General features: G+C 43.9%; 2 protein-coding genes across 11 annotated transcripts; one reads left to right on the top strand and one right to left on the bottom strand.

Annotated features, from left to right (window-relative positions):
* The first annotated feature begins 63,423 nt into the window (after nt 1-63,423).
* Nucleotides 63,424-113,521, top strand: RUFY1 (RUN and FYVE domain containing 1). Of its 4 annotated transcripts, none has more exons than XM_087429227.1 (18): nt 63,424-63,709; nt 71,815-71,988; nt 73,280-73,397; nt 76,743-76,844; nt 78,503-78,626; nt 83,628-83,689; nt 86,030-86,095; nt 88,277-88,346; nt 90,765-90,866; nt 91,643-91,759; nt 92,577-92,744; nt 100,528-100,625; nt 102,818-102,937; nt 103,585-103,714; nt 106,478-106,572; nt 109,693-109,741; nt 111,518-111,595; nt 113,431-113,521. In XM_087429227.1, exons 1-18 carry the CDS (start codon nt 63,424-63,426, stop codon nt 113,446-113,448), a joined length of 1,977 nt encoding a protein of 658 aa, XP_087285353.1. In that variant the 3' UTR covers nt 113,449-113,521. The 4 variants fall into 4 exon arrangements, with proteins under 4 accessions (XP_087285353.1, XP_004428492.2, XP_087285351.1 ...); XM_004428435.3 differs by having other exon boundaries at nt 112,890-113,521; XM_087429225.1 differs by lacking the exon at nt 76,743-76,844 and having other exon boundaries at nt 112,890-113,521.
* Nucleotides 113,522-117,224: 3,703 nt separating this feature from the next.
* On the bottom strand, nt 117,225-126,629 carry HNRNPH1 (heterogeneous nuclear ribonucleoprotein H1). 7 transcript variants are annotated; one of them, XM_014786043.2, is made up of 14 exons: nt 126,500-126,628; nt 125,900-126,025; nt 124,490-124,645; nt 124,135-124,278; nt 122,475-122,613; nt 121,348-121,526; nt 121,190-121,261; nt 121,000-121,133; nt 120,703-120,838; nt 120,014-120,073; nt 119,863-119,922; nt 119,073-119,165; nt 118,561-118,610; nt 117,225-117,965 (listed from the first exon to the last, which is right to left on the bottom strand). In XM_014786043.2, exons 2-13 carry the CDS (start codon nt 125,994-125,996, stop codon nt 118,561-118,563), a joined length of 1,320 nt encoding a protein of 439 aa, XP_014641529.1. In that variant the 5' UTR covers nt 125,997-126,025; nt 126,500-126,628; the 3' UTR covers nt 117,225-117,965. The 7 variants fall into 7 exon arrangements, with proteins under 7 accessions (XP_014641529.1, XP_014641528.1, XP_014641525.1 ...); XM_014786042.2 differs by having other exon boundaries at nt 119,833-119,922; nt 126,500-126,627; XM_014786039.2 differs by lacking the exon at nt 118,561-118,610 and having other exon boundaries at nt 119,833-119,922; nt 126,500-126,629.
* Between the last annotated feature and the right edge of the window lie 17,550 nt (nt 126,630-144,179).

Raw genomic sequence — 144,179 nt, 5'->3', positions numbered from 1 at the left:
TTCTTCTGTATCCTCTACCTTGCTTTTGAGTCCCTCTAGTGAATTTTTCATTTCCAGTATTGTATTCTTCATTTCTGAATGGTTCTTTTTTATATTTTTCCATTTCTTTGTTGACGTTCTCACTGAGTTCATCCATTCTTCTCCCAAGATCAATGAGCATCCTTATGACTCTTTGTTTGAACTCTTTGTCAGGTAGATTGCTCACTTCTGTTTCATTTAGTTCTTTCTCTGGCATTTTGTCCTGTTCCCTTACTTGGAACATATTCCTTTGCCTCCTCATTTTGTCTCTCTCTCTGTGCTTGTATCCATGTATTAGGTAGGTCAGCTATGTCTCCTGATCTTGGAGAGGTGACCTTATGTAAGAGATGCCTTATGAGGCCCAGCAATCTGCTTCCCTCTCGTCACCAGTTCTAAATGTTCCAGGAGTGACCTCTGTGTGGGCTACATGTGTCCTTCTGTTGTGGCAGGGTTGCTCTTGCTGTAGGTGCCCAGGGAGGCTGAGCTGTCCCTTTGGCCAGCTGGTTGTAATGCTCAGCTGCATGTGGCTGTTATGGGCCCTTCAGTTTCTTTCTCAGGTGTGGGGAGCCCCAGCACAGTTGGCTGCAAGGCCTAATAGCACATTCCTGTTGCAGTTTTTCTGTTAAGTGTGTAGATCCCCAGTGTGGCTGGTTGTTAGGCTCAGAGGCTTACAATTGCTGTAGGTCCCCAACCAACGAGGCTCTTGTCAGCTCTCTCAGGATTGCTGCTGGGTGGGGCTGGCCTCAGGCAGGGGAACACCCAGTTGCTTCAGGCTTTGGAAGGTGGGGCCAATCTCCTATGTGGCTATTTGAGAAGCACATGTCTTCTGCAGCTAATAAGCCCCACCAGCCACAAGGCCACACACACAGTCAACACAGTCCTGCCCCGTGCTTGCACCCCAACCCCCTGAAGCAGACCCAGTCACCCCATGGCAAAGGCCCCACACACTCCACCAATGCCCCACAAACTCCACCCACTACTCGCACATGCCCTGCCTGGCAGAGGTGGACCCACTCGCTCAGCTGCAGTGAATCCAGGCAACCAGCCTATGCAGGCCCACAAGTTCTCCGCAGGTTTGCTATTGGGTGGGGCCAGTCCCTTGGGCAGGCTGCCTGCTCTGGCTGAGTTGGATTAAATCGGTGCTCTAGTGCGTGGGGCAGACCCCTGCACTAACAAGTTGGGGGAAGAACTCCAACGGCGTGTGCCAGCTTCTGTGTCAGCACGCCTATACTAGGACACAACAATAGCTGCCACCAATGTCCCAGTCCCTGGAGAGGTCTCACCTCTCACCAAGATGCACCCAGAGCCTATCAGGTGAGTCTCTTTTCACCAAAGGACTGTGCATCTTTTTTTCTGGTGATTTTAGGTTGCTTTCCCAAGCAGGTGAATTTTTGCATGAGCCCTTTAAGAGATGGCTTTTTTTTTCTTATGTCCAATTTCTTTTCTGGGGGTATTCCCCCATTGTTGTTAGTAGCCAGCAAAGCCGGATATTATGACACTTGTCTCGGATGTGCTGGGTCCAAAAAATGCTTGTAGCACTAACGCTCCCCTGCTCAGATCCCCCACTCTTCCGGGGAAGTCTGTGTACCTTTGGATTGCTCCTGAGCAGCTGTGAAGTGCTATGGCTTGTGAAGGTGGTGTTTTTTTTTCTCTCCAGAAGGGAATTTCTGCCTCTTCCACCTCAGTCAGGACTGTCATTTGTTGCAGGGGTTCCTCTTATCCAGCTTTCAGTTCTTTCTCAGGGGTAACTGTTCAAGAGTAGTTGTAAGTCTGCTGTGTCTGTGGGAGGAGGTCAGTTCAGAGTCTGCCTACACTGCTGTCTTGACACCAAATCCCCTATTCTATCAATTGTTGAGGAGAGGTGTTGAAGCCTCCAACTATAATCGTGGAGTTGTCACTTTCTTCCTTCATTTTTTTTCAGTTTTTGCTATGAGTATTTGACAGTCTGTTGTTTGCTGCAGACACATTTAGGATTGATATGTGTTCTGACAGACTTGCCCTATCATTTGGTGGATCAACTCTTTTTATCATTATGTAATTTCCTCTCTGTCCCAGGTAGTTTTCTTTTCTCTGAAGCGTACTTCATCTAATACAAATGTAGCCACTCCTGCTTTCTTTTAATTAAGGTTTGCATGGTATACCTTTTTCCATAATTTTACTTTGACCTACCTTCAGCATTATAGTTGAAGTGAGTTTCTTGTAAACAGCATATAGTTGGGTCATGTTTTTAAACCTACTTTACCAATCTCTGTCTTGTAATTGGTGTATTTAGACCATTTATATGTAATGTAATCATTTACATATTAAGGCTGAAGTCTGCCATTTCATTTTTTTCTGTTTGTTCTGTTTTTCATTTCTCTGTTTTCTTTTTCCTGCCTTCCTGTGGGTTACTTGAACAATTTTTTAGAATTCCATTTTGATATATCTCTCATGTTTTTGAATGTGTGTTTATATAGTCTTGTTAATGGTTGCTGTAGGTATTACGTTGTGCATACAAAACTTATCACAGTCTAATGGTGTTGTCATTTTACCAGTTTGAGTGAAGTGTATAAACCTTACCTCCTCTAATGTCCCTTTATCCTCACCATTTATAATATAATTGTCTTAAATATTATCACTATATACTTTGAGAGACACATGAGACAGTGTTATAACTTTTACTTCAACCATCAAATTTGGAAAACTCAAGAAGAGAAGGAAAATCTATTGTATTTATCTATATTTTCGTTCTTTCCATTGTTCTTCTTTCCTGATGTTCCAAGATTCCATCTTTTGTCTTCCTTTCTGTTTAGAAAAATTCCTTTAGCCATTCTTTTAGAGTAGGTCTACTAGCAACAACTTTTTTTTAGTTTTCCTTCGTCTGAGAATGTCTTGATTTTTCCTTCATTTCTGAAGCGTATTTTCACTGGATATAGAATTCTGGGTTTACAGTTCTTTTCTTTCAGCACTTGAAAATATTGTTCCACTTCCTTCTACTCTCCATGGTTTCTGGTAAGAAATCTTCTGTAATTTGAATTGTTTCCCCCATAGGTAATACATTGTTTCTCTCTACCTGCTTTCAAGATTTTGTTCTTTGTCTTTATTTTCAGATATTTGACTATGATGTGTCTTGGCATGGATTTCTTTGGGTTTATCCTGTTTAGAGTTCACTAAGTTTTTTGAATCTAGGTTTATGTTTTTTTCCCAAATTTGGGGATTTTTCAGCCATTATTTCTTCAAATACTTTTTTGTGTGTGTGTGTGAGGAAGATCAGCCCTGAGCTAACATCCATGCTAATCCTCCTCTTTTTGCTGAGGAAGACCAGCTCTGAGCTAACATCTATTGCCAATCCTCCTCCTTTTCTTTTCCCCCAAAGCCCCAGTAGATAGTTGTATGTCATAGTTGCACATCCTTCTAGTTGCCGTATGTGGGACGTGGCCTCAGCATGGCCAGAGAAGTGATGCGTTGGTGCGCGCCCGGGATCCGAACCTGGGCTGCCAGTAGCGGAGTGCACGCACTTAACCGCTAAGCCAGGGGGCCAGCCCTCTTCAAATACTTTTTAGTCTCACCCTCTTCATCTTCTCCTTCTGGAACTCTAATGACATAAATGTCAGATCTTTTGTTATAGTCACACATGCCCCTGAAGCTCTGTTCTTTTTTTCTTTTCCAGTCTTTTTTCTCTCTGTTGTTTAAATTAGGTAATACATATCATTCTATCTTTAACTGATTCTTTCCCTTGTCCTCTCCATTCTGCTGTTACGCCCATCCACTGAGTTTTTAATTGTGTTACTGTGCATTTTAGTCCTAAATTTTCCACCTAGTTTTTCTTTATATCTTCTATTTTTTTGCTGAGACTTCCATTTTTCATTTGTTTCAAAAATATTCATAAATTACACATTGCAGCATTTTTATGAATGTTGCTTTAAAATCCTTGTCAGATAATTCTAACCTATGTGTAGACACCTATATATATTCATGTCTCATGATTGTCTTTTCTCACTCATGTTGAGATCTTTCTGTTTCTTGATATGATGAGTATGCTTTGATTGAAACCTGGACACTTTGGTGATTGTGCCATAAGGCCCTGGATCTTATTTAAAGCTTGTATTTTGGCAGGTCTCCTCTTACATCACTCCAGTAGGGGAGTGGGGCACTGCCTCATTAAGGCCAGGTAGGGGTCAAAGTCCAGGTTCTCCACCCAGCCTCCATTGACACTCAGGCGCATGGAAGGGGATCCTTGTTACTGCTGGGTAGGGATGGGAGTTCAGCCTCCTCCCTAAGCCTCCAGTGACAGCACCCTGCCAGTGGGGGAGGAGTGCCTCATTACTGCTCCCCATGTGGCCTCCACTGACACCTTGAGGAAGTGGCCCTATTACTTCTGAGTGGTGGTTAAATTCCTGACTCTCCCCTAGGCGTCCTCTGACACCACCCCAACAGGGAGGCAAAGCGGTACCTTGTTACTGCTGAGTGGAAGTGGAAGTCTGGGCTCCCCACATGGTCTCCACTGATACAGCAGGGTGTTGGGCAGGACAATGCTGTTTTCATTCAGCAGAGATAGAAGTCCTGGCTCCTCACTTGGCCTTCTCTGTCACCACCCCTGTGATGGGGACATAGATTGGAGTACCTCATTATAGCCTGGCAAGAATGGAAATCTAGTCTTTCCACATGGCTTATGCTGTACGGGTGTGAGGGTGGGGCCTCACACCCTCACCATTTTTTCTGTGGTGTTTGGCTGGAGTAGAGCAATTATTGTCTAAAAGCCTCCTTCTGGAGACTCTAGGAGAGAATCAATTTCCTTGCCTTTTCCAGCTTCTAGAGGCTGCCCTCTTTCCTTGGCTCTTGACTGTGTATCACTCTGACCTCTGCTTCCATTGTCACATCTCCTCTAACTCTGACCCTCCTGCCTCCTTCTTATAAGGACCTTTGTGTTTACGTTGGGCCTTCCTGGATAATTCAGGATAATTTCATCTCAAGATTCTTATCTTAATCACATCTGCACAGTCCCTTTTGCCATGTAACATATTCATAAGATACGGGGATTAAGATGTGGACTTCTTTGGGAGGACATTATTCTGCCTACCACAATGGGGGATCAATTATTCTTCCCATCAGAAAGAATTAATTTGCATATGTACAGATAAAAATCATTTGCACTGCTATTGGTTACCTATAATTTACAAAATTATAAGACAACACAAAGACAATGAAAGGAACAGACCCAGAAGGGGGTAATTCAGAGCTGGTGCTTAGTTTTCCATGACACTCCAAAGCACAATTTTCCGTTGAAGACACCCAATAATCCTTTTGGTCCATTTCAAAGTCTTTCACAATTTTTCCTGATATCTCTAATCTATTTTATCCCTTTATTTATATTTCAGGTTCTTTCTTCAATTCTAACCTATATATGTCTTATTGTGCTTTCTGCTCTATTCTCTCTCGAGATTCTTTTAGTTTAGTGTTCACTTCTAAAATTATTTTATCTTCCGTTTCTTTCCTTACTTCTACCAATCCCTAATGTCCACCCACTATCTGCCCATCTCTTCCTTTCATCTGGCTATTTCTACCTTAAGGTTTTCAATTTCTGCTTTGTGATCTTTCTTCATAGCTGTAACTACTTCATTGAGGGATTTTTTTATCGTTATTAATACATGTTGGGAAGTTCAGGTACAATTTCCCCCCATTTTTTACAACATTTTTCTGATGTATTTTCTGCACCTGCAGAAAAATTTTATTGTTCCTTTTCAGGATTTTTCTTGTGGAATTCTGTACGAATTTGCAACTATATCTGTACCTAAGTTTGAGTGAGTTTTATTTTCTTGGACCAGCTATTAGCAAGGGAATCATGGGTGTCAGTGGTGTTGGGGAACATGCCTCCAGGGCTCCCTCCTCTGTGACTATGAAGGACAGCTTCTTTCACCTATGCCTCTACAAAGCCAAGACATCAGTCTGGGAGGGCTCCTCTCAAACTCACAAATATGTGGAAATTAAACAACACACTCCTAGTTGACCAATGGGTGAAAGAAGGAATCAAAACAGAAATCAGAAAATACTTTGAGATGAATGAAAATGAAGACACAACATACCAAAACTTATGGTATGCGGCTAAAACAGTGCTTAGAGGGAAATTTATAGCTGTAAATGCCTATATTAAAGAAGAGGGGCCGGCCCAGTGGCGCAAGCAGTTGGGTGTGCGTGCTCTGCTGCGGCGGCCCAGGGTTCGCCAGTTCAGATCCTGGGCATGCACCAATGTACGGCTTGTTAGGCCAAGCTGTGGCGGTGTCTCACATAAAGTAGAGGAAGATGGGCATGGATGTTAACCCAGGGCCAATCTTCCTCAGAAAAAAAGAGGAGGATTGGCATTGGATGTTAGCTCAGGGCTGGTCTTCCTCACAAAAATAAAAAAGAAAGAAGAAAGATCTCAAATCAATGACCTACCTTAAGACACTGGAAAAAGAAGACAAACTAAACCCGAGGGAGGGTTCCTTCCCAAGCCCAGAGTCCCTCCAGTTCCATCACCAGCAGCTGCTACTCTCAGAGGATACTGCACCTGCCTTCTAAGGGATCCACTCTCTTCCGAAAGAGGTTCTTCCTAGGTTGGCCACTTCTGGACCCCACCAGGTCCACTCACATCTTCTCTCCACCTCCTCCAGCTAACTTTCAATTTTGCTTACAACAGCTCCTCCTCAGGGAGGGGCCTTCTCTTTCTAGGACCTGCCTGTTAGACTCCTCCCCATGCCCCCCTTCTTACCTGCCAGTCCTGCTGCCCCACTGTGACATCCTGTGCAGATGTGGCTGGCTTTAAGAGCTTTTGGCTACAGTTAAATGTAATTTGGACTTAGAGCTTTCCTCTGTCTCCTAGATTCATTGATGGTGCAGTTTTATTACTTGAGGTATAAGGGTAGATGCAGGACTTTTGTTGCTCTGTGTGGTTCTTAGGACCAGAAGTGGGAAGATCTAGAACTAAGCTGCTGCCAAGCTCCTGCTTGAGCCCCTCCAGGTGCCCCACAGAGCTTCATCACCAAGTAACCAGTCTTGACCATAACTTGTATGAGAGGGCACAAAGGCCTGTCCCAGCCTATGGTGTTGGGAGGTCCCTGGGCTGCACTAGTGGTGGCTTCCTCACCAAGGAGCAGAGGCCACTGTCCCCTTGCATGCTCAGTACCACATTTTTACTGGGATTATTGAGCTTGGGCACAATACTGCAGTTCAGTTCTGATGCTAACCACCAGGGGTTACATCAGATTCTGTAATATTACAGGTTAAAGTACAGACCCCAACAAGCCTTCCCGCAGTTCAGACACCAGCTGCAAGTTCAGGAATCCCTAGGCCACCTGCACTTCCGAGCAACTGGCTACAAATTTGGGGGTTCTCATGGCCTCCTCAGGTTCAGTAATTCACTAGAATGACTCACAGAACTCAGGAAAGTACTAGACTTCCAGTTTTATTATAACGGATACAATTCAGGACTAGCCAAACGAAGAGACACATAGGGCAATGTCTAGGAGAGAACCAAACGCAGAGCTTCCCTGTCCTTTTGTTTGGAATCAGGACACATTACCCTCCTGGCACATTGAGGTGTTTACTAACCAGAGAGCTCCTCGAGCCTCAGTTTCCAGAGTTTTTATTGGGGTCTCATTACGTAGGCATGATTGATTGAATCATTGGCCATGTGATTAAACTCAATCTCCAGCCCCTCTTCTATCTCCAGAGGTCAGGAGGTGGGGCTAATATGGCATGGCTCAAAGCCCCAACCCTCTTTGCACATGGTTGGTCTTCCTGGCATGACCAGTGCCCATTCCTGAGTCACCTCATTAGCATAAACTTAAGTGAGGGCCAAAGGCCACCATGAACAACAAAGACACTTCTGTCACTTGAAAAATTCCAAGGGTCTAGAAGCTTCATCTCAGGAACCCAAGACAAAAAACAGACAAATTCCTTATTATAGAACATAAGCACTTTTGGATAAGTGTTCCCAAGACAGTGGGAGGCTGAAACCTGTCATCAGAGTAGCTGAGGGGACTAAGAAAGAAGGCCTGGGAAAGAGAGGATGGCAGACAGGAGAGCTGTCTCCACAAGGAGCTACATAAAGAGCTGCCATAGGACTTGTTCCTCTCGCCTCAGAAAACAAACCAGAAACAGGCAATTCCAGGTCCAGGAGACAGGCCGCTCGTTAAGAGGAAATATTCTTCCCATTTGAAGTGCTCTGAGAGAACAGTGACTGCCATCCCTGCAAGTTCTCTGGGCGCCCATGTGCTGGGGGCTCTGAAAGAAAGACCCTGCTCCAGGGAAGGGACCAAGGGTCTCTAAGGGTCACTGCAACCCACAGGAGCCCAGCCCAGTGCCCAGACCTCAACACGCACTCAGCAAACATTTTGTCCTGTGCTGACTGCCCCTCCAGGTTTCGGAGTAATGCTGCCCAGCATTGTATACAACAGGATCAGCATAGCGTTGAACAGTAGACACTGTCTGCAAAAGCCCCTCTGGGAACACCTCACTGGCCGTCTTTCTTCCTCACGCCTTCTCTCCCCATAGGCTGGATCTACTCCTCTCTTCTCCCACAGCGCCTGCCCCTTGTTCTCACATTCTTGTACACAATCCAAAATGAGGCCCCAGGACAACCTCTACACAACAGACTCACTGAGGTGAACCCTAAACAAAGCGCAAGGACCTTGACTTCCGCTCTCAGCAGCACAGAACAGAGGCTTTGGCCCCTCCTTCCTCAACACCCCGTGGGTCTGCTCTTAGCAGGGCCCCCACCTCAAGGGTGGGTGGGGTGAGGTGTTTCTTCCCACTTTACCAGCCCAACCAGGGACAAAGAACACCATCTTCGCAGCAGCCCCATGATCTGTCCCTCTGCTGCTCACTCAGCCTGGCTTCTTGCTCTCTCCGCTTCCCCTGGCTCTGCCTCCTACCCAAAAGCTAAAGACCTTCAGAGCCTGTTTCCCGTCCGGGTCCCTCTCCCATGAAACAGAAATCCACCTCCCCTGTTTCAAGGCCTCTCCCTCTCTCCCATCTGTGGATGGAGACACAGAAACTCCTCACTGTGGTTTCCTCTGGGGAGAAGTTCTGGGAGTTTGGGATGACAGGAACACACTCTACTTTACTCACCCTCTACTACTGGAATATTTCATGATCCCGTCGTTTGCTATCTGTGATGGCTAGGTTTATGTGTCAGCATGGCTAGGCCACAGTCCCCAGTTATTCAATCCGACACTATCTAGACGTCGCTGTGAAGGCATTTTGCAGATGTAATTCACCACAACAACCAGTTGACTTTAAGTAAAGGATAATCCTTGATAAACTGGGCAGGCCTCAGCCAATCAGATGAAAGGCCTTACAGCAAAACTGAGGCTCCCTGAGGAAGAAGAAATCCCACCTGTGAACCGTATGTGGCTCCTCCTGATGGTTCCAGGCTGCCCTTCCTCACAGCCCATGCTTCAGACCTCAGACTTGCCCAGGGAGCCCTACACTCACATAAGCCTTGCAAAAGAGAACTTTCTCTCTCTCTCCCTCTCTCTCTCCCTCTGTATAATATAGATGCTAGTTCTGTTTCTCTGGTAGAGTGCTGACTGATACACTACCTAATACCATTAAGTAAATTCAAACTCATTCTCCCTCCCTCTGCCCCCACCATTGCACCCACCCAGGCGCCCCTGCACAGTCCACACCCTGGTGAACTGTCTGGCCTGCCTTGCCGCTACCCAAGCCAGAAGCCCAGAGCTGTGACCTGGCTCCTCCCTCTCTCTCCTCCTACACCCAGACAGCCAGCCCATCCCAGGGGTCTGTTGAATCTGCGCCCAGCCCTCCACCCCTTGCCCCACCTCTTCTCCCTGTAGCTTCAGCAGTAACAGTCTCAGTGGACTCCTTGTCCCCATCACAGCCTCATCCTCCCCATTCCACCCACCAGCCCCGTGATCCCTGAGAAATCCACCTCCCCTGTTTCAAGGCCTCTCCCCTATGAAGCATGGAGCCCACACCCCCAAGCTGCGGGCTGTACCCGTCTCTCACCACACCTCTCACTCCGGTTGCTGCCGCCCTCAGTTTTGTGCCCGGATTGGGCCTCCCACTCTCACTTCTGCATCTTTTCTTCAGCTTTCCCTCCCCTCAACCACTTCACCTGTCACGCCCAGGTCTTCAGGCCTCTAGCCGTCCCCTCGCTGGCAGCTGGCTTCCCTGAATCCCCAGCAAACTCTGCCCTGGGGGTGAGGGCTGGGTCTGTCTTCACTCAGTTCCTACTTCAGAGCCGAAAAACGTCCTAAGTGCTAAAAAATCATTGCCCAAGGAGTCATCGAATAGATTGGGTTACCCACTCCTCCCATCTCCCCTCCTCCTTTTACTGGTCATAACACGGAATCAAAGAAATGCATGTGATTAGTCTGGGGGTTTACCAAAGGGAATTTCATTGTCTCTGTTCATGACTTAACTGCAGATGGTTAGGGCAAAGAATATTTTGCCCCTTAATAAAAATAAATAAATCTGCTTTGACTCATATATGGGCTTAAATTGAGCTTTATTTTTTGTTTCCCAATGGCTCTTGATACTAAAATATGTTCTACTCTGTTTGTTGATTCTCTAGTGTGTCCAAGAAGAACATGTGGCTTCAGAGCCACTGCCTCCGAGTCTTGAGCAATTGAGAAGAGCTGGTCCTGCTCCATGTCCCTGCCATGCGCACCTTCATGACTATTGGGTGGAATCTGCTCAGAGCATCTTCATTTGCCGAGCCAGAGTCCTTGTCCCTGACCCCAAGCGTTTGTCTCCAACCCTGTCATGGAATTCTTCTAAGCATTAACTCATCCTTCTTTTTTTTTTTTTTTTTTTTTTAAAGATTTTATTTATTTTATTTTTTCCCCCCAAAGCCGCAGTGGATAGTTGTATGTCGTAGCTGCACATCCTTCTAGTTGCTGTATGCGGGACTCGGCCTCAGGATGAACGGAGAAGCGGTGCCTCGATGCGCACCCGGGATCCGAACCCGGGCCACCAGCATCACAGCGCGCGCACTTAACCACCAAGCCACAGGGCCGGCCCTAACTCATCCTTCTAAGCACAACTCGCCCCCAGGGCAGAGCCCGAGCCTGTGTGCTCGCTGGGCAGAGCCCACAGGGTCCCACGCCTGCCGCGCGGGCTGGTCCTGACACCACTGGGCTGCAAAGACAGCAGCTGCAGCCTGCTGGCACGGACACCAGAGGCCCTTGCCGAGAAAGTGCTGGTGAACTTGGACCTGACTTTGATACCCTTCTCCATTTGAGACCCTTCGCTTCCCTCACATGACTCTGAACTCCTAATAATCCTGTGGTAATGTATCCTTGCTGGAAAACCGCGGACAGTGATTAAACTGACATTTCTGGGCTGTGGCAAGTAATACAACATGCACAGTCTTCTGGACTTCATTAAAGGACGAGATCAGATGAAACAAGATGGGCAGACCCTGCATTCTAACAGCCGGCTGCCAAGGATATCTGTGAAGAGAATCTTGTGGCCCTTTACGGGCGAACCTCTCCGCTGTGGAAGGCATCCTCCTGCCGCCCTTTGCAGGAAGCTCAGCCATCAGAATGGGCCTCACGTCCAAGTTCTAGCCTCGCTTCAGAGAGACGTGCTGTCTCCAGGTACTTTTCCACCCTCGCATCCTGAGTTCCTTCCATTCAATCGCTTGGAGATAAAGTCGCACTTTATGTAAGCTCAGAACTTTAAGGTTCTCTCACACGGAGATCAGCCTTGTAAAAGGAGTAACAAAAGGCCTTCTAAAGCTCCAGGAACCAAGAGGAGTGAAGGGGACGGCTGCCAACAGCAAAGCAGGTGAGCCAGTGCTGAGCCAGTGCTGAGCCGAGCGAGTGAGCCACCTGGCTGCCGTCTCCACAGGTCTCTGCAGCCCACTGCCATGGAAACCGCATATGGCATCGCGGCTCCTCACATCCTCAAGGAGCCAGGCGACAGAGTTCGGCAGGGCCACTCAGTGGGTAGAAAACAGCTGAGCAAAACCTCGGGAGGCTGGCCTTCTTTCCTCAGGTCCCCCACTCGCTCCTCACAGTGTCTGTCTGGGACAAGGAATTGCCCCGCAAGGACTGCTTGTCCCTGGAAGGTGGGAAATGATATCATAAGATTAGAAGATAAGAACCTTAGATCAAAGGCACCAGCCAGCGAAATGGCTCATAGTGTTTCAATTACTGTGCATTGAATGACAACGATAAGGACCACCCTTGAGGAGTCAGTGGAAAGTGGCCCCTCACTCTTTCCATTCAGAAAGCATAATAAAGAAATTACCCCTCCTGGCTAAGGCATTGTCCCCTGGAGCCCCTCTAAGTGATGCAACAGACAACTGCTAAATAGCAATATTACACATTTATTCCCATGGCAAGCCACAGCAGGTACATGGAAGAATTAAAAATTATGGTCTCTAGTCTTTTACCCATCCTGAGGCCACTGGAATTAAAATCTGCCTTGACACGGCTCTAACCATCTCCTCCCTCCACTGTGAAACCTTCAGTGGCTGTCCACTGCCTGCAGGAAAAAGCCAAAGCTCTTGATGTATGGCTCCCCAAGTCCTCCACAGTCTGCCCCTGATCTTCCCTCCCGCTGCTCAGCAGCTTGAACCTGGACCCCAGCCACCCTGTGCTCCACATCATCCCTTAAACATTCTGGGTTCCCTTCGACACTTCCTCATCTGGCGCACCACAAAGCAAGTACTGGATAACACGTCATCTACTGATGAGCAGCTGTGCTCGTGCTGATAGAAACTGGGATGATACCCCAGAACAGGTACAGCACTGCGAGGAAAGCTGAAGTAGTATTGGTACTGGAAGACCAGAAAGGATTAGAAATACCCTCACCCAGGAGAAAGAGGCGCTCTCAGACATGGCTGGGAGAAGGCTAGATGGTTTAACCTCCGTAAACGGACAGCTGGCAAAACCTGCCAAAAGTATAGACACAAGTACCCTTTGATGTACTGAGCCCACTTCTGGAAGTCAGTTCTGCAAATACCCCTGCATGCATACAAGTGGCAGATATACAAGATTATTCATTGGGACATTCACTGTAACGGCAAAAGCTTGGGAACATCTCAAGTGGCCCTGAGTAGGGGGCTGGTTACTGTGCTGATACATCTGCCTAAGGGACCACTAAGAGCTGTGAAAGGCAATGAGTGAGATCACTATGGACCTATATGAAAAGATCTCCAGGATGTATTGGTAAGGATACCGCATGCCACCCTTTTTAGGAAGGGAAAACTAAAATGCATATCCATATATAATTGCATAAGAAAACACTAGAAGTATAAACAAGAATCTAATAAAAATGGTTATCTACGGGGGATGGGAGAGGAGGAGTGGAAGTGGACAACTTTTCACACCATTTTGATTTTTGAACCCCATAACATATCTCCCATTTGAAAATTAAATATAATTTTTAAAATGATTATATCTACACAAACATAAAACATTTTTACATTCAGTAACCACAAAAACATGTCAAACTTGGCTCCATATGCTGGATGATCCACGGACTCTACGTATTTTGCCTTTTCTTCCTTGAGGGAAAGCATCTGTCCTTTGTGTCTCTAGGACCCAGCACGTAGTAGGCATTCAACAAATATCTATTGATTGGATGGCTGTTGTTTTGTGGAGACTGACAGCCACAGATAAAATGCCAAATAAGACGCCAGAGCCCATGATCGGGACTGTTCACTCTATTTAACGAGAATCACCATAGTGATGAGAGACAAGTGAGAGAAACGGCCCTGCGGTTGCTAATAGCAGCAGCCAGAGGCCAACAGGCCCTCTCAGGCAGAGCCTGGACCATATCAGAATGAGGGGCTCATCACTGTCTACAACTTTAGGTTTTGGGGGGATCTTATTGCAAAGTTTTATTCATTTTAACAGCAGTGCTGAAAATGTTTAAATATGCATTATCCCTTAAAATGTGTAGCTAAAATATAGGAGATTTGGTTTTCTTGCCATTTTTCCTTTGCCGATTAAAAAAAAACAGGAAATGAAATCTGGTTTATATATAATTTGTCACACATGTAATATATCCAACTTTGTAAGCACTCCAAGTTTTCATTAACTCTGCTGAAATATATTTACATTAAGAAATCTCTCAGCCCTAATGTCGTTAGTTTTAAACTTCCAAACTTAGTTGTTTTGCTAAAAATGCAGATCAGAGCCAGATGGAGGACCAAGCACCCCCGTTTGACCTCCCTCCTAACCAAAATTCCATAAACGACAGAAAAGACTTGTTTAATTAGAAGAAGCACAAAAGGGAAAGAAAAGGAAAGGAAAAAGAAATCCGTAATACTATGGGAAAATAAGAAAGATCACCATCATTAGACCACATCATTTGCCCCCAAGCTAAATCTGAGATTGTGAATACTTGGTCCAAAGAGGCAAGACAGGGCAAGACATGGTCCAAAGAGGCCATGACTACTGACTCCCCAGGAAGGACAAGGAACTCCTAACCCTCTGAAGAACAGGGCCTGACCCACCCCAATAATCCTCAAAGGCAGGTATGGTAAGTAAAATAAGCAAGCTGATAGGAATTCTTACATGTAAAGATGGGCAGATGGCCGAGAAGCTCCAAACATTTGAGAAAAACCAACACCATGATAAAAAGACATCAAACGTAACATAGAAGAACTACAACCAAAGGAAATCAATAGAGAAAAATAGAGACGTTATAGTAACTATAATTTCTATCTTCAGAGAGATAATAGAGGATATTTCATCCATAAAAATTAATTGCAAATAGTAAAAACTGAAGATTAACTTCAAACACTCAATAGATGGAGTGAATACCAAAATAAACACAGCTAAGGGGAGATTAGTGACATGGAAGATCAAACCAAGGAATTATCCTAAAGCTTAGTGTGAAAAGACAAGGAAATAGAAAATGTGGGTTAGAAGTTATGTGATATGAAAGATAGACCCAGAAATTCCAGTATCTACATAATAGGAGTTCCAAAAGGAAAGAACAGGTAAAATGGGAGTGAAGAAGTACTCAAAGAAATCATGGGACAGTGGGTGGGGATTCCGGAACTGAAGAAAGACATCAGCCTGCAGACTGAAAGGGTTCATTGAATACTAAGCAGAGTGAATGAAAAGTAAAATAGAATTTCAAAAATCTATAGACATTGTGGTAAAACTTTGGAATACCAAGGATGAAAGGAAACTCCTACTAGCTTCCGAAGAGAGAAGAGGTTATCACCATAGAACGAGAATCAGCTTGACACCTGACCTCTCCATCACCAACCCTGCATGCTAGGAGATAATAGAGCAATTTCTCTAACGCTTGGAAGGAAAAGTCTCTTTAACCTAGAATATAATACCTGGCCAAATTAGCGTTCAAGTGGGATGCAAAATAAAGATGTTTTCAAGCATGTTTAGGTTCATACCACCGATAAACTCCCTCCAAAGAATCTGAGAAAGTGGAAGATATAGAATACAATAAATAATGGAGAAGGAAATAAAGTAAAAACTTAGAGTTGATGCACTAGGTTAAAAAAAAGTTAGGGGCCGGCCCAGGGGCATAGCGGTTAAGTTTACGTGCTCCACTTTGGCGGCTCAGGGTTTGCTGGTTCAGATCCCGGGAGTGGACTTGCGCACCGCTCATCAAGCCACGCTGAGGCAATGTTCCGCATAGAGCAACTAGAAGGATGTACAGCTACGACATACAACTGTCTACTGGGTCTTTAGGGAGAAAAAAAGGAAAAAAGAGGAAGATTGGCAACAGGTGTTAGCTCAGGGCCAATCTTCCTCAAAAACAAAAAGTCAAATTTCAGTCTGGAATGAACATGTCAAATGAGCTCAGCGCAGTAGGAGCTGGTTGCAGGGTTAACCGAGCAACGGGGGAAAGAGCAGACATCGCACTCAGACTACGTATGTTTCTGTCCCACTGCAAGCGCGGCTCTTCTTGCAAAGTAGCCAATTAGAACTACCACACTTCTGAAAATAACTTAATTTGGGATTTTTAATAAACTGTACTGATTCACTAAATAATTGGACTAGTAAACTAGTTTTCCTTTCTTAAGTTAATGAATTTATAAATTTTGTGTTTTGAACTCACTCAAGGGCAGAGGAAGGGTGGGGAGCATATCTAAGAGACCCATTTAAATCATCACATATGGTTTTCAGTGCCCTTTGCGCTGCAGAACATCAGATCATGCTACGTGGGAGCTGCCTGGGGTGGCAGAGAGATCACATACAATCAGGAACTGCACAGAAAAAGCTGTATCCTGACAGGTTCTCTTATAAAGAGTACTGAGTTGCTGAAATATGAAAAACAAGAATTCCTAATATACCAACATATTAAGTTAAACAGAAATCTCTCTTTCATCCTCTCAAATCCAATAAAGAACCTTCTTTTAGACAAGAAATAATAAATGCTGGTGAGAATGTGAAGAAAAAGGAACACTTGTGCACTGTTGGTGGGAATGTAGATTGCTGAAGCCACTGCAGAAAACAGTTTGGAGGTTCCTCAAAAAATTAAAAATAGAACTACCATATGATCCAGCAATTCCACTTCTGGGTATTTGTCCAAAGAATACGAAAACCCTAATTGAAAAGATACATGCACTCCTATGTTCATTGCAGCATTATTTACAATAGCCAACATACGGAAACAACCTAAGTGTCCATTGACAGATGAATGGGTAAAGAAAATGTGGTATATAGATATACAATGGAATATTACTCAGCCATAAAAAAGAATGAAATCTTGCCCTTTGTGACAACATGGATGGACCTTGAGGGCATTATGCAAAGTGAAATAAGTCAGACAGAGAAAGACAAATACTGTATGATCTCATTTATATGTGGAATCTAAAAAATAATTTAAAAAAAAACAAGCTCATAGAAACTACAGAGAACAGATTGGTGGTTGCCAGAAGTGGTGGATGGGGGGTGGGAGAAGTGGGAGAAGGGGATCAAAAGGTACAAACTTCCAGTTATAAAATAAATATGTCCTGGAATGTAATATACAGCATGGTGACTGTAGTTAATAATACTGTATTGCATATTTGAAAGTTGCTGAGAGAGTAAATCTCAAAAGTTCTCATCACGAGAAAAAAAAGTTTGTAACTATATGTGGTGATGGATGTTGACTAGACTTATTGTGGTGATCATTTCACAATATATACAAATATTGAATGATTATGTTGTATATCTGAAACTAATATGTTATATGTCAATTGTATCTCAATTTAAAAAAAAGAAGAAACTTCTTTTAATTTACAACAATAGAAAGCAAGGAGTGGTAGACTGAATTATTAACCCCAATTCTTCCCCTTCCCTGAACCCACACCCTTGCCACAGCCTTGTTGTGAGTGGGATGCACTTTCCCACCCCTTGACTCGGCCAATGGGATGTTAGCAGATATGACACAAGTGAAAACTTGCAATGGGTTGGTGTAATCAGGTGTGCCCTCTCCCAGGCTAGTCCCCAGAGGGGGATGAGAGACACGTGCAGCACAGCCGCCTGGCCTACCTGCAGCAAGAAGCAGCCACACCAGCCAACCTGCAAAGTCATGAGTAGGAAGTAAATGCTCATTATTCCATGTCGTTGATGTTCAGGGCTGGTTGTTATGCAGCATCACTGTGGCAACAGCTAACTGGGACTGGGCAGGCACCAGGTGTCCCTGCAGCAGACGTGAGGAGTAATTCCCGAGTCACCACCCACCAGCATGGCTTCTCTCACCGTAGACAGAACACTCCACTCTGGTAAAAAGTCACTGCTGTCCAGGAACGATGTGGTGTCATGGGCACTCTCATATGCTGCTGGTGGGAGAGGAAATGGGTGTGTTTTAGAGAGCAAGATTCTGAAAAATGCTTGCATCTACTGACCCAGAAATTTCACTTCGGAATATTGATCCTAAAGGAGTAATCCTAAGTAAGGAACAAAGCTTTATGCACAATGGCGATGTGGTTTACAATAGAAAGAAGCATTTCCTGCTCACTTTCTCCTCTAAGGTTTTCACATGCATTTTCTTATTCAATGCTTTCAGCACCTGGTGAGATTTTGCAGTGACCCAGAGAGATTAAGTCACCTTTTCTTCAAACTCTGACCTCCAGTTCCAGGGCCCACAGTCCTAACCTCCGTGCTATCCTGCCTAAAACGGCCAAAAGGAGGGAGGTGATTCCCTCACATTCTGGAATGCTATGCAGCCATTTAAAGATAAACTACACAAACATATTTTAAATACTTTGAAAATAGATTATGATATAAGGCTGTATAGAAAAAAAGTAGAACACAAATTAACCACCTAAAATCCTTCTTAGAATAAGGCAGAGTACAAATACACTAATAAGTAAAAATAAAATAAATACATATAAACCAAACACATGTGCAAATTAAAACTATGAGGTATTACTACACACCCCACTAAGACGCTCACATTAAAAGACGACAAGACCAGTGTCCACTCGGACGCCAAGCAGCTGGAATGCTCGTACATCGATAGTGGGAAGGTACACTGATACAAGTGCTGTCAAAATTGTTGGCAGTTTCTTACAAGGTTAACATTCTCCTACCTTATGACCCTACAATCTCACCCCCGGGTATTGACCCAAGAGAAATGAAAACGTGTGTCCACACAAATCCTTGCACAAGAATCTTGACTGCAACTTTATTTGTAACAGAAAAAATTAAAAACAACTCAAATGCTCAACAGGAAAATGGATAAACTGTGGTGTACTCATACGAAGGATTACTACTCAGTGGTTAAAAAACAAATGGTTTGCTAATATATGCAAAAACAAGGAAGAACCTCAAAACCAGTATTTTGAGCTAAAAGAGTCAGATTCAGAAGAGTACATACTTCATGATACACTAATATGAAGTTCAAAACCAGAACGAAAAAGAGCCTAATCTTTTGGAATAGAAATCAGAATAGTGGCTGCTTAGAGAGCAGGGGTGGGGGGGAGGTAGATAGACTGGAAAGGGACGGAAGGGAATTTTCTAGGGTGATGACAATGTTCTATATCTCGATCGTGGTGTTGGCTACACAGATATATAAATATTTGTCAAAAATCGTTGAACTATACATTTAAGATCTGTGCACTTGCCGAACTGTACCTCAATTTCTAAATGTGTGTGAGTGGAGTTGCATACGGTGTTCGGCTGAAGAAAGGGGCAGACAGGCCTGTCTGTGGAGTTGGAAAGCCCCCAAGACCCAGAGGGCTCTGGGCAGACCAATCTCGGGGCTCTTGTGGGGAGTCTGGAACACTTTTCATGGGGCTCGGGGTCTAGCCACATCTCTAGACATTCTGAGGCCCCAGCTGCACGGTGGGAAAGAACTTCAACTGGCTCACAATCCCATTTAAAGCTGTCTATGGGATGGTCGGGAAGGAGGCGGAGGAAAGCAGGTGAGCAGAGAGAACAACAGAGCCTGTGCTGGCGAGCAGAAGCAACAGGAGGTTGGCCCTGAACCCACCTGGGAAGCCCCACCAGGTCCCCATACGCCCTGGGGAGGTAGGGTAGTGCCCCCCTTTGCTGGCCACTCTGCTCAAGGACCTCCACGTCCGCCTTGATTCACCAGGGGTCTTACATAAGTCCACAGTCCCTCTGAGAGTTGCAAGCGGACCAGGCAGGCATTTCTCAGCTCTCTCTTAGGATAGAGACACATGGGGAGGTCTGGGTCACGGAGACAGAGGTGTCTCACCCTGCTACAGGTGCTAAGGAAGTGGACACCATGGGGGCCACCCAGAGGGCAGAGCCAGCAGAGGTCAGGGGAGCAGGAGCAGGAGCAGGGCACCGCAAGACCATGGCCGTCTCAAGGGGGATGGAGGCGCCCTCCACACCCCCCAGGGACAAGGAGAGACGGCAGCGGGAGGGCTGAGGGCTCCACAGCAGAAAGGGGCACCTGCGGACGCACCTTAGCCAGACCCCACAGGGTAACAAGGTACAGGCGACGGGGGTTACTCAAGTAAGACCCCTAGAAGGCCCGAGAAATACTGAGGGAGACGGGCCACCCCCGGGAGCCTGGGCTGTAGTGGGAGCAGGTGCAGGCGCGAGCCCCAGAACCACCAAGTTCACGTGTCCACGCCAGCAAGACTCATTCGGAGTGCCGGCCAGTGCAGCCTGGGACACAGCTTAGGGGCAGGACGCGGGAACCGCAGGAAGTATGTGCAGAAACACAACCGGGAGAAAACGCTGCAAACGTCAGTAGCGACCGTTTCCAGTCTCTGGGCAATAAGATTGTAAGGGGTTGTCCTCTTCTCTGTACGTGTTGGTTCTTTATAAACGTATAATAAAAGAAAAACCTTGAAATGTATCTATGGACATGTGATTACATGCAGAACAGTGATTGGCAAACATTTTGGCCTCAGAATACCTTTATACTCTTAAAAAATTATCGCGGACTCTCTAAAGAACTTCTGCTTATGTGAGTTCTATCTATCGATTTAACTGTATTGGAAATTAAAACTGAGGAGATTTCAAAATATATAAATTTATCTCTATTTATTTAAAAATAGCAATAGTAAACCCATTGCATGTTAACATAAATAAAATTTTTATGAAAAACAACATCTTCTAAAAATTTAGAAGAGTGGCATTGTTTCTTCATTTGCAAATGTCTTTAAAGTCTGGCTTACACGACAGCAAGATTCTCAGATCTGCTGCAGCCTTCAGTCTGTTGCAATGTCACACGTGTAGTCTCTGGAAAATTCCACTGTATACTGAGAGTGAAAAAAGGCAAATGACTTCTTAGTATTATTATGAAAATAGTTTTGGCCACACTGAGAACTATAGCATAGAGTATAATCACAGCTATATAAAAATAGACAAGTAAAACTTTCTGAAACAAAGTGTCACGATGCCACTTAGTGGTACCTCTAATTATTGCAATCCTTGGTCACCAAACATATGTCCATGAGAGCACGAGCTCACGTGCGTACTTAGAGTGTGTGTGCAAGTATGTGTGGTGTGTGTGAACATGCTGTGTGTGGTGTTGTGTGTGCATATGCGTGTATTCACATGGGTTGTGTGTGTGATGCGTACTGTATGTGGTGCATGTATGTTGTTTGCATATGGTGCGTGTGTGTGCATGTGTTGTATTGTAAGTGGTGTGTGTGCATGTGTTGTATGCCTTGGTGTGTACACGTGTGTGTGGCACGTGTGTGTGCATTCAGTGTGTTGTGTATGTGTTGCATGTGGTATATGCATGCCCGTGTTGGGGGTGTGTTTAGGACTTACACATGGGAGAAAGGAATTATCTCAAAACCTTCTGTGTAGTGTCTGGCCCTGTGCGAGGGGCTTTACTGTTAAGAAAGCGTCTATTAAGTTGCCCAGCCCAGCGCCAGACAGGTCCAAGTCCTCGAGAGACATGCCCTCCTCTCCACCAGCTTCGTGAAGCAGGCGTCACCTGCACCTAACGAGGAAGTCTCCTGGAGGTGAAGTGCCCTACTCAAAGTTCCACAACTACTGAGTGGTGGCTCCAGGATTCAGACCTGGGTCTTCTCATCAATGAGGAATTGAGTCATCCTGTTCTAACGATTACCTCTAAGATATAAAATTCATTTATATGGTATGATCAAAAATGTGTCAAAGGCAAACAAATTTCTGAATAAAAATAATATGACAGGGGGCCAGCCCAGTGGCGCAGCAGTTAAGTGCACGTGCTCCGATGCGGTGGCCCAGGTTCGCAGGTTCGGATCCCAGGCGCGCACCGACGCACCAATTGCTAAGCCATGCTGTGGCGGCGTCCCATATAAAGTGGAGGAGGATGGGGATGGATGTTAGCCCAGGGCCAGTCTTCCTCAAGAAAAGGGGGGAGAATTGGCATCAGATGTTAGCTCAGGGCTAGTCCTCCTCACAAAAAGATTAAAAAAATAATAATATGACAGCATAATCTGGGCATTCTCTCTGCCCCATTACCCTCTCTGCTGGTGTGTGTGCACGTATTTTGGTTATGTGCATAATTGGGGAGATGTTAACCAGCCCCTGCTGGGAACCAGCTGCCTGCCAGTCACTGTGCGAGATACCCTCACATTCAAGGATAAACTGAACAAGTACAAATCCTCAGTCTCAAAAGTCACGTGTATAAAATGTAACTATTATTTTTTAATTTTTTTTTTCCTCCAAAGCCCCAGTAGATAGTTGTATGTCATAGTTGCACAGCCTTCTAGTTGCTGTATGTGGGACACGGCCTCAGCATGGCCGGAGAAGTGGTGTGTCGGTGCGCGCCCGGGATCCGAACCCGGGCCGCCAGCAGTGGAGTGCCTGCACTTAACCCCTAAGCCACGGGGCCGGCCCAAAATGTAACTATTTTTTGTAACTCAATTTTATATCTGATTCCAGTTTCTGCAAACATAATCTAGTCCCAGGAAAACTCAGGCACTTTGGTCCCCATCTATGGTCACTCAGACACTTTAGGCAGATTCATCCCACTCTGTCCTCTGCCCCTTTCCTCAGGTGGAGCCCCAGCCTCAGGGAGATTGATGCCCAGTCCCAGTTCACCAGCATGCTCCCAGCCAGCATGATAGGCCAGCATCTGTGCCCACCAGCATCCTCTGAAGCCACCACCCCCAGCCATGACTGCCTGCTGGGAAGGGAAGCACTCTGCATGCTTTCTTCACAGCTTTGAGTGATGCTGAGGTTTGCCAGTTCTCTCTCAAGAGACCCAGGATGTGCAGCAGCCTTCCCTGGCCCCCAGCCCCTATGACCAGCCTGCTTTCCAGCCCACAGCCCTTCTCGGACACACACATGGCCCCACACACTGCCCAGCTCTGGGGGCTTCCCTGACCCATAGACTCATCTCCCAGCTCCCATCAACCTGCATCTTCCCCCTCTCAGTTCTTCGTGTGGAAAAATGTTTAGATGAAGTCCTTCAGGATTTTTCTCTGGACAGTGTTGGGGAACAGGGAGAATCCCCCTCTGCCCTTTCCCTTAAGGTTCTTCTGGCTGGCCAAATAATTAAAAGACAGGTTAGCAGGAGAAAATAATACCAAGTTTAATAACACGTATACATGGGAGAAACCAGGGAAACCGAGTTTCTCAAAAAATGGTGAAGATTCTCATCTTAAATACAACCTTCAGCTAAAGATAAAGGAGGATGTTGTGAGTGGGGGAGGAGACAGCTATGAGAGATTACCAGAAAGCACAGCAATCAAAGGTATGTAGATTTAAGTCCTCTCCTTCTCTCCTGATAAGAGTTTCCAGAGATAAGGTCATCCCCCCCACTCCCCAGTCCACAGAGTGAGATACCTTTACGAATGTAAATGTTTGTCTGACAACACTTTTGCAGGGCCACCTAGAGAATGTGGCCGGGGAGAGACAGAATTTTTGCTAAGATGGGCTTGTGTTGCCTTTCCTATTGTAACATCTATTTTACATTATATTACAGCCATCATATGGTAGTGGCTCCTTCCTGGAACAGGCCTTCTATGTTAAATTCTTTAGGCAGTTTGGGGGAGGTCAAATGTCCATCAGAGAAAATAATCAAGGTAAAGAGACATATTTCAGGGTGGCCAAATTTTGATCTCCCACAGCAGCCAAAGCAAATCAAAAAATCTTGATTTTCAAACAAGTCTTTCCTCTCCTATGAGTTCCTAAAATCCATTTAGAAACTCAGCTGGCTTCTGCATTCTCTCTGGATCTGAGATCTCAGTATCCTCCCTTCACTGGGCCTGGGAAGAGTCTTGAGAAAGTCCACAGGGACCACAGTGAGGTAAGAACAGGAACTAACATGCACGGGGCTGTCTGGGTACCAGTTCAACCCAAAACATATACATGCAGAACCCTGGGAAATGGAGAGCCAGGGCCCACCACTGTCTTCCCCCCACCCGGAGAGAAGGAACAGTTTGCTTCGGTGCCTAGTGCCAGCTCCCCAGTGCAGCCAGCATGGGTCTGGAGGTGCCCGAGTCCCCGACACAAGTAGGAAAAGAAAGGCCACAGGTGATACAAGCAGCGGTTCTCAACAGAATCCCTGGGGAGCCAGTGAGTATGCACATTCCTGGGCCCCAGCCCCAGAGATTTGATGGGGAGTGGGTCTGGGCGGAGCCTGAGGATCTGCATTAGCAACAAGCTGCCAGTGATGCCAGTGCCACTGGTCTGGGACCACACTGAGCAGCATCGGTGTGAGGACCCAGTGGCATGAGGGAGGGGGACTGAGGCCAGCCATCAGAGCAGGTGGCTCCCAGAGAGGCAGACTTCAGGAGAGAACAAAAGATAGCATTGAGAGAAACAACTGTAATGAGAATCCTTAAGGAGACAGATACAGAGATAGAAATAGAGATAGATTTGGAATAGATCTATTCCAAAATCTTTTTTGTTTTTTCTTATCGTTTCTTTGTGATATCTTCTTAACTCTCCTTAAGGATTCTCATTACAGTTATCTTTTATTATAATTTTTAATTTATTTTTCATGTATCATTTATATGTTTATATTATGTTTTTAATTATTTTTGTTATTTATTTTATACACAAACATACATTATATATATGTATATACATATACTCAGATTATAAAATTCAGTAGAGGTAGTGAAAAATAAAACGGATGCTGCTGGAAACATAATTCATGATCCAGAAGATCAAAAAGAAGAGCTAACGTTATCATATCGTCATCAACTGCTTGCATACACCCCAAACTCCTGCCCCTCTCACTTCCTTGTACTCTCTTGACAAAATCTCAGCCGGACTCAATCCAGCCCTCCAGCAGAAGGTGGCTGGGAGAATTGCAAGCCACATGGACCTAACGGGTCTTGCTTCAGTTCCTGACCATGAACCTCAAGAGGCGATTTGTCCTGCCCAGGTCACACTGAGCTTCCCTCATCTGTCCACTCCCCAACTCTCCAGAAGGCTGTTTCACACTTTCTCCTCTGTCCCCCAGCCCCGCTCCACCAGAATCTGCCCCAACTTCTCTACCTTCCACCCACTACCTGAGGTGGACCTTCCAGGCTGCCATCTACGGCCAGTCCCTCCTCATCTATTCAAGGGCAATACTCCAACAGCATTCTCTTTCTCCTACATCATCAGTTTTCGCTCTACTAGGTCATCTTCAACAGCATATAAAAATGCTGTTATCTCTCCCAGCTGAAAAGACCAAACAAAAACACCCATGTCTTGAACCTATTTCCCCTGCCAGTGTCTGCCTCATTTCTTGTCTATATTTGTCTCTAATTCCTCTCCCTGCATCCTCTCTCTTTATCTCACTTCAACCAGAGCTGTGCACATGGCTCTAATAAATTGCTCTTCTCAAGGTTACAGATCATTTCCACCTAAATCCCATGGCCAGTCTTCAATCTTCATCTTACTGCCCATCTTGATCACTCCCTCCTCCTTGTAACATTTTCCTCCTTGGGTTCCAGGACACCATGTCCTCGTCCTCCTTCCTCTCTCGGAACGTTTCTTCTCTGTCTCCTTTGCTGGCTCCTCCTCTTCTCCATGACCTTCTTTTCCCCTTTATCCACCCTGGCTTCCTTGGTGACTTCACTCATGTATATCTCCTCCCACCCCTTCCCAGCAAGTCCAAGACCATATGTGACTGGCTCTGGCCAACGGGCTGTGAGCAGAAGAGATGGGTCACTTCCCAGCAAAGCCTGGCACATGCCTCTCCAGCTGTCTTTTCTCCTGCTGCAGCTATTTGAAGACATCCTCATGTTGACGTGTGGGACCGAAAAACCAAAGCAGCCTGATCGCTGAGTCACTCTATGACAGACAGATGTCCTGGAGATGAGCCCAGACCTGCATCAGGCGTCACGTGATTGAGCAATAAACTTCTGTGTGTCCAGCCACTGGGATTTGGGAGCTATTTGTTACCAAGGCAGAAGCCTAGCCTAACCCAAGCAATACTGTTACCTCGTCCAGTCTTAGATCTTTCAATACTATCCGTATGCCGATACCTCCTAAATTTACAGATCCAGCCAAATTTTCTCCTGGACTCCAGACTCAAATATCCAACTGCCTACTTCACGTGACCACTTGGAACATTAGACATCTCAAACTTAACATATCCAGAACCAAATTCTTGATTTTACCCCCATAGCATTTCTCATTTCAGCTGGTGGCAACTCCAAATCCAGATAGTCACCATTTCTCACCAGCCTCCACTGCTCCCGCCCTGCTCCCAGCCTCTGTCACCTAGTCCCTGGATGGCTGCAGCACCTCCAGTTAGGTCTCCTGCTTCTCCCTTTACAGTCTATTCCTAACACATTAGCCAGAGAGATCCTTGTATAACCTAAGTCAGATCACATCACTCTCTGTCTCAAAACCCTACAAAGGCTTCCCATTTTAGGCAAAGTAAAGCCAAAGTCTTTACTGTGGCCTATAAGATCCTACAGCTTCTAGATCTGTTACTCATCAGAACCCCCGAACCCACTCTGCACCAGTCTCACCAGCTTCCTTGTTCTTCATCCAACATGCCAGGCATACCCCCTTCACAGGGCCTCTGCACCAGCTGCTTCCCACAACCTTCCTCCCCCAGGGCCTGCATGGCTCACTCCTCCCCTTGTTTTCTTAAACCTCACCTACTTGCAGACGTCCTGTCTCCCCACTCCCAATGGCCCTGGCCCTATTCTACCTGCCTCTTTCTTCCTTAGTACTCATCACCTTCAAATCTATTACAGAATCTACTGCTTTTCTTTTTTATTGTGGCCCAGGAGAAAGTCTATTTTTGTAAATGTTCCATGTATGCTATAAAAGAGTGTATTATGAAGTTGTTGGTTAATGATGTTCTCTGTAAGTCCATTAGGTAAAGTTTGTTAATCTTCTGTTGAAGTCTTCTGTTTCCTGATTTTTCTCATTATTTGTTTCTATTGAGTATTTGATAGCGATGTGTTAAAATTTTTCACTTTGTAGACTTTACTACTGCTTGTCATTCTATCAATTTTTGCTTTATTACTTTGATCTCATGTCATTACATTATATCTTCCTGATGAATTGAACCACCTTACTTTTATTTTGAATTGACTGTCTTTATTTCCAATTATACTTTCTTTCTTTAAAGTCTCCTTTGATATTAATATATAGTTCCCCAATTTTCTTTGGATTAGGCTTTGCATGCTCTATTTTTTTAATCCTTTTACTTTCAGTCTGTCTTAATCCATATGTTTTAGTTAAGACTCTTGTAATTATATAGTTGGATTTTAAAAATCCAACTACAAAGTGTTTATCTTTTAATTAGAACATTTAGTGTACTTATACTTAATGTAAATATTGATATATTTGCATTTCAATACTTATAAAACTTAGAACTCTTTTTTATTAACTGAAAAATGGGTTTATTTTTAAAGAAAGCAACAGAAGGACCAATCAGCATATTTTGAATTATTAAATGTCGCCTAGTTTGTTAATTAGAATCTGCTTCTTTATTTATTATCTGTCTCCTCCCACTAAAAGGAGAGTTCCATGAAGGCAGGACTCTTCATATTGTTCACTTATGTAACCCATCTGCCCAAATCTGGGCACAGAAGAGGTGTTCAAAAAGGTTTGTTGAAAATATTGTATGATCTCACTCATATGTGGAATATAAAGCAACACATGGACAGAGAAAACTGTACTGTGGTTGCCAGGGGCAGTGGGGGTGGGGGGTGGGCACAAGGGGTGAAGGGAGTCATATATATGGTGATGGACAAACAAAAATGCACAACCCAAAATTTCACAATGTTAAAAACCATTAAAACATCAATAAAAAAAATAAAAATAAAAATAAAAAGATGCAAAAATATCAAAAAAAAAAAGGTTTGTTGAATAAAAACATAAATAAATAACTCCCCCAAAGCAATAAAAGATAAAGATACCATTCATGAAAAGAAAAGCACCGTGGAGAACAAATAATTAATAGGAGCTCCACAATGAAACAAAGGAGTGGCAGAGAAATGTAATAAGACAAGATGCAAATACAGGAAAGGAAGTTCCTTGTCTGAAAAAAGACGAGAATTTTCTGATTGAAAATGCCAAGCTAAGTACCAGGCAGAGTTAGTTTTAAAGTCATAAATATAGACATTTCCTGTGAAATTTTGGAACTACAATGATTAAAAGAAAATCTTACAAGATTCCAGAAGAAAGAACAGGATATTCACCAAAGAAGGTGAATATTCCACCAAAGAAGGATATTCACACTTTCAACATACTTCTCAGAAAGTCCACCAAAAATATATCCTTTCTGGGTAAATTATTCAAGGATACTCTCATCAACATGAAAATTAGATCAGAACAACGGCCTCAAGAGAGGAGAAGACAAAGTGTACAAGAAATACCAGTGAATGATAAATTTAATAACAATATAACTTGCTTTATGAAATTGTTACACCAAATTGCCCGTTAGCAAGTGGGTGTTATCTGGGAGGGGAAAGGAGAGTTAGCATTAAATTGGTTCAGAGTTTATGTTGAGGAAGATAAAAATGTTTAGAGGGTAGATAGTGGTGATGAGTAGACAACGTTGTGAACGTATTTAATGCCACTGAGGGGCTGGCCCCATGGCTTAGCGGTTAAGTGCACGCGCTCCACTACTGGCAGCCCGGGTTCGTATCCCAGGCGCGCACCGACGCACCGCTTCTCCGGCCATGCTGAGGCGGCGTCCCACATACAGCAACTAGAGGGATGTGCAACTATGACGTACAACTATCTACTGGGGCTTCAGGGAGAAAAGGGGAAAAAAAAAAGGAAGAGGATTGGCAATAAATGTTAGCTCAGGGCCAGTCTTCCTCAGCAAAAAGAGGAGGATTGGCATGGATGTTAGCTCAGGGCTGATCTTCCTCACCAAAAAAATAAATAAATAATAGGCGAAATAAAGATCAAAATAGATGGTGTAAATGAAACCAAGCACGAAGAAGTTTAAAAATCTTCCCTGGGCTAGAAGAAGAGGACAAAAACTTTGAGATAAGCTTTGCTAACTGCAGCTGTCCATATTCAACATAATCAACTGTTGTTTAAAACTAACCAGGTCTTTCTGTCCCTCCTTAGTATATGAGTGAGCTGTCTTTCCCAGGAAGTCAAGGTCCAGACATCAAGATTCAGCCTCACAAAGCCAAATGCAGGCTGAAGATGAAAACTAACCAGAAAAGTCCAGACAGTCAAGGAAAAAGAAATTCAGTCTTCAAGGCCAAACACAGGCTGGTGGGAAGGTGCCAACTAGCACGGCCACATGCTCCACCTCCCTTACATGAGATCCCAGCACACACTCCCCCCTCCACCTAAAACCCCAGCACATGCTCTCACTCCCCTACCTAAACCCCCAGATAAAAACCCCTACCTTTATCCCTCTGAAGAGATGGATCTGAGTTCTAACTAACTCCCATCTCCTCATCTGGCTGCCTTTCGATAATAGTAAACCTCTTTCCTTACTACAAGCCTGATGTTTCAGATTTTTCTTTATTGGCCCTACTATGTAGCAGGTAAAAGAACCTGTGTTTGGGTTCACTAACATAAATAATAGGGGAGGTAGAACTCAAGAGAGAACTGGTAAACTGGAATATCAGATTGAGGACTCTCCCAAAGGAATCAGGAAAGTGTACTGAGTTAGGAAATATTAAAAGGAATGGAAAGAAATTTAGAGGATAGAATTGGAAGTGTCAATGTTTAGATGATAACAGTCCCACGAAGAAAAATGAAAAGGGAGCAGAAGAAATTCCTGAAGACAGAAATGGAGATAAACTTCCCAAAATCAAAGCAGGATGGAAGGTCTTAGATTGAGAAAGTCACAGGGTGCCACAGAGGAGACATAAGGAAAACACTGCGTGTAGATACAGCTTGGTGAAATTTAAGCAGATCAAAGACAAAGAGAAAATTCTAAAAGCTTCCCCCAGAAAAAGAGCAGTTCACCTACTACTGTATAGTAATCAGACTGACATTAGACATTTCAATGGCAACACTGAATGACATAAAACAAGCAAGTAAAATTTTCAATGTACTGAAGTAAAAGAACCTTAAACCTAGACTTTCATATCCACCCAAATTTTCATTCAAATATGAGAGGGTAATTAAAAAAAATCATCTCAGGCACACAGGTCCTCAGATATTCTCACACAATGACTCTCATCGAAAACAATTCTGACTTCTTAACTATGACTCAAAATCCAGAAGCAATAGACAAAGATTTACATGTTTGATTACATAAAAAGTACAAATTGCATGGCAAAATCACCACAAAGTTAAAAGATAATGAGAAAAATATTTTCAACTTATAATACAAAGGATTATTATGCTTAATATATGGGGAACTTCTAAATATTGAAAAGAAAAAAAATCAACAACCCAATAGAGAAATGGACAAAAGAAATGAAGAAACAGATCACAGAAAAAAGAAATGGAAATGTCATTCAAATCTATGAAAAAAGCTCAACCTAGCTTATAATAAGGGGAATGAAAATTAAAACTACATCAAGATATAATTTCTCACCCATTATAGTAATAAAAATCCAAAAACTTGACCATACACCCTATTGGCAAGGTTATGGGGAAACTGTCACTCTCAAGTACTATGGGTAGGAATGCAACCTGGTACAATGCAATGGAGTAGAAATTGACAATATCTAGCAAAATCACGTACACATTTACCTAATAGAAAAAAATACATCCACGCAAACATATATGCCCTGAAACTTAGAATCTCGAATTGTGGAAAGCCACAACTGGAAGAATTTCTAGGAGAAATAATAAGTTGATAATGCTGGCACATGTTCTCAGAAACTGATGAGAATTGTAAGAAGTAATAGCTAATCAACAATTTTAACACACCTCTCTCAGAAACCAATAAACCAAGCAAATAAAAAATCAGCAGAGGGGTCAGCCTAGTGGCGTAGTGGTTAAGATCTCGAACTCCGCTTCAGTGGCCCGGGGTTCACAGGTTCGAATCCCAGGTGTGGACCTACTCACCACTCATCAAGCCATGCAGTGGCAGGTGTCCCACATACAAAAAAAATAGAGGAAGATGGGCACAGATGTTCGCTCAGGGCCAATCTTCCTCACAAAAATAAAATAAAATAAATAAGCAGAGATGTGAAAGGCCTGCACAATACAGAATATATGCCTGTGTACATGTGTAAATACATCCACAATAAACAGAGAATCATATTCTCGGGCACACTCAGAACATTTACAAGAATTAAACACACATTGTACCCTAAACGAAGCTTTAATAATTCCGAAAAATCAGTACCATACCGACTATGTTCTCCAACCATAATGGAAATGGAAAGAGAGAGAGGGAGAGAAGAGAGGGGAAAAAAGGGAAAAAGAAAGATTAGAAAGTAAATAACGTATTACTAAATGACTCTTAGTAGAAAGCAAATTAAGAAATAATTAAAACTGAAGCATGGAGATGTAAAATGTGTGGGACTCAACTAACAGCATACTTGAAGGCAAATGTATACCTCTAAATGTTTATTTATTTATTGGGAAGAAAGGAATGTCCAAACAAATGAGACCAGCATTCAACTCAAAGAGTTGCAAAAGAAGCAGCAGAGCAAATCCCAAGAAACGAGAAGGCGCAGTCACAAAGATACTTGTAGATAAAAAGACACTAGAAAACATTAGTAAAGCTGACATATATTTATAAATTATAAAATGCGAATAATTTTTAAACCTAAACAAAATGGATAAATTCACAGACAAAATTTAAAATACCAAAATTGCACAAGAGGGAAAGATCATTGGAATAGATTAGTAATTGTGTGTGTGTGTGAGGAAGATCAGCCCTGAGCTAACATCCCTGCTAATCCTCCTCTTTTTGCTGAGGAAGACCGGTTCTGAGCTGACATCTATTGCCTTTTTTTCCCCCAAAGCCCCAGTAGATAGTTATATGTCATAGCTGCACATCCTCCTAGTTGCTGTATGTGGGACGCGGCCTCAGCATGGCCGGAGAAGCGATGCGTCGGTGCACGCCCAGGATCCGAACCCGGGCCGCCAGTAGCGGAGCGCACGCACTCAACCACTAAGCCACAGGGCCGGCCCAGTAATTACTTTTTAATTGAAATGGTAATCAAAGACCTCCTCCCACCCAAGACTAGACGGAAAAAAAAAAAAAAGCTGGCTCTGGCCCAGATACATTACAGGTAAGGCTTTCTACACTTGCAAGGAAGAACTAGTTCTTCTCTTACACTAGTTGTTCTAGGGCTGCGCTGTCCAATACAGCAGCCACCAGCCACTTGTGGCTATGAGCCCTAGTATAACTGGGGAACTGAATGTTTTATTTTATTTCATTTTAATTAATTTTAAGTTTAATTGAACAACTGATAATTCCATTATCAGAAAACTTTTTAATGTTGTTAAGTTTAGCATTTATTAAACATTCATTTGTGGAATCTTTTTAATTTTTTTTAATTTACATGAAGTAAATTACAATTCATTGCTTTGGATGAACGGTTCTGTGAGTTCTAATAAATGCATAGACCCGTGTAACCAGTACCACAGTCAGGGTATAAAACAATTCTCTCACCCCAAAAAATGTCCCTCGTACTTCTCCTTTTTAGTTAAACCCTTCCTCCACCCCTCACCCCTGGCAACCACTGATCTATTCTCTGTCCTAATCGTTTTGCCTTTTCTAGGATGTCCTATAAGTAGAATCAAGGTATGTAACCTATGAATGTACCTATTAGGAAACTTTTACAGATGTTTGAAACAACTCGGGTGTGTGAATCTACTTTTTTAACTATAAATTTATGAAATCTGAATACAGATCATATATTTCTTATCAAAGTATACAAATTAATTACATTTATTCACACTAGCATAAACCAACACAAAATTAATTTAAATAAGATACCATACACAATGGCAAATATATGTATATATAAAGTTATTTATAAATTAACCGATTTGTACAAGATGATTACAAAGAAAATTTAAACACTCTTAAAGGACATAAAAGATCATCTGAAGAAATAGAGAAACACTCCAACCTCTCCCTCATATTAACCCACAAATTTAATGCAATTCCATTATAATTCCAATTGAATTTATTGCGGAACTTGATACACTTACTCTGAAATATTCTGATCCTAGTAATGACAGACTAGTTTATCCAAACAAAGCTTCCCACCAGGAAAAACTAAAATGCAGTTTAAAATGTCTCTTGGGTCTTCTTAAAAACAATTAAGAGATCCTGGTTCCAAGTACAGTGGAGTCAGCACAGTCCACTCTGTCTCTCCCACTGAATGCAGCTGAAAACTCTGGACACGATCTGCAGAGCAGTTCTGAGGGTCTGAAAAACAAATGGTAGCAGACAGATTGGAGAAGAAACTGGAACTCGCAGTACACATTGATACCAGCCCTGATATCAGTTCCCCTGTAGTAAACCCAGCATATATGGGGTTAAAAACCAAAAGCACTCATCCTCTATCCCGGTTTCTCTAAGTTATATTCATATGTAGATATTGGTTGTTTTACAAATAGTTAAAAGCCCAGGTGGCCGCAAGCTGGGCTCACAATGATGTTTTGGCTAATTAGCAGTTCTTGAGGTTTGTTACATGGAAACTGATATCAAGAAGCTAAACCTTCTCAGACCTCAGCTCCTTGGCCTCCTGGCGCCGGAATCCACCATCCACCAGGGAGATGGAGACAGGACAAATTTGGGCCGCTCTCTCGTCTCCCGGCTGACGTCACCCAAAATAAAAACTCTTTCCTTGCCATAAGCCTGGCGTTCTAGTTTTTTTTTGGCCCCTCTTGTGTGGCGGGTAAAGAACCTGGGTATGTATTCGGTAACAACGTCAGCTGGCAGTGAGCTGCCTGGGGTCTCTTCCTCCCTTACCTCCTGGTCTGGATTCAAAGGAGTGCAAATCCTGGAACTGCACACTGGACACCAACAGAAATTGCTCCAAGAGAAGCCATCCCTCTCTTGTCTGAGAAGCAGGAGGGGAATCCCTAAGGGACAGAAAGAGTAGGGAATATCCCTGGGTTTCTTTGTTTGTTTTTGTCTCACGACCCTGGCCCCAGGCAGGCTCAGTCCTGAAGCTGCAGCCCTGTGCTGTTTATTCCTCTCTCTCCTCCCACCACTTCGTCACAAAGGCAGACCTCTTCACAGAAAGTGTGCAGAGGGGAGACCACGGTCCAGCTTTCCAGTCCGCGGACAAGGAAGGGGGCTCCTGGGAGTGAGAGAGTGTGGAGGAGACTGTGAAGAGGGAGCAGCTTAGAAAAAGATCCCATAAAGTTGTAGATGAATTCCTGGGCTCCCCCCTAAGGTGCACATGTGTGGATCTGACCCTAAGCAGAATACCAATGGCTCTGAGAACTGGATGACATGTTAGCCCGGTGACCAGGACTCAGATGACCCCTGAAAACTGAACTTGGTGTTGGACCCAGAGCCCACAAAGGGCGGGTTGGAACTTGTAGCCTAAACTTGAACGGATGAATTGTCTGATAAGAAAAAAAATTTCTCCACAAGATTTAAACGACACTCAGAGTCTCATAGAATATTATATTCAAAATGTCCAGGATATTAAAAATTGTTTAATATACAAAGAACCAGGAAATTGTGATCAATTCTCAAAAGAAAAGGCAATTAACACCCCAACTTCATGATGACCCAGATGTTGGAATTATCAGATTTTAAAGCAGTTGTTTTAACCATGCTCCAAGAAGTAAAGGCAAGCATTCTTGAAAGAAATGGAAGTAGGCTATCTCAGCAGATAAACAGAAGTTTTAACAAAAGAAATCAAGGGGCCAACCCAGTGACGTAGCGGTTAAGTTCACGTGCTCTGCTTCGGCAGCCTGGGGTTTGTGGGTTCGGATCCCAGGCACAGGCATGCGCACTGCTTATCAAGTGATGCTGTGGTGGTGCCCCACATATAAAGTAAAGGAGGATGGGCACGGATGTCAGCCCAGGGCCAATCTTCCTCAGCAAAAGGAGGAGGATTGACAACAGATGTTAGCTCAGGGCTGATCTTCCTCACAAAAAAAAAAAATCAAGTGAAAATTTCAGAACTGAAAAATATAATCACTGAAATAAAAATTTACTGGATGAGCTCAAGAGCAGACTGTAGATGAAAGTGGAAAGAGTCAATGAACTTAAAGCTAGACCAGTGGGATGTTATCCAATCTGAAGAGAAGAGATTTAAAAAGATTGATAAAAATGAACAGAGCCTCAGAGACCTGTGAGACAATACTAACAGTCTAACATCCACATCACTGGATCTCAAGAGGAGAGAAGTTGTGCTGCTTAAAAAGTATTTGAAGAAATAATGGTTGAAAACTTCCCAAATTTGGTGAAAGGCACAAATCTACTGATCCAAGAACTTCCATGAACCCCAAGCAGGATAAACCCAAAGAAATCCATGCCTAGAAATGTCAGGATCCAGCTGCTGGGAATCAAAGACAAAGGAAAAATTTCTAAGTTGCCACAAAAAAAGACACATTATGTAAAGAGAAACAATTATCCAAATGACTAGAATTTCTCATAGCAGGTTTATTAGCAAAAACTGGAAAAAACTCAAGTGTCATCAGCAGGGTGAATGGAGGAACAAATTTTGGTGTGTCCACAGAGTGGAATACTGCTCAGCAATAAAAAGGAAGAAACTATTGATACACACAACAACGTAGATAAATCTCAAAATAACGATGCTGACTGAAAAAACCCATACATAAAAAAGTATGGAGTGTACGATTCCACGAATACAAAACTCTATAAAATGCAAACTGTCGTGACAGAAAGCAGATCAGGTGTTGCCTGGGGAGGAAGGAGGTGCGAGAGGGACTGGACGGAGGGACCGTAACGAGGCGTAGGGAAACGGGGGGTGATGGGTGTGTTCACTATCCTGATCATAGTGATAGTTTCACAGGTATTTGCACATGTCAAAGCTTATATTGTACAATTAAATATATGCAGTCTATTATATGTCAATTATACCTCAATAAAGCTGTTTTTTTAAAAAGTAACTACTGACATAGGCCACACATGGATGAATCACAAAAAGATCATGCTGAGTGAAAGAAGCCAGACATAAAAGAGTAAATGCTGTATGATTTTATTTATGTAAAATTCTAGAACATGAAAAACTAATCTATACTAAGAAGAAGGAGGAGAAAGAGGAGAGGGAGGAAGAAGAGGAGAGAGAGGAGGGGACAATGGTTGCTGCCCCTGGAGTGTAGGGTCAGGGATTGACCAGGAAGGGGCATGAAGGTGATGACAAACCCTTAATAGGGGTTTGAATTACATGAGTATATTCATTTGTCAAAACTTACAGAATGAAAACTCTAGATTGGTGCAATTCACTATATGCTAAGGTGTTTAGGGGTGAACTGTGCTGATGTCAACAACTTACTTTAAAATACACTTTTTAAACAGATGAATTGATGGATGAATAAAGGGAAGCATGCATAAATGTATAGACGTGATAAAGCAATACAGCAAAATGTGAATTCTATTGGAGATGATTTTTTGGATTTGACACCAAAAGCAAAGACAACAAAAGCAAAAATAAACAAGTGGGACTAACGAAACTAAAAACCTTCTGCGCAGCAAAGGAAACCATCAACAAAATGAAAAGGCAACCAAGGAATGGGAGAAAATATTTGCAAATCATATATCTAATAATTGGTTAATATCCAAATACATAAAGAACTCATACAACTCAATAGCAAAAAAAAAAAAAAAAATCTGGTTTAAAAACGAACAGAGGATCTGAATAGACATTCTTCCAAAGAAGACATATAGGTGGCCAACAGGTCCATCACTACTGGTGCTCAACATCACTAATCATCAGGGAAATGCAAATCAAAACCACACTGAGCTAACACCTCACACCCGTTAGAATGGCTGTTATCAAGAAGACAAGAAATAACAAGTGTTGGAGAGGATGTGGAGAAAAGGGACATGAATGTACTGCTGGCAGGAAGGTAAATTGCTGCAGCCACTATGGAAAACAGTACAGAGTTTCCTCAAAAAATTAAAAATAGAACTACCATATGAGCCAGCAATTCTACTCCTTGGTATTTATGCAAAGTAAACAAAAACACTAACTTGAAAAGATATTTGCATGCCCATGTTCATTGCAGCATTCATTGCAGTAGCCAAGATATGGAAACAACCTAAGTGTCCATTGATGAATAAGTGGATAAAGAAAATGTGGTGGACATATACAATGGAATATTATTTAGCCATAAAAAAGAAAGAAATCCTGTCATTTTTGACAACATGGATAGACCTTGAGGGCATATGCTAACCGAAATAAGTCAGACAGAGAAAGACAGATACTGTATGCTCTCACTTATATGTGGAATCTAAAAAAAAAACAAAAAAACAAAAAAAATATCAAACTCAGAGAGGACAGATTGATGGTTGCCAGAGGCAAGGCAGGGTACAAAATGAGTAAAAGTCGTCAAAAGATACAAACTTCCAGTTATAAAATAAGTCCTGAGGATGTAACACACAGCACGGTGACTATAGTTAACAACACTGTACTGTATGTTTGAAAGGTGCTAAGAGAGTAGATCTTAAAAGTTCTCATCACTTTTTTTTTTTAATTTCACACAAAAAATTTTGCAACTAGGTGTGGTGATAGATGTTAACTAGATTTATTGTGATGATCATTTCGCAATATATACAAATATCTAATCATTATGTTGTACACTTTAAACTAATATAATGTTATATGTCAATTATATTTCAGTAAAAAATAAATTAAAATATGTAAAATAAAAAATCGTTTTTAAAAATATGAATTCTAGAATCTAGGTGGTTTAATTCTTTCAACTTTTCTGTATGCTTGAAATTTTTCATAATAAAATGTTGGAGGGGGGCCGGCCCCTTGGCATAGGAGTTAAGTGCACGTACTCCGCTGCTGGCGGTCTGGGTTGGGATCCCGGGCGCGCACCAATGCACCACTTGTCAGGCCATGCTGTGGCGGCGTCCCATATAAAGTGGAGGAAGATGGGCACGGACGTTAGCCCAGGGCCAGTTTTCCTCAGCAAAAAGAGGAGGATTGGCATGGATGTTAGCCCAGGGCCAGTTTTCCTCAGCAAAAAGAGGAGGATTGGCATGGATGTTAGCTCAGGGCTGATCTTCCTCACAAAAAAATAATTAATTAATTAATTAGTTAATTAAAAAAAAATGTTGAAGGCTAGCTGGCCCCGTGGCGTAGCGGTTAGGTGCGCGCACTCCACTGCCGGTGACCCGGGTTCGGATCCCGGGCACGTACCAACGCACCGCTTGTCAGGCCATGCTGTAGTGGCATCCCATATAAAGTGGAGGAAGATGGGCATAGATGTTAGCTCAGGGCCAGTCTTCGTCAGCAAAACAAGAGAAGGATTGGCATGGATGTTAGCTCAGGGCTGATCTTCCTCACAAAAAAAAAAAACATGTTGGAGGGAAACACCCCAAACAAACTATTTGTGCATCTCAGTCCACACGTCTATAAGTAAATGCAAAGGAAATGTAAATACAAAAGAAAGCTTTTAGCAGTGGTTACTTGTGGGGAAGAGAAGAATCAGGGGGAAGGGGGAACGACAGACAAAAAGTGGGACTTTGCTTTTCCATGTTTTGATTTTTCACAGTGAGAGTATATACATGTAATCATGTGTTAACTCTTTAAAGAAAAGATCAATCATGTGAGCCTTCCACAAACTCATGCTACAGACATCATTCTTCCTCAGAAGAGCAAATCTAGGGCCAGAGGGATGCAGTGGTCCCTCCAGGGTTCCCAGAGGCAGTGGGAGATCAGGAACGAGAACCCAGTCCTGTGCTCCTGCAGGTAAAGAGGCCTTGATAGAAAGGCCTTGGAGAGTTCATTTCATCTTTCCCAGTCCAGCTCCTTCACAGGAAATGGGAGTTAACATTTAACACCAGCATTCCTTCACTCCTACTCATGTGGCAGGAGATACACTCGGCCAGGGTCTCCTGCTCTGGGTCCACACATCCCACCACATCCTGGACCGCTCCATCTGGATGTCCACACTGAACATTCCTCTCCCCCTTCCCCATGAGTACATCCTCATTTCTCCCTCTCCCTCACCACCATGTCTCACCAACAACAAAGTCTTCTCGACTCTCCTTCTCAAACATCTCTGACATTAGACTCCTTTTTGTAATCCCCACTGTTTCTGCCTCAATTCAGGCCTCTTTTTCTCTCACCTGGATGACTGCAAGTCGTTTCCCAACTGGCCTACCTGTCTTTGATCTCATATGCCCTTGAACCATGCCACCAGCCACCATATTTTAATTTCTAGAGAATGATTCTGAACAGATCACTGCCTACTTTACAAGCTTCATTGTCCCTGTTACATACAGGATAAAGTCCAGACTTCTCAGAGTCTCATTTGACACCCTCCCCCGTCTGCACTCAGACAGTTTTCCAGACCCACCGTTACCCATCCCATCAGTCAAAGCCCACACCCCATTCTGCACAAGTGCAGATCCTGGAGCTATTTCAGGTCTCTGTGCTTTGTTCTGGCTGCTTCCTCCACCCACTGTGCCCTCTCCCCACCCCCAACCCCACCCCCAGTTGAGCAACTGCTCATCTTTCAAGGCTCAGGCTGTGTTAACTTCTCTAGGAACCCTTTTCAGCACCTCCCCACCACCACCCAAGAAGACCCACCACTGGCTCCCTTGTGTAGCAGAAGATATTGTGCTCTGCCACCCGTCCAACTGGACCCTCATGGCACTTGTCGTGTGTGTCTGCCTCACTGAGGTGGAAGTCTAGTCTTGGTCACTTCCAGTTCCGGTTCTTCTAGGCACCTGGTAGGATTGCATTTCCCACCCCCTTGAAGTTAGGCATAGCAATGTGTCCACTCTGGCCGATGAAATATGAGCATAAGGGCATGGGTCACTTATGTGAAGAAGCCTTTAGGAGCAGGTCACTTTTCTCTCTGTTTCCTCCCTCTACTGGGGTGATAAAGGAAGTTCCAGAGGAAGGGGGCTTGGCCAGCTGGGTCTCTAAGGCCTCTAAGAAGGCCAGCTCTTCTCTAAGGGAGAAGAATGGTAAGCAACTCTACCAACAAGGTGGCTGTGCGGTGTGAGCATGAAATAAACTTTTGTTGTTTAAAGTCACCGACATATGGAGGTAGTTTGTTCTGAGCAATGGGGATACAGCAGTGAACAAGAGACACAAGCTTTCCTCTGAGCTACGTTCCAGTGAGGGGAGGCAACAATACCATGGAAAACCCCAACAGGAAAACATGAGGAAATGAAGGAAGTAAAACTGGGTGAGGTGACAAAGAAGCACCAGAGCTGGTATTTTAGAGTGGTTAAGGACAGTCTCGCTGAAAAGGTGAACTGAGCTTGGATATGATGATAAAAGGTCGGTCAGGCTAAGACCGAGAGAAAATCATTCCAAGCAGAGGGGAAAAAGTATATGCAAAGAATAAGCTTGATGTGTTTAAGGAACAGAAAAAAATCATGTGGGACTTAACAAATCCACATATAATGATATGAAATGGGGTCATAAAGATTGGCAGGGATTAGATCACATAGGGCCTTGCAGGCTGTGATGGCTACATGGAGGGGAGAATAGATATGGATGGATGGGAAGATGGATGGGAGGATGAACGGATGGATGGATGGATGGGAGGATGGATGGATGGGAGGATGGATGGATAGACAGGAGAAGGGATATGGATGAATTGTAGGATGGATAAAGATAAATAGATGGATAGGGATGGATGGGGGAAATGGATATAGATAGACTGAAGGATGGATGAGAGGATCGATGAATCTATGGGTGGGTGGGTGGGTGGGTGGTTGGATGGATGGATGGATGGATGGACGGAAACTGTCAAAATCCTGGATGGTTAGAAACCCAAAACCATGTTATACCACTAGATGGAGCCAAACACTGATATATGTTACATAGTTATGTCTGTCTGTCTTTAGGCAAAAATTTAAAAGTATTCACGATATTCCTCAATGAGAAGCAGACAAGCCTTCAACTCAGAGTAGAGCGGAGCTTCTCAACTAGTGAGGCTACCGGGCTATTAGCTGTGCAGATATACTGATGTTCTTAGCCCAGGAGTGACCCTATAAAGTCTGGGAAAGTCAGACTCTCCAAGTGTTACCTCCGTCCACTTACAATGCTGTGTTATACAACAAACATTATCATGTTTTACGTGGGTCATAATGTGAAAAAGATTAAGAGGCACAGCCTTAGAGAATGAGAGTCTCTGATTCTGATAAAGGAACAAAAATAACAAAAAGTTTGAGAACACTGGATCAGGAAATGACCTGGAGGAGCCATCGACCCTGGAAAAGTAAATATTCATCCTGGACTCTCCATTTTAAAAATAACTTGCATATGGAATTAAATTATGTCATTCATTCCTTCAAAACACATTTAATGATCACTCAATCCATGTCTGCTCTCCCATACAGAAGTGGGTAATATTATCAAGCTGTCCATTTTCTCACTATAGAGGAACCAGACAGGAAAAGCAGGGACTATCATACAGCAGGATACATGTTGTGGCCAAATGGCACACAAAATGAAGTTCAGCCTCACGAGGTATATCATTTAGGAATACTTGTTGCAAGTAAGAGATTTACTGTGGCTTAAACAAACAGTTATTTACCTTGAGTATTCCCTCATGCTTGTCACGTTATGATCACAATGGCTGCTCTAGCTCCAGGCATCACATCTACATTCAAGGCAGGAAGAAAGGGAAAGGAACATGAATCATCGCCTGTATTTTCCCATTTATTAGGAAAAGCAAAAGACTTCCCAGAAGCTCTAACACCGTCAAGTTACAGTTCATTGGTCAGAACTAGACCAGATGGCACCCCTGGCTGCCAGGGAGGTTGTAAACATGAGTATCTCATCTAGGGCTGAGCCTATTAACAAAATAAGGATTCAATTAGCAAAAAAGAAGAGGGCATTGATATTGGGCATGCAATTAACAGTGTGTCTCAAACACTAATAATCAAAGACATGCAAATTAAAATGAGACATCTGTCAGCAGAACTGGCAGCTCCACCCTGGGTCCCAGGGACCCAAGCCGTAAGCTGAGGGGAACTCACACCCGGGGGCTGCCTGGGCTATTTTGTTTTGTTTATAAACCACAGTAACATTTGTTTGTAACATTGTATAAATTTCAGGTGTACATCTTTATACTTCTATTTCTGCATGGATTACATCATGTTCTCATGTTCATCACCCAAATACTAGTTACCATCCATCACCACACACATGTGCCGAATTATCTCTTTCCCCCTCCACCTTCCCCCCTTCCCCTCTGGTAACCACCAACCCAATCTCTGTCTCTATGTGTTTGTTTGTTGTTGTTATTATCTACTACTTAATGAGTGAGATCATACAGTATTTGACCTTCTCCTTCTGACTTATTTCACTTTGCATAATACCCTCAATGTCCATCCATGTTGTCACAAATGGCTGAATTTCATCGTTTCTTATGGCTGAGTAGTATTCCATTGTGTATATATACCACATCTTCTTTATCCATTCGTCCCTTGATGGGCACTTAGGTTGCTTCCAAGTCTTGGCTATTGTGAATAATGCTGCAATGAACACAGGGGTGCATGTATCTTTATGCATTGGTGTTTTCATGTTCTTGGGATAAATACCCAACAGTGGAATGCTAGATCATATGATATTTCTATCCTTAATTTTTTGAGGAATCTCCATACTGTTTTCCACAGTGGTTGCACCAGTTTGCACTCCCACCAGCAGTGTATGAGAGTTCCCTTCTCTCCACATCCTCTCCAACACTTGTTGTTTCCTGTCTTGTTAATTATAGCCATTCTGACAGGCATGAGATGATATCTCATTGTAGTTTTTTTATTTTTTTGTGTGTGAGGAAGATCAGCCCTGAGATAACATCCATGCTAATCCTCCTCTTTTTGCCGAGAAAGACCGGATTTAAGCTAACATCCATTGCCAATCCTCCTCCTTTTTTCTTTTCTCCCAAAGCCCCCCAGTAGATAGTTGTACATCATAGTTGCACATCCTTCTAGTTGCTGTATGTGGGACACAGCCTCAGCATGGCTGGAGAAGCGGTGTGTCAGTGCGCACTCGGGATCCAAACCGGGGCCACCAGTAACGGAGTGCTGCACTTAACCGCTAAGCCACGGGGCCCGCCCCTCATTGTAGTTTTGATTTGCATTTCCCTGATAGTTAATGATGTTGAACATCTTTTCATGTGCCTGTAGGCCATCTGTATATCTTCTTTGGAGAAATGTCTATTCAGGTCTTTTGCCCATTTTTTAATCGAGTTGTTAGTTTTGTTGTTGTTGAGATGCATGTGTCCTTTATATATTTTGGAGATTAATCCCTTATCAGATGTATGGTTTGCAAATATCTTCTCCCAATTTCTTTTCATTTTGTTGTTGGTTTCCTTTGCTGTGCAAAAGCTTTTTAGTTTGATGTATTCCCATTTGTTTATTTTTTCTATTGTTTCTCTTGCCCAGTCAGACATGGTGCTTGAAAATATGTTGCTAAGACTGATGTGGAAGAGCGTACTGCCTATGTTTTCTTCTAGAAGTTTGACGGTTTCAGGTCTTACATTCAAGTCTTTAATCCATCTGGAGTTAATTATTGTGTTGGTGTAAGGTAATGGTCTACTTTCATTTTTTTGCATCTGGCTGTCCAGTTTTCCCAACACCATTTGTTGAAGAGACTTTCCTTTCTCCATTGTATGTTCTTGGCTCCTTTGTCGAAGATTAGCTGTCCATAGATGTGTGGGTTTATTTCTGGGCTCTCGATTCTGTTCCATTGATCTATGTCTGTTTTTGTGCCAGTACCATGCTGTTTTGGTTACTACAGCTTTGTAGTATGTTTTGAAATCGGGGAGTGTGATACCTCCAGCTTTGTTCTTTTTCCTCAGGATTCCTTTAGCTATTCGGGGTCTTTTGTTGTTCCATATAAATTTTAGGATTCTTTGTTCTATTTCTGTGAAAAATGTTGTTGGAACTTTGATAGGGATTGCATTGACTCTATAGATTGCTTTAGGAAGTATGGACGTCTTAACTATGTTAATTCTTCCAATCCAAGAGCACGGAATATCTTTCCATTTCTTTGTGTCTTCTTCAATTTCTTTCAGCAGTGTTTTATAGTTTTTAGTGTACAGATCTTTCACCTCTTTGGTTAAGTTTATTCCTAGGTATTTTATTCTTTTTGTTGCAATTGTAAATGGGATTGTATTCTTAATTTCTCTTTCTGCTACTTCGTTGTTAATGTATAGAAATGCAACTGATTTTTGTAGGTTGATTTTGTATCCTACAACTTTACCATATTTGTTTATTACTTCTAAAAGTTTTTTGTGGATTCTTTAGGATTTTCTATATATAAAATAATGCCATCTGCAAATAGTGACAGTTTCACTTCTTCCTTTCCAATTTGGATCCCTTTTATTTCTTTTTCTTGCCTGTTTGCTCTGGCTAGGACTTCCAATACTATGTTAAATAAGAGACGTGAGAGTTGGCATCCTTGTCTGGTTCCTGTTCTTAGAGGGATAGCTTTCAGTTTTTCAGCATTGAGGATGATATTAGCTGTGGGTTTGTCATATATGGCCTTTATTCTGTTGAGGTACTTTCCTTCTATACCCATTTCATTCAGAGTTTTTATCATAAATGGATGCTGTATCTTGTCAAATGCTTTCTCTGCATCTATTGAGATGATCATGTGATTTTTATTCTTCATTTTATTAACGTGGTGTATCATGGTGATTGATTTGTGGATGTTGAACCATCTCTGCATCCCTGGAATAAATCCCACCTGATCATGGTGTATAATCTTTTTAATGTATTGTTGTATGTGATTTGCTAGTATTTTGTTGAGGATTTTTGCATCAATGTTCATCAGTGATGTTGGCCTGTAATTTTCTGTTTCTGTGTTGTCCTTGTCTGGTTTTAGTATCAGGGTAATGTTGTCTTCGTAGAATGAGTTAGGGAGCTTCCCCCCCTCCTCAATTTTTTGGAAGAGTTTGCGAAGGGTAGGTATTAAGTCTTCTTTGAATGTTTGGTAGCATTCACCAGGGAAGCATCTGGTCCTGGACTTTTATTTTTGGGGAGGTTTTTGATTACTGTTTCAATCTTCTTACTGGTGATTGGTCTATTCAAATTCTCTATTTCTTCTTGATCCAGTTTTGGAAGGTTGTATGATTCTAAGAATTTATCCATTTCTTCCAGATTGTCCAATTTGTTGGCATATAGCTTTTCATAGTATTCTCTTATATATTCTCTTTGTATTTCTGAGGTTTCTGTTGTAATTTCTCCTCTTTCATTTCTGATTTTACTTATTTGAGCCTTCTCTCTTTTTTTCTTGGTGAGTCTAGCTAAAGATTTGTCAGTTTTGTTTATCTTTTCAAAGAACCAGCTATTGGTTTTATTAATTTTTTCTATTGTTCTTTTAGTCTCTATTTCATTTATTTCTGCTCTGATTTTTATTATTTCCCTTCCTCTACTGATTTTGGGCTTTGTTTGTTCTTCTTTTTCCAGTTCCTTTAGGTGCATTGTTAGATCGTTTATTTGACATTTTTCTTGTTTGTTGAGATAGACCTCTATTTCTATAAACTTCCCTCTTAGAACCGCTTTTGACATATCCCATAAATTCTGGCATGCCGTATTTTCATTTTCATTTGTCTCCAGGTATTTTTTGATTTCTCCTTTGATTTCTTCCTTGACCCAATCATTGTTCAGTAGCATTTTGTTTAATCTCCACATATTTGTGGCTTTTCTGATTTTCTTCCTATAGTTGATTTCTAGTTTCATACTGTTGTGGTCAGAAAAGATGCTTGGTATTATTCCAATCTTCTTAAATTTATGGAGACTTGTTTTGTGGCCTAATATGTGATCAATCCTGGAGAATGTTCCATGTGCACTTGAAAAGAACGTGTATTCTTTGGTTTTTGGATGGAATGTTCTATATATATCTACTAGGTCCATCTGTTCTAGTGTGTCATTTAAGGCCAATGTTTCCTTATTGATCTTCTGTTTGGATGATCTATTCATTGGTGTAAGTGGAGTGTTAAAGTCCCCTACTATTGTTGTGTTACTGTCTATTTCTCATTTTATGTCTGTTAATAATTGCTTTATATATTTAGGTGCTCCTACGATGGGTGCATAGATATTTACAAGTGTTATATCCTCTTGTTGGATTGTTCCCTTCACCATTATGTAATGTCCTTCTTCGTCTCTTTTTACAGTTTTTGTTTTAAAGTCTATTTTGTCTGATATGAGTATTGCTACCCCAGCTTTCTTTTCATTGCAATTTGCATGGAGTATCTTTTTCCATCCCTTCACTTTCAGTTTGTGAGTGTCTTTAGGTCTGAAGTGTGTCTCTTGTATGCAGCATATATATCGGTCTTGTTTTTTTATCCAATCAGCCACCCTATGCCTTTTAATTGGAGCATTTAGTCCATTGACATTTAAAGTAGCTACTGATAGGTATGTACTTACTGCCATTTTTTAACTTTTTTTCCTTGGTGTTTTAGTAGTCCTTCTCTGTTCCTTTCTTCTTCTCTTACTCTCTTCCCTTGTGGTTTGATGGCTTTCTTTAGTATTATGTTTGGGCTCCTTTCTCTTAGTTTTCTGTGTATTTATTATAGGTTTCTGGTTTGTGATTACCATGGGGTCTATATACAGTAACCTATGTATATAGGAATCTATATTAAGTTGATGGTCTCTTTAGTTTGACCTCTGTCAAAAAGCTCTACTCTTTAACTCCCCTCCTCCCACATTTTATGTTTTTGATATCATATCTAACCTCTTTTTTTTGTGCATTTGTATCCTTTCCATGAGTAGTTGTAAATCGGCTGTGTCGCAGGAGGAGGTGAGTTGAGAGTCTGCCTACGCCGCCATCTTGACTTCTCCCCAAGATATTTTTTAAATGTTAATATTTTAACCCAACAATTCCACTCCTAGAAAGTTATTCTAAGGAGATAAGTGGACAAAGATATAGTGTTGTTTAGAATATTGAAAATTAAGAAACTATCCATATGTCTCAAAATAGGGAATTGGTAAAATAAATGAAGGTATCTCTATACAATGTAGTACATTTTTTTAAAACAAGAATTGATACAAATGCAAGATTAGATTAAAAGTTGTTTTTTTTTTTGATGATTTTCTGTAGTGGTATGCTTTGATTCCTTTATCTTTATCTTTTGTGTAACTAATACAGGTTTTTGTTTTGTGGTTACCGTGAGGCTTACATAAAACATCGTTTAGTTATAAATTCTATTTTTAGGTGATAATAACTTAACTTTGATCACATACAAAAGCTCTATGCTTTTTCCCCCACCACATTTTACATGTTGATGTCACAATTTATATCTTTTTATATTGTGTATCTATTAACAAATTATTGTAGTTAGAGGGGTTTTGTGTGTGTGTGTGAGGAAGATTGGCCCTGAGCTAACATCTGTTGCCAATCTTCCTCTTTTTACTTTACGAAGAGTGGCCCTGAGCTAACCATCTGTGCAAATCTTCCTCTATTTTGTATGTGGGATGCAGCCACAGCATGGTGTGTAGGTCTTTGCCCGGGATCTGAACCCATGAACCCTGGGCCACCAAAGCATAGCATATGAACTTAGCCACTAAGCCACTGGCCCAGCCCCTAGAGTTTTCTTTAATATTTTTGTCTGTTAACCTTTATACTGGAGTTATAAGTGATTTACACACCACCATTATAATATTAGAGTATTCTGAATTTGACGATATATTTACATTTACCAGTGAGTTTTATGCTTTCATATGTTTTCATGTTATTAATTAACATCTTTGCATTTCAACTTGAAGAACCTTCTTTAGCATCCCTTGTAAGGTAGGTCTAGATTAAAAGTATCTTAGAGGGTGACGTCAGCATCATGGCAGAGTGAGTTGTTCCCTTTGTCTCTCCTCTCTAAGTTACAACTAAATGGACATTCCTTACCAGCAGAGGATTTCCTGCACAGAACAACAGGACGTCTGAGAGATCCACGCAGCTGTGCATCTGAGAGTAGGTGGACTGGATGCCCAGGAAGCAGTGGAACTAGGTGAGCGCACCCTTCCCCCTCCCCGGTGGCAGTGAGGCAGGTAGCAGATCCTCACACAGTGTTGCAACTGTAAGAGGGGGTGAGAGCAGCCCAGCCCGCACAAACGCTTTCAGGTGCTCCCAGCCTGAGGGAGCACCTACCATGCCATGACAGCCCCACCAGTGGGAACTCTCTACATTGAGTGGTGGCAGCTCAGCCCCCACGAAGGCGCCTTCCCGCTGAGCACAGCGCAGGTGCCCCTCCCACTCAGAAGGCACCCTGCCCATGGAGCACAGCAACCCGAGGGACCTACCAAGTGGCAGCTCAGCTGCCCCATATGTGTCTCTCCTGCCTAGCGCAGCAGCTCAGCTGGTCCCCTGCCAATCACAACAGCCTCACCCGCATGAGAGCAACCTGTCCACTGAGCACAGAGGCCCCGCCTATGTTGTACAACCCACCCACCCAGTGCAGAGGCCCTGCCTACATGAGTGCAACCTGCAGAGCTGCTGCAGCCAGCCCACGCAAATGCAAAGCAGTCCTACTCACATGACTTCCAGCAGATGGGGCAGGATCAGAAAACTCGACTCCTGATCCCTCCCAGCAATGGCAGGTGGAATTTGTGACCTGACACTACCATAAATGCGCTGGCAAAGGATCAAATCATCAAATACCATGAAGAACTACAGTAACACTTCAGAGCAGAAGGAAAATGATAAGTCTCCAGAAACCAACCTGAAGTCACAGAAATTTACAATCTAAATGACAGAGAATTCCACATAGTTGTCATAAAGAAACTCAATGAATTACAAGAAAACTCAGAAAGATAGTTCAATGAGCTCAGGAATAAAACTAATGAGCAGAAAGAACACTTCACCAAAGAGATTGAAACTTTAAAAAAAAAACAGGTATTCTGGATATGAATAACACAATTAATGAGATAAAAAATAATCTAGAAACCATAAAAAATAGAGCTTTTGGAGGAAAGCTCTGTTATGGAGGAAAGAATCAGTGAATTAGAGGACAGAAATATAGAAACACTTCAGGTAGAAGAGGAGACAGAACTAAGATTTCTTTTAAGAATGGGGGCCAGCCCCATGGCTTACTGGTTAAGTTCGGTGCGCTCCGCTTCTATGGCCCAGGTTCGGTTCCCAGCTGCGGACCTACACCACTCGTCGGCGGCCATTCAGTGGTGGCAACCCGCATACAAAATAGAGGAAGATTGGCACAGATATTAGCTTAGGTTGAATCTTCCTCACAAAAAAAAAAAAAAAACTTTTAGCCAAGAATACTCTATCCAGCAAAATGATGCTTTAGATATGATGGAGAAATAAAAGATTTCCCAGCTAAACAAAAGCTAAGGGAGTTCATCACCACTAAACCTCCTTTACAAGAAATGATGAAGGAAGCTCTCCTTCCTGAAAGAAAAAGGTAAAGGTTTACAAAGCTTTGAGCAAGGAAATAAATGGACAAGATCAGAAAATTGCAGCTCTCTATAAGAACAAGTTAGAAAACACTTAATTAAACATAAAAGATAAAGGGAAGGAAAACATCAAAAATAACTATAAACACTTTAATTTAGTCACAAACTCACAACAGAAAAAAGAAGAATTTGTGACAACAATAACCCAGAAGGGGAAGAGGAAAAGGATGGAACCTGCTTAGGCTAATGGAGATAAGAGGCTATCAGAAAATGAACTATCTCCTCTATAAGATCTTTTATACAAACCTCATGGTAACCACCAAACAACAAATCAGAGCAGAGCCACAAATCATAAATAAAGAGAAAACTCAGAAAACCACCAAACTGAAAAGGCAGTCAGAAATATAAGGGAAAAGAAACAATGGAAATATAGAACAACTGGAAAACAAGGATAAAATGACCATATTAAGCCCTCACATATCAATAATCACTCTAAATGTAAATAGATGCTCCAATCAAAAGACACAGAGTGGCTGGATGGATTAAAAAACAAAGACCCAAGGGGGCCGGCCCATTCGTGCAAGTGGTTAAGTGCATGTGCTCCACTGCAGCGGCCCAGGGTTCGCCAGTTTGGATCCTGGGCACACACTGACACACCGCTTGTCGAGCCATGTTGTGGCAGCATCCCATACAAAGTGGAGGAAGATAGGCACGGATGTTAGCCCAGGGCCAGTCTTCCTCAGCAAAAAGAGGAGGATTGGCAGATGTTAGCTCAGGGCTGATCTTCCTCACACAAAAAAAAAAACAAGACCCAACAATATACTGCCTCCAGGAAACACATCTCAGCTCTAAAGGAAAACATAGGCTCAGAATGAAGAGATGGAAGACAATACTCCAAGCAAAAGAAATCAGGTGTTGCCATACTTATATTAGACAAAGCAGATTTCAAGATAAAAAAGACAAAGAGGAGCAGTATATAATGATAAAAGGGAGAGCCACCAAGAGGAAATAACACTTATGAATATATATGCACCTAACACAGGTGCACCAAAGTATATAAAACAACTACTAACAGACCTAAATGGAGAAATTGACAGCAACACAATAATAGTAGGGGACCTCAACACCCTAATTACATCCATGGATAGATCATCCAGACAGAAAGTCAATGAGGAAATAGTGGCCTTAAATGAAACACTAGACCATATGGACTTAATAGGTATATATAGAACATTCCATCCAAAAATAGCAGAATACACATTCTTTTTGAATGTACATGAAACATTATCAAAGATAGACCATATGTTGGCAAACAAGGCAAGCCTCAATAAATTTAAGAAGATTGAAATCATATCAAGCATCTTTTCTTTTTTTTTTTTTAAAGATTTTATTTATTTTATTTTTCCCCCCAAAGCCCCAGTAGATAGTTGTATGTCATAGCTGCACATCCTTCCAGCCGCTGCATGTGGGACTCGGCCCCAGGACGGACGGAGAAGCGGTGCCCTGATGCGCACCCGGGATCCGAACCCGGGCCACCAGCATTGCAGAGCGCGCACTTAACCACCAAGCCACAGGGCCAGCCCCCAAGCATCTTTTCTGACCACAATGCTATGAAACTAGAAATCAACTACAAGAAAAAAGCTAGGAAAGGCACAAAGAAGTGGAGATTAAACAATATGCTGCTGAACAACAATTGGATCAATGAAGAAATCAAAGGAGAAATCAAAAAATACCTAGAGACAAATGAAAATGATAACACAACATACCTATGAGTTGCAGCAAAAGTGGTGCTAAGAGGGAAATTTATTGCAATACAGGCCTACCTCAACAAACAAGAAAAATCTCAAATAATCTTAAACTACAGCTAATAGAACTAGAAAAAGAAGAACAAACAAAGCCCAAAGTCAGCAGAAGCAGGGAAATAATAAAATTACAGGAGAAATAAATGAAATAGAGATGGAAAAAATATAGAAAGGATCAATGAAACTAAGAGATGGTTCTTTGAGAAGATAAACAAAATTGACAAACCCTTAGCCAGATTCAATAAGAAAAGAAGAGAGAAGCACAAATAAAAAAAATTTAAAAATGAAAGAGGAGAAATTACAACAGATACCACAGAAATACAGAGGATTATAAGAGAATACTATGAAAAACTATATGCCAACAAATTGGATAACCTAGAAGAAACGGCTAAATTCTTAGACTCATACAACCTCCCAAAACTGAATCAAGAAAAAATAGAGAATCTGAATAGACCAATCACAAGTAAAGAGATAGAAACAAAAATCAAAAACCTCCTGGGGCTGGCCTGGTGGCATAGTAGTTAAGTGCACTCACTCCACTTCGGCAGCCCAGGGTTCGCAGGTTCGGATCCCAAGTGCGCACTGATACACCACTTGTCAAGCCATGCTGTGGCAGCATCCCATATAAAGTAGAGGGAGACTGGCATGGATGTTAGCCCAGGGCCAATCTTCCTCAGCAAAAAGAGGAGGATTAGGGCCAGACCCGTGGCTTGGCCAGACCTGTGGCTTAGCAGTTAAGTACGCGCGCTCCGCTGCTGGCAGCCCGGGTTCGGATCTTGGGCGCGCACCGACGCACCGTTTCTCCGGCCATGCTGAGGCCGCGTCCCACATACAGCAACTAGAAGGATGTGCAACTATGATGTACAACTATCTGCTGGGGCTTTGGGGGAAAAAAATAAATAAAATTATAAAAAATAAAAAAAAAGAGGAGGATTAGCATCAGATGTTAGCTCAAGGCTAATCTTCCTCACACACACACACACACACACACACACACACACACACACAAAAATAGAAACCTCCCAAAAAACAAAAGTCCAGGGCCGGCCCCGTGGCTTAGCGGTTAAGTGCGTGCACTCCGCTACTGGCGGCCCGGGTTCGGATCCCAGGCACACACCGATGCACCATTTCTCCAGCCATGCTGAGGCCGCGTCCCACATACAGCAACTAGAAGGATGTGCAGCTATGACATACAACTATCTACTGAGGCTTTGGGGAGAAAAATAAAAGGAGGAGGATTGGCGATAGATGTTAGCTCAGAGCCGGTCTTCCTCAGCAAAAACAGGAGGATTAGCATGGATGTTAGCTCAGGGCTGATCTTCCTCACAAAAAAAAAAAAAGTCCAGGATCAGATGTCTTCTCTGGAGAATTCTACCAAACATTCAAAGAAGGTTTAATACCTATCCTTCTCAAACTATTCCAAAAAATTGAAGAAGACAGACTGCTTCCTAACTCATACTATGAGGTCAACATTACCCTGATACCAAAACCAGAGATGGACAACAAAAAAAGAAAAAGCAAATTACAGGCCAATATCACTGATGAACATCGATGCAAAAATCCTCAACAAAATACTGGCAACGTGAATATAACAATACATTACAAAGATCATACACCATCATCAAGTGGGATTTATTCCAGAGATGCAGGGATGGTTCAACATCCACAAAACAATCAAAGTCATACACCACATTAACAAAATGAGAGGGGCCGGCCCCGTGGCTTGGTGGTTAAGTGAGCGCGCTCCACTGCTGGCGACCCGGGTTCGGATCCCGGGCTCGCACCGACGCGCTGCTTCTCTGGCCATGCTGAGGCCGTGTCCCACATACAGCAACTAGAAGGATGTGCAGCTATGACACACAACTATCTACTGGGGCTTTGGGGGGAAAAATAAATAAATAAAATCTTTAAAAAAAAAAAAAAAAAAAACAAAATGAGAAATAAAAATCACACGATCATCTCAATAGATGCAGAGAAAGCATTTGACAAGAAACAACATCCATTTATGATAAAAACTCTGAATAAAATGGGCACAGAAGGAAAGTACCTCAACATAATAAAGGCCACATATGACAAACTCACAGCTAATATCATCCTCAATGGAGAAAACCTGAAAGCTATCCCTCTAAGAACAGGAACCAGACAAGGATGCCAGTTTTGCCACTCTTATTTAACATAGTATTGGAAGTCCTAGCCAGAGCTATCAGGCAAGAAAAATAAATAAAAGGGATGCAAATTGGAAAGGAAGAAGTGAAACTGTCACTATTTACAGATGACATGATTTTATATATAGAAAACCCTAAGGAACCCACCAAAAAACTTTTAGAAATAATAACAGAATACAGTAAAGTTGCAAGATACAAAATCAACCTACAAAAATCAGTTGCATTTCTAAACACTAATAATGAACTAGCAGAAAGAGAAGTCAAGAATACAATCCCATTTACAATCACAACACAAAGAATAAAATACCTAGGAATAAATTTAACCAAGGAGGTGAAAGACCTACACACTGAAAACTATAAGACATTATTGAAAGAAATCGAAGAAGACGTAAAGAAATGGAAAGATATTCCACCCTCATGCATTGGAAGAATAAACATAGTTAAAACATCCATATTACCTACAGCAATCTACAGATTCAATGCAATCCCAATCAGAATCCCAACGACATTCTTCAGGGAAATAGAACAAAGAATCCTAAAATGTTTACGGAACAACAGAAGACCCCAAATAGCCAAAGCAACCCCGAGAACAAAGAACAAAGCTTGAGGCATCACAATCCCTGACTTCAAAATATACTACAACACTACAGTAATCAAAACAGCTTGGTACTCGCACAAAAATAGACACACAGATCAATGGAAGAGGAATTGAAAGCCCAGAAATAAAACCACACATCTGTGGACAGCTAACCTTTGACAAAGGATCCAAGAACACACAATGGAGAAAGGAAAGTCTCTTCAATAAATGGTCTTGAGCAAACTGGATAGCCACATGCAAAAGAAAGTAAGTAGAAACAACAAGTGTTGGAGAGGATGTGGAGAGAAGGGAACTCTCATACACTGCTAGTGGGAGTGCCAGCTGGTGCAGCCACTACAAAAAACAGTATGGAGATTCCTCAAAAAATTAAGGATAGAACTACCATACGATCCAGCTATTCCACTGCTGGGTATTTACCCCAAGAACATGAAAACACCAATGCATAAAGATACATGCACCCCTGTGTTCATTGCAGCATTATTCACAATAGCCAAGACTTGGAAGCAACCTAAGTGCCCATCAAGGGACAAATGGATAAAGAAGATGTGGTATATATACACAATGGAATACTACTCGGCCATAAGAAACGATGAAATCCAGCCATTTGTGACTATATGGATGGATATTGAGGGTATTATGCAAAGTGAAATAAGTCAGAGGGAAAAGGTCAAATACCGTATGATCTCACTCATTAAGTAGTAGATAATAACAACAGCAAACAAACACATAGAGACAGAGATTGGATTGGTGGTTACCAGAGGGGAAGGAGGGAGAGAGGAGGGGGAAAGGGATAATTCGGCACATGTGTGTGGTGATGGGTTGTAATTAGTATTTGGGTGGTGAACATGATGTAATCTATGCAGAAGTAGAAGTAGAATGATGTACATCTGAAATTTATACAATGTTATAAACCAATGTTACTGCAATAAACAAAAAATTAATAAATTTAACAAAAAAAGAATGAAAGTAGACCATTATCTTGCACCATACACAAAAATTAAATCAAAATGGATTAAAGACTTGAAGGTAAGACCTGAAACCATACAACCCCTAGAAGAAAATATAGGCAGTACACTCTTTGACATCAGTCTTAGCAGCATCTTGTTGAATACTATGTCTACTCAGGCAAGGGAAACAAAAGAAGAAATAAGCCAATGGGACTACATGAGACAAAAAAAGCTTCTGCAAGGCAAAGGAAATTGTGAACAAAATGAAAAGACAACCCACCAACAGGGAGAATATACTTGCAAATCATATATCTGACAAAGGGTTAATTTCCAAAATATATGAAGAACTCATACAACTCATCAACCAAAAAAACAAACAACCCAATCAAAAAATGGGCAGAGGATATGAACAGACATTTTTCCAAAGAAGATATACAGATGGGCAACAGACACATGAAAAGATGTTCAACATCACTAATTATTAGGGAAATGCAAATCAAAACTACAATGATTTGTAGTTACAATTGTCAGAATAGCTATAATTAACAAGACACAAAATAACAAATGTGGAGCCAGCCCGGTGGCGTAGTGGTTAAGTTCGCATGCTCTACTTTGGCAGCCCGGGGTTCACAAGTTCAGATCCCAGGTGCAGACCTACACACCGCTTATCAAGCCATGCTGTGGCGGAATCCCATATAAAATAGAGGAAGATGGGCACGGATGTTAGCTCAGGACACATCTTCCTCAGCAAAAAGTGGAGGATTGGCAATGGATGTTAGCTCAGGGCTAATCTTCCTCACACACACAAAAAAGTATGTTTCAATGTTCAGTGTACTAAAGTTGATAACATTACCATGGTTATGTAAGAGAATATCCCAATTCTCAAGAAATATATCTTGCAGGATTTAAGGGTAAAGGGTCATGATGTATGTAATTTACCCTTAAAAAGTCCAGGAGGAAAATGTACAGATATAAATACAGATATAGAGACAGCACATGCAAATGATAAAGCACACAGAGTGAAATGTTAACTACAGGTGAATTCGAGTAAAGGGTATACAGTTGTACTTTATGCTGTCTTTATTCTTTGCAACTTTTCTGTAAGATTAAAATTATTTCCTTTTTTTTTTTTTGTGGTGAGGAAGATTAGCCCTGAGCTACCATCTGTTGCCAATCCTCTTCTTTTTTGCTGAGGAAGATTGGCCCTGGGCGAACATCCATGCCCATCTTCCTCTACTTTATATGGGACACCGCCACAGCATGGCTTGACAAGCAATGAGTCAGTCCATGCCCCGGATCCGAACCTGTGAAACCCAGGCTGCCGAAGCGGAGCAAGCTCACTTAACCACTGTGCCACCAGGCAGGCTCTTAAAATTATTTCTAAATAAAAAGGTTTTTAAATCTTAGGGTCTGGAATTTCCTTTGAAATACATCAGAAAAATAAGATGGGTTAATGGACGGATACAGGGATGAATACATAGAATAGACATGGTAAATGTTGTACTCTATGTTTGAAATTTTTTATAACATGTTAGGGACAGGGGGAGAACTAGGCAAATTTATATGACCTGTTATGGAAAAAATGTTACCAAATCAGAAAGCCCATTGTTCTAGAAGCCACTGGCAGGGGCTGTAGAGCCCACCTTCCTGGCCCTGCTGTCTCATGGTACTTCCCCCAAAAGCATGAGCTGGGCTGCTCTCAAGATTCTCTCCACCACCCCATGGCCACTATGAGGTCCCTAGCAGGGAAAGGACAGGTCACTCACCTGACATAATGAGAGATCTCTCTATTACAGACATATTATGCAAATTCATTATGCAAATTATCAGGTTAATTTTTTTGCAAGTGAGCTATCTATTTTTGAATTGATACAAGATTATCTTCATGAAATAACTGTGTGACATAATAAGAAAGATATATTTGGTCTCTGTTCCCAGTTCCCAGCAGAGAGCTTCTAAAACCTTTGTAATTTCCTGAGTGATGGGGCAATAGAGCATCTTTCATTATTTCTAACAAGGCCCTTTCAACGGAGGGGAGACGGGCTGGAGATTGAGTTCAAATACTAATGGCCGATGATTTAATCAATTGTGCGTACATGCTGGAACATCCATAAGAACCGTAAACAGCAGGGTTGAGGGTGCTTCCAGGTTGGTGAACACAGTGAGGTGTTGGGAGGTTGCTACACCCAGAGAGGACGTGGAAGCTCTGCACCCCTTCCCACATACCTTGCCTTGTGCATCTCTTTCATTTGGGTGCTCCTGAGTTGTGTCCTTTATAATAAACGGTAATAGTAAGTAAAGTGCTGTCCTAAGTTCTGTGAGCCCCTCTAGCAAATTACCTAACCCAAAGAAGGGGTTGTGGGAACCCCCAACTTGTATAGCCAGTCGTTCAGAAGTAGCAGAGACCCAGACTAGCATCTGGCCTCTGAAGTGGAGGGGATGGTCTTGGAGGACTGAGCCCTTACCCTGTGGGGTCTGCATTAACTCTGGGCAGTTAGTGTCAGAAGTGTTGTGAGTAGGAAAACCGAGTTTTCCTTTTAGCTGGTTACCCTTTAAGCTGCCATACTGTGTTGCCTTCTCAGCTGTAGCACCTACATCCATTCAGTTATAACAACCACAACAGGCTCTAAAGTTCTAAGCTCAAAATATACAGTGTCTTCATTATCTGAGGCTATTTTACCCATGTCCCTGCAGTTACAAGGCCAGTTAGAGAGCAGAAGTCTTTGGAATGTTAAAATATTCACTAATGTATTACCCGCTTATCAAATCAGTCCCTACTCAAAGCTCACTTCCCACTGGGCTCCAGAGCACGTGCCCGACGTGTGGCAGCACCTGCCGGCCGGTCTCCAGCGTGTTGTCAGGTGTCTATAGTGCAAATCACTTGTTCAGGGAAACTGTGAATTGTGCATACGATGCAAGATTTCACGGAGTAAACGAGAGTGTTGCTCAATTCCCACTCAGTTCCTGCACAAAGCCACTGAGGCATGAGGTCAGCAGAAAAGAAAATCAGTGTGGATGATCCAATAGGAGCTTCAAAATAGAACAGTTGAAAAAAATAATAAATTTAAAACTTGTATTGAAAGTGAAGAGTGAGCTTAGATAGGCTCAAAATACAGAGTGAGGAACAGTATCAAAAAATGGCTTGTTTTCTCCTATGAGACGTCCATGAAGCTATCCAGAAGGATGACGAGCATGGTGAATAGGATCATTACTTCATCACTTTGGGCCAATTAGCTTGAATACTAGCTACATGCAGAGACACAAATAAAATAAAAATGTAGCCACAGAAAAAAGGGTATGATTTTGTCTATCAAGGAATTAAAGAAGCCTTGAGAAAAAAGATGAAGGCTAAATATTTTTGGACCCTCTTTTCGACTTAACCATGAGTCAGGTGTGAAATGAATGATGCTGTATCTTGATATCATGTAACTTTTCATAAAAATTGTGTGAAAATCAGCACTTGTTCATTATTCGTTCTGAAAACTAGCACATGGTTGCAAACACATTCTAAATTTTGTTAAATATAAGATAAAATAAACTTATTTTCATAATTTTTGTTTTCATTATTGAAAATAAAATTTCAATCAAGCTGTTTGTGGAGATTTTTCACTTTTTATGAAACATTGGCTCCTGTTTCGTATGTATTCACTTTTTTATATATCTTTTTAGTGATTGTGAAAAATCAGACATTCAGAAAAGTAAGAGAATATATAATAACTCTCCTATACTCATTACCTAGATTTCAAAACTGTCAAGCTCTTGCCATATTTGCATCAAATATTTTGTTTTGCTGAAGTATTTTAAAGTATATTACAGACTCTGTTACCACTTACCACTGTAACAGAGCTTGAAAAAATAAAGGCATTTTTCCACATACCCACAACCCATTACCACACTGAACACAATCAATTATTCCACGATATCACCTAATGTCCGGTCCCAGCAGGTAGCTCCGGTCTCAGCCGGGTGGCCTCTCCGGCCAGGCCCTGGGATGCTGCCTCTGGGAGCGCGTCCCTGTTCACTGCAGCCACTGCTCCACTGCCTCCTTTCTCTCCTCTAGTTCCTGTAACCTCAAAGTCAGATCTAAAGCTGCGTTGTCCAATACAGTCGTCACTGGCCACATAGAGCTAGTTTAATTTAAATGAATTTAATTAAAGTGAAAATTTCATTTCCCAGTCACGTGAGCCATATGGCAAGTGCTCAGTGCCACCTGTGGCTTGTGGCCACCGTACAGGACAGCGCAGGTCTAGACTACTTCCATCACCTCAGAGGGTTCTATTGGACAATACTGCTCTAGTCTTGATTTACAGGAAGGCAAATATTTTTGGCAGAAGACTTCATAGCCAACGAATGGGTGCTTCACTTTGCGTTGTTCAGAAAAGTGATTTGACCTCAATTGGCTGCTCTTAGCACCAGGGCACCAGCGATGTCCAGATAGTGAGGATCTCCTAGATTATAAAATGCCAACCAAAGTATAAAATGTGTACATGTAAGATAAAATTAGTTCAGCCCCAGGTGCTCTCAGCTGGTGGGCCAACTCACACCACCAATGAAGCCCTGAGGATCCCTCTCTGGATACTGCTTGTGGCTCAGGCATGTCATTGAACCCGGGGTACTGCATTACTCAGTTTCTAGCCCACACCAGGGAGAAAATGGGCACTCTGACACTGCAGCATGTGGACAAGACAACGCCTCCTGCAATGGGGAAGCCACGGGAGATCTGCAAGCAGGAAGGTGAAAGCACCAGCCCCGGGTCTTGGGAAGTCCTCGGGCTGAGGTGTCTAGAACAGAACAGAGGAAGTAAAGCCCTGACACACAAAGAGACCACCTAGAAAGTGACTACAAACCAGGTGAGAATCCGTGCGGGCAGTGGCACTGGGTATAGAAGGGCAGGGCCATATTGGAGAGATAGGGTCCAAGAAATGTGGTGAGAATCCTCCAAAAGACTAGAAAGAAAAGTGAGACAGATGGGCAACAGACAGAGGGCAGAATCACCCTCAGGAGGCAGCAGGCAGCTGAAACCCAAGGCATAAGAAACAGGTCCCGAGTAGAGAGGAGGAAAAGGACTGGGGGACAAACCACACAGAAGGCATCCGTAAAAAAAGTCTGGGGTGGGAGGGAGGATTGGGCCACATGTTTGGAGGGGAGGGGCTTTTTTAATTATTATAGAACATTTCAAGCCTGTGAAAATTACAAAAAATAACATAACAAATATGTTAAGGTACTTGAAATAATCACACACACTCTGTTCACCAAAACCCCTCTTACCAAGTTTTCTCCAGAGTTGATCTCATATAAAGTAAAAATTGAAAGAACTTAGAATTGCCACATTTGTTGCTGGGAGAATTAAGATAAATATGTGCAAACTCAATTGCCTACCCTATCAGGAATACATGTTTTATTTTATTTTATTACTTTTTTTAAGAACGGTTATATAGGTCTCATCGACTTTTTCTTTTCTTTTCTTTTTTTTCACTGCGGAAGATTCGCCCTGAGCTAACACCTGTTGCTAATCTTCCTCTCTTTTTTTCTTTTTTCCCTCCCCAAAGCCCCAGTATATGGTTGTTAATTCTAGTTGTAAGTCCTTCTAGTTCTCCTATGAGAGCCGCAGCAACAGCATGACTACTAAGAGGCAAGTGGTGTGGTTCCACACCCGGGAACCGAATCCAGGCCACCGAAATGGAGCGTGCCGAACTTTAACCACTAGGCCATCAGGGCTGGCTCAGGAATACTTATTGTACAATGCCCTATTCACTATTCTGAAATGAAATTCACAGATTATAAACCTACCAACACTCAAAATTTCAAAAAATTAATATAATGTCCTAACTGTAATATAAAAGATAAATAAATCTATAGTACGTATTTCAATATGTAAATGGGGCACAACTGTCACCAACTATGTGCCCCAAGGAACTCAAGGGTGGCTTTGAAAGCATTTAACTGTTTTTCCAAGTTGTTTTTTTCCCTTTTGTTATGTTAAGGAGGTGTAACCACCAACCACCCTGAACCAGACCAAGCCTCACCACAAGAGCTACACCCAGGACCTTTGCCTCATTTGTAATGCTAAGATCTCTCCAGAAGGAGTTTAGGCCTTATCACCACCACCTGCAGTGTATGTGGAAGCACGTTTTCCTACTGAGCCTGCAAAAGCTAATACCCACCTCTCCCTTTTGAATATTCATTCCCACCCGAAACAAAGGTCCCTGCTTGCCTTTGTTCAGGGAGCCGTGACTTTGGAAATGACTCCTCATGGCTTCCTATTTGCTGCAAATACACTTTACTTTGTGAGACAACTTCCACTGGTATAGAGTCTCATTTAACTTGCCAGGAGGTGAGCCCACTTGGTTCAGTAACACAACTACCAGGCACTGTCGCAATGTCTTAAACACCAGAAGCAGCATTGCTGTGGGTGGTATGGTTTTCTGAAATGGTTAATAGCTCTTAGGTTCTGAACAATCAATTTAGTTGCATTCTGGGAAAATTCAGGGTTCACTTATGGTAGTCCTTATACTGCTCACCAGTATTCCCAGTTCTCCTTTTCCTAGACAGTTGTAAGATTGGACTTGCTACCTCTCTTGAAGCTAGAGGTGGCCTGTGACTTGCTTTGGCCAATGAAATGTGTATAAAGGCAAAGTTTGTCACTTCAGGGATAGGGCTTTTAGTGTTGATGCAAAACTCTGCTCCCAGTGATGGAACCTCCCACAGCCTGGGTCCCAGAGTGAAGCATGACCAGAAACAAACTTTTCTTATGTTAAGCCACTGAGATTTGGGGGTTACTGCAGCATAACCCAGGCTGATACGATATTAAAACTATTCAAAAAAAAAAAAGAGTTAATCTTTTTATGCAACATGGAATTAGGTTCCAGGCTCATTATAAACAAGCTTTTCACCTACATGAACGCCCAGTGGCATTGGAAAGTCCTGAAGGATACTGGACAACTGTTTGTTATTCCAGGCCACCTAACGCCCCTGTCCACCCCACTCCAGTAAGACGCGTAGCAGCCCCTCAATCATTGTGACAACTCAAACACCATCCCCACAAACACCCCAGGCACTCCCCATCCCCTTCTCCCCAGAGAAAACAACTGAGATTACAAGAACTTGTGAAGAGGGTGGACTAAGATGCCAGGAGAACCTGGGCTTCTAAAGGGGCAGCCATCAGGGAATATACTCTGAGTTGCCAAAACTTCCGATATTTCAAGAGAAGGCCAAAATCCAGACTTTTATATGAAATCTTTTGATTTCTAAATATCAGCAACAACTTAAAAATTTTTTTTAATTTAAACGCTCTGGGATTCAAACAAAACAGTTCTCCTAGTTTCACAAGGCCCAAGTGCAGCACTTTGCAAACCAAGTGTCACTGTCACAGACTAATTGCCCCGAGGAACTCAAGTGTGGGTTCAGAAGCATTCAACTGTTCAAGAGATGCAATCACCAGCCACCCCTGAACCAGACCTAGCCCCACCACAAGAGCTACGCCTGTGACCTTTGCCTCATTTCCCTCCCACCAAAGCCCCAGTAGATAGTCCTATGTCATAGCTGCACATCCTTCTAGTTGCTGTATGTGGGACGCAGCATCAGCATGGCAGGACAAGCGATGCCTTGGTGCGCGCCTGGGGTCCGAACCCGCGCCGCCAGCAGCGGAGCCCGCGCACCCAACCGCTAAGCCATAGGCCTGCCCCCTTTGCCTCATTTTTGATGCTAAGATCTCCTCTCAGGCGTATCACCATAACCTGTAGCATATGTGGAAGCATGTTTTCCCTCTGAGCCCAGACAGGCAAATGTCCCTCTCTCTTTTGAATGTTTATTCCCCATCCAAAATAAAAGGTCCCTGCTTTCCTGTGCTTAGGAAGAGCCACGACTTGTGAAATGATTCCACGAAGCCTATCTGGTGCAAACAAGTTCCACTTTGTGTGACAAGTACTCCTGGTCAAGAGTCTGATTTTAATTCATCAGGAGGCGAACCCACTTTTCGGTTTGGTAACAAAAAGTGAAATTTGAGTTTCTATTTGGTCCAAGTCCCTTCTTTTCCAAGCTAGGAAACAGATTATGAGTAATTCCCTACAAGCAGATGGTGTCTTGCCCATGCCGCATAGCTGGGTGACAGAGAGTCATCACAATCGCTGACGTCCGCCACGTGCTCTGACTGCAAAATCCTATTTTACACCCCGACCTTCTGATGCCCCATCCACCACAGTGTGCTCTTTCCTGCCAGGCCATCGCATTTCCTTATTTAATTAAGAAGAAAAATCCTTCTTTCCTGTCTCGCCTGTCCCAGACTTTCCTTGCCAGCCCTTTTAGGGCTTGTTCTGAAGACTGCTGCAGAAAAATGACGAAGTAGGAAAAGTAAAACAAGAAATGAAATTTAAAAAGAGGAAACAGTGTCACAAAGATGACTGCGGCCATAGGAGCTGTGTCCCAGGCCAAGCCGGTGGGCCACTGTAAGGGGAGAAAGCCCAAGAGTAACTTCATAGAAACAAGTCCTCCAGGCTGGTGGGAACACGCCTGTATGATCTGTACTTTCCTGAACCTTTTCAAATTGAAAGGAAGGAAAGCAGCGCTGTGAACACGAAAAAGAACGTTGCCAACGGGAAAAAAAAAGAGCGCCACGGAGCTAAAGCGCCCGCCCGCGCGCCCGCCCGCGCCCAGTCCGTCCCCGGCTGCAGCCACGTGACGGGGCCAAGATGGCCGACGGGGAAGACGGCTGCCCGGCGGGGCGGGAGAGGGTGCCGGAGCTGGGGCCGGGGCCGGGAGAAGAGTTCGAGATCGTGGACCGGAGCCAGCTGCCTGGACCGGCAGAGCTGCGGAGCGCGGCGAGGCCGCGGACGGCGGCAGAGGGGTGGTCGGCGCCCATCCTGACCCTGGCGCGCAAGGCCACAGGCAACCTGTCGGCGAGCTGCGGCAGCGCGCTGCGTGCGGCCGCGGGGCTGGGCGGTGCGGACGGCGGCGCGGACGGTGCGGCGCGCGCAGGTAGGCTCCGACCGGGCGCGCGCGTGTTCTGCGCGCGACCGCGGCCGTTTCGCAGGGGGAGCCGGGCTGGCAGGGGCGTGAGCTGCCTCAGCCGGTTGGAGAAGCTGCTGGCCACCTTGTCAGCACGCCTGACCGCTCGTCCTTTTTCTCTATCCTGTGCAGCCAGGCCAAGATGCAAACGTGGGGGTGGCTGCCCTGAGATTGGGGCGACTCTCGTACCTTATCCCTCCCTTCTGTGTTTCCCAGACAACATCCTTATTCTTAGTGGCGGGCTGTAGACTAAGAAAATTTACGAGTTTAAGCTTAGGTAGTCTGTATTAATTTCAAAAGTACTTAAGAAATGAATCCAGTACTGGTCTCTGCTTTAATCTCACAATGCCAGACCGGCTCACACCTCCGGGGGTTAACCGCGCATCCCGCCTCAGCGCGGGGTCAGAGCACCCAGGCGGAGGTCGGGAGGTGCGGGTTCCGGGCGAGCCTCACCACCAACTCGCTGTGTGATGCAGACAAGTCGCCACATTTCCCAGCCTGTAAAATTTATAATCCTCTTCAGCCCTTGTCATCAAGAATAGAGTTTCAGCATATCTGTGAGAAGAATGGAAACATTAACTGATATGATATTAAGAGCGTGGCCTAGAAAGCCTTATAAAGCCGAATATTTAGAGTTGTGCTGACCAATATAGTAGCCACTACCCACGTGTGATGTTTAAATGTTAAATTAAAATTAAAGATTCCGTTCTATCTTCATAGAAAGCGCTGTGGGGCAGAGCTGACTAGACTATAGTACTCTCTCAGAAGCATTATCATGTGCCTTTGCGGTTTCTCGATTCCCTGCTATTCACTGGTGAATTTGCTATAGAAGTCATCACTGAGGCCAGAATAGTGGATTGTGAGAATTTCGGTGGTTAAGAAATATTAATGAGTAGAGAAAAGTTTAAAAACTGGCTTGTTTTGAGATTCTGGCAATAGAAAGTAGGACTAGAAGGTAATGAGGAAGCCTGTTCAACCCAGGAATCTAGTTCCTACCAGCTCCCCACCTTTGCACGTGTCAGTGGATGTTTCATGGTATACCCACCCCAAGGAGGTCAGTCCTGAGAGTCAAAGCATGGGGTCTTCTGGAGGCCCACAGCAAGGAAATTATAAATGTTAGATGTTCACTGATAAATAAAATGTGCCAGTGCCTAGAACAGTGCCTAACAGAATAATATTTGTTGAACAAATGCACATTTGAAAAATACTTGTTTTCCATTTATAGTAGTGCTATAAATAATAGCCAGCACTGATATTGCACTTACTAGGTGCCAGGTATTAGTCTTAGGTCTGTACATACGCTGATTCACTTAATCCTCACAGTAACCTTAGATGACCGCAGGGCTGGCTTCATGTTGTGCAGTTCACGCAGGCTATGATCAGTGTGGTCGCCCAGGGCCAGGCACTCAGAAGTGCCCCACTTTTAAAATTCTTATTATCTGTGAATTTGTTTTGCAAGTGAAGTCCTATGGAACAAAGGAGCATGTGTGGGGGCCTTGGAGCTCATGTGTGGTGCCACCTTCCGCTGCCTCCCTGAGACAAGCTCTCAGCAGCCCTGGCCCACTCAGACTGCCCTGGGGCTTCTTCCTATCCCTCCCTGACCCCACTCTGTGACTACTCCTGGCCGGGGGAGGATTGAGGTCACACCCTCTGAATCTCAGGGCAGGGCAAGGTGTCCACTGTCTTGCCCCAGGCTGGCACTGCCACAGCACATTAGGCGGGTAACTGGGCAGAGGCCTCTCGCCCACCCAACCAGGTACTGACTACCTTCCTGCAAAAAGTTGCAGTCCCTTAGGACTGTGGGAAGAGGAGATTCACTTCCAAGCTGGCCCCATGTTATAGGCACCATTATTATCCCCGTTCCATAAAGAGGGAAACTGAATTAAAGAGAAGTAACTTGACCAAGTTACTTAGAAGTGGCCGAGCCAGGACTTGAACCAAGACAGTATTCGTCTTGAGCCCATGCCCTTAGTCACAACACTTCAAAGCCTGATGTCTTTAAATAACTTTATAAGCAAAATGCCATAATATATACCATATGGATTTTTTAATTAGTCAATTTAAAGAAAATATTAAATAACTGCCACTCAGATCTGGCAAAACTTGTGAACATGGCTTACTAAGGGCTGAAATGTAGGGAACCGCTGGGATGAGCTGTGTGGCTAGTCCCTGAAGGTAACCAGAATTTGAAGCCAGCAGTGGGAGAGGAGTGGGGATGGGAGTGGGAAAGGCTCGGCAGAGGCCTCAGAAAAACATGTCGGGAGAAGGAGCAGCCACCACTTCAGCTGGGGCCAGGACAGGGCCGGCTCTCATCTCTTTTCACTGATCTGCTTACACAAGCAGTGAGGACGGAGATTTTTCAGAGGGAGCAGTGAGGGTGCAGAGATGGTATGTGAGCAGCGCTCTTGCCAGATAAAATGTGTTTGGTGATAGACGTTTAAGGAAAATGCTGTGGAATGTTGTGTAATACTTTGATACTCATTTTAAGATATTATCCTCTGTGGGGTCTGGTAGCATAGCATGTCACGGTGATTGGTTCTCTGTGGTTGTCTGGTTTGGTTTGTTGTTGGTTTTTTTTTTTTTTTGGAAATAAATGCAGGTGGTAAAAAAAAAAAGAAATCAAACCAAACCAAAAGGACATTTAGTGTAGAGGAACTCCTCCTTCCCAGAACCTGTCCCTAGTCCTATAGTATCTGTCAGAGAGCGTCTGTGCACAGAGCACATGGTCTCATCCCACCAGTTTCACACAAACCACAGGACAGACACACTAGGTTCTACATACTGCTTTTTTGTGTGTGCGTGTGTGTGTGTGTGTGTGTGTGTGTGTGAAGAAGATTAGCCCTAACATCTGTTGCCAATCCTCCTCTTTTTGCTGAGGAAGATTAGCCCTGGGCTAATATCCATGGCCGTCTTCCTCTACTTTATATGTGGGATGCCCACCACAGCATGGCTTTGATAAGCAGTGCGTAGGTCCATGCCCGGGATCCGAACCTGCAAACCTCGGGCTGCCAGAGCAGAACGTGCAAACTTAACCATTATGCCACCGGCCCAGCCCCTACATCCTGCTTTTTAGGTTGATGCCTCCTAAAGGATGGATGACAAAGCACACATGTTCATAAGAATTAACGTCTTGCACTTGGGGACTCATCACTGTAATTTTATAACTACTCAGATATATATTTGCAGTGAGGTAGGTGGTATGTATTATGCCTTTCTCTGTTCTCTTCCATGGCAAATTTTATTTTCCACGTGTGAAAACACTCCTGCACAAGTGGTACAGCTCCTTCCAAAATGAAGCACAATAACTTTGTCCATTTCATATTGCTGAGCTCCTTAAGTTAACCATGGAGATGATAAGTGAAAATTAGGAAAGTTTAAGAACGGTTTTTTTCTGTCAGTACAGGACACCACCATACTGTATTATAAGATCTTTCAAGACACCAAAGGGCTACTCAAACCTAAAGCTCAAATTTATAAAGAATCTAGTCACTTCTCTATAATTCAGAACCTAACAAAAAAATCCATACAGCTCACTCCCCCTCCTGAGTACTTATTCTGTATACCAAAGGTTACAACAAACTGGCAGCTCTTTGAGCTGTTGGTGGCTGGTAGCTGCTTTTTTTTCAATCTTGTACATTATAAAAGTCTTTTTTTTTTATTTTTTAGCCAGTTAGCAGGTTTTACATAAAAACCCAGAGCTCCAGCTTCTCCTGACAACCCTGCTCTGGCCCTGCTGACTAGATTCCTCCACAAGAGGTCTCACTCAGCGGCGTGCCTCCCTTGAAGCACATACTCCCTCCAGCTCATCCTCCTAGAGCGTCACTCATTCACATTCCAGGCCCAGCCCCGTGCCACAGTCAAGATCGAGATCTCTGATCAGACCATTTATTTGGCAACTCAATAAGTGTACAACTTTGTGACATTCTGCGTGTTGTGTTGAACTGTTATTAATGAAGGTTAGAGATGTGAATAGCTTGACCAAGGCCACAAAGCTAGTAAAATTGAGAGATGGACTGGCATAAAGATCCTTCCAGCTCGAATTTTCCGTAACTCTCTAAATTGACCATGAATGGGAATAGGTGACTAACGGAGCAGGGGGATGGCCGCAGAACACTGCCATGTTCCCAGAAATGGTGGTAGGAGCCACTGCCACCCAGCTCTGATTGCCTAAAACACTAGTCTTCACTTTTGCTCACATGACCCCCTAAAAAAATCCTCCACTTTTAAAGATGACATATAAAATTCTTCATAATTCTGAAGTTTAGAATGCATTTTCTGATCTACTATAAATACAGACCTTTTAAAATAAAACTTACATCATTCTTTTAAATGTATCATGGGGTATATAAATACCTTAATGATTTGATGAGCACTACCATCCATCTTAAAAATAAATAACAAGTTAGTTAATATTTGAAAATATTTTTTTTCCCTTTTATTCCATGAACTTGAATTTCCATTCGACTTCTGTTTTAAAAATTTTTATTGGTCATCCTGTCTCAGCAAAAAATATGTAAATAAATTAAAATTTAATAAACCTTTCTTGTAACTAAAGCTCTAAGTGTATAAAAAACTGGATAGCAACATGCAAAAGGATAGCAAACTGGATAGCCACATGCAAAAGAAAGTAAGTAGAAACAACAAGTGTTGGAGAGGATGTGGAGAGAAGGGAACTCTCATACACTGCTGGTGGGAGTGCAAACTGGTGCAGCCACTATGGAAAACAGTATGGAGATTCCTCAAAAAATCAAGGATAGAACTACCATATGATCCAGCTATTCCACTGTTGGGTATTTATCCAAAGAACTTGAAAACACCAATTTGCAAAGGTACATGCACCCTTGTGTTCATTGCAGCGTTATTCACAATAGCCAAGACTTGGAAGCAACCTAAGTGGCCATCAAGGGACGAATGGATAAAGAAGATGTGGTATGTATACACAATGGAATACTACTCAGCCATAAGAAACGATGAAATCCAGCCATTTGTGACAACATGGATGGACATTGAGGGTATAATGCAAAGTGAAATAAATCAGAGGGAGAAGGTCAAATACCGTATGATTTCCTTCATTAAGTAGTAGATAATAACAACAATAAACAAACACATAGGGACAGAGATTGGATTGGTGGATACCAGAGGGGAAGGGGGGAGGGAGGAGGGTGAAAGGGATAATTCGGTACGTGTGTGGTGATGGGTTGTAATTAGTATTTTGGTGGTGAACATGATGTAATCTATGCAGAAATAGAAGTACAGTGATGTACACCTGAAATTTTTACAATGTTATAAACCAATGTTACTGCAATAAACAAAAAATTAAAAAAAAAATTTTTTTTCTTCTGAAATGAATTACCATTAAAATCATTAGTAATGCTAAGTTGATAAAAGGAATATAAATATAATTTTTATAAATAATAATACATAATTTTTTCTTGGAATTGTTTCTCTTAATGAGCTGAATGGTGTTAGTTTTTTCATTAGCATGTATGTGTAGATGATATATATGATTTATGATAAAATGTGATAGGATTCAGCATCAATTTTATTCCAGTTTTTTGTTTTTTTATAGATAGGATCTCTGAGAAACCTGGTTCATATAAATAAGAAACAGAAATGTAGTTTTGTTACAGTCATATTGCTCGTCTTTGAACTCCTTCTAAGTTATATGCCCCAAATCACACTGATCTAATATCAAAAATTATATTTTTGTTCAAAGCAAATGAAAATCACCTGACTTGCAAAAGGATGCAACCTAGTCCTATTAAAGAAATTTCTCAACCTTTGGGAAGCTCCCAAAAAAGGTTTTACCAAGACTTATCAAATGATAATTGTTATTTGTAATTCTTTGACTTAGTTACCTTGTTTAACCCAGAACACTCAAAATGGTTGGGGACACCTAAATATTGCTTGTTTCATTACTCCTTTGCCAATACAATATTTTTTGACAAAAAGGCTTAGTTTACATATACTTCAAATCCATTTTCATCAAAAACTTGGACTACAGTCTTGGCTCATTTAATTTATGGAAGATGTCCATTGAGTTAATGGCACATCCTACGGATGAATTTTGAGACTAGCTGAAAATAATTACATGTATTTGTATTTGTGGGAGGAAAATACATTTCTAGCTCTCTAAATTCAGGATACCCAGCAGAGGACTAGACACCACCTCCCACGGCCAAGACCAGGTTTCCTTAACTAAGTACAATAACGCAGTGGGAGATTGGAACCTCCTCAGGTTTTTGGTGACTTGATTATCATCAAAGGAGGCCCTGCCTCCATTTCGTGTGTGGGACTTGCCACACCCAGGTCAGTGCATCAAGAGGGATACAGGACAGGGAGTGAGTTGCCCTTCTTCTGTAGAGCGGGGGAAGAGACAGTGTCTGTGAAACTTGAGGAATTGGAAATGGATTTTCTGAAAACATCTGGGCCTAGCCCTCGGCAAGACTTCCTGGATATGTATTCCGATTCCAAGGCCACTAGTTTATAGAGCCAGACTCGGTGTCTTCTTTACGGCTAAATTTACAAATTGCTTCTATGGTTACTGGTCTAAGGGTTTCTCTTCTTGATGAGGTTTTACAATTTTTATTTCCTTTGCCAATCATCCATTTCATTCAAGTTTTCAAATCTATAAATATTATAGGATTCTCTTCAAATTTAAAAATAACTATATCACCCCCATCCAAATGCTTTAATTAACCAATATTTCTCTCTCCACAACGAAGATGAAATGTTTAGGCCATTTTTTCTTTCCCAGCTGCAGTGTTCTTGGGTTTTGCTGAGAGAATTTAGAATTTTTAGTCCCAGGCAGTCTCAAGTCTCAGGAATATTTACTTAATACCTTTATGGTAAATTCGTAGTCATAATACCGTTCTTGTCGCTTTAGCTGTGTCTGTGTGTGTCCACACACGCCGTCGGCCGTCGTATCCGCGGGTTTCGCGGTGATCCGGTGGCTCAATTGGCGTGGGGGGGCTGTGTTCACTCTGCTGCCGTTTCAAGCGGGACGTGAGCGTCTGCGGCCCTGGGTGCCCGCGGGGAGCGCTCTTTTAACTATCTGTATGTCCGCATAATTAATGCCATGAAATAAGACCGGTAAACAGAGGACCGATATCCAGAATATACGAATCAGACAAAGGCAAACTCAACAAGAAGGTGACAAGACTCAACAGGCAGTTCACAGAAGAGGTGGGAGACGAAAACACGACCAGCCGCGTCACCTCAGCGGCTGTCCGGCCGCCGGGGCGCTGGCCGGGCTGCTCGTCCCCCCACGCCGCTCTCCTTGGGGTGGACACCGTGAAGTTCGAGAATGACGGCTTCCTGGCGTGAGGGAACCTGGGGAGCACTCGTCCCGGATCTCGGACACGACTGCAGTCCAGCTGTCTTATTCTCAAAGCGACAAGACGAATGGAACTGAAATGGAAGGCGGCGGAGTTGATTTCAGTCTCACGGTTTTATTTACAAAAAAGGTATAAAACTCGTAACCTCCCACTAACTGTAGACGAAAGACAGGCAACAAGGAGAACCTGCGTCTGAAACTGAGGGGCAGACCCTGCCCCGGCGGCACGGAGCCGGTTTCGCGGCCAAAGGCGCAGCTCAGGTCGCCGTCTGCACACACGCGCGAAATGGCGCCTGCGACCCGTGGGCGTGGCCTCGAGCTGGACTCGCCCAATAGGGACGTTGGGGGCAGAGCGCTCTCCCAGCACGCTTGCCAGGTGGGAGCGGGGCTTCCCGGCGTTGGCGCCCTGCCATTGGTCGAAGATGGAACACCGGGTGTGAGAGAGGCCAATCGCGACGAGTCTTGGTAGGGCCGTCGCCCTAGCAACGTGCGGAGCCGCCTGGGAGAGGCCTCTGGAGTCCCGCCCGCGGCCCTGCTGTCCAGCTGCGGCTGGGACCTCAGGGGGTCAGGGGCCGGGTGACTGCGAACGTCAGCTGTCCGCCCGCCGGCGTGTCCGCGCTCCGAGCAGACCGCCTGGCCCCCGCCGGGCCCGTCCTCCCTCCCCTGCCCCGCGTCCGATCTCCTCACCGCGGACTGCGCTCAGTCCACTAACGCAGCTATTCCTGCCTCTGCCCCACAGCTTCCAAGTGCCAGGTGATGGAGGAGCGTACCAACCTGATGCACATGATGAAACTCAGCATCAAGGTCTTGCTGCAGTCGGCCCTGAGTCTGGGCCGCAGCCTAGATGCGGACCATGCTCCCTTGCAGCAGTTCTTTGTGGTGATGGAGCACTGCCTCAAACATGGGCTAAAAGGTGAGCCTGAGGGGCGCGGCGTGTGGAATCCGGGCTAGCTGTTTGCTCAGTTATTCATCGGTGCCAAATATTGTTCCGGGTGCTAGGATAACAGCGATGGACCCTGCCCGCAGGACGCGACACTCCAGAGCGGCGCTGCCCAACCCGTGCAAGCCACATGTGCAGTTTTTAATGTTTTTAGTAGCCACGTTAGAAAAAGTGAAAAGAAACAGATGAAATTAATTTAATAATATATTTTATTGAACCCAAAATATTATTTTGACACATAATTAGTATTAAAAAGCTTTATTAGTGGGATATTTTACATTCTTCTTTTTATACTGAGGCTTAAGAATTCACTATGTGTTTTACACAGCACATCTCAATTGCACTACCTACATTTCAAGTGCTCAGGAGCACATGTGGCTGGTGAGTGCCTGGAACAGCACAGTTCTAGAGGAGGAGACAGACAATAGACGAAAAACAAACAGAATTAGAAAACGCTACAAATTCAAGGAAGCAAAATGGCTTAAAGATAGAGAATCAAGGAAGAAACCTTTCAGCTAGAGAGGGGAAGGTCTTTCTGGGGAGGTGAAATGTGAGCTGAGACCTGAAGGAGAGGAAGGAGTCAGCCAGGCAAAGATCTGGGGCAAGAGCATTCCTAGCGGGGAAAAAAAAAAAAAAAAGTGGTGCAAAGGTCCTGAGTGGGGCCAGCCTTGGTTTGAGGAAAATGCCAGGTCACTGAGAGGGAGGAGGCGAGGTCGGGCAAGTGGGGAAGCTGTATTGTGTAGGCCTTTATAGGTTGGATGAGGAGTTGGATTTTATTCTGAGTGTATTTGAAGGATATTAAGCAAGGGAATAACGTGACCTGACTTATATTTTTTTAAAAACTTGCAGTTGTGGAGAAGAGATTGTAAGTGTGGGGAGGTGACGATATTAGGAGCAGAGAGACCCATTAGGAGACTACTGGCAGTTCAGATGAGGGATGGCGGTGATGATTTGAAATCAAGCCTTGATTTGGCACCAGGTAGGAGGGAGAAAGGGAAAGGATTTCATAGGTGATCATATGAGGCACCTTTTCTATCTCATGGGCAGTAAATACTTGGAGAAAGAGCATAGTAGGTATATCAGAGAAACCCTGTCACCAGAGGAAGGGAGAGCTAACCTGTGACTTGGCCTCTCCCAGTCCCCAAAACTAAATCAGGAGGATTTAAGCGGTGGAGATCTGCTTTTGGCTTTTGGGAGGACTGTGGGCCCCTGAAGACATTCTGCAACCTGTTCTTATGAATAATACTTTTGTTTTCCTTTTTAGTTAAGAAGAGTTTTATTGGCCAAAATAAATCTTTCTTTGGTCCTTTGGAGCTGGTGGAGAAACTTTGTCCAGAAGCATCAGATATAGCCACTAGTGTCAGAAATCTGCCAGAATTAAAGTGAGTGAGTAGTAGTTATATTGATTGATGTTTTAAAAAACTCCCTCATCCTTACCAATTTCTCAATTACCTTGCTGATAAAATATTTTCTAATTTAGAACAAACTGTAACATGAGCTGCACTCAGACTTCAGTCCCAGCTCTGCTGCTCATAATTCACGTGATCTTGAGCAAGATTTGCCCCTCTCTGAGCCTCAGTTTTCTGTGGTGATTCCTGCTTGTCACACAAGGTCATAGTTTGAAAAGGTGTTGTCACTCGAGGAGCAGTTACAGGAGGAAAAGGAATCATTGTTGTGCTCCTAGAATCACTGCTTTGGATACGTCTGGGCTGTTTTCTGAATATGGTTTGGGCCAGATTTTAGATTCCAGGACAAGGGACATTTGTGAATAGGCTGGGACTAATGAGTCATTTGCCATGTCTAGGTTCACCCTTGGAATCCCTATGCATAGGCTCGAAATCAAAAACTGCACAGAACACAAACAAGGTGTCATTGTAGAATATGGCATTTAGAAGGGGCCCTAGAGATCCTTGGGTTGATGTGAAAGAGCCCCATGCAGAGTCTCCTACAAGGGACTCAACTGTCTAACCTCTGTTTCATCCACTTTCAGATAATAATGATAACTGCCACCATTTACTAAGGGCCTGCCATGTGCCTGGCATGGCATGGTGCTAAGGACATTTCATTATCTCATTTAATCCTCCACACCAAGCCTCTAAGATAGCTATTGGTCTCTCCATCTGCAAGTGTGGAAATTGAGACTCAAAAGTGGTGAAGAATTTGCTCAGGGTCCCTCGGCAAGTGAGTAGTGGAGCCAGGAAGAGAGCACAGGACTGTTGGACTCTGAGACACTCTAAATCCCACTACACTCCATTGCTGCCGACCCCTGCACGTTCTTCTCAAGAGAGGATTTAAGCCTCCGTCTCTGTCCCTAGTTCAGCCCTCTGGGCCTATACCGCATAAGGTGAAAGGCTTTTGCATGTGGCAACCTTTTGAATCTTTACTTGGTGACCTCTCAGGAGCCTCTGCCATCTTCTGCTGTGTTTCTTCAGTTTGTTCTCTATGTGGTGGGACTGCCCATCCCCTTCCAACCAGCTCACGCCCTCTAGAGTAAAACTAGACCAAGTGAGTGTCCCAGTGTGTTCTAGGGCAAGTCTTGAGGCTGTGGAATTTGGATCTTGGTTGTCTCTGTCTGATTCTCCTAGCTTGCCGATTGGTTAGGGGCCTTATCTTGTTAGGCCAAGGGCCTTGTGGACGACCCTGTCTCATTAGGCTGGTTCTTGTCTCACTTTCAACGCATAGTTACACAAATAGGTAAGATTCTGTTTTTGTTCCTGCCCCCATGGCATCATACTGCACTCATCTCATGAAGGGCAGTTTGGCCCAATCCACCAAAATCACCAAGGCATCCGCCCTCTGACCCGACAATCCCACTTCTCGGCCTTTTACCCTCCAGAGCTAACACCTGAAAGTGACACATGTACAGAATTATCTATTGCAGTATTATTTGTAACAGCAGAGGATTAGAAACAGCCTAGATAACAACCAGCTAAATATATGATGCAGTCCAATAATGAAACACTCTAAAGCTGTAAAAAACAAATGAGAAATGCCCTGTGTATAGAAAGATTGTCAAGAAGACAGATATTTGGTGAAATAAGCAAGTTGCAGAACAGCATGTTTAACGTGTTAATTCTTTTGTAAAAAGAGGAGAAAAAGGGGCCGGCCCGGTGGCGCAAGCAGTTAAGTGTGCGTGCTCCGCTGCAGCGGCCTGGGGTTCGCCAGTTCAGATCCCAGGCGCCCACCGACGCACTGCTTGTCGAGCCATACCACGGAGGCGTCCCATATAAAGTAGAGGAAGATGGGCACAGATGTTAGCCCAGGGCCAGTCTTCCTCAGCAAAAAGAGGAGGATTGGCATCAGATATTAGTTCAGTGCTGATCTTCCTCACAAAAAAAAAAAAGAGAGAGAAAAATAAGAATTTATATTTGTACTTGTTTTCACATGCATAAAAATGTTTTGGAAGTAAACCTAAACTAAGAGCGGTATATTAATGTATGGGGAGGGGGAACAGGGAAAAAAATTATTAAGCTTTACATACCGTTTTATAGACTTTTTTCTTTTTCTATTTAATATTAGATTTTAAGCCTCTTTCTGTATCAAATATGTATCCACGACGTCATTTTTTAAATGGCCACATAGCATTCCGTATGACCCCCCCTTTGGGCTTTGTGGTTGTCTCCAAATTCTCATTATCTAGACAGTGCAGTGGTGACTATCCCCCCAAAACATGCATCCTAAGATGATTTCCTTAGGATGTATTACTAGATGTAGAGTGTTGATAACCTGCTCTCATCAAACGACCTGCTGGAAGAGATGATCCAGTTACACTCCCACCAAGCTGCACATGTCAGTGTCCATGTTTCACGTCATGCAAACATTAAATATCTTTTTTTCTACTTCATTTCATTTCCTTTTCACTCTGTTTTAACATCATTTACTGGGGAGAGGCAGCATGTTCCAAAGCCTTGTTGGGGCTAGATTAGCCCTGATGGGCCTGGCCCTGAGATCCTCCCAGGGGCACAGCAACGCCTCCAGCCCAGAGCTCCCTTTGATGCAGATGTTGATGGCAGCAGTGCTTCAGGACTTTCCTGGAGGTTACAGGTGCACTTACTCTGCCTAGAACTGAGTCTTTTTTTCCTTAAACCGTGTTAGGTTTATAGTTGGGAGGCTATTTTTCTTCTAGTTTTTACAGCAGGCCTTTTCAAAATTGAGTCTTTGAGATTGGTTGCACAACAATGTGAATGTACTTAACGCTACTGAACTGTACACTTAAAAAGGTAAATTTTATGTGCATTTTGCCACAATTAAAAATAAAATAACACTTTTGAGCTAATGCCTTAGAAATCTTGTGAGACTTCAACACTTCAATAAACACTGTGTTCTATATATTAATCTTTTGAAAGAATGTTTATCCATTGTACAAATCTAATCTGATATTTACTGGCTCCCTGTGAAATTTTATGAATATATGCAAAGTTTTATCTAATTGTATTTGTTCCAGAAATCAGATTTTTGTGGCTTAAGACTTTTTTTCCTTTTTTGTTGAAAAAAAATTACGCCCGTGATAGAGAATTCAAACAGAACACAAAGGTACACAGTGAGCCATTGTCTCGGGCTTCCCAGGCAGAGGCACCCCCCACCCCCCAGAGCAGCTATTCTTAGTGTTCTCTGAGGTCACAAACATGTGTAGGTATGAACGTGTGTATCTCTTTGGCTAAATGGAGTTTGTTTCTTTGTTTTTTGTTGTTATGCCTTAACAGTTAGATTCTCTGTTTGAATTGTAGGACAGCTGCGGGAAAAGGCCGAGCTTGGCTTTATCTTGCACTTATGCAAAAGAAACTGGCAGATTATCTGAAAGTGCTTATAGACAATAAACATCTCTTAAGGTATTTCATCACCTGTCTTTGATTGTTTTTTGCTTTGTAAATAATCAGAACATAGTTCTGTAGATCATTTTGAATTAAAATAAGAATGTATAAGGGCCGGCTCCGTGGCTTAGCGGTTAAGTGTGCGCGCTCTGATGCTGGCGGCCCGGGTTCGGATCCCGGGAGCGCCCCGAGGCACCGCTTCTCCGTCCAACGTGAGGCCGAGTCCCACGTACAGCAACTGGAAGGATGTGAACCTATGACATACGGCTATCTACTGGGGCTTTGGGGGGAAAAAACTGAATAAATAAAATCTTTAAAAAAAAAAAAAAAAAAAAAGAATGTATGATGTCCACAGCTGTTAGTCAAATTATTATTAATTGTAAATATTCTGTGGCTTAGTTTTAAAATAGCATTTCATTTTTTGAGCACTGATATCTGAAAGTCATTATGAATGAAGATTCGTATTACTTTTCATTTTGGAAAGTCATTCTGAAGATAATTCTTCAACAATACCTAAGATTAGGTAACTAACAGGCTACTCCATTAAGTTTCAACGAAAAGGAATTTATTAGATTGGATGATAATGGGAAAAAATGACTTTAGAACTAGATGCAGTAGGCAATTTTAAAGTATAGAACCCTGCTTTTTGGAAGAGAGTATACTTACCTATTTTAGGATTCTATATTCAGTTTGAAAAATTTTATATCCGCTGGCATCAGTAAAACCTAACTGGCTATCTCTGAAATTTATGACTGGTTCATTTTTGATATTTATAACAATATAGGCAAAAATAATCATTATAAAAGGCATTTTCTCTAGAATATGAGAATTTACAAGGGAAGAATCTCTCTAGAGTTAATTCTCTTGTCTAATTGAAATAAAAATATCTTTTACAGTATGGCCTATCATCCAGAATTTTTCATGTTTTCAAATCATGGCTTATTATTGAACGTGTCTTTACAAGATAAATACTGATTTCAAATATTTCATGTAGTCTGTACTTTGAGTACAGTTATACTGAGTAACTTTGAGATACAGATTTTGTTTTAATGAGCTAATTCTTAAGACAGTAAGTTCTCATGCACTCACACACACGTAATGTTAAATTAGCAAATCATTGGTGACCAGAAGCAGTAATGGTCAGGGGGCGGAGCCCCACTGCAAATGGCTGCACTGCCTGGGAGGTAAGGATGTCAAAGCAGCCAGTGTTGCTCAGTGGGACAAAGGGAAGAGGGAGGAGTTTTATTCTTGGATGTGGAGGGGCTGTGGGATTCTGCTTCCTGTTGACGTGAGTGTAAGCATAGAAGTAGTTCATAGCAGCACAGCAGGAGCCAGGGGGACAGAACGGGCAGAGTGATGGTCAGGGACATAGGAGCCAAGAGGAGGTGAGAAGGACTGAGGTCCAGGGTCCAAATGTAGGAGTTAACCTTAGACAGGAGGTGGAGGAGCCCATTCTAAGCCACAGGAAGAGAGGAGAGGCCAGAGAAGAAATAGCAGCCCTTGAAGCAGGAGAAGGAAATGAAAGACAGAAGGAAATTCACATAAGGGAGCTTCTGGCTCCCAGTGAAGTTGGCAGCCAGGCCATCAGCTGAGAAATGAAAAGGCAGGGCAGGTCATGGAGAAGGGATGATGAAGGTATTTCTGAGCAGCTCCCCTGTCCTGTCAATCTCTTTCAGTGAGTTCTATGAGCCTGAGGCATTAATGATGGAGGAAGAAGGGATGGTGATCGTCGGTCTGCTGGTGGGACTCAATGTTCTTGATGCCAATCTCTGCTTAAAAGGAGAAGACTTGGATTCTCAGGTAAAATGGGAATTTGGGCTCTAGATGGAATGCCTTCCTTAGGCCAGGGATTTTACATAAGATCTGCAGACATATGCTCAACCTAAGAAAAGGGCAAATGGCAGAGGGCCCTCTGACAGAGGGCTGCGCAAGGTGGCGTGCTGGGGCAGAGCGGGAGCAACTGGGGAAGGTGTCAAGGAAAGGTGAAGGAATCACTTGGGCAAAGGCACAGAGGCACACACGAAAAGCACAGTTTGGGAACTGGAAACAGATCTCCGTGGCTGGAACATGGGATGCTGGATGAGTAAGGTGCAGGTGGAGGCTGAGCCCAGTTGTTAGGCCATCAGTGCCATGCTACAGGGTTTAGCACGTGTCCCTGGAGCTTTGGGAAGCAGTTGGAGGTTTTTAAGCAGTGCAGTGGAATGATCAGGCTGAGGTATGAGAAAGGTCAGTCTAGCAACCATCCAGGTCATGAGTTAGAAGTGGGCAAGAATAGAGACAGCAAAAACATTGAGCAGACAAGCCTAGAAGTCCCAAAAGGTTGGATGGGGAGTGGGAAGATAGAGTCAAGAGAGATTTGGGAAGTCAGGTTGATGAAATGCGGCACAAACAAAAGTTGCTGGTAAGGTGCAGAATGCCCTGTGGGTGGGCTGTCCCACTCCACTTGGGAGCAGGTGACCAGGGTTGACCAGGGCCTAAACTCCTGGTGGCAGGACTGGAAGTGTCTGAGGGGGATAGACACCCTGACCCATCCTCACCTCCACCCCTCTTCAAGGCATCTGTAGCTGTGGCTGGGCCACTGCCCAGCCTTCTTCCCACCACATGTTTGGACCTGAAGAATCTAAAGCTTCCCCAATCCCTCCATGCCTGGGTCAGCTCTTTTTTTTATTTCAAGTAACCTCTTCTCCCTTTTTTTCTTTCAATAGTTTTGTTGTTTTTACGTGTTGAAAATTTTTCAAAAAGTACAGAGCAGTATTTTTGAAAGAAAACAAAATATCACACATAGTCCCATTACTCAGAGACAGCTAATTCAGTGTCACGATTTGGGATATATCCTTCCAGCACGTGAATAAGGGTGTGTGTGTATGTGTGTGTGTTTGTATATTTTAGAGAGAGAGATTTGGAGTTTTCTTTTTTATTTAACCAAAATATGATTCTTCCAAGCACAGCATTTTGTAATTTTTTTATTCAACAATATGTCCCACATAGCTCTTGATGTCGAGACGTGTAAACCATTTTAAATGCGTAGTATTCCATTTTATGAATGTACCATAATTTGTTTAACCAATACTTATGAACTTAGGTTGTTTCTATGTTATGACAATGATATTATAAACATCCTCATATCCCTTTGTATTCTTGTCCATTTATTTCCCTAGGATAAGTTTGGGGCTTGCTGTGTCCAAGTACACACATTCTACCTGAGTGTTGTGATGATATGATGAGCGTTCTTGGCCTTTTCAATCTGATAAACAAAACAACTCTTCATCTCAAATGTACATTTTTGAGAACTAGGGAGGTCAAGGATTTTTTTTATGTTTTATTTGCCATTGGTGGTTCAGCTTTTGTGATTACCTGTTTATATCCTTTGCCCATTTTCCTGAGTTTTCTTTTTCGCTCCTTTATTATAGATTAAGGATATTAACCATTTGTCAGAATACTTTGTTACAATGTTTTTTTCTACTTTCTCAGAGCTAGTTTTCCCTGTTGAATATTTTTGTTGTTTTTGAGTCAAATTTAATGGACTTTTCCCTTATACCTTCTAAGTAGACCTTACAAGGTCCTTCCCCATCTAAAAATTAACCTAATTTTTAAAATTAAATGTGTATTTTTTACATTTAAATAATCTGCTTGTCATTTGTTTTGACATAGTGTGAAGTGGAATTCTAGATTTCTTTTACAAGTAGTAAACCAGTTTTCTCAGTATCATGTATTAAATATGTTATTTTCCTACTAATTTGAAATTCCATCTTCATTGAGTGTGAAGTATCCAGAGTGCACAGAGGTTCATTCCTGGACTCTGTCTAGTCCCTGGATCTTTTTATTCCTAATGCCAGGACCACAGTCTTTTATTACTAGCGCCACATGGCATGTTTCATGCTCTGGTAGTTCACCTACTTCTTGCCTACTTTATTAGACTTCTTTTTCAAATACAGCTCAGGCTGTCTATTCTGTCTGATGAACTGGAGCATCATCTTGTCAGATTCCAAAATAATAACTCGATTGGGATTTTTATTAAGCAATAGATGTGATTGAGCCCCCTGGTCTATTTTATCTTCAACACAGTGCCTCTCGTACGTCACCAGAAAGTGGGAGTACTTGCTGTTCATGTCTGAGGAATCCTTTCTCTAGTGTGTAGAAAGTACTTTCTAGTCTTATTTACTTTGCATTTTTATTAAAAATGAATGTTGAATGCTATCAAATACCTTTTTTGGCATCTGTTGAAATGTCATATCCATTTTTAACCCATAAATATAATTGAATTAATTCATAGGTTTCCTATAGTGGTATTATACCTGCATTCCTAAAATAAGCCCTACTTGGTCATCATGTATTACTCTTTTAGTGTACTCTTAGATTTAATATGCCTGTGGTTTATTTGGAATTTTTGTGTTCCACTTATTAACGACACTGCTCTGAATTTTCCTTTTCTGTACTGTCTGTCACTTTTCTGTGTCAGGATTGTTTTAATCTCATAAAATAAGCCGGGTAATATTCTTCCTTTTCCTGTTTTCTACAGCAGTTTATTAGAGCAGGAATTATTTTCTCTCTGAAGGTTTGTTAGAACTCACCAGTATGACCACTTCAGCTTTATGTTTTTTTGCTCCTAGTTCTTTGACCACTTTAATTTTTTGCATAGCTTTTGGTCAATTTATTGGTTTCCTATGTCTTAGTACAATTTTTTTTTTAATTTTATTTATTTATTTTTTACCCCCCAAAGCCCCAGTAGATAGTTGTATGTCATAGCTGCACATCCTTCCAGTTGCTGTATGTGGGACGCGGCCTCAGCATGGCCGGAGAAGCGGTGCGTCGGTGCGCGCCCGGGATCTGAACCCAGGCCGCCAGCAGCGGAGCACGCGCACTTAACCGCTAAGCCACGGGGCCAGCCTTAGTACAATTTTTTAGTCATTTATATTTTTCCAGAAATCATTTGTTTCTTTCAGGTCTATTAGTTGTATGAGTGTTCTCTTACAGCTTCTTAAAATCTCACTTTTCTCATTTGCAGTATTGTCCACTTGCTAAATCTTGATCATACTTGGTAGAGATTTGTCTACTTTCTTGAACTTGAAGACCCAGCCATTTCTTTTATTGATGAGTTCTGCTTTGGGAGAGGGGCTTTATTTGCTTTCTAATCCATCAATTTCTACTTTGGGTATTAATTCTTTCTCATTCTTTCTATTGTTTTGTTCCCAGTTGAATATATATATTTCTTTTTTATTATTTAATTTTTTTATTATTTAATTTTATTACAAAAGAAATGCATGCTTGTTAAAAAAGTTAATTAGTACAGAAGCATATAGAATGAAAAGTGAAATTCAAACTTCCCTTCTCTCCTCCCCACTCAATCCCACTCTTGTCCCCACAGATAATGGTAAAAATTGGGGGGAAAAATCTTTCTAGAACTGTTTCTACCACTTCTGTGCATTTATGTATACATAGGTTTTGTTTCAAATTTGTTCTTTTGTGGTTTTTTATTGCTGTGTAACAAATCCATAGTCATAAACAATAATGGTTGCTGTCTCTCTCCCAGCTGGGGGTTGACTGGGCTCAAGAGGGAGGCACTTCTTGATTAAGGGTGCCTGTGATTGCAGGCAGGTGGTGGCCGGGCGGGAATCACTTAAGGCTTGCTCTCTTGCCTGTCTCCCTTCTGAGCTGCGAAGGCTCAGTGAGCAGGAGGCTGGAACAGCAGGGGCTTCTCTGGCATCTCTGCCGGTGTATGGTTCCTCCACTTGGTCTTCAGCGTGGTGGCTTCAGGGCAGCCAGACTCCTTGCGTGGAGGCTGAGGACTTCAAAGGTGTATGCCCCAGGGGAAACAGCCGGGAAGCAGCTGGCATTCCCTTCATTCACCTGGCTGCAGACGTCACGGCAGCATTTCTGCTGCTTTTTCTTCATCAAGACAGGCACCAAGACTGCCAGGGTTCAAGGGTCAGGAATGTAGATGGGTGGGAGGTGCGACAGAGAAGTTGCAGAAACTATCACACAGCTTTGGCAACTACATAAATGGGCTTACTATCAAGGGTTAATGCTGTACGTGTTGTTCTTTGACTTAAAATGTTATCCTGGAGCTTTCTTCATATCGTTACAAATCCACCTGCCGCATTCTTTGTTATGGCTGAGCAGGGTTCTGTGGTATGGTTATAACATTCGTGATTTAAACATTTCTCTATTGGTGGACCCACTTTTCCTATATTTCAAATAGGAATGGCCTCACTTACATTGGAATGGACAGTGGCAGACTAGGACTCTCACTCACTCTCTCCCAAATGCTTTATTTCTGGACAAAACCCTTGACGTTTCCATGTGGGAGGGGTCTTGGTCTGCCCTGGCTCCCCACAGCAGCAGAGAATCGTCCCTGGAATGCCGAGGGGACCGTGTCAGCAGACTTGGGGAAGGAAGGCGTCAGGGTGTCAGTTAAGGTCACTGAAGTCTGGAGATCCAGGTCTCCTTGTTTTTTTATTACTTTTTACCCAAAGAACTTTGCTGCTCTTTGTCAACAACTTGATTATTGGATAAATACAGAAAACTAATATTAACTAGGTGGTAAAATTTCAGAGTAAAATTTCAGAGTGATTCCCCTAAATTCTGATTTTTAGTAAGTTTTTGTTCTAGAAGGTGGTAGGGTTGTTTTTCTCTTGGTTTGTTTGTTCAATTGATTGTTCTTTTATAGAGCTGGTTAGCCTCACTAAATGTTTGTAGGAAAGAGACAGGAATGTAAATGCCCTGAATTTTAAAGATTGTAAGGCTTGTAGAAAGCGGGAAAAGCTATTTTTTATTTAAACTTGTGCATTTTATTTCAATCAGGTTGGAGTGATTGATTTTTCCCTGTACCTTAAGGATGTGCAGGATCTTGATGGTGGCAAAGAGTAAGTACTGCATTGTACGCTATTGTTCCTCACACTTTTCATGAAGTTCTGGCAAAGAATGCTACTTTTGTTTTTGATTTTTTTGAAATTTTAGTTTCTATTTAGCTGTTTTTAATTACAGATGTAATACATTAATGTTCCCATTGTTTCGTGAATTAAGCTCTGCAGAATAGAGAGTACAAGTGAAATTTCCCCATTTGCACTGTCCCCTTGTCTCCATCTCAGTCCTACTCCCACTCCTCCCTCAGAGGAAGCTACTCATGTCTCCTGCCCAGCCCTTTTTAATGCCTGGCAGGTATGTGTTTGTTGGAAGTAATTTGCTTTACGGCCTGTTTGAACGTAAATGGGATGGTACTGTTATATGTAGAAGTTGCCCTTGGACTTGTTCTTTGATCCTAGTGTGTCTTGGATATCTTTTCATGCTCACATGTAGCTCTCTCTCATCCTTGTGAACAACAGCATTCTTTTAAAAGAAATTATCCTAGGGAAAAAGAAAGAAAAGAAGAAAAGCAAACAATGTGTATAACATGCTGCCATTTGTGTCATGATAAAAAAGAATATACATCGGGGCCGGCCTGGTGGCGCAAGCGGTTAAGTGCGTGCGCTCCGCTGCGGCAGCCCAGGGTTCGCCGATTCGGATCCCGGGCGCGCACCAACGCACCGCTTGTTAAGCCATGCTGTGGTGGCATCTCATATAAAGTGGAGGAAGATGGGCACGGATGTTAGCCCAGGGCCAGTCTTCCTCAGCAAAAAAAAAAAAAAAAAAAAAAAGAAGAGGATTGGCATTGGATGTTAGCTCAGGGCTGGTCCTCCTCACCAAAAAAAAAAGAATATACATCCATATTTATCTGTTGTCCTTGATCCGCACGGACCACTTCTAGAGCAGCACACAGACCTCGTGGCCGCCCTTGGGGAAGAGGATGGAAGGCAGGCTCAGGGGAGAGTTTCATGTAAACCCTTGGATCATGTTTGAATATTTTACAACATGCATCTGTGACCTGCCTTTTAAACATCTTCCGGACAACTCTCGTGGTCTCAGTGCCCTGGCAGTGAAACTTACCAAGGACTAGCGGGAACCCCATTAATGCTTTATGCACCCTAAGTACAAGGATTCACCCAGTTGAAACTTAAACAAAATATATTTTTAATGTCAAAAAAAACTGAGAATAAACCAATTATCCACCATTAAGGAAATAATTGGATGAATTATGGAATGTCCAAGATATTCCACACTGTAGTATGTTATGCAGACATAAAAAAGAACAAATTTAGGGCCGGCCCTGTGGCTTGGTGGTTAAGTGCACGCGCTGCGATGCTGGCGGCCCGGGTTCGGATCCCGGGTGCGCATCGAGGCACCACTTCTCTGTCCAGCCTGAGGCCGAGTCCCACATACAGCAACTAGAAGGATGTGCAGCTGTGACATACAACTATCTACTGGGGCTTTGGGGGCAAAAAATAAATAAAATCTTTAAAAAAAAAAAAAAAAAAAAAAAAAAAAAAGAACAAATTTGGCCTATGGGTATAGTAGACTTAGAGGGATTTCCACAAGGTATTATTGAGTAAGAAAAGTATGATACTGAGAAGTATATATATCCCATTTTTATAAACCAAAAAACTTGCTAATATATATTTTATATTGTAATTACATATACTATATATATGTACTATAGATAGATATTATGATGATATGCACATAGGTTGCTTAGTAGGCTATCAATATAGGTTACCTGGGAGGGCCATGGAAAGGGCAGAGCAGGTAAAAGAAGAAAACAGCCGCACTGAAGAACAAAGCCAGCTCTGTCGCATGAACCCGTGCAGAATGAGCCATTTATGTACGCGTGTACCTGTACGTGTAAAGAAATGGGGGCCTAACTTGAAAATGTTCAAGTCTTTTTTTTAACCCAGACTGACCAGCTGCTTTGTGTTTTAAAAAGCCTCGTGGCTCCTTTTCTGACCCAACCTCCTTTCCTTCAGTATGACAAGGGCTGCTTCATCGGCCACCTTGAGGGGCCATTTGCATGTGGCTGTTGGTGTATCCACCTTGCATGCTGATGGCTTTCTCTCCTCTTTCCGGGGTGGGGGTGGGGGGTGCAGGTAGGTGTTTGGAGGGAGCTTACTTTCCAGGCGGCGTATTTCTGTGCCTCCCGGGGCTCTGGCTGCTCTCTCCCCAGCCAGCCTTGCTCTCTGTTCACTGGGCACTGTGCAGACATTACTAAGCTCTCTCTCTTGGTTTCCTGATGACATTGGCACTCCTACAGCGTGATTGGAAGGTTGGGGGACAGTTACAAAGTATTAACCCTGAGTAAAAAGAATTTCTCTCTTTTTATGCTCTTTTAAAAGTCATGAAAGAATTACTGATGTCCTTGATCAAAAAAATTACGTGGAAGAACTTAACCGGCACTTAAGGTAGGACTCCCTCCTTTTTCAGTGTTACAGTTCATTCTCAGTATCCTTGATAATTGTTTCATGGAACTTTTTTAAGTTGCTGTATATTTATAATTAACTTGTTTCCAAAGCAAGAAAAAAGATTATCATGCAGTGGTCATGTGTACAGACTGGAGGGAAGTATGATTTCTTGATAAAGAGCTTTTCGGATTTCTTTGATTCTTTGTTTTGTGCAGTTATACAATTTAGAGAGTACGTAGATGAGTCTCCACCCCTTGCCCCACAGCCTCATAGTTGGAAATCCTGCCGTAGGAAGCACTGTTGCTGCTGGGAGTCAGCACATGTCCCTGAAGTGTGTTGGGGCAGGAAGAAAGGGTTGAAAACCACTGGGCTAGACCTTCGAGAGCAGTTCACTAGCCATAGCAGGCATCTTTGTCTTGATTTTCTGTTTCAGTTGGAAGGCTGCTGCATGTCTCATGACACACTAGTTGGTGAGGTGTTGGTGGGGAGTGGGCGGAGATTCTCGGTCTGGTGTGGTTGGGAGACGTTATTCTCTCTCTGAGCCCCTTTTAGAGATTGCATGATGCACAGTAGCAGTGCTCCACAGGAGCAGCCTTTCTGGCCCCAAAAGCCAGTGACACCGGCACAGGAGCCGGCACGTTTCTCAGCGTGTACCTAGGGAGATGCTGCTCGGAGGTCTCCTTAGACGTGACAGTGGCTCTTGTTATGAGAGAGTTTCTTAATCGACTCCTAGTTTGTTGAGAGTTTTTATAAGGAGTAGATGTTGAATTTTATCAAATGCCTTTTAGTGTCCGTTAAGGTAATCATGACTTTTACTCCTTAATCTATTGATGTGATGTATTTTATTAGTGGATTTCTTCATACTGAACCATTCCTGTATCACAGGAATAAACTCTATTTGATCATAGTTTTAATAATTTAATCGTTCTCTTAATATGTAACCTGACCTAACTGCTCTGTAGTTTTTTGCCTCTGGCGTGCCATCAGGGTTATGCAGCTTCACAAAATGAATTAGGAAGCTTTACCTTGTTTCTGTGCCTGGGAACACCTCCTAGTTCATGAGAATTATTTGCTCCTTGAAAATTTGAAGCTTGAAGCCTGTATGGAGGCAATACTTTGCCAGATTTTCAGTTTTTCCTTAGTTATTAGTTCTTCTAGGTTTCTTCCTTATGAGGATATGTCTTTTTTGGTAATTAATGTTTTATAAGAAAAGTGTAAATTTCGTTGATTTTTCTAACTTATACAGTTGGTATAGAATTGGAAATTGTGTACTCTTAAAACTTTTCATTCCCTCCATATCTTTTGTTTGGTTCCCTTTTTCATTTTGTGTCATTATATTTTATTTTCCCACCCAGTGCTTGCGCCTTGACTCATTAGCCTTGCCAGGTTTGTTTTTTAGTCCCCCTCACGGCAAGGGCACCATTTTTGGCAATAGGGCCTCTTGCCTAAAGGGACAGGCTCTGGAGCCAGACCCCCTGGGCTCAGATCCTGGCTCCACTTCTGGGGGTGTGACACTGAGTGAGTTTTTCAGTGCAGAGTTATGGTTCCCTCGTCTGTAAGACACGTGAACAATAAGATTTACCTCACAGAATTGTGGGGAGGATGATATGAGTTGATGCATTTAAAGTGCCTTGAACAAATAGGGCCTGGCACGTCATCCAAAAAGAAAGTCCCTACTGTTATTGTTGTGGTTATTATGATTATTGTCGTTTATCAAGTATTCATTAGCTTTTTACATATTTTTCAGTATGAAAGTAGTACATATTACTTAAAGAATATTTGAAAAATGGGGCAAAGTATAAAAAAGATTTTAAAATCACCTTTGATCCTACTACCCAAAAGTACCAATATCTTGTTGTGAATATTACTTTAGATGTATGACTGCCAACACATTTTGGTTCCCATCTATTGTGTTGTGGAAAAAACTGTTTTCTTTCCAGTTGGCTAAAAAAGAAATGGGTAGCATGTTTTGGGGAGAAAATATTGAAAACTTTCTATAAATGATAGCCACACACACATATATTTAGAATATTTAGAATCCTCATCTCTGAGTTTATTGGAGACCCTTTGACCCTCCATTTCCTACAGGAAGTCTAGGAATCTCTATTCTCATTGTTTATCGGTGGGGAAAACAGTCAGCTTTTGTAAGTTCACATTTACTTAATATTTTATTTTCTATAGCTGCACAGTTGGGGATCTTCAAACCAAGATAGATGGCTTGGAAAAGACTAATTCAAAGCTTCAAGAAGAGGTTTGTAACTTATTGAAATTCTTAAAACAGAGTGACCCAAGTTTAAGAGAAGTGATGTGATTGGTATATCTGACCAGAGAGAAGTGATGGTTGGTATATCTGACCAGAGCGTCTCGCTGTAAGAATGGGAATTGCTGACCTTGGGTAGGGCTGCACATGTGACAGGCATTCTCAGAATTTTGCATCCTCGGAATGTCTATGTTTTGCTCTGGCTCTGGCTCCCAGTGCGGCTGATCGTGAGCCAGTTCTAGGTGACTTAGTTTTTATTTCCTCACAGTAATCTAGTAGAAGACAAGTCCTCATTAGAAAAGCCCAGCTCCTGTTGTGAACATGCTGTTCTCTTCCTCTGTTCCCACCTTTGCTATGATGTAGTATGTCTCCCCGCTGCCAGGAAGGCACAGACTCTGTTAGAGGTAAAAGTACCGTAGCCTACCCGTTCTGTGTTTCGGCCTCTCAGGAGCATGGAACCAGTCTCCCCACAGTGTGGTCTTTCTCTGCTTTCTCACTAGGAAGAGAGAGGATGAAAGGACAGGAAGAAGGAGGGCTGAGGCCGAGGAAGACAGCTTGCTGCCAGCTGCCCGGCAGTCTCCTTGGTGGACACATCTTGTCTCCTGTTAGCAGGAGGGGGGTTGCTCAGCCTTACTGAGGCTTTCCACAGGTAGTGGTCCCTGGCTGCTCTCACTGGGAAGGAAGAGGGCTGTGAGGGGGCGGAGAGTGAAGGCCCCACAGTGTGGAGGCAGGTTACAGCCAAAAGGAGAGTCACAGAGCATGCCTTTGTAATAAAGGACCCAGTTTAAGGCTCACTTTAAACCAACTGCTGTCTCCTGAAGGGCCAGCCCTGGAAAGCTTCAGGAGAGGAGCTCAGCTTTGTGTGAGGAGCAGGAAATTCAAAGGTGGCATTCGTCGATGGTGTCCCAGGGAGACCTGACCTCACTTGGAACTGGAGGCTCGCACTCCCTGGGCGGGGACCTTTGGGCGAGAGTCTTTGAGCCTCACTCTTCTCACCTCCAAATTGGATGATAAGCCATGCTTTACAGTAAAGATTAAATTAGATTAATATCATAGGAATGTGCTGAACAGCACACGGTGTGTGGAGGCTCACACCCAAGAGACGCTGGTCGATTTTAGAACAAGCAGGTTCACTCTTTGTTCTCCCAGACAAGGCAGAATGCTTTGAGTGAAGGTCTGATTTAGCTTTTGAAACTAAACAAAGTTATTTTTCTTCAAAGGCAAATGATTGTAATAGAAAATGAGCTTTAGAGAAAAGCATACCTCTCTTTAGGGTGTGCTCTCTGTGTCCTCAGAGAGTGGGATGGGAATTAGCTTGTGGTTTTTGCCTGTTTCTTCCGTTGTAGGAAGGCCTTCTTTAAAGCCTTGAAGTTTCTTATCTGGGCACAGCAGCTGTGTTTAGAAACCCTAGTCCTGGATTCCGAGTCTAAGTGGACTTAGATGCTGCTGACCAAGAGGAGGTGAAGAGATGAGTGTTCAAGGCCCCCCATGAGTGAATGATGCTACGAGCACAGCCACGAACCAAGGACACATCTCCTCCTTCATCCTCTCTCTCCAGGCTGTGTGCAGAAGTGGGATCGGGGGGGCCGGGTACTGTGTGCCCTCTGCCTTGCCTCTCCCACAGCCTCTCCTCGCAGGGCTGTGAAGGCACCCTGCTGCTGTATACTTTTCCCTAAGCTATGATAACTCCTTGAAGGAGAGAAAGTGTCTTCCTCTGACACATCTTTAATGGCTTGGTTGTGATTCCTCCCCCAGAATTCTTTAATTCTCCCTCTAATGGTAAAATATCCTTTTATTCATTGGCTAGAAAAACTGGAAAGAATGAAGAATCAGAAAAAAAGCCCATAATCCCTTGGCTAAGTGACAGCTATTTTTATCATTTGGTCTATATAGTGCCCATCTTTTCTTAAGCGTTTTTAACATAGTTGAGGTTTTTTTTTTAATTAGAGGTGAGAACATACTGCATAACCTGCTTTATTTCCCTCTTAGTATTATATCATAAATATGTTCTCAAGTCATTAAAAGCTTTTGTAAACATTTTGATAACTACATATTTCTGTTTTCTGCTTCCTCTGTAATTTATTAAACCATTTCTCTAATATTGGACATCAGGCTGTTTCTAATGTTTTGTGTCCATAAATCTTTGTCCACATTAAGTAGTATGCTATCATTTTTGTAAAAGGAGAAAATTTGGGGAGGGGAGGGGTGGGAGAGAGATTTTGCTATATACATTTTTATATCTTTGGAATTTTGAACCATGTGAATGTATTTATTACCTATTCAAAACAAGAAAATAAAATATCAAATATGTGAAAATACATTGTCAATTGTGAAGATGCCAAATGTTAGATTTTAATTTGAACAGTAAGATTCATTTTGATGTTAAGTATAAAAATCTTTCTTAATCAGCTTTCAGCTGCAACAGACCGGATTTGTTCACTTCAAGAAGAACAGAAACAATTAAGAGAACAAAATGAATTGATTCGTGAAAGAAGTGAAAAGAGCGTAGAGGTGAGAAATTGACTTCACAGTTGGACAGCCTGATTCTCACTCACACATGTCCATCACAAGTCTCCAGCGCATAGTTTAATAATGACCCAGTCCTCAGAACATGTAAAGACGCCTTGTTTCGTGTCAGACAGTGCCTCCGGCTGCTGTACCCTCCCATGTCACTCTCAGGCCACCAGGACCACTTGGGGATTCCCAAGCCCACTGTTCACATGCCTCTGGGCCTTTGCACTTGAAAGTTCCTGTTCATTCTTCAACTTCTGCTCGTATGCCAGGTCCTCTGATGCCATCCCTGGCACCATCGCTGGGCCGGGGCCCTCCTTCTCCTGTGTTCCCGTAGGCTTTGCACCTCCCTCCTTTATAGAATCCATTTGCTGTTTTGTAGACTTGCTGGCTTGCAGCTTTCTCGCCTGATGACTTGAGGGTAGAGACCATAGCTGATTCATCTGGAAATTCACCTAGTGCTAAACACATGCTCAATAAATACTGAATAATGGATTCAATGGGGGCCCTTCCCACTAACAATTGTTCGTTTTAAAGAAAATGAAATATAAACTGTTTTCTGAACCTAACTTTTCTTTTAAAAAATCTGTTGGCCTACTCTCATCCTTCAAATTCAGAGATATTTCAGAATATCTTTCAAGTTTTAACCTTTCTCTATTTTTAAAAAATAAAAATTATGCTGCATTTTTTTAAAATCATGGTATATTTTAAAATACTTTGTAGTTAGCTTGCTTTCATAAGCAAACCATTCCTCTTGTTGTTCTTGTTTGATACAGATAACAAAACAGGATACAAAAGTTGAGCTGGAGACTTACAAGCAAACCCGGCAAGGTCTGGATGAAATGTATAGTGATGTGTGGAAGCAGCTGAAGGAGGAGAAGAAGGTCCGTCTGGTGAGTGTGCACTCCTGGGTGTCTTTAGAAAGGAGTCCCCATAGCCCTCTAAGTTATTTCTTTCAGCACTTTTCACATACATGCTCAAACCTGAAAACTGCTGACACTCATGCAAAGTTAGAAATTGTCCTTTTTTTTAAAAAACAAAAAAGGCTGTTTTTACCACTCAGTTCTGTATTGTCACTTATATTTTTTTCCAATTTTGTAGACGTTTTTCAGGGATCGCTGTGAGACCAGACTCGTAGTTTCTTTGACGATACAGTTCCCTCTATCACAGCCTCTGGTCTGTGTATTTCTACCCACTCTACGTGTCAGTGACTGGTGTTTTTTATTAAACAGCTCTTGTGCCTGCTTCATTTCTTTGCTTCTTTGCATGGATGTGGGGAACATGTGTCCTGAATTATCCAGGACAGAACCATTTCAGAATTGTTGCACCTTTGTTGCCATAAACTAGCAAACCATTCCAGAAATTCTAACGTTGCAACATCAACTCTCCTCTAGCACTCAAACACGAGACAGACTTGTTTTCAGACCACGTGTTCTGATCTTGGGGTTTAAAGAACACGGTTGCTAGAACTCTCGGCTCATATTGCCAGCCATCAGCTTTCTGTAGACTTGATGCAGAGACAGTTTTCATTGTAAAATGAGAAAAAGGGAAAAACTTAATCCAGTTATGCTCCAGACAGACTTTTCTAAATCTCTTCAACCTATTCTGACCTTCAGTTTGTATTTTAGACATTGACCAAGATAGAACCTCAGTTAAATACATTTCTGTGATCTACTTTCATAATATTTTCCTTGTTAATATCTTTTTAAGGAACTAGAAAAAGAACTGGAGTTACAAATTGGAATGAAAACCGAAATGGAAATTGCGATGAAGTTACTAGAAAAGGACACCCATGAGAAGCAGGACACTCTGGTCGCCCTCCGCCAGCAGCTGGAAGAAGTCAAAGCGATTAATTTACAGATGTTTCACAAAGTTCAGGTGGGAATTAGCTTTGTGTCCATGTCACAACCTGGTTTTCTGCTGCTTGTCTACAGCAATAGAGCTTGTCACACGCTGCCTTTCAGTCCAGTCATTCTTCCTGCAGAAGCAGAGAAGAGACACCTCTGTGAAGTCAGACCTGGTCCTTGGCCCTAGTATGTGTCATTGCATTTATTTTATTTGAGCCTCCCAATCGCTGAGAAAAGTTTTTAAAATGGGGGAAAATGTAAGTGACAAGGCAGAACCGAGGGGCTAAATCACATGCTCCTGGTGGCACAGCTAATAAATAGAGCTGAGAACTGAACTGTGTCCTTTGAATCCAAACCCGAACTTGGCCTGCTGTACCTTCACTGTCTCCCTACTGTCTGTCTCCCTCTACTTCGGTAACTAATTGTTTGCCCAGAGAAGTGGAGAAGTGGATGAAGGATATAAGCTGGTACAGTATTGTCTTTCCAGGCTTTGCCGTTACATACGTCTTGCTGAGTCTCAAGGCCGCACAGCTAGCTGCCGCCTCTCCTGTCATTTCAGAGTGGTCAAGGAGAGCTAGCCAGAAAGAATCCATCATGCCAGAGTTTGAAAGATAGCATCTATAATTATAAAGCTTCCTTGCTCAGAAGGACACCATTCTGTGTCCTTCTCAAAGCTTTTCTTTTTTTGAAGGTCTGTTTCCTGTTTTATTGACGAAACAGTCCCACTTCATTGTGCATAGATGTGGGGTCGGTCTCACTTGCAGTAATATCTGTGTCAAAGATAATGTGAGGACAGACAGTACTAATAAACTGTTATTTCTCCTTTTTTAAACTATTATATGATCAATATTGTTATAAAAGCAACAATGAGGGCCGGCTCCGTGGCTTAGCGGTTAAGTGCGCGCGCTCTGATGCTGGCAGCCCGGGTTCGGATCCCGGGCGCACCCCGAGGCACCACTTCTCCGTCCAACGTGAGGCCGAGTCCCACATACAGCAACTAGAAGGATGTGAACCTATGACATACAACTATCTACTGGGGCTTTGGGGGGAAAAACTGAATAAATAAAATCTTTAAAAAAAAAAAAAAAGCAACAATGAAATTGAAGTAAAGCAAAAGAGAAAAGGAGGAAAATAGCTTCACTCTCCTAACAAATTATCTATTTTAATTTTTTTGTGGTTTCTTCTGGTTTTGGTCAGTATATAGACATAATGTTAATGCACGTTAGGGAAAACTGCTATAATAACTTCGCAGACCCTAAGATAGAGTGGCTTAAAAATATGGAAGTTGTATTTCTGTTGCATCATAGTTCCAAGGAGAGCATCTCAGACCAGCAGTTTGGCTCCCCACAGTCATTCAGGGACCCAGGCTATGCCAGGTCCAGCTCCAGCTCTCAAGGCCACTTGAGTTGTCACCGTTCTTGCCAATGGAAGGAGGGAGAAAAGCAAAAGTCCAGAGCCAGGATTTCTTCTCAAGCAGTGAGACAGAAGTTGCACACATCACTCCGTTCGATTGCACAGAAACGGGCTGGTCAGCATGGCCACGCCTGTCATTTCTGGGCTACACCCTGCTGAAGGGGAGAAGAGGATGAGTAGACGTAGTGTCTCTACCACAGTCAGCCCCACAGAGATACCCAAAGTCCCATCTAGTCCCTGCATCCTCCCAGGCTGAAACCCCTGGGGGATGGGCAGCACCCTCCATCAAGCCCACATGGCCTGTATTCAAACCAGAAGACCTGCCATCTTTCTCACATTAACCTGTCCTGCCCAGAATAAAATGGTAGAGCAGAAACCGGATGACCACAGGAGAAAACGCTGTTTGGAAAGGGGAAACCAAGGAAACAGCCCATGGTGGTCATTGCATCCTCTAGGCAGGAAGTCTGAAGGCTGCCCAGTGGGCAGGGGGCTCCATTTCTCAGCACGTCTGGCTACCCTGCTTCTGCCTTCCAAAGAACTTCTTTGTCAGCTGACCTTCATGGCCCCTGGAAGGTCCACTGTCATCTATGGCACGTTAGAGTGGGCTCTGAGGGAGTGTGGCCCTCCTGGCAGCTACACAGCCTTCACGGACAGCTTCTTGCTGGTATCAGTTTGTGGGCCTGGGGGTTGTGTTAGGGATCAAATAGTCACAGATATTTTTCAGGCCTGATTCATGGTTTCTTTGACAGTACAGTTCTCTCGGTCACAGCCTCTGGTCTGTTCATTTCCACTCAATCCGTGTGTCAGTGACCAGTTAGTTTATTTATTAAACACAGTTCTGAATGCCTGCTTCATTTCTTTGCTCTGTCGGTCTCTCTCCCTCATATTAATGGCGGCCATCTGAGACAACAGGTCAAGGTGTGAGGGAGGCACCCCGGTCTAATCTTTACTGCAGGACATCCAAGGGCCTTCACTGCCCAGTCTTCAGTCTTCTCTCACTTATTTCAGGGTCCAGAACCAGTTGGCTTTTCTACTCTGCGAGGCCCCTACCTTTGGACTCTCTTCCTGTCCATCTCTCTGCAGACCCCTTGCTTACAGCACCTGTCCAAACAGGAGGCCCCACCACACGTACCGGCATTCTGGAGCTCTGGCGTGATTGGCATGGATTCTGTTTTACAAGTTTGGGCAGGTGACAGTTTTCCTAACTGTTTGCCGTAACTAGTAAGGGTCACCAGCTTTCCAGCTTGTAACATCTGCTTTGACGGTGCCAAACCCCTGACTGCTGAGTCAGTGCTGTACACGTTAGCTTTCCTGTGGCGGCTCCACGCCCCACAGCCCTCCCTGGTCCTGCTGGAATTCTCTCAGCCTGTTTTCCCTTCACACCCTTCTACCCTCTGGGCTGCAGAGACAGAAGGTAGAGTCAGCGGTGTCCCTCAGGCAGGGCCCACTGTAATAAAATGCCTCTCTGGTTCTCTTTCTTTATCTCCTTGTATCCTCCATCCCCACTCCCATCCTCTTTCCTCTAGGCCAATAATCTACAGTGTTTCTCTTTTTATTTATATTTGTCATTATAAAACGTCGTATCATTTTGAGTATGTGAATTTTAGTTTCTGAACTGGTGTGTGCTGTGGGTCTCAGTGTGCTCCTCACGTTTTCCTCCCAGCACTGCATTCATCTGTGCACATATCTGGTTTTGGCTTGTGAGTACAGTTGAGTCTCCTAGTGTCTGCACCCTTTGTCCTCCTGCCCATTCCTCCGTGATGGACGACAGTTTCCCTCCAGTCCACCAGCACAAGCAACACCGGCGGCGCATGTCCACATCTCCCCCTGGACCTGGGAGAGTCTCTCTGGCCAGCGTGGTTGACTTGCCCTGTGGTCAGACACTTCTTCTGTGTCCTTGGTTTGCACAAGCCCAGCCAGGTTGCTTCCGGAAGGGCTGCACCAGCTCACGCCCCTCCAGCGGGTCTGGTGGTGCCTGTGTTGTGAGTGTGGACTGGTTTTAGTGCTTGTTCCTCAGTCCAGTGAGTTTGAGCACCCCTTCACGTGTTGGTGAGCCATGTATGTTTCCTCTTTATGACGTGGCTGTTCACATTTTTTGTCCTTTTCTCTTTGACTTTCGTATCTTTTCCTCGTGATTAGTAGTAATTCCAGGTATAGTCTAAACATTAGTCCCCTATTGGTTTATGTGTTGTAACTGTCTCCTCCCAGTCTGTCGTCTAGTATCCTTACTTCCTTATTTTTGATGTAATCAAGTGTGCTGACTTTTCACATTATGGTTTGCAGTTTTGGGGGTTGGTTTTAGAAGCCCTTTCTCAAGCCGAGATGTCAAAGATATTCTACACTGCTTTTATAAACCTTTCCATTTAGGTTTTTAAGGTATAGAGAGTTAACCTTTGTATGTGGCCTTACTTAGGGATCCAGTTTTATTTTTCTCAATATAGTAAGCCATTTAAAAGCTAATCCGTTCTTTTCTTTTTTTTATAATTTTATTTATTTATTTATTTTTTCCCCCAAAGCCCCAGTACATAGTTGTATGTCATAGCTGCACATCCTTCTGGTTGCTGTATGTGGGACGCGGCCTCAGCATGGCCGGAGAAGTGGTGCGTCGGTGCCCGCCCAGGATCCGAACCCCGGGCCGCCAGCAGCGGAGCGCACGCACTTAACTGCTAAGCCACGGGGCCGGCCCTAATCCGTTCTTTTCTCATTGATATGTGGTGCTGCCTTTTTCACTTACCAAGTTCTTATATAAAATGGAACTGTCTCTAGGTCTCTATCTCTTTGATTGTCTATTTGTTTTAATGACCATAGCTTTGTAGTATGTTTTAATGTCTGGTTGGTTGTATGTTTGCTAGGGCTGCTGTAACAAATTAACACAGACTGAATGGCTTAGCAGAAATATACAGTGGCACAGTTCTGGAGGCCAAAAGTCCCAGATGAAGGTGTCTGCGGGGCTGGCTCCTTCTGAAGGCCGTGAGGGAGAAGCTGTCCCATCTGCACCCTGCTCCGGTGGTTGCTGGCCATCTTTGGCGCTCCTTCACTTGGAGAAGTTATCACCGTGTCTCTGCTGTCATCTCCACGGGGCCTTCTCCCTGTGTTCGTGTCTGGTGCAAGTTCCTCCTTCTATAAGGCACCAGTCATGTTGGATAGGGCCCACCCTACTCCACTGTGACCTCATCTTAACTAATTAGGTCTGCAGTGACCCTTTTTCCAAATAAGGTCACATTGTGTGGTACTGGGGGTTAGGACTTGAACTTACAGAACTGGGAGGGACACAACTCAACCCATTACATAGGTCAAGCCTGCCCTCCTTGCCCTTTTTTTCCCCTCTTTTTTTTTTAAGGTTGACTTATCTATTTGTAAACCTTTATTCTTTTTTAACTTTATTTATTTATTTTTTTCCCCCAAAGCCCCAGTAGATAGTTGTATGTCATAGCTGCACATCCTTCTAGTTGCTGTATGTGGGACACGGCCTCAGCATGGCTGGAGAAGCGGTGCGTCGGTACGCGCCCAGGATCCGAACCCGGGCCGCCAGCAGCAGAGCGCCTGCTCTTAACCACTAAGCCACGGAGCCGGCCCTGTAAACCTTTATTCTTGATAAAAATTTTATAATAAATTTATAAATTTCTGTTTGAAAAATCCAGCTGAATTTCGTAAATGGAGATTACACTAAATTTATAGATTAATTTGAGAAAAAATTGACCTCCGTAGAGTATGAAGTCATTCTATCCAAGAGCGTGGGGTAGCTCTTCGTTTATCCAGGCGTTCTTTTTTCTCTTTGTTGGTCCTTTTCACCCGATAGGGGTCTTGCCTTTTCTCCCTCTGAATTCCTGGGTCTGTGTCATTCTTGTTACTGGTGTGCCTGGTGCCCTGTGTGTCTGCCTCCTCCATCAGGCCTGCTGGTGGAGCGCGGTCTGACAGCCTGCGCTCCATGCAGTCTCGTAGTTTGTCTCTTCATCCTGGGGGTTTAGACGTCGCTGATCGTGCAGGCAAAGGAAGACAGTTAATCTCTCCACTCTCAATTTTGGACTTCTTATTTCTTCTTTGTTTCTTTGGCCAGAGCCTCCGAGACTACATTAAACGGTAGTAGAAATGGTGAGCAAACTTTGATCCTGGTCTTAAAAGGAGTGCATCTATAAGTCTCTGCATTAAGTACAATGCTTGTTACGTGTTTGGTGTATCATCTTTACTGAGTTCAGAAAGTTCCCTTCTAGTTCTTTTTGCTGAGAAGTTTTATCATAAATGAGTGTTGAACTTTATTAAATGCTTTTTCTTTGCATTTTTATTTATTGTGCTAATCATGTTCTTTTTCTCCCTTATTTATGTTATGATTTATATTGATAGATTTACATTCCTAGAGTCCTACTTGGTTACGATATATTTAAATATTCTCTTGATTCAGTTAGCTAATGTTTTATATCATGATATGTGTTTATATGAGATGGATCTCTAATTTTCTTTCCTTTTACTAACCTTTTCTGGCTTCAGAATCAAGGTTGGACTGGCATTATAAAAGCAGCTTTCCTGCTCTCTTTCTCTGGAATAACTCGTAGGAGATGGCAGTGTCTGTTCTCAGAAAGTTCTGAGAGCCCACCTCTGTTGTTACATTCGTCTGGGCTGGGCTCTTGGGCAGAGAGACTCTGATAATATTTCAATGTATTGAATGCTTACTGGCCTATTCATGTTTTCTACGTCTTCTCATGCCAGTTTTGGTATATTTTTATATTTTTTCCAAAAATGTATCTTATTTTAAGTTTTCAAATGTTTTAGCTCATAGTTGTTTATAATATTATTTTATAAAATTTTTTAATCTTTTTCATTCAGTTCATTTGCAATTCATTCAATCTCATTTCAATCTGTTTGCATTTTCTGTCTTTTTTCCTTATTCAGTCTTGTCAGTGGTATGTCTGTTTCAATAATCTTTTCAAAGAAGCAGCTTTTTTTCCTAATATTTTTTGTTTATTATTGTTGTTCCTTATGTCATTGATTTCTACCCTCCTTTTTATTATGTTCCTCTTTATTTTTTGAGGTTTACTCTGTAGCTTCTTCTTTTTTTTTTTTTTATAATTTTATTTATTTATTTATTTTTCCCCAAAGCCCCAGTAGATAGTTGTATGTCATAGCTGCACATCCTTCTAGTCGGTGTATGTGGGACGCGGCCTCAGCATGGCCAGAGAAGTGGTGCGTCGGTGCACGCCCGGGATCCGAACCCCGGGCCGCCAGTAGCGGAGCACGCGCACTTAACCACTAAGCCACGGGGCCAGCCCTGTAGCTTCTTTTCAACTTCTGAAATGCATGCTTAGCTTATCTGTTTTATCTTTTTTTATTTCATAAAAAAATTTTATTTAAAGTTAAAAATTACCCACAAGTACTGCTTTAGCTTTGTCCCTCCAATTTTGACAAAAGTATTTCATCTGAGAAGCACATTTTTCACAGTTTAGCATCTCTGAACTCCAGATGCATCTCATAGTCAATGGCATGACATGTTTCAGGTAGTAGTTTCTTCCTTCTTAGTGGTGTGAATGAGGGTGCATCTACACTCGCTGCCATCTTCAGTACAGTGAGATATTGCATAGTGTTTTCATTGCCTTTTAGCTCTAAGTATTGCATAATTTCTCTTCTGGTTTATTTTTTGTAGCTCAATAGTTTTTTAGTAATATGCTAGTAGTTTCCAGGTCTGAAGTGTTTTTAGATATTTTCTTCTGTTGTTAATGCCTAATTTTATTACATTAAGGTCAAGGATTACAGTCTGTATGGTGTTTCTTAGGAATTTATTAGGATTTCCTTCTGTCTTCAGCCTTTCTGTATCCTTTATTTTAAGAGTGTCTCTTGTAGACGTACAGGAACATAGTGTTTTTTTGCTCCCTCCTGGTCACTCAGTATCTGTCATGGTTAAAAGCCTCAGAAAGTCACCCAGGTGTATGAACCCAGCTCCGTCCCTCATTTGCACACTAACCTTCACCCAGGTGCTTTCTCTGTCGGAGCCTCCCTCTCTTGCTCAGAGAAGTTGAGACCACACCCACCACAAGAACCCTACAAGGGTCTGATGAACTCGTGGAGGTGCCTGGCACGTGAGAACTGCTCAGTAACGCTGAGTCAGATCTGACTCGACGTTCCTTTTCAAAAAGGAGCCTGGACCATTTGTAGAGGAAAACAAAAGACTTCATTCCCTCCCTCTTTGTCTTTCTTTCTGTGGATAAAGCTGGGAAGTTGACCCAGGCCTCCCAGGTTTGACAGTTGACCTTTGTCTTCCAGGGCTCTGGGGAGGAGCAGCAACTAATGAAACGCTCTTGAAAGTGTTATAAATGTACAAGGTGAACAATTAAACCCACTTGTAATCCAGACCAGGCACGGGGATAAGGGAGAGGCAGAGTATGACCGCTTTTCCTTGCTGTTGTCTATAGAATGCAGAGAACAGTTTACAGCAGAAGAATGAAGTCATCACATCTTTTGAAGAAAAAAACAATCAAGTAACGTCCAGCATGAAACAAATAGAAGAAAGGTAATTAGTCCCCCCTGGCAGATATTCCCTAGAAGGTGCTGGGCATCCTCTGGGCCTGGGGACCTACTCAGAGTCTCTCCCAAAAGTACATATGACTTAGGATGACTGTCCTTCAGGTCCACAGGCTTGCCCAGCAAAGGGGCTGGATTCTCCAGCCTTGCCTAGACATGTATTCATTCAGCCTTTGGGCTACTGCAGCAGATTGTCCTCTCAGGGTCAGAACTGTCCAGTGAGCTCCTTGTCACTGTCACGCTTAAATCTCAGGTCAGTGAGTGAATCAGAATAGGGTCTGAAAATAAACCCACACAAATATAGGCAACTGATTTTTTACAAAAGTGCAAAGGCATTTCAATGGAGAAGGGATAGTGTTTTCAATAAATGATGTTGGGACAATTGGACATCTATAAGCAAAAAGGGAACCTCAATCTATACCTCACACCTTGTACAAAAATTGACTCAAAATGGATCATAAGTCTAAATGTAAAACTTAAAAACTATAAAACTTTTGTTTATTTTTTTTGTGTGAGGAAGATCAGCCCTGAGCTAGCATCCATGCCAATCCTCCTCTTTTTGCTGAGGAAGACTGGCCCTGGGCTAACATCTGTGCCCATCTTCCTCCACTTTATATGGGACGCCACCACAGCATGGCCTGACAAGCAGTGCATCAGTGCGCGCCCGGGATCCAAACCCGGGCCACCAGCAGCGGAGTACGTGCACTTAACCACTACACCACCAGGCCGCCCCCAAACTATAAAACTTTTAGAAGAAAACAGGAAAAAATCTTCATGACCTTGGTTTGGGCAAAGAGATTTTAGGTATGATGTAAAAGCACTATCCATAAGAGAAAAAAACTTAATTGGACTTTATCAAAATTTAAAACTTTTGCTTTGTGAAAGACATGGTTAAGAGAATAAAAAGACAAGTTATAGTGGGCCAGCCCGGTGGCATAGTGGTTAAGTTCGCACACTCCGCTTCAGTGGCCCGGGGTTCGCAGGTTCCGATCCTGGGCAGTCCGATCCTGACAGTCGGACGTAGGCGCCGACTGTCAAGCCATGCTGTGGTGGCATCCCACATAAAGTAGAGGAAGATGGGCACAGATGTTAGCCCAGGGCCAATCTTCCTCAGCAAAAAGAGGAGGATTGGCAACAGATCTTAGCTCTGGGCTAATCTTTCTCACCAAAAAAAAAAAAGACATATACATTGGGAGAAAATTTGCAAATCACGTATCTGGCAAAGGATTTGTACCTAGAATATATAGAACTCGTGAAACTCAACAAACAGTCCAATTTAAAAACAGGCAAAGGACTTGAACAGATAATTCACCAAAAAGGACACATGGATAGCAAATAAGCACGCAAAAAGATATTCAGCACCATGAGCCATTAGGGAAGTGTACATTAAAATCACGATGAGATGCCACTACATATCCTTTAGAACAGCTCAGTATTTCTTTAATGACAATACCAAGTGCTGATGAGGCTACAGAGCAACTGCAGCTCTCATACATTACTGATGGGAATGCAAAATGGTACAGCCACTTTGGAAAACAGTTTCTTAAAAAGCAAAACATACTCTTACCATATGACCCAACAATCCCACTGCTGGCTATTTGCCCAAGAGAAATGAAAACTTATGTTCACACAAAAACCTGTACACAAATGATTATAGCAACTCTATTCATAATTGCCAAAAACTAGAAGCAGCTCAAATAGCTTTCATTAGGTGAATGGGTAAACTGGTGTATCTATACAATGAAATACTACTCAGCAATAAAAAGGACTGACCATTGATATACACAAAAACTTGGATTGACCTCAAAAAATGATGTTGAGAGAAAGAAGCCAGTCTCAAGAGGTTATATGAAGTATAATTCCATTTGTGTGACACCAGGGGTGGGGAGAGGGTGTGGCTGCAGAGGGGCAGCACTAGATTTTGTGGGTGAGGCAACTGTTCTGTGTGCTGATTGCAGTGGTGGGTACACAGATCTACACATGAGCTAAACTCATGGACCTCTACACACAAAGGAGTCAGTTTTACTACATATTAATTTAAAAATAAATTTTAAAAATAGAAATAAATTTTTAAAATAAATTTTAGAAACAAAAAATTCAAGCCAGCAAGAATATGAAAAAAAACACGGTAGATCGTGAGGATGGATCCTTTCCTTACAGAGACTTGGTTCGTTGGTCTAGGTTGCAGCTCTCAGAAAGGGCGAGGCAGCAGGCGGAGGAGCGGAGCCGTGCCCTGCAGCAGGAGCTGGGCGGGAGGACCGGGGCGCTGCAGCAGCAGCTCTGCGAGCTGCACCAGCAGTGGTAGGAGCCCTGGGGCGGGCGGTGTGCTCAGGAAGGATGGGGAGGCCATCTCCTGCTTCAAGCAGGTGGTGTCCCACCGCAGAGTTACCCCTGCAAAGCGAGAATGAGGACGAGAGAAGAGATGTCTTTATTCCTTGTTTCACAAATGAGAAAACCAGCTTCCGGGGCTTCAGTAACGTCCCCAGGGCTACTCAGCTGGGGAACAGGGAGTCAGGATTCAGGCTGAGGCTCACTCCTAACCTTTGGTAGCTTTCTCCCCACCCCCAACCCCCCGTATCCTGCATTGTCAGCTGGCTCTGGGTTGGAAAAAGCAAATAAATGTTGCCTCCTCTTTCCCCTCAGGTCTCCATCTCAGTAGAGGAGTCTACTGTGTGGTCCTAAGGGTTTTATAGCTTTTTTCCTTTCTCTCTATTTGCATGACTGTCCAGGGTGTGCCTTCACCTGCTTTCCTTACATGATCCTGGGCTTCCGTGTGGAGGTGCAGGTGGCCCTGGAGGAGAGAGAGCCTTGTTTCCAGGCTTTGTTGAAGGGTTTAGATGCTCATGTAGCAGTTTTGAACTCCCCGTTGCTTGTGTGCTGATTTGGGTTGTGGATTTTCCATGAAAATATCCCATCAAGACTAACTCAAGTTCATTTTGGGAAAACAGCTCAAGTCTAGAGAAAGAGTTGAAATCAGAAAAAGAGCAAAGACAAGCTCTTCAGCGAGAATTACAGCATGAGAAAGATACCTCCTCTCTACTCCGAGCAGAGCTACAACAAGTAGAAGGATTAAAAAAGGTAAGGTGGGGGGCTGGCCCTGTGGTGTAGCGGTTAAGTGTGTGTGCTCCGCTACTGGCGGCCTGGGTTCAGATCCCGGGCATGCACAGATGCACTGCTTGTCGGGCCATGCTGTGGCGGCGTCCCATATAAAGTGGAGGAAGATGGGCACAGATGTTAGCCCAGGGCCAGTCTTCCTCAGCAAAAAGAGGAAGATTGGCATGGATGTTAGCTCAGGGCTGATCCTCCTCACACACACAAAAAAAAGGTAAGGTCAGGTCCGGCTCAGTGGCAGAGTGGTTAAGTTCGCGTGCTCCACTTCGGCGGCCCAGGGTTTGCAGGTTCAGATCCCAGACCTGGACCTATGCACTGCTTATCAAGCCATGCTGTGGCAGGCGTCCCACATACAAAATGGTGGAAGATGGGCACAGATTTTAGCCCAGGGCCAATCTTCCTCAGCAAAAAGAGGAGGATTGGCAATAGATGTTAGCTCAGGGCTAATCTTGCTCACCAAAAAAAAAAAAGGTAAGGTGGACTGTCCTTGGGACAAAAAGAGCTTCTAGCATCTCCAGAAGCTCCTGCTAAAGAGCCTTCCAACAGGCGAGTGAGCTCCACGCAGACTCTCACTTCCTCAGAGCCAGGCCCTGCCGTGCTGGCTTGCTCCCAGGTCTGGGACACTGTTCCTGTGTCTCGGAGCTGCTGCTCTAGGAGCGGAAGGCAAAGACACAGCGTGAGCCAGTGAGCAAACCAGAGAGACGCAGTGATGAAGAAAATAGAACAGGAAGAGTCCCCGCAGCGGGGCAGGGTGTTCAGGGAAGAGGGTGACAGGGAAGCAGAGACTTGAATGATGAGCAAGGGACAGCCACGCAGAGATTTGGGCGAAGAACCTCTTGGGCAGAGACACCAGGAGGTGTGAGGGTCTGTGGTGAGGGAGCAGAAAGAAGGGCAGCGTGGCTGAGGCATGGTCAGCAGAGGGAGGAGGCATCTGAGCTGAGGCCTGGGTGTGCAGAGAGCTGATCATGAGCCCTCGAAGGTGTGCGAAGGAATTTGGGTTTTATTCCAAGCCCAACAGGAAGCTGTTGGAGGGACATGATGCAATTCATTTTAAGACCATCACCAGCTCCTGTGTGGAGAGTGGTGGTAGGCTTGCAGGAGAGGAAACCGGGAGAACCAGTCGGTATTTTCCACACCTTCACCCCGGACATGGGTTGGCCAATCTGCCCAGGGTCTGTTATCCTGGTTCCCAAGAACTACCTGGTCCTGGGTCATCCCTGGGAAGCCACCTGAACCAGAGCCGTAAATCTCCCAAGACTAGACCTGAGTCAAGTCTACCCCTGGAGTCACCTCAGTCCTCTGGAGGCCTCACTTCACCTGTAGTAGTGGCCTGGAGCCTGGGTGAATCTTCAGAGAGCGAGAGGAAGTGGGGGCCAGCGTGGCGCCTTTGTCTGGTTGCAGAAGTAGAGCTCTTGGGAAACTCAGGTAGTCTACAATTTCTCCTACTGTGAAATCACCATACAGTAGGAGGGTCCCAGCAGTTCTGGTTGAAGCAGCCTGGGGAGCTGGGGGCGTGTCTCTGGCCTCTGTGGCTTCTCCCTGTGGGGCTTCGGGGGCTGGTGCCAGGCTTGGGGGAATGCCAAGCCACAGGTGGCCGCCCGGCACCACACCTTCCTTGAGGGAGGATCCTTGGGCCGGGGCAGCTTCCAGACCTGGAGTTTGTTGTGGGGAAGAGGGTAATGGGTACTGCTGTGCAATTTGAGTGAGCCGAGAAAGGCCTTTCTGATTCCTGTTGGAAAGTGCCTAGGGCCCCTCAGAGAGCCCATGAAGCCTGGGGAGGGGAGAGGTTCCTCAGGAGCTACTCAGTGTCTAAGAGAGGAGGAGAGGAAACAGAGGACAGAAGAGGACTTCTGGAAAGTTCTGCCACATCCAGGAACATGCCCCCTTTACTCCACTTCAAAATACTTTAAGATTTATATTATCCACCCTCCCCCCACCCCCTACCAAAGAGACAAAACGATGTGTCTGTCACCACCGGTAAGGCTGAGGGTGCCCTTTTGAGCCTGTGTTCAAGTTCTGGGGCAGAAGGTCCAGGCGCAGCTGGGGGGAACTGCCCCCACTTGGGCCTCAGCCCTGCTGCTGCCCACGGTCAGGCCTGAAGCCCCGAGTTGCGTTTCTGAGTCTTTGTCTTAGGCCTAGCCAGGCTGAGTCCTCAGGAGGCGCTGGCCCCAGATTACAACCCGCCGTCGGCGCCGTTGTCCCCTAGTGTGCTTCACGCCCCGCACGCACGGCTTCCACATGGGCTGTGGGAGCCTCTGGAAGGTCTGGCCACACTCAGGCCACGAAGGAGGCCCCAGCTCTTGGCCTTCATCAGCCTTGCTCACGCATTATCAGGAAATTTTGACCAGCCCTTTCCAAAAAACAGTTTATTCAAACTAGCCTTCGCTGATGCAGGTCTGTCCTTTCATAGAAACTCAGATAGGCAAAGCCTCATTTGCCCTGTGAGGGTCTGTTGTGAATGTGCCTGATGAATGTAGCTGCTTCCTGTCCCCCGTCACTGTCCCCTCTGTGGAGCCGCTCTGGTGGCGCTCACCTTCCGGTTGCCCATTCTGGAGCTTAGTAAGCCAGTGAGAAGTGGTCCATGAAATAACCCTGGCTTGATTGAGGTTAATACAACAAAACTGCTTTTTGCTCTTGAAAAGCATCCTGACCTGCTTGTCGCTATGATTACTAAACCTTAAAAAAAAAGATTTCCAGTCCTGTGTCAGGTGTCTGGTTTGTTCATTTTAGGAGCTGCAGGAGCTCCAGGACGAGAAGGCTGACTTACAGAAGGTTTGTGACGAGCAGGAACAAGCCCTCCAGGAAATGGGACTGCACCTCAGCCAGTAAGAACCCATTCCCTGCATCTGCGCCTGCACAGGCCCCCAGGCCTCCCACCCCAAGGAGTCACACCAGCCTGCCCCCAGCATTACTCGAGCCCCACACCTGGGTCCTGTTGTTAGAGGAGAGAGGGCCAGTCATGGAGGCCCAATAGCTGTTCAGGGGTGACCCCGCGGAAGTCAGGCTTTGGAGACGTAGTGCTGATTTGAGTCAACTCGTTAAGAATATCCTTTTTGGGACCGGCCTGGTGGCATAGTGGTTGAGTTCATGCACTCCACTTCAGCGGCCTGAGGTTCGCAGCTTCAGATCCCAGGTGTGGACCTACACACCACTTATCAAGCCACGCTGTGGCAGCATCCCATATAAACTATAGGGAGATGGGCAGGGATGTTAGCCAAGGGCCAGTCTTCCTCAGCAAAAAAAAAAAAAAGAGAGAGAAGTATTGGCAACAGATGTTAGTTCAAGGCTGGTCTTCCTCACAAAAAAAAAATATATATATATCCTTTTCTAGTGACTGGAACCCTCGTGTTCACTAACGCAGTATCCAGGTCTCGGGAACCAGGTGGGTAGTGAGAGAGGGTCGCTTGTCCAGCCTGCACAGACCTGAGGGAGTGCTGTGGCTTGAGGATTTAAGCCTGCCACGAGCAAGCACAGTAACCACCTCCCTTTCTTGGGACTGGACATCACATCCACCCAAGTCTTTCTGCCTCCGCTAGTGATGCTACAGGCACAAAGACCCTGGTGGTTGTGTCTCCCCTCTGACTGGACAGCTCTCCACCTAGTGTCCCAGTCTTGCCGGGTTGCTCTGGACAGTCTGGTAGGTCACACTGCAGATTGTGGAACTTGTCCATTTGTGTATCAGTGCATTTTTAGACCCAGTGGGTTGCCTTTTCTCCTTAGAGTCTGGACTCTTTTGGTTGCAGGTGGCAGAAATCCACCTCAAACTGGCTTAAGCAGAGAAAGCCATCAGGAATCAGTCTCTGCCTCCCACCTCTGCTCTCCTGTCTGTTGCTTACCTCATAGGTGGGTCTGGCCCAAACCAGAGTAGCATGGCGCCCCACAGGGCCACCTGTTAGAGGGACGCAAGTTCCTTTCTCTGTCCCTCCCCCTGAGCCTTGCTGCTCCCTGCAGACGCCAGTCCCAGTGCTGACACCTGTGCAGTGACCAAAGCTGGGGGCTCTTGGGACCAGCACAGCCTGGGCTCAGGCCCACCACTGAGTACACTGTGACCAGAAACGGTCCAGAGATGGGGACTCATGTCAGAGGAAGTAGAAACACACTAAATAAAGTAGTACACAGATGTGTACAACCTGAGGATTTTCCTCTCCATCTGGAAAGTCACAAGGTCTACAGCAATGTTCTGGGCTAGCCCACGAAAGTATTAAGAAAAATAAGACAGAGAAATGTTAGGACTGGTGGGAATGTGGTCTTTTCAAATAGTTTGAGATGAAGATGCTACCATGCGCCATCCTCTCCCACTCACCATATCTTTCTAGACCAGCTCGGGGCTACTGATCTAGCACCTTCCGCCTGAGGCCTGCCTGCCCCCCTCAGGCTGAGTGCCCTGTGCTACTGCCCACCTGAGGGTCGCGCCTTGAGGTTGGGCAAAGCCAGGTGTCCGCCCCATGCGCAGAGCACAGGCCAGCTCTGAGGGCGTCCCCTGAGACTGATGAGAACCAGATGTGGAGGCTGGCATGAAGCTGGCTCCTTGGGTTTGCAGTGTTGTTCAGAGAGAGGGAGAGGAAGGAGATCTCAGGGCAAGGTCTGTTGGGGGCCCGCACATGCCCTCTCCCCTTCTCAGGTAGCTAGCACCATTTTTTTCCTGCCCATCCTCTTCGCATTGGACAGACAGTAAGCAGAGTCAGAGAACACCCTCCTAGTGCACCACAGGCCTCAGAACTGTGGGTGGGCTCTGGTCTTGAAAACGTACCTCTGCACTTGACGGCCTCCTAGTGCTACTGCCCGACCCAACTTCAGAACATGCCTCACGGCCGGATTGCGTGGGTGTTGCTGTAGGGGCACGCGACACGGGCAGGGCTACCCAAGAACTTGCCTTTGTGCTTTCTCCCTTCCTCCCTTCTCCTTGCAAGCCCACACCAGAGGACAGAGAGGACAAGCCTGTCCTCAGACCCCTCCACCAGCCACAGACACAGCTGCCCTGTGTATCTCGGGAACATCTGGATTCTTTGCAAGCTATATTTCCCAGGGAAGTTCTTGTATGTTCAGGCTGCCATCCTGATCTGGGTTCCCCAGGTCTGTCCTCCCTGGGCAGCCTCTGGTCCCTCAGTCTGTGGGCCTCTTCCTGCATCTGCTTGGGGCAGCGAAGGAGCTGCCTGCAGTCGCTCCTGGAGGCCACAGGCTTATTTCTAAAGGCCCTGGTGCTTGGTTTCCTAATCCTGCCCCCAAAGGCTGGCCTGCGTCTCCGAGCCCTGCCACTCTGACACTTAGATTAGGCTAATCCAGTGACAGTTTAGACTAATCTCAGCTTTTACGAAAGGGCTCAGACCATTCCCCCCAAGTTACAAATACATAGTGTTTCCTCGTACCTGGTTGAATTCTGCAGTTTAGACCATGGTCAGTCCCGTCTTTGATATGGACCACTGAGGAATCGCTCTCACACTCACGAGAACGGAGCGAGAGCAGTGGCCACTCCCTCCGCACCTGACCACTGTGGACGCAGCAGGGCAGGCAGGGAGATCCCTGCAGATTCCAGCTCCTGCTGGGGGGAGCCCACACTGGAGAGAGGAGCAGCCCCCCACTTCAAGCACATGTCACACGCAGGAAGAGTTGCCCAGAGAAGCCAGAAACCTGGACTTCTGTGAGAGAATTCTCAATTTGTAGATGATTGCAGCTATTTCAAAGTCTTTTTAAACCCTTACAGGCTCAACAGTTCTTGGGCGGGATTCAGTCCAGTCAGTCTCAGACCGGGGCAGACGTGAGCCAGTGCGATGCAGTGAATCTGGGATTATAAAAAGGTGGAAAGAAAGCGTTTTAGAACAACTCGGCTTATTGTACTCCTCTCTCACAAGTCTGGCACCCTCACAGAGCCCCACAGTGTCTGTGCGGTTATTTGGTTAGAGTTTGGGAGCCTCTCTCACTGCTATGGATGATTTTTCTTTTTTAAGGTCAAAGTTGAAGATGGAAGACATCAAAGAAGTAAATAAGGCACTGAAGGTACTGGATTATTAACGTTTTTAGCATAAGAATCACTACTGGTCACTATTAGCTCGTGCTAATAGGCCGCGTGCTCTTGGGTTTTCTCACAGCAGTCAGGTGAGAATGTGTGGTTGAGGCAGTGGTTGTTAGCACTTGTCTACAGATAAAATGCTGCTAGGGCCACGTAACTCAGCTGAGATGGCGATGCTCATAAGTGGCAGGGCCCAAGCGGGAACCTAGGTCTTCTGATTCTGGTCCCTCTGCCATCAGCTATCATTTGACAATAGGCCTAGATCACAGGTGCCCTAAGGAAGGAAGTGAAAGGTGGCAGAAAGAGATCCAGGGATTTTTTTTTTTTTTTTTTTTAAATAGAGTGAGAACTTTCCTTCCAAGTGAGGGGCCGAAGGCCACCCTGCACCACTGTAGTGCCCTGTGCCGTTTCTGAGCTGGGCCAACTTTCTAGACCATTTTTGGGAGGGCAGAATGACGCACACAGCTTAAGAAGCAGGAGTAGGTGGACTAGGTGACCCAGTGCAGGTGCCGGGCTGGCCTGCTGGGTTGGGGAGAGTGGGTAAGGAGGGTGCAGATGCTCCAAGCCACTGCCCCCCTCCCAGGGCAGCTCAGAGCAGCAGGCCCATCTATGACGGGAGCTTCCACTGTGCGGCCTCGGCTCTGCCGTGGCAGCGGTGCCCAGGCAGCCGACTTCCACAAGGCACCGTCCAGCGCATGGTGGGGCATCTGACTTCCCAAGTGCACCACAGGTCAGAGGCAGCACATTGGCCTAGCAGCTAATAGCAGCCTGGACTTGTAGTTAACGTCAATTGATTTTATCCTCCTGGTAGGCTGGAAGCTTCTTGGATGTTAATTGCTGTGAGCTGCTTACCTTTTTATCCCCTGTACTGCACAGAAGGGCTTGCACAAAATAGTGACAGCTCACAGCACCAGAGGAAGGGTACACATCATAAGATGGGACTCTAGAGCCGTTGGGAGCCATTGGAGCCCCGGCTGAAGCCCTGAGCGTGGAGCTGCAGCTCCCGATTAGAAGATCAGTCTGTGTCATGAGGAGAGTGAGGTCCAACAGATGCTGAGGAGCCAGAAAAATACATCAGGCCTGTGACCCCTTTGAACACCTCAGTCCCTAAAACTGACTGAATCATGTCCTAGTTTTCCCACAGAAAGACCTCCAAAAAGGCATCTTTCAAAGCCTCAGTTGCCTCCTCTGCAGAAGAGACATCTGCTTCCCTGCCTCGCTCTGGGGATCGGGGGCTTGGCGTGTGTGGAGGAGGGCTTCCTATCTCCACGGCACTTTGCCTTCTGTCTCCCCGCAGGGACCACTGTCACAAACTGTTCTAGTCTGGCTGATAGGGTTGGCCCTTCTCCCTCCGCCAGTTCAGGAGGCACTTTGGATAGTGTCTCAGCCAGAGTTGGGGTTGCAAACACCCAATCCTGACTCTGGTTACCTCAGCCAAAGGGGCTTTATTGAAAGGGAGTGGATGAGTCTCGGGCTAACAGGAGTCTGGAGACTCTGCCTGGAGCCCCAGGGGGCAGCCTGCAGCGGCTGAGAAGCAAGAGCCAGAGGGCAGGCCCTGTCTGCAGCCTGTGAGCTCCAGCTGTGGTCCGGGGGGGAGACACGACAGTCCTGTGGGGCCACATCTCGTGAAGAGACATTCCCTCAAAAGGAAACTAGGTACTGTCAGGAAAGGGACAGTGGACACTGGGCAGCCAGAACGCAGCTCAGGGTCCATCAGGAGCCAAGCCATGAAATGGTATTCTGCAGCGTTCTTTCCTTCTCAGGGCCACACTTGGCTGAAAGATGATGAAGCCACGCGGTGTAAGCAGTGTGAAAAGGAGTTCTCCATTTCCCGGAGAAAGGTATGTGGGCTGGCCCTCCACCCGCTCACCCGAGGGCTGAGTTGGTGCCCCACTGGGGCCTCCCCTCCTCTGCTTCCAAGAAAGGCCTGTGGTCTGCTGGCCCATACAGACAGCCTCCCAGCCTGCCCCCTTTCTGGGGACCCTAGCCAGTGGGTCACAAGCCTTGTCCCCACCACAGTCCCTTCAGTGATTGACAAATTTCTTTGGGAGTTGGGGCCGCTTGTGTGCAGAACTGTTCAAGGTGAGTGCATTACTGAAAATTCTTTGTAAGCAACAGGACCACCTTCTGGCTAAGTTAAACAAAAACAGACTCTGGGGAACCTTTGGGTGGCAGGTCTCAGGACAGGTATCCAAGTGACACCACGAGCTCACTGGCATTACAGCAGGGCACTTGTCCCTGGTGAATCTGCCTCTGCAGCCTGCCTTCAGGTTCTGGAAACAGAAGGTCCTGGGCCCAGCCCTTGGTCCAGGGTTGACAGGGCCTTGATTGACCAGTTGGGCAGGACAGGGGCAGGGTTAGATCCCAAGAAAACTGGAAGCCTTTACTGAGGGGGAAATGCTTGCCACACTGCCAACACCATCCTATCCACTACCACGTGGATGTGTTCTCACCTGCCCCAGTTAGCAGCCTTTCTGTGAGAGGAAGCAAAACTTCTCCAAATTCTAGTCAGGGTCTTGCAATAGGTTCAGAGCTAGAAACAGCCCTCCTGGGGCTGCTTTTGAGATCACACTTGTCCAAAAGCTCCACTGGCTGTCCCCACACCTGAATGACCCAGTTCAAGGTGGTTGTCTAGCCTGATGGGGGTGGGCCTGTTGGCGGAAGTGATGTCCAGAGCCAGGAGGAGCAGTGGCTGCATAGGTCCCTGTCTTGGTGTATGTGTGCCCCAGGTTCTTGGCATCCCTATTTACAAAGCAAGACTCCCCCCCTCAGGAGGGGCCAGGTAAAGAAACCTGGGGTCCCCACCCCGGAATGCAGCAATTACAGGGATCGAGCCGGGGCTCTTTATGTAGTGTGGACTACCAACGCACTGAGTTAGTTATCAAGTCCAGTAACACATTTTAAAGAAAAAGAACCTTACTCATGCAAGTGCACACCCTCCGCCAACACTCCTGGTTTCACAGGAACATCAGTGGAGAAACAAAGGAGGTCTAGAAGAACCCCTCCCAAACTGACACATGCCTCTGGGGGAGGGGTTCTAAAGTATTAAATAAACTTTTCAAGTTGAAAACACAGTGGGTGTGCAGAGCCAGGGAGCGCAGCATGTTCTGTGACTGCCTCTTTTCCATCCTCTAGCACCACTGCCGCAACTGTGGCCACATCTTCTGCAGCACCTGCTCCGGTAACGAGCTGGCCCTGCCCTCCTACCCCAGGCCAGTGCGAGTGTGCGACAGCTGCCACACCCTGCTTCTGCAGCGCTGCTCCTCCACCAGCTCCTGAGGGCGGGGCCCGCCGGAGCCTGCCTTCTGCACCAGCTGCAGTCCTCGCCAGGGCTGTGGGCAGCCTTGGATCAGTGCCAAACGCTCTGGCTCTCAGGGCATGACCAGGACTTGGGAGGTTTGTTTCCCAAGAGAATCAAAGGAAAGAGTAAGATCCTCGCTGGGCTGCTGGTACTCAGAACACAGCATGCCCAACTGGAAGCCGCACCACTTTCTCTTCCGAATTGTATGGAATTAACTCCTCAGGGTTAAAACTCGTCTCACTTGGCCACATCACTAGCTTTGGCTCACATGTAACTTCATGATTTTGCTGTAATTTTTCACTTTTCAAAGAGTTAACCTACTTTGCAGCAGTTGCACTAGTATCGTGAGTAATCCGTTCCTTTCTCTCCCCGCAGTGCGCCTTCCCTGGTTGAGTCGAGAGATTTGCCATTTCGTTCCCTTGTGAATATCTGTTATTGGCCCTGCAATAAAATCACTTATTTTTCACTCTGGTGCAGAAATGAAGGAGCCTGTGTCCACTTCACAGGAGCTGCCTCTGAGCAACCCCCATTTCAGGACGGAAGGCCCTCAGCGGGGGCAGCTGCATTTGCCATGAGGGCTGTGAGCCCGCTGGGTTATGGAGTACAGGCTGTATTCTGCCCAAGTGAGCCAAGGACTAGGTGGGCCATTAAGTCCATGAACAGGCTTAGAGGAAGTGACCTTAAGCCTGTCACCAAAGCTCTAAAGTTGTTCCCTTGTATAATGGGAGTCAGTATAGAGGATTATGACATAGACGATAAGGAGCTGATGTAGTTGATTACACACAGAGACACCTGTGGGGCAGTGCCTGCCCAGCAGTCACATTTTTGAATTTCAAAAGCAGTGCTAGGATGGGTGCTGATTGTGGGCCATGAAAACAGGCTCAGCGCCTTCCTCCTCCAGAGCCCCACATGAGCACATGCTCACAGCCCCCCAGACAGGAGTCAATGAATGGCCTCTGACGTTGAGGTTCAAGAACCATAACAAGCACTGTAATGCTGTCCAGACAAGTTGGTACATCTGTCTGCAGAGCCTCAGCCTTCTCCACCCTCAGTGGACTCACACTTCCCCCCGCCAGTCCTCTGGCTTGGCTGTCTTCCTTCTTGCACTCTTTCCCTGCAGAAGGCTCACCTACACCCTGGCTCAGGTTCCACATCTGCTGCTCCCTCAAGCACATCCATGTTATGGTTGGGAGACCAGGGAGGTTCAGCGAGGTTAGGTCCCAGGATCTGTGCAGTCAGCCTCCAAAATCATGTGCCCAGCTCCAAAGCCACGTTCTTTCCAAGCTGCAAGTTTTCAAACCCTATTTATTAAGGAAGCACATGGCAGCAAAAGGGGCCCCCTCCCCCTCCCTCCCTTAACCTAATTTATTTTTTTTTGTGAGGAAGATCAGCCCTGAGCTAACATCCATGCTAATCCTCCTCTTTTCGCTGAGAAAGACTGGCTCTGAGCTAACATCTATTGCCAATCCTCCTCCTTTTTTTCCCCCAAAGCCCCAGTAGATAGTTGTATGTCATAGCTGCACATCCTTCTAGTTGCTGTATGTGGGACGCAGCCTCAGCATGGCCCGACAAGCGGTGCGTCGGTGCGCGCCCAGGATCCAAACCCAGGCCGCCAGTAGCAGAGCGCGTGCACGTAACCGCTAAGCCACCGGGCCGACCCCTAAATTGCTTCTTTAATCTCCTTCAGGGGGGACCAGCTTTTTCCAAAAAGCTTACGTATTGCTGCTCTACCCCCAAACTGGAGTAGCATTAGATAGTGTGCCTTGTTTTCAGTGCACCCGATTTGGACTCCAACTTCCTGGGGAGCCTTAGGCAAGTCACTTCACTTCTGAGCCTTAGCTCTCATCTGCACACACGCGAAAGGAAGCAGGGTACTACCTCCCTGCTTCAAGACTCTTCTCACCCACGACTGTGCCCCTCAGTGCTCTTCCTTTATCCATTTCCTTCTCCCAGCCTCACCTCCCCAACCCCACAAGCAACAAATTCAACAAGCATTATTCACAAAGGATCCTTGGGCCAGTTACCAATATTTAGCTGTGTGGAAAACCTTTCTGCTCCGACATCAAATATGTACCTGAACTTTGGAACCCTCACTCTCTGGTCTGGCAACCTTCCTCTGACCTGGGCCATGAGAGACAGATGGTCTAAAAGCAGTGCTTCTCAAGCTTGAATGCACAGGTTGATTACCTGGGGGCAGGGATGAGGATTCTCAAGTTAAAATGCAGACTCTGACAGCCTCTGGAAGTTCTGGTCATTCCTAAACTCCTCCCAGATGGTGATGGTCAATGGAGCACAAGATTCCAAAGAACTGGAACGATTCTAGGACTCACTTGTCAAAAACCAAATGTTCTGGATTAGCTTATTGATTAGCCTTACTTCCTAAGTTTGTAGTTCTAGTCCCTTCTCTTCCTCCAACAGGCCATGTTTTTCAAAGATGTTCTTTATGTAAAAACAATTTAACTGAAGGACCCAGGGAAGGAACTCGCCTTGAGTCTTCTCAATGCCAGGTGTCTTGATTCCACAGACATCAAGTAACTCAGCCAAGATCAGGGGCAGTACTGTTTAGAACACTGGCAGGCTGGCTTGGTGGCGCAGCAGTTAAGTGCTTGTGGCCCAAGGGTTCGCAGGTTTGGATCTCAGGCATGCCCTGACACACCGCTTGTCAAGCCATGCTGTGGTGGCGTCCCATATAAAGTGGAGAAAGATGGGCATGGATGTTAGCCCAGGGCCAGTCTTCCTCAGCAAAAAGAGGATTGGCAACGGATGTTAGCTCAGGGCTAATCTTACAAAAACAAACAAAAAGAAAACAACACTACCTCTTCTGAAAGTTCTGTCTAAACCTGCTGAAGACAAGCTACATGGTGTGTTCCAAGTGCAACACTTCCGTATCCCCAGCCCAACTGGAGACCTCTCTCCATGGTGTGGAGCAGCATGAGCCAGCAAATGAGCACCCAGTCCTCGCAGAGCATGCAGCAGGGCAGGAGGGTGTGCAGACCATCATGCACATCTTTCAGCAACGTGGCCATCTATCCAGTTAGAAATGGCTCTGGTTCTCTGCAATTTTTCAGTCCGCTCCCCATACCTCACCCAGGATAAACCACCACCTTCAACACTGCCACAGCAATAAACAATGTACACACACCTGGCTTCAAACAGCATAAACCTCTATCTGCAGCTCCAATTGTAAATTCTAATCTCAAGACAGCTAACTTTTAAGTCTAGAGGGATGATGAATGAGTGGCAGTTCCCGAAGTGCAGTGTAGCTACTGAAGGGAATTCTAGAACTACACTTTTAAGAACTGCTTAATGCAACTGAACTCAGAATTTTCCTAGAAAATGTCATTTGAGTTCTAATCAGCCAAAACAGAAATAAGATTTCAATTACTGATTTAAACTAGTCATTTTTGCTCTCAGAAATACTTGGGAGCCAGCCCTGATGGCCTACTGGTTCAAGTTCAGCATGCCCAAGTGTGGAACCACACCACTCTGTCAGTAGCCATGCTGTGGTGGCGGCTCACATAGAACTTACAAAAATCCACAACTAGGTACTGAGACTTGGGGAGCAAAAAAAAAAGACTGGCAACAGATGTTAGCTCAGGGCAAATCTTTCCCAGCAAAAAAAAAAAAGACTATTAACTTGGTATTCTACTTTAGGAGCTTTATAAAGGAAATGAATTTTGCTTTCACATAGGCTTGATCTTTAGGAATGAGGCAAAAATATCAAGATTGAAACCTCAATTTGAAAGCTATGAGCTAGCTCCTTCTAGAATACACTCCATATAAGCAAAATTCAAACGATGCCATCAGATTGGGAAGGGCAGCTTCTAATCAGTCACCCCTTGCCTCTGGTACTTCTGAGCCATGCCTGAAGGCTCCGTGGCCATGCAGAGGGCATGCAGTGAGGGCACTTCAACCTTAGCAAGTCACACGCAGTTCAGATCAGGTCCTGTACAGCCAGGCCAAACATACAGCCTTTCCACAAGGGCCCCAAGGCTACATTTACCTTCAGTTGCACGGGAGGGAAGAGAAGTCTGAAGACATCTACATGACAGACTCAACTGCCGAGCCTCTCTGCCACAGCAGAGACGTGGGCCACTGTCACCTACCCCAGGCAGGAATACAGCACCAAGAAACAGTCTATATGATACTTTAGCATAGACAAGACAAAGTGCAGTTTTTAAAAGAAGATTTATTTGACAAGTTTCACTTAGCGCAATACACCTAGAAAGAAATCACAATACAATGAACTTTAAATCAAGGCCTCATAATGTCATACAAACACCAAGACCAGAAATCCTAAAGTATTGGTATTGCGTCTGAAATTTTCCCCATTAACTTAAAAAAGCTTAAACTTACGTGCCTTAGAGGTTATTAAATGAAACTAGAATTAACAAACATGCCAAATGTTTCACTTTTAATTGTAGACACAGCTCCTATATTGAGTTTTACAAAAAAGCATGTCTCTCAACATGCCAACAGTGCTCAATGTAATGTGGTATAAGAGCAACATTTAACATAATTCAACTGCTTTAACCTAAAACACTTACTGCTTAAGTACATCCTACAATATAACTAACTTGAGAAAAGCTGAAAATTGTTTAACAGTTATAGTTAACTTAGTTGTTATATCCTAGATGAATGTTTGTGTTCAAAAATACTGAACCTTAAGTTTTTAAAACAATCCTGATTTCCACTTAGAGTAAGGATAAATCACAAGCTTGTATTGCAAAACTGTTAAACTTAAGTTTTACTTTAAAAAAATGTTGACCAAGAGTCAGTGATCAGGATCAATTACATTCCCCATCCACCACTCATACTGGACATGCTAGACATCCCTCCCATTCCGTTCACTCCCATAGATGCACGGCTTCCACTACTGTAGTAGCTGCTGTTCACTGCTCCTTGGCTGCCTGCAAAGAGATCGATTTGACAAGTCAGAAGTTATCAGATTAAAAATCAAACAAAATATAGCATTCCAAGAAAAAGTTTAAAAAGTATACGAGTACAAATGGCTGCTGTCCAAGTGGCGAGAAGCATGTTTGGGAAAGGGGACTCCCGACTCCAAACAAGTCTCAATTAACCCCTTTTCTCTGCAGTACCAACTTGCCAGACTCTTGTGCTACCATTTAATTGGACGCTTCAGGATCAACATGGAAAATTAAGTTTAAAGGAAAACTAGTGTTTTTCAAAAATTGCAAAATTACTTCATGTTGTTTTTAAAGCTAAACAACGCATTTTTAAAAAAAATTTACCATAAACATTCACAATGTGTCCATCGAATGGCATATATGAATAGGGAGCACAGGGGCAGTCTCTTGCTTTTCCTATTCATGGTGGGCAGGAAGTGAGACGACAAAGTTGGACTAAAGGAAACTCACTGTGCCCAAAATGGCAGCCTCCATGGAATTAAGTCAGAGCCATTGACTGCTATAGAAATAGTGTTATTACAACATATCAGTATTTGCTATTGGGAATTTAAATTATATTTTTTGAGAAAATATTTACCTATGCAATGTTTGATTGAAAATCACTGGAGTTTTCCTGTAAAACTTGGTCTGCAAAAGGATTTTGTAGGGTAAGACTATAATACCAAAATCACCATTCTTTAGACCAATTGAAAAAAAGTTAATAAATAAAATCAATCCTAGGTTAACTGACTAGTAAATACGGTTCTGAACCCAACCACCATTCTACTGTTCAAAATTCTCCCTCCATCTAAAATGGATTTAATGCCAACCAAAAGACAGAAAAAGTGAACTATTTAATGTTTTAATTAAATCGAGGCAGATGTTTTCTGGCTCAACATTATTCCAAGTTGTAATAATGACTATTTTTAATTTTTAGAACACTTCCCCCTCCCAGTGATTGGTTCTGAAAATTAAGCTATTATCAACAATAACATTAGGATCAAAAGCATACATTTAATAACCCAATTTCAACAAAAAGGAGCCTGCATATTCCCCAACTAAAGAAACCTGCCTACAACTTATTCTAAGTATATAAAAAAGCACACTTACCATATCCACTCATGCTGCTCTGGCCACCATAGCCACCTCCATAACCACCACTCAGCTGCTGGCTGGCTGGGCCACCATAACTGGACTGGTTTGCTGTTAAGTTAAGAGAACATTAGAACCTTGTTCCTTATGTAACGTGGTACCTGGTGGTACCGGGCTTGTAATTCTAATTCTATGATTTTTCCATTCTTGATCTTACATTACTATAACCCTCTGCCTCCTGCTGCCTACTGTCTATGACCCGACTACCTTTCTGTCCATCATCTGAGCTAGTCAAACTTTATAAACCAAAAGGCCAAAAGTATACACATCAGCAGGACTAAATCCACATGATTCCATTAAGTAGAAGCATTCTGCTAAGACCTTATGAAACTATTTAACTGGATTTAGTGGGGGTTTTCCCCCCATTAATTTGATATATTAAGGTTGTATCAATACACAAGTATCACTGAACACCTAATTATGCCCAACAATTTATTCTGATCCTGAGCTTTCTACTAAGTATTAATTTTAGATTTATATATACTTAAAGACAATTCAACTAGTTTTTTGCTGTAGCCCCCTCCCCCAAAAGCACTTCAATTTTTTCTAAGCAGTTTTATGTAACTCAAGGATTTAAGTAAGCCAGACACAAAATTCAAATCGAAACTTTTCTTTGCCTAACTTAAATTATGCTAAACCCATTAAATAAAACAACTTAATATAATCAACTTATACAGATATAAACGTTTTGGTTTTTAAAAAAACTAACGATATTTACACAAGCCCATGCCTCCCATCATTTGGCTACCATAAGCACCACCGCTTGCTCCTGCTGTAGAATTCAAGAAGAGTTCTACATATCTGTGTTCTGAAATGAGAGAAAAGGCATACAAGGTTAGCTTAAAAAAAGACACTAAAGTGATATTTACACAAACCCACGCCTCCTAGCATTTGGCTACCGTAAGCACCACCGCTTGCTCCTGCTGTAGAATTCAAGAAGAGTTCTACATATCTGTGTTCTGAAATGAGAAAAAAAAGTTTGAAAACGTTTGTTGGTGAAAGAAAACAAGATAAGCACTTTAAGTTCTTAAACAAGTAGATCTGTGAACTTCAAATACTTGTGGTAAAAAAAATTATAGCTACTTCTCAGGTGATTTACTTTATGCAAATTTCAAAAAACAGCCTTTTGTTTTAAATGTTCATCTAAATTGCTTTCATTTGTCAATTAAGGATATACTTCAAATCAATGTTCATATCACAAATCTCTTTCAGTCATACTAATTTTAAAAACCACAATCTTTTTAAACACATCCCAAAGAACTAACCTATTATCACAGAACAAATTTTTTTTGTGAGGAAGATGAGCCCTGAGCTAACATCCGTGCCTGTCTTCTTCCACTTTACATCCGTGCCTGTCTTCTTCCACTTTATGTGAGACGCCGCCACAGGACGGCCTGACAAGCGGTGCATCGGTGTGCGCCCGGGATCCGAACCCGGGCCACCAGCAGCAGAGCGAGAGCACTTAACCGCTACGCCACAGGGCTGGCCCTGGAACAAATTTCTCACGCATCCTTACTATTCCTCTCACAAACATTAGTCACACAACCACCTGCAGACAGAGCTCCCCAGATACTTAAATCATACTTACGCATATTGGCTTTGTCTTTTGACATAGCTGCCACAGCGTCCTCATGAGTTGCAAACTCGACATCTGCTTCACCAGTTACTCTGCCATCAGGACCAATTTCAATATGTACTCTCACCGGGTTAAGCGGTGAAAAGAACTAAATATAAATACAAGGTATTTCAGAGAATCAAGTCCAATATCTATTGTTACAAAAACTTATAAAATTTGTAACATGCTCTTTCACCTAAGTAAGCTAGGAACGAAGTTGTTACGGCTATACTGAAATAGATGACTTTTGTGAATTTACCTTACACTTACATTATAAATGTCATTCTCAGTAGCTCTGTAAGGTAATCCCCGCATGTGTACACAGTGTCCTGTTGTGCTCTGGAAAGTAGAACCACCATCCCCATATCTGTGATCAGACATTCCTGAAAAACAATAATTCAGGTCTAGATGGACAAGAGTGTAAGTATCCTTCAGTTGAGAAATTCAATTCTTACCTTACCTCTTCCAAATCTATCTGACCCAAATCCATAGCCATCATTATAGCCATTATAATCATCATAGCCTCCATAACCTAAAAGAAAAAAAATACAATCAGTCAAATGCAAACATGTACAGAAAGACAAGAGCTCATGACACCTGCATATTCTTTACGCGTACCTCCACCATAAGCACCACGCCTCATCCTTTCAAAGCCAGCTCCCCTGCCAATGCTGTTATATCCTCTGCCAGCCCCAGGTCTGTCATAGGGACCTGGCCGCTGCATGGCCATAAGCTTTCGTGGTGGATCATAGTGAGTTCTAACTTCAGCTCGACTGCTCTTAAAGATTTCGATATACCTAAAGCATTGTTCATGAGGGAAGGGGGTGGGGAGGGGAGAGAAAACATTAGTTCATTTCATACAAGTATTTAGTTACACAAGAAAACAATGTAGTCATAGCCATGAAACTGACTAATATTTAAAGCCAGATTTCTTATACTTGCATAGGCAATGACCAGAAATTCACTCAATTGTAAGATTATTTAATGTAAACTTTACAGAAAAACACTCACTCCTCTGAGGCAGAGCGCCCAACCTTAGGGGTAGTGAGGAGTACTGTAAATAAATGTTTTTAGGAGGGAAAGAATTCCACTCAACTTTCAACATTTCATGTCTTAATTCCATTGGCAGCATGTATAGCAAGTGGGCTAAAAAGCCAGCCTCCACCAACAGTCTAGCCCACACTACACATTTCCTTTCGCCAATAAATACCCCAGCCTATGCTTTTAGTAGGAATCAGCATAGGTAAGCGCATGCTTCAATGAAAAATAGTCACAAGCAAAGAGAATAAAACCTTTTGTGACAATTTCTTGAAAGCTATGCTTATTAATACATATGCAGAATATTTATACAGCAAGAAAGTTTGTTGCATTTCAACTTTAAAAACAAGATCAGAAAGTATCACATTTTCTTATGGTAATATTAATTTACTAGGTGGGTGTTATAGCTAAAGCCAGGTTTGCATTAACATTTTTTTAAAGCCATAGTCTCTCAACTCCATTGGGGTTAATTAGGAATCTTACAAAATTGTAAAGCAGACCAAATTACCTGGGGACAATTTTAAAACCTAAAATTTAATCTGAATGCACTATGGGACTTCAACATAGGAAAAATTTGAAAATTGTGGCAAAACATCAATTAAGAGGACTAGGAAAAAGATTAATTTCTTCCTTCTAAGCAGAGAGAATATGGATTTAATTGTTTACCATAAGAAAAGTGACAAATCCAACCAACCATCCATCCCCACCTGTGCCCTATTCTTTCCTTGTGTTTCTTTAGAGCCTTTTCAGCTATTTCCTGTGAAGCAAACTGCACGAAGGCCTCCCCCGTACTCCTCCCCTGGAAGTCCACCGGCAATGTTATCCCATTTGGCACGATTTCCAACCCTTCAACCCAAGGACAAATAACCCCAGTAGGGGGGCAATATTAACATCACAAGCCCAGAAATGATTCTTCTTATAGCTTTAAATAAACCAGAATTTTAACTTTAGGTGAATGGTATGCTTTCAACAAGTACTCTTTAAATATGCATTGCAGTAATATGAAGTTCCATTATTACAAAGTATAACTCAATTCTTAACACACCCCATGGCACAGTATACAAGAAAAAACTTGCTGAACACAGGATGCATTAAGAATTCAACAATTAAGAACACTCTTATCTATGCAACTTAATGTAGAAAATTATACAAGAATTTAATAAAGTTTCAAGCATTAAATACAACAGTTTTACGAAATTAAAGACACACCTTTTACCTCATTTTATATTTCAATGTTTTAAGTTAGTGGAACTTCAAAGTTTAAAAAAAATTTACATTTAAACATTTTCTATTCAAAGTGAAACATTACTAAGTCATATCATTGACAAACATACAATCTAAACTTTCAACAAACAACTGATCTACACAGCACAATCATGCACTCTTATGCTCTAACAGTAGTATGATTCACTTCTGGAAATTCCGTCTATGAAAAATCCTTTCCGTGGATACATTCCCAAGCTTACAAAAAGGGCTTAAAGCACTTTCCTAGAAGATATGAAATTATGTTCATATTTAACGTTGACAGATAGCATTCAATTCTCACCAATTTAGACAAAAACAATCAAAACAGACTTGATTTCAAAAATTCTGGCAAAATATTAGGACTTGATACATATCTAATAGTCAAGATTTTAATACATACAATAAACCATGAAAGGATTTCTTGTTCTTAATTCCAGTTTATCACATCATGATTATTAAGTAATAGTACTTAAAATATACAATGTAATATTCTGCTAAACATGCAATTTTATCAGCTCTTCAGCATAAAAACATTCAAATACTTTAGGCCCAGAACAATTTCAAAGCACTTTCTGTATTTCAGATACTGAGACTACATTCCACCTACTCTTACATTAGACTGACTTTTAGTTAAGTTTATAATTCCCTGGCTAACTAAACTAGTTGCTTCCATAAATAGTTTTTTTTGGCATAAAGAGAATTAGACCATCAGAGACAATTCTAGTCCCATGACCCAATGTGTCTTACGACATAGACACTTGGGAGAAATCACAACCTAACTCATGCTAATCTAATGTGAAGGGATCTTACCTTTAACTTGAAGTACTTTGCTGAACAGCATTGTGAGGAAAGGAGTTAAGCTGTTGAGGACAATCCTCAAAGATCTACTCTGCACTATAATACTAAATACAGGCAAAGTTAGCATTTTGGAAGTACTTAATTTCCACCTTTAAGATGGGCTTAAATTATTTGAAGGTCTCCAGGAAGAAAAAACATTAATTCACCTGCATATACTCACAACCTGTTTTAATATCTGAGCTGCTAAACTTTAAGGTCTATTAAATCACACGTTGCCAGAAGCTAGCCAGAACTCGCTGCTCAGCAACAAACACGACTACATACCTGAGAAGAACTGAACAATTTCTTCCTTGCTACATCCAAAGGGGAGTCCTCTAAGCCGTACAAAGCCATCATTGGCCGTGTCAGGACTATTTGGACCAGTATGCTTCAACACCCAATCCATTTCAACGTTGTTTGACTTGAATACTGAAAGAGGTGCTTAGAATTAGTCAATTTTGGAAAGTTAGAGAACAAAGTTCAGATTTCCTGGGTCTTTAGATAATCTAGGAAGAGCTGCCATAAACTCCCTTAGATGACCATTTCCATGCGGTCAAATACCTAAAATTCAGAAGGGGTAAGATAGATTTCTCTGTGTTTAATGTTTTATTTACTGTTACTAGGGCAACGTAAATCAAACCTTCAACATATCTGTGTCCCATAGTTTCTCTGTCTTTTTTCAGGGCCAATTTGACTTCATCTTCTGATTCAAGTTCAACAAAAGCCTCGCCACTCGGTCTGCCTTCTCTGGTGTAGATGAAACGAATACCTTGAGCCCCATTTTGAATTTTGCAGTCTGGAAAGAAAACAACCGTTAATACAGAATTTAAAACTTAAAACCACCTCTGGGTGATACAGATGAACTGCCTCCTCATGCCCCTACTACAAAGTAGATCATCTGTGAAGCCTAAAATGACCAAATTATTACCAACTTCTAGGATGTCTCTGTCCAGTAATTAAGCAGTTATCCTCTCTCCATCAAACTTTTATTTCCTAGATGATATATTCCCAATCCATCAAAAAAATCCAATATTTAAAGCAGTTTCTAATGAAGTTATCTCTAAGTCCTCACTACCCAAGTGTCTCCATTCAACATTTTTAACTTGTCAGCAAATTAAGCCTGGACTTTGTTATTTTGTGGCATTTCCTGAATATACTTAGTTGCAACTTTTCGTCTGCGGCATTTGACCGTTTTACCTTACTAGCAACATGATAGCTTCTTTCTAATCCAAATCGCACTGCCAATACTCACCTGAAAGGGGATCAATGTTACCAAGCTAAAATGCTCCAAGTTGCACAGCTGAAGCCAGACCCAGTCCTGCCCACTGCAAGGTGGCTTCCAGTGTACTTGGTTCTCGTTTTACAGGTCGTTTTCCGTAACCCACGCTAAATTCAGACAGTAAGTCAATACTACAAGTGTCCTTCCAAAACCCGGAAATTTCTTCCATCTTCCAAATATCTTTATCAGTCTAATCTTACACTAATGAGAACAAGGACGTTTTGGTAAAAATTATTCAGGATACTAGAAAAAACTACATAGGCAAACTTCCCTGGGCTTCCGTGTCCTCAAATGTAAAGTGAGCCAGATCAAGAACTAGATGAGCAAGAACTCTTCAATTACTAAATCTTGATTAGGAAAATTGTCTGAAATTAAGAAGTGACATTTTAACTTTCCGAAGCAGAATGCCCCTTTCCGACAACATACTTTGAAAACAAGAAAGTATACGTTCTATCTTTTAAGACTTTGCAAAACATCACTATTACGCGCGCAGCTACTGGGCAATTCTCTCAAGATTGAGGAGGAAATCCCATCTATCCTTTGGAAAACACATTTACAGGAGGACTAGCGCTCGAGAGTAGGGAAACAAAACAGCCCGCCGGAGAGGCCACGCTCTCCCGAGGGCGGGGGGGCTTTCACAATTTCCATTGCGTAACGGCGGCCGGCGGGATCAGTGGTCGCCCGCCCCGCCAGGGGGCGCCCCGTCCGCCCCGCCAGGCCGCCGGCCGCCCGCTGCCCGGCCGCCAACTCCCGCCTCCGCTCCAAACTCACCAGAAAAGAACCGCTGCACTTCGTCGGCCGAGCAAGACCAGGGCAAGCCCCGGACCTTCACCACGAACCCCTCTCCGCCCTCGGTGCCCAACATCATCGTCTCCGGCGGGTGCTGGCGTCGACAGACTGCGGGGCGGGACGAGGTCAGACCGGGAAGCGCTCAAACCAACTGCCCTCCGCCCCAGTCGCGCCCGCTGCCCCGGCGCCTCAAGAAGAGCCGAGCCCGTGCGCACGCCCCAACCCCGGCGACTCTGCCCCCCAACACCCCGCGGCCGGCGACCGTGCCCCCGAGGCCGCTGTGGGCACCAAGCGCCGGCGCCCCGAGCCGAGGAGTCCCCGACCGGGCGCCAGAGTGGAGGTGAGGAAATGGCGGCGGCCGCTTCCGCTCCGCCTCCTCCGACGCCTCACACAATAGAGGCGGCGGGGCCTGCAGGCCTCGGCCGCCCTGCGCGGCTCGGCGAGCCGCTCCCGGCTCCCAGGGGCAGCCTGCACCTCGCCACGGCCCCCCAGGCTCTACAGAGGTCTAGGGACACGCACTCCTCGCGAAAACGGCATCCTCGAGGGCCCCGGGGGGGCGAACACGGAGCGACACACACTCACCCACACAAACGACTTCAGCGTGGCTGAGAAGAAATGGCCAGGGAGCGCCTGCGCAACCTAAATAAGGCCCTTCGAACAAGTTCTGCGCACGCGCAGCCAGAGGCCCGCACCGCCCGCTTGCGTCACACAGACATAGAGCGCATGCGTAATTTCATGAGCAAGCTCACCTCCAGCCAGCAAGTTATTGTGCGCATGCGTCTTGAGCTCAGCCCCTCCCACCTCCTTACACCCGCCGGGCTTTTTTTGCGCCTGCGCCTTGTCGCGATTATTGAACTTCGAGCCTTGGCGGTTTAGACAGTCATTTAGTTTCATGCGCATGCGTCTTCCTTCAAGCCGTTCTCTCGCCTTACGCGCCACAGTGGGGGAGGGGAATGGCGGCAGTCAGTTCCCTATGGGGACAGTGTGATAGTCCCGGGCTCTGGGTCGTGGCGAGGGGGCCGTCTTCCTACCCCTACCCGCAGCCTATTATCAGCGCTCTTGGCCGACCTGAAAGGACAGGCTCCCCGCCCTCGCGCCACCTGTACCCCCTTTCTCCCTAGAGCCCGGCGATGACCACCGGGCCTCTCCTGGGGCTGCGGGGCCGCGCAGGCCTGTGCCTCCACCTTCCCGTTACCTGCCGCCGTCGGGCCTGGGCCCGGCCCGCGCGGGGTCCCCGTGCTCTGACTCAGTCCCGCACCCCGCCTTCGCCCTAAGGAACTCGCCCCCCACGACCCCGCCGCCTGCCCCAGGGTCGTGGGCCCTGACCCCGCGGGGCGCTCCTAGAGAGCGGGGACCGGATGTCGCGTGCCGCGCGCGGGGGGAGCGCGAGCGAGCCGTCGGCGCGCGCCGGCTCTTTCCGGCTTCGTTCCCCCAAGACTAGGTAGGTACCGTTACATCCATTTCCCGGGTGGAGACGCTGGGAGGTGACCCAGGGTCGCCGCGTGTGCGCATATTGCACGAGACGAGTGATGGTCTCGATTTCCAGGTACGGGAAATTGGAACGATGCCCGCAGCCCCTCAGGTCTCCCCTTCTCTGATCCTGCCAGTCCTTCCCACCTCAGGCCCGGTGGACACAGGCAGTAAACACATTAAAGATAAGGCAGTGTTGGACGTTAGTGAAGGCCTCTCTGAGTGCCACCACGGGAAGATGCGGACAAAGCATGTTCCCTCCCAAGCACAATGGTCTGGAGGCCAAATCCGGTTTTGACAGGTGTGAGAAAACAGAGACATCAGTGAAATAAAGGGGGAGGGTGATCCAAGATAGGATCCCAGAGCTAGGCAGGACCTGATCTTGAAATGACCTTGAAATGCCATTTAGGCGTTGGCAAGGGTGTTAACTCCCGGTGCACGGGAAGGCATTGGCAGGTCTTCAGCAGAGAGCGAGAGGAGCTGTTTGTAAAGGAAAACTCAGTTGCTGGGAGTGAGGGGGACACAGATGGAACAGGCAGGGTGAAGGACACTGCCTGCCCTCAACTGCAAACGGAGCTGGAGGAAATGGAAGGCCTTTTGACTGATGTCACCAAAATGTGGACTCCCAAGTCTTCCAAACAGGAGGTCTGTCTCTGGGTGATTCAAAAGCAAGGAGAGGGGCCTGCCCCATGGCACAGCGGTTAAGTGTGCGCGCTCCGCTGCCGTGGCCTGGGGTTCGCAGGTTCAGATCCCTCGCGCACATGACGCACCGCTTGTCAGGCCATGCTGTGGTGGCATCCCATATAAAGTAGAAGAAGGTGGGCACAGGTGTTAGCCTAGGGCCAATCTTCCTCAGCAAAAAGAGGAGGATTGGCATCAGATGTTAGCTCAGGACTGTTCTTCCTCACAAAAAAAAAAAAAGGGAAAGAAAAAGCAAGGAGAACACTTTTTGCTCTTGGATACTCTCTTTCCAGGACATCACCAAGACACCTCCTGGTGTGTCTTCTTAATAGGTTACAGCATTTGAGAGTTCTGGTCTTATTAAATGACCTAAGAACACTAGTTTCTGATTATATGAGGGAAAAACCCTGATCCCCTTGGTAGTGCATAAAAAATCATATTTTTACCTTTTGTAACAACAAGGCCACATTTCTAAAGTGTTTATTTTTCCTAATTTTTTTCTAAAGTTTTCTCGGATTTTCTTCCTTAATAAGAGTAAATGTCATGTATAATCATCATAGAAAGATTAGATCATATCCTTAGGATAGATTTCTAGAAGTAAAATTATTCAATGGGAGGTCTGAGTATTTTTAGGACTACTAATAATAAAAGGTTATGGCACTTGACAACCCTCTCTGTGGTGTGTGAGTGTTCCATATCCCCTTGTTTTGCTGACACTGAAAATTTCCTTTCCTTTAATCTCTGCTAATTTAATACTGAGAAGACTCGTATCTCTAATTTGCATCTGTTTATTACTAGCAAGGTAAAGTAAATTTTATACACTTATAGCCAATTCCCTCTTATATAAACTGTCAGTTTGACTTCTTTCTCCAGTGATCTTTGGTTTTTATTAAAGCTATTAACCCTTGGCCATAGTTGCCCCAAATGTTTTTGTTTGCTTGTCTTTTAATTGTTGTTGTTGTTATTGGTTTTTATGTTTAGACATACAGAAGTTTTTTGTTGTTTTGCTGAGGAAGATTCGCCCTGTTGCCAGTCTTCCTCTGTTTTGTATGTGAGCTACCACCACAGCATGGCCACTGATAGATGAATGGTGTAGGTCCAAGCTGAGGAGCCTAACCTGGGCCAATGAAGTGGAGCATGCTGAACTTAACCACTAGGCCAGCAGGGCTGGCCCCAGAAGTTTTTAATTTTGATGAAGCCATGGGTGCTTTCCTCTGAGTTTGTCTTTAAGCTCAGAAAACCCTTCCCTATACAGAGATAAAGCACATATTTATTCATTATCTTTTTTATCAATTCTAAAACACACATTTTCTCACAGTTTAACCTCTCTAAAATAGCAATATGTCTTAAAAACCAATGGCATATCATAGTTTAATTGGCAGCATTTTTTTCTTAGTGGTACACAAATAATGGTGTGTCTTAAGATTGATGACACCTTAGACTTGATGGAAACTGTTATAGTCTACTTTTTTCTTTAATTTTTGTGATGACACATTACAGCCATTAAAATTATGTTTTATAGATTTTTTTTAAATGGTGTGAAGAAATGTTTGTGATATAATGGTTTGTGGGGAAAAAAGCAGAATACAAAAGTAAAAAGTGATATATCAACCATGTAAAACTCTGTCAATGTTATATTAAAGCACTGTAGCCCCAGCACAGAAAGAAACAGCTCAGTGGGACAAAATCTAGAAACAGGTCCAAGGTGTATTTGGGAATTCAGCATTCAATGAGGTGATATGTCACATCAGAATGAAAAGAATTTTCTAAAAATGGTGTTAAATCCAATGACTAGAAATTTGGGAAAAAATAGTATTCACACTATACATCAAAATAAACTCTAAATAGATTAGAAAGATTTATGGGCCGGCGCCATGGCTTAGTGGTTAAGTGCGTGCCCTCCGATGCTAGCGGCCCGGGTTCGATCCTGGGCGTGCACCAACGCACCGCTTCTCCGGCCACGCTGAGGCCGCGTCCCACATACAGCAACTAGAAAGATGTGCAGGGCCGGCCCTCTGGCTTGGTGGTTAAGTGCGCGCGCTGCGATGCTGGCGGCCCGGGTTCGGATCCCGGGTGCGCATCGAGGCACCACTTCTCCGTTCATCCTGAGGCCGAGTCCCACATGCAGCAACTAGAAGGATGTGCAGCTACGACACACAACTATCCACTGGGGCTTTGGGGGGAAAAAATAAAATAAATAAAATCTTTAAAAAAAAAAAAAAAAAAGAAAGATGTGCAGCTATGATGTACAACTATCTACTGGGGCTTTGGGGGAAAAAATAAATAAATAAAATTAAAAGAAAAAAAGATTTAAACTTGAAGTATGTAAAGCTAAAGGTACTAAAATAAAATGTATGTGTTTATAAATTTTTGAGATGAGGAAGGCATTTCTAAGTGTGAAATCAAAGACATAACCACAAAGGGAAAGACTGGTACATTGGCTACAGAAAAATAATTTTTAAAATTCTGTATTGAATAAAGCGAGAGAATTGAAAGACAAATAAATTGACAATAAATTTGCAACACATTTGAAACACAAAGAATGTATGTGTGTGCATGCACACAGTGTGTGAAATATATACACACATAAATATATACATATGTACATAAATAGACAGGAAATGTTCACTCTGTCCTAGTGTGTTACATACAGTATCTCATCTAAATAACCCAATGGGAGATATGTACTATTATTATCCCCATTTTACAAATAGGCAAACTGTAGCTTAAAGAGAGATTAGAGAAATTTGCTCCTGCTGCACAGCTGGTAAACAGTGGAATGGGGATTTTTTTTTTTTTTTTGTGAGGAAGATCAGCCCTGAGCTAACATCCATGCCAATCCTCCTCTTTTTGCCAAGGAAGACGGGCCCTGAGTTAACATCTGTGGCGATCTTCCTCCACTTTATGTGGGACGCCACCACAGCATGGGCTGACAAGCGGTGCGTCGGTGGGCTCCTGGGATCGGAACCCCAGCCAACAGCAGTGGAGTGCGTGCACTTAACCGCTATGCCACGGGGCCGGCCCCGTGGAATGGAGATTGATCCACTGGTCTGCTAGGAATCCCAGACCATAAAGCCTCAGAGGAATAGAATTTGCAAAAGAAGAAATGCAAATGATCAGTATACATGAAAAGTATCTCCTTGGGCTGGCCCATAACTTAGCGGTTAAGTGCTCTGGCTCTGCTGCTGGCAGCCTGAGTTCAGATCCCGAGCGCACACCGACACACTGCTTCTCCAGCCATGGTGAGGCCGGGTCCCACATACAGCAACTAGAAGGATGTGCAGCTATGACATACAACTATCCACTGGGGCTTTGGGGGAAAAATAAATAAATAAATAAAATTATTATAAAAAAAAAAAAGTATCTCCTTGGTGTTAACCAAAGAAGAAATACAAATTTCATGGGGAAGGGGAAGAGATTAGGGAAAAAATTGTCTAAAAAGGCTCCTTTGGGTGGCAATCACGAAACAAAAAGTTGGGAAAATCTGGTCTATATGATGGATTACTCAGCAGTTATTAAAAATGTTGACATAGAAGTATATTTTTGACTGGAAAGATGTTTACAATATTCCTTGAGTGGAAAAAAACAATTTACAAAACAACATGGTATGGCTAAGTTTTCTGAAATATGTATAATTACACACATGCATAGAAAAATTATATATATCTGGAAAAGATATAATCCAACATGTTTACAGGGACTTGTATATTTAGGTGGTGGGAGCATGGGTGAATTTTTTTTTTTTTTTTTTTTGGCTTCTCATTTCCAATTGTTGTAATGATGAATACGCATTACCTGCAGATATAAAACTTGACAATTCTCTGAGTAGTAAGGATTGAGAACGTCAGAGCGGGAGTTTCCTCCCACCCTCCTAGCACCGTAGCACCAGTCGCCTCTGGAACCTGCTCGTTTTGAACCTGGAGACTGGAAAGAGAGCCGCAGCGGCTCGGGGGAGAGCCCGGGTCCCAAGCCCATCCTGGCCGGTGCAGCGCGGCTGTGCCTTCCAGCTGTGTGATCACGATTGTGTTAAATAAGAGAGCTGGGCCAACGCCTCGCGAGGGCTCTGTGACCACTGAGCGCACTCCGTGTGAATGCAGACAAAGGCGTCCCCGTAGCCCGCCCGCGCTGGAGGCGGAGCGTCGCGGGGATGGGCCGGCGCTCCCGGACAGGGTTCTGCCGCTGACGGCGACCTGGACAGGGCATCCTAACACGCCCTGGTCGGTCCGCTCAGCGCACCTCCTCTAGCCGGAGTGCGACAGCCGCTGGTTCCGAACCCTCTAGGTATTGGCCCTGGCTTCCCAAGGCTTCAGCCGGGTTGCTCACTGTGGTTGAATTCTTCAGGCATGCGTTCAGAATGTATTGGTGTCTAATGTCATTCCTTACACTAAAACAATTTTTTTTATTATGGTAAAATATACGTAACATAAAAGTTATCATTGTAACCGTTTTTAAGTGTACAATTCAGTGGTATTAAGTACATTCAGAGTTTTGTGCATCACCACCACCATCCATCTCCAGAACCTTTTCATCTTCTCTAACTGAAACTCCCTACCCATTAAACACTAACTCCCCAATTGCCATTAAACACTAACTCCCCAGTCGCCCTCTCCCAGCCCCTGGGAACCTCTATTCTTTCTGTCTCTAGGAATTTGCCTATTCTAGGTTCCTGATATAAGTGGAACCGTACAATATTTGTCCTTTTTGTGTATGATTTATTTCGCTTAACACAACGTTTTCAAGGTTTATTCATGTAGTAGCACGTGTCAGTATTTCCTTCCTTTTTAAAGCTGAGTGATATTCTGTTGTATGCATATACTACATTTTGTTTATCTGTTCATCTGTTGATGGACATTTGGGTTGGTTCCACCTTTTAGCTACTGTGAAGAATGCTGCTTTGAACTTTGATGTACAAGTATCTGTTTGAACCCCTGCTTTCCATTCTTTCAGGTATATATCCAGGAGTGGAATTGCTGGATCATATGGTAATTCTATGTTTAACTTACTGAAGCACCGCCAAACTGTCTTCCACAGAGGTGGAACCATTTTACATTCCCACCAACAATGCACGAGGCTTCCAACTTCTCCACATCCTCATTAACATTTGTTATTTTCTGGATTTTTTGATAGTAGCTATCCTAATGAGTGTGAAGTGGTATCTCACTGTGGTTTTGATTTGCATTTCCCTAATGATTAGTGATTTGAGCATTTTTTCATGTGCTTCTTGGCCATTTGTATATCTTCTTTAGAGAAATGTCTATTCAAGTCCTTTGTCCAGTTTTTAATTGGGTTGTATGTTTTTTTGTTGTTGAGGAGTTGTTTATATATTCTGGATATTAGTCTCTTATTAGATATATGATTTTCAGATATTTTCTCTCACTCTGTGGGTTGTTCCTTATATTTTTGAGTCTTTGTAATTTCAGTCTCCTTTTGGAAGTTTCCTTGACCCACTGTTTACTAGCTTCTCACATATGCATTCATTTCATGCATTCATTCAGGGGCCAGCCCCGTGGCGTAGTGGTTAGGTTCGTCTGCCCCGCTTTGGCAGCCCGGGGTTGGCAGGTTCGGATCCTGGACGCAGACCTGCACACGACTCATTAGGGCCATGCTGTGGCAGCATCCCAAAAAAGAGGAAGATTGGCAACGGATGTTAGCTCAGGGCCAATCTTCCTCACACACACACACACAAAAAACAGGCAGCTTCATGCATTCATTCACTCACCAGATGTTCTAGTGCATTTGGTGTGCTATGCTCGGGGCTGAGCACTAGAGGGATGATCACAGGAGAAAAGATCCCTGCCCCAGAGGAGCTTGCAGTCTAGAGTGGGAGGGGAACAAAAACAAATAAATATGCAAGTCAGTCAATGACTACAGGTTTGGGCAAGTGCTGTGCAGGATAGCAAGAGCCCCTAACATAATTTGGGGGTTGGAGAAAGTCACTGAGAAAGTGGTGCTTAACCTGGGATTTGACTGGTGACACGGCCAGGTTAAGGTAGAGAGATTTGGCGGAGGGAATCCAGCTTTGAGGCTGGGAGGCCCAAGGGCAGATGGGCGGGAGGGTCTGGCTCTACTTGCAGCAGGAACCACTGAAGGCTCAAGCTGCCCTGTGACATGATCCACTTTACCTCCTTCAAAGATTGCTCTTGCTGCTGTGCCAAGAATAGTTTGATCAGGAGTCCTCCTTTCTGCCCCCTCCACACCACACTCCCCTGCACTCACCACATCTGGCCTCGTATGCACAGGCACCACTCTGGACCCCGCTCCGTCACCCATCTAGCATCTGATGAGTGCCACTGATCTCCCTGGCTGTACTCTTGTCCTCTGCCTGGTCACTCTCATCACAGTCAGAGTGATTTTTTTTTCCTAACAGATTTACTAAGATATTATTCGCATATCATACAATTTTTTTGTATATTCACAGAGTTATGCAACCATCACCACACTCCAAGTTTAGAACATTTTCATCACTCACGAAAAGAAACCCTATGCCCATTATCAGTCCAGAGTGATCTTTCAAAACTGCACATCAGATCGAGTAACTTCCCTGCTTAACATCCCTCAGTGGCTCTCAGCAACTTCAAATTAAGTCATTTCTTTTTTTTTTTTTTTTTTTTTTGGTGAGGAAGATCAGCCCTGAGGTAACATCTGTGCCCATCTTCCTCTATTTTGTATATGGGACACCGCCACAGCGTACCTTGACAAGCCATGCATTGGTCCATATCCAGGATTCGAATCTGCGAACCCTGGGCCACCAGGCTGGCCCCAATTAAGTCATTTCTTGGTCATGGTCTACAAGGTCCTGCATGATGTGACTCCTCCGTACCAACCCATCTTCTTCTCATTATCTTCTTCTGGTTGTCCACCCCCTTCTGTATGGGGCAGCCACACTGACCTCCTTGCTGCTCTTTTCCACCCACTGGCCTTTGCAATTGGTGTTTCCTCTGCCTGGAGCACTCTCCCCAAATGCTCCTAATCACCAGTTCCTTCTTCAGGTCTCTCTCTATTAAATTCCTCTATTCATTTCCTTCATAGTGTTTCTACACTCTGTGATTATCTTGTTTATTTATGTAATTACTTTTTATTGCCTGTTCCCCACACTAGAATGTCAGTTAAATCACTAGCACTGGACAGAGTGCCTGGCCTGCAGTAGGCATCAACAAGTAAGTGTCAGGGGCCAGCCGGGTGGTGTAGCGGTTAAGTTCGAGTGGTCCGCTTCGGCAGCCTGGGGTTCCCGATTCAGATCCCGGATTGGCAGAGTGGGAGGGACCTACGCACCGGTCATCAAGCCATGCTGTGGTGGCATCCCATATAAAGTGGAGGAAGATGGGCACAGATGTTAGCTCAAGGCCAGTCATCCTCAGCAAAAAGAGGAGGATTGGCAACAGATGTTAGCTCAGGGCTAATCTTCCTCACAAAAGAAAATAAAAACCAAAAAACAAGTACGTGTCAGATGAGAGGAGAAGTAAGGGAAGGAGGGAGAAGGTCACGTGAAGGTCGGTGCCTTGGAGTGGATGGAGTGGATGGAGTGGATGAATATGGGGAGAGCTGGGGGCAGGCAGAAGGTGGGGGAATGTCAGTAGAGCCAGTCAGAACAGCAGAAACGAAACTAATGCAGGGTTTATTCCAGGAAATAAAAAGGATGGTTCATTTTCTCACAAATTAAGAAAAATCGTGATTATGTCCATGGATACTCAAAAAAGGCACTTGATAGAATTCTCTATCTATTCCTAATAAAATCATAAGTTAAATAGGAATAGAAGGAAAATAATTAAATATGATAAAGACTATTCACCAAAACCCGAAAGGATAAAGGAAACTAAAAGGGAATATCAAAGTTGTTTCCACTAAAATCCAGATCAAGACAGGGATTCCCACCACAGTTTAAGACTGTTTTGGAGAGTCTAGCTGGACAATTCAATTAGAACTGGTTTAAATGATTTTAAAGTTCAATGGGAATAACAAATGCCTGAGTAGATCCCAGAACTTTCTGAATAGAAAAATGGCGCGGGGCGGGGAGGTGGTGGCGGGGAACTGACCAAGAAACAGACAAGTAGAATTTAGAAATAGTGGTAGATATATGTGGGGAATCAATATATGACTCAGGTGACACTTCTGTTGAGTGGAAAAAGAGATGATTTATTGGATGGATGGTGCTGACATTGTTGGCCATGCTTATAGGAAAAAAACCAAAAGCTGAACTCTAACTCAGTGGTCCTCAACTAGGGGGCATTTTGGTTGTCACAACTGGGGGGTGCTATTGGTATCTAGTGGGTAGAAGCCAAGCATGCTGCTAAACATCCTACAATGCACAGGACAGGCCCCACAACAGAGAATTAACCTGGCCCCAAACGTCAGTAGTGCCATGTTGAGAAACTCTGCTCTAAAATAATGCAAAACACCAGAATACCTTTCTAATGTGTTAAAGATTTCATCATAAATACCTAAATATAAAACAATTAAGATAGTAGAAGAAAAAACAGAAGAATATATAACTTTGGGGTGGCAAAAACCTCCCTACGTAAGCCTGGAAACCAAGAAGCCTAAAAGAAAAATACATATTTGACTATGTACAAATTTTAAGTTTTCCTAGAAAAAGATATAATAAGAAAACATATAAGCAAATGAAGACTGAGATAATATTTACCAAATATGTGAAAAACAAAGGGTCAAAAGCCCTAACATGCAATGGTACCTACAACTTTAACAGACCAATAAGTAAACAGGACACATGAATGACCTAAACCTTATGAATAGCGAGTGCTTCAGCCTCTTAAGAGTTGGGGAAATGCAGATGAAAGTATTGAAGAATGACTGGTGTCCACAATCCCTCTCCTCAACCCAAAATTCATAAAGTTCTGAAGACCAGAAAGACGTTTTGGCTTTGCTAATTTTGAGGCCATTTCATTTAGCATTAAGACTTAGCTTGAACCCATCCGGGACTATTTGCAGTCTTGAATCACCTATCTTGGTGAGAATATTTTCTATATTCTGCTGCATAACCATTAATTAATTTGTTTGATTAGGAGGTGCTGCCTCAGAGCCCAAGGGAGGTGTCATATAATTTCCTAAAATCCAGGTAAATCTGCATTCTGAAACATGTAAAGATTTTGAATAAGAGCTCGTAGATCTGTAGTCTCCAGGGCTGGCAATGATGCAGAAGGAGAGAACCATGCATTGACTGATTTTCAAATATTAAAACAACCTTGCATCCCAGGGATAAATCCTACTCAGTCATGATGTGTTATCTTTTTATGTAACGTTGTATTTGATTTGCTGGTATTTTGTAAGCATGTTTAGGTCTGTATTCACCAGGGTATCGTCTGCAATTTTCTTTTGGTAATGACCTCCCAGGCTTCTGTCCTAGGTAATGCTGGCCTCAGAAAAGGAGTTGTCAGTGTTCCTCCCTCCTCTATTTTCTGCAAGTGTTTGTACAAGATTGGTGTTTATTTCTGTTTGATAAAATTGACCAGTGAAACCAATGGGCTTGGATTTTTCTTTTGGGGAAGGTTTGGATAACAAATTCAGTTTCTTTACCTGTGTTTCTTTTGAACAACAAGCCCCACGGCAAATACCCCCACATCTGTCTCCATGGTCAGATCTTGGTCATGTGCTCAGCCCCAGCCAGCCAAGGGCAGGGTGGTGGCTCTGCCGTGATTGGTTTAGACAAGACAGGATTTATCCCTGAACCAGGACAAGGGGCACCTTCTCCTAGGGTGGAACCCAAACAGTCAGAGTTCTGTTGGCAGAGAAGGGGGGAATAGGGATTATGCAGACAACCCAGTGTCTGCTACAGAATGAGAAGGGGGAAAGGAAGAAATTTTGAAACACTGAAGAATTACCCAAAAGACTAAGTTAAATCCAGAGAGACTGCCACCATTACAGAGCAAGTGTGCTCTGTTTCCCTTCAGGAGGAATGGGACTCAGAGCAGGAAGGGCTTGGATTTGAGGACACTTTGACTTGCCATCTATTGTTCAGGAATGAATTATGGGTTCTCAGGGCTCACAGTCTCAAGAGAAATAATCTGCCTACCCACTCATTTGCTAGTTTGCTTGCACCGTGTTTGGTTTCAGAAAGGATTTAGGATGCATTAGTCAAGATGGGCCAGATTATGCTCCAATAACAAACCAAAATCTCAGTGGCTTTACACGACAAAGTTGATTTCTTACTGCTCACACCACATGTCCGCCTTAGGTCGGGGGGCTCTGCTCCTCCATCTTGCCTCCCTCAAGGGCTCAGGCTGATGGAGCCTCCACCATCTGGAACCACCACTATGGCCCTTAGGGTCTTCTGCCCAGAAGTGACACATGTACTTCTGCCAACAGTTCATTAACCAAATAAGTCACATGGCCAAACCTTTCCTCAGGAGGCCAGGAAGTGAAAGCCTCCTGGGGGCCTGAAAGGAGAAGAACCAGATGTGTCAGTGAACAATTGGAATGACCACCCTGGGTGGGGCATCCCCTCCCGCAGTAAAGACAGAGCACCTGCTTGGCAGCACCGCTGTTTCATTTAGCCTTTGAACGATTGACCTCAGTCAATACCCGCCCAATCAGTCAATTAGTCAGGAGACGAGGCAGCGTCCCCAGAGAGCCTGGCCTTATCAGTAACATCCATGCTGCACCAAAGCCCTTGTGTTTCTCACCTTCCACACCCTTCCCTCCGGGGGTTTTTCCCGTTCAGGGCTGAGTCTGTCACCCGATAAGACCTAGTGTTTTGGTCCTGGACTTTGACAAATAATTATTTTAGAGTTGAGTTACTACTGAGTCCAGAGTCTGAACTAGTGTAAAAGATACAGGGAAGCCCAGGGTCAGGCCCAAGGGCGGGGAAGAGTCACTCAGAGTGCTGTGGGAGGCCGTGCTTGGGGTACCTTCCAGCTGAGCAGAAGGGATCACTATTGGGAGGGACAGTCACGAGCTGAGAGGCCAAGGTTGACAGGGAGAGGGGAGAACATACCCAAGTTCAGGCAGTTGGGTTCAATGACTATCTCAGGGCCAGACGCCATTGCTGAGTGCTTCACCATCTCTGTCTCATTGGGGCCTCTCAGCAATCCCAAACTTCCAAGAAACAGGCTCAGAGAGGTGCACAGTCAGAGATCCAGAGAGTGGGCAGAGCGGAACTAGACTCTAGGCCATGTTCAAACCCAGTGCCCCTTCCACCACACCAGCCAGTCAGAGAGCCAAGGGCACCTGGCCAAAAGGAACTCGAGAAGAATTGCAAGCTCCAGCCAGGAAGGTGGGCCTGCACTCCAGGGCTGCAGCTGGGGGAGAAGCCTGGGCTCCTGGCTGGTGAGGCACCATGGGGAGAGAAGTCTCCCAGAAGCTCAAAGCAGCCTCAGGAGCTCTACCAGCGCAAGGCAGGTGCCGCCCCCTCCAGGAGGCACAACCCGCGCGGGTCTCCGCGTGACCAGAAGGGGGCGCCCAATCTCTGTGCTCCCACTCGAACCCTGAAGCAGGGGGGCGGGTGGGCTGGGCCTGGGGAGGTGATTCACCCGGGAGAAGTCCTTTCCGTGTTTGTGCATTGAAGTGGTTGAAAATTATCATCACTGGTTCCCACTGTGGAGTTGCGTTGGGGCAGGGTAAGGACTTTTCCTTTTGGTTTTAAACCCTGCTCTCTTAATACTAAACGTACTGTTTGACACATTTATAAGCTTATGTTATTTTGGTAGAGCACCCGTTCTGTATCTGACTTGGTCTGGGTTCTCCTGAAAGGAGAGAGTTGTGGGGACTCTATTTCAGAGGTGATGGTAAGTGACCAGGAGAGGAGAGAGAGTCAACAAAACCCTGTCACAAAAGTGGTCTCCCCGCTGGGGCCTCCAGCACATCCTGGGGCACTTGACGAGATAGATGTGTCTCAGAACCACCACCACCCCCCCACCCCGGCCCCGGCCCAGGTAGGAGAGGAGGAATTTATCCATTGGCTCCTGACCCCTCCTCCAGCACAGGCCTGAAGGGAGATTCTGTGCAGCTGCACCTGTGCAAAACCTGTCCAGGATGGTCTCCCACAGGGGCTGGAATAAAAGGTGGGTGACAGCGAGAGGATCTGAAGAGGTGCACATGGCCTCAGAACCCCACCTGAGAAAGGGACCTAAAGGAAACCACCCACACTACTGCCACGATCCTCATCTTAGGGCCATTTACGTTAGGGTGAAGTGGGATTGCTCCGTCAAACAGTAAAGGCACACACAGACTCGCTGCACATTGTCAGATCTTCATACCCAGCAGGTTGCACCCTGTTGCATTTCCCCAGCACCTTATGTGAATGCCTGCTTCCCCAGAGCCTTGCCTGTGGAGTATGTTTCAAAAACTTGGGTTTTTGCTGACCTGACAGGTGAGAAATGTCATCTTAGTGCATTTTTATTTTGCATTTCTGTTATTATGAGCAAGATCGAGCACCTCACCTATGCACAAGGCTTTTCATTGCAATATGAATTGTACTAGCAAATTACAGGAAACACAAACACAATGAGACACCACCTCATGCCCATTAGGACTATTAAAAAACAAAATAAAACAAAACAAACCTAGAATATAACAAATGCTGGTGAGGATGTGGAGAAATTGGAACCCTTGTGCACTGTTAGTGGGAATTATATAACCACTGGGTATATACCCTAAAGAACTGGAAGCAGGGGGCCAGCCTGGTGGCTTAGCGGTTAAGCACACGTGCTCTGCTTTGGTGGCCCAGAGGTTCGCAGGTCCGGATCCTGGGCGAGGACTGGCATGCCGCTTGTCAAGCCATGCTGTGGCAGCGTCCCATATAAAGTAGAGGAAGATGGGCACAGATGTTAGCTCAGGGCTAATCTTCCTGAGCAAAAAAGAGGAGGATTGGCAACAGATGTTAGCTCAGGGCTGATCTTCCTCACCAAAAAAAAAAAAAAAAACTGGAAGCAGAGTCTCAAAGGATATTTGTACACCCATGTCCATAGCAGCATTATTCACAAGAGCCAAAGCATGGAAGCAACTCACATGTCCATTGACAGAGGAATGGATAAGCAAAATGTGGTATAACCATGCAATGGAATATTATTCAGCCCTAAAAAGCAAGGAAATTCTGACACATGCTACAACATAGATGAACTTTGAGGATATTATGCTAAGTGAAACCAGCCAGTCACAAAAGGACAAATACTGCATGATTCCACTTATATGAGGTACTTAGTCAAATTTACAGAAACAGAGAGTAGAATGGTGGTTAACAGGAGCTGAGGGGAGGGAGAAATGGGAAGCTGTTTACTGGGTACAGAATTTCAGTTTTGCAAGATGAAGAGTTCTGGGGATGAATGGTGGTGATGCTTGCACAACAGTGTGAGTGTGCTTAATGCCACTGAACTGCACACTTAAAAATGGTTAAGATGGTAAATTTTATGTGTATTTCATCATAATTTTAAAAAAGGACAACAATCCAAACATTGAATTCATAGTGGAATAGATTGCGCTATATTCACTCAGTAGAATACAGTACAGCTGTAAAAAAGAATGAGGAGTATCTCTGTGTCCTGCTGAGATGTGACCTCCAGGATATGTCACTAAATGAAGACAGCAAGAGACTTTACAGGTTTTATAGTATGCTACAGTATCCAAGAAAGGGAGGAAATACAAATACATGAGCTTATATTTTCAAATAGAAACAATAGAAGGATACATAAAAAATTAATATAAACATTTATCTAGGGCCGGCCCCGTGGCTTAGCGGTTGGGTGCACGCGCTCCGCTGCTGGCTGCCCGGGTTCGGATCCCGGGCGCGCACCAACACACCGCTTCTCTGGCCATGCTGAGGCTGCGTCCCACATACAGCAACTAGAAGGATGTGCAGCTATGACATACAACTATCTACTGGGGCTTTGGGGGAAGAAAAATAAATAAAATTAAAAACATTTACCTAGTGGGGGAGGAAGGATCAGAGTAGAAGGGACGGGGTGCAGCTAGAAACATATAAATGCACACACAATTTTAATTTAATCAATATAGAGTTAGTTGGATTGATTTCTCTGCAATCTCAATTAGCATAGCCTGAGAGAGGCATGGATGGTGATTTTTGAGAGTTCTTCCATTAGGTTGGGTATAATAACAAAAAAAGGGGCCAGCCCAGTGGCGTAGTGGCTGGGTTCACGTGCTCAGCTTCGGAGGCCCGGGTTCAGATCCTGGGTGCGGACCTACGCACTGCTCATCAAGCCATGCTGAGGCCTTGTCCCATATACAGCAACTAGAAAGATGTACAACTATGACATACAACTATCTACTGGGGCTTTGGGGAGAAAAAAGGGGAAAAAAAGGAAGATTGGCAACAGATGTTAGCTCAGGGCCAATCTTCCTCAAAAAAAAAAAAGTATTGATGAGGATGTGGAGAAACTGGAACCCTGATACGTTACAGGTGGGAATGTGAAATGGCTGCTTTGGAAAATAGCCTGGCTTCCTCAAAAATTTAAACACAGAGTTAGCATACTCAAGAGACATGAAAACACATGTCTACAGAACGCTTGCACATGAATGTTCATAGCAGCTTTATTTACAATAGCTAAAAACTGAGAATAACCCAAATTTCCACCAACAGGTGAATGGATAAACCAGTTGTGGTATTTCCATACAATGAACAACTACTCAGTAATAAAAAGGAATGTTGATGCACACAACAGAGATGAATCTCAAAATAATTATGTAGAGTAAAAGAACTAGATTTTTTTTAAGTACATACTGTATTATTCCATTTGCAGAAAATTCTTGAAAATGAAAACTAATCTATAATGACAAACAGCAGACCTGTGCTGCCCTGGGGGAGGGGTGGGAGGGAAGGATTAAGAGGCACTTTAAATATGTGCAGTTAATTGTTCACAAAAAAGGATGAGATAATAAACAATACTTAAAATTTTAAAAACAATGAATGTTGTAAATTTTTGGAGGATATCTTCTGTCTAGTTAGGAATTCATTTCTACTTTTAGTTTACTAAGAATTTTTCTTTCGGGTGGAGTATTTATCGAATACCTTTTTGGCATCTTTTGAGATTGTCATATGATTTTTCTCCTTTAATCTGTTTGAATGGTATGTTATATTTATAGATTTTCCAACATTAATTCACCTTTGTATTCTTGGAATAAACTCAACTTGAACATGACACATTGTCATTTTAACGCACTGCTTAATTTGATTTGCTAATAATTTGTAGGGATTTTCACATTTATCTTTTTATTACTAACTTCTAATTTAATTGCTTCTGTCTTCTTGGTGAGAATGGCCAGTGGTTTTCTTTTTCTTAAAGTCCTTGCCTGGCTTTGTTCTCCAGGTTACACTGGCCATGAGCTGAGGGGTGTTCTCTGGAAGAGTTTGTTCTTTTATGATTGGAATGATCTGTTCCTTGACAATTAGGCAAAGGCTGCATATGAAGCCATCTAGGCTTGGCATTTTCTCTGTGGGGAGATTTCTAATTACTAGTTAAATCTCTTTAATGGTTACAAGGAAAATTCAGGCTTCCTTTTTTTTCTCTCCTTTTGAAAAAATTTTATTACAGAAAATATCAACCATACACAAAATTAGAAAAGTCTAATGAACTCTCACGTATCCATCACCCACCTTCTATAATTAACAATTATGACCAAACCTTTTTCATCTATACTCCCACCCACTACCCCTACCCACATCCTAGACTATTTGGAAACAAATTCCAGACATCTTGAAGCCAGGTACCTGAGAGTTACTGTAAATATTCAATAAGAACATGATTACTTTTCAACCTTGTTCCCAACACAGACATAGATGAAGAGAAGTTAATCTTGTCAATTTGCTGTTTCCTTGTTTAACCTGAGGGGTGACTCAAGGGTCACAAGGATTTATGAGCTTCTTTTACAGAAGAAAAAGAATGCCTTCAAGGAAGTTAATTACCACCAGATAACCAGCCCCCAGGCTGCCATGATGCCCAGCATTGCCCACAGGCTTATCTTGAGTGAAAGGAAAACAGATTACCCCTTTATTTCTCTGAAACTCCTCCTGCCAAGCCCCTTAGCTCTATAAAACCCCTGCTTTCTTCTCTGGTTAAGGTGGATTTGAGAGAACCTATCTACCTGCCTTCTCCTTTTGGCCAATTCGAATAAAGCTTTCTCCATCTCCAAGCACCCACGTCTCAAT

The sequence above is a fragment of the Ceratotherium simum genome, chromosome 4 (assembly GCF_057802395.1).
Source record: "Ceratotherium simum simum isolate JZ-2026a chromosome 4, ASM5780239v1, whole genome shotgun sequence".
In the NCBI taxonomy this organism is placed as follows: domain Eukaryota; kingdom Metazoa; phylum Chordata; class Mammalia; order Perissodactyla; family Rhinocerotidae; genus Ceratotherium; species Ceratotherium simum.
The sequence above is the reverse complement of the archived record's forward strand: the minus strand, read 5'-3'. Positions and strand labels throughout refer to the sequence as shown.

What these genes read in the sequence shown, in the direction of transcription:
- RUFY1 (XM_004428435.3), top strand. Translation starts at nt 63,424, where the DNA reads ATGGCCGACGGGGAAGACGGCTGCCCGGCGGGGCGGGAGAGGGTGCCG. An exon ending in GATCTTGATGGTGGCAAAGA is followed by an intron (nt 83,690 to 86,029) that starts GTAAGTACTGCA and finishes CTCTTTTAAAAG; the next exon opens with TCATGAAAGAATTACTGATG. An exon ending in ATGGGACTGCACCTCAGCCA is followed by an intron (nt 106,573 to 109,692) that starts GTAAGAACCCAT and finishes TTCTTTTTTAAG; the next exon opens with GTCAAAGTTGAAGATGGAAG.
- HNRNPH1 (XM_014786039.2), bottom strand. Translation starts at nt 125,996, where the DNA reads ATGATGTTGGGCACCGAGGGCGGAGAGGGGTTCGTGGTGAAGGTCCGG. An exon ending in AATTGTTCAGTTCTTCTCAG is followed by an intron (nt 122,614 to 124,134) that starts GTATGTAGTCGT and finishes CTTGGGTTGAAG; the next exon opens with GGTTGGAAATCGTGCCAAAT. An exon ending in CTGAGAATGACATTTATAAT is followed by an intron (nt 120,839 to 120,999) that starts GTAAGTGTAAGG and finishes ATTTATATTTAG; the next exon opens with TTCTTTTCACCGCTTAACCC.